The sequence below is a fragment of the Electrona antarctica genome (assembly GCF_951216825.1).
Source record: "Electrona antarctica genome assembly, chromosome: 11".
NCBI classification, from domain to species: Eukaryota; Metazoa; Chordata; class Actinopteri; order Myctophiformes; family Myctophidae; genus Electrona; species Electrona antarctica.
In genome coordinates this window covers 21,057,869-21,196,879 of record NC_136792.1, presented here as the reverse complement: position 1 = coordinate 21,196,879, position 139,011 = coordinate 21,057,869, and the positions used below count along the sequence as shown (strand labels likewise).

General features: G+C 42.2%; 1 protein-coding gene across 1 annotated transcript; it reads left to right on the top strand.

Moving 5' to 3' along the window:
* The first annotated feature begins 21,151 nt into the window (after positions 1-21,151).
* sorl1 (sortilin-related receptor, L(DLR class) A repeats containing) lies at positions 21,152-103,806 on the top strand. Its single transcript, XM_079514095.1, has 48 exons — positions 21,152-21,511; positions 35,042-35,158; positions 36,992-37,120; positions 38,629-38,790; positions 38,998-39,065; positions 47,398-47,578; positions 54,300-54,401; positions 54,918-55,087; positions 57,192-57,384; positions 58,260-58,377; positions 65,457-65,530; positions 67,046-67,134; positions 70,168-70,346; positions 70,822-71,008; positions 71,533-71,661; positions 73,569-73,654; positions 74,282-74,454; positions 75,303-75,434; positions 75,557-75,648; positions 76,616-76,862; positions 77,744-77,882; positions 78,330-78,503; positions 79,408-79,521; positions 80,305-80,427; positions 81,099-81,218; positions 81,338-81,463; positions 83,108-83,218; positions 83,600-83,731; positions 83,975-84,106; positions 84,235-84,369; positions 84,956-85,108; positions 85,433-85,612; positions 86,749-86,877; positions 88,125-88,251; positions 88,708-88,877; positions 89,112-89,224; positions 89,827-89,931; positions 91,237-91,303; positions 91,398-91,480; positions 91,771-91,861; positions 92,003-92,193; positions 93,682-93,801; positions 95,288-95,452; positions 96,736-96,910; positions 97,035-97,141; positions 98,787-98,979; positions 99,740-99,952; positions 100,611-103,806. The coding sequence occupies exons 1-48, from the start codon at positions 21,161-21,163 to the stop codon at positions 100,676-100,678; spliced, it is 6,735 nt and encodes a 2,244-aa protein (XP_079370221.1). The 5' UTR covers positions 21,152-21,160; the 3' UTR covers positions 100,679-103,806.
* The last annotated feature ends 35,205 nt before the right edge of the window (positions 103,807-139,011 follow it).

The following is a 139,011-nucleotide window of genomic DNA, read 5'->3' as shown; positions in this document are numbered from 1 at the left end:
ACTCGGCACTGCTGGTCTCGGACAGGAACAAACTGCAGGTTGAAAATGCCCTCAGCTCTGAACTCGGTAGAATCTGCACCTGGCTCGCTGATAACAAACTATCTTTACACCTGGGAAAAACTTAATCCATTCTCTTTGGATCTAATAGTAATCTCAGCAAGGCAAATGGCTTCTTGGTTAGAGTGGGTGACAATGTTATCACACGTAAAGATGAAATTACCTACCTAAGTTCCATCCTGGAGGCTAATCTTTCCGGTGATAAAATGGCCACCAACGTAATCAAAAAAGTCAACCAAAGAACAAGATTCCTTTACATGATCTCCTCACTGGTCAACAAAAACACCTTGAAGACCTTAACAGGAGCCCTCGTACAAGGCTTCTCTGACTATGCATGCACCTCCTGGTACCACAGCACCTCAAAGGCCCTTAAAACTAGGCTCCAGACTTCCCAAAACAAACTGGTCAGGCTCCTACTTGGCCTCACCCCCCGAACCCACCTCACCCCTGCCCACTTTGACAGACTGGAATGGCTTAGGGTCGACGACAGAGTACAGCATCTTGCAATGGGTCTGGTCCACAAGATTCGATACTCCACCAAGATACCCATGTACCTGTCTAGATACTTCCTTAATGTTAACGAAGTCCACACCCACAACACCAGAGGGAGTGCAACGAACCATGTACAACCCAGATTCGGCACAAACAAGGGACTAAATTATTTTCGCTCCTATGCCACCAAAATGTGGAACGCCCTACCAACAGTCATTAAGACATGCAAATCCCTTGACTCCTTCAAAACCGCTCTCAAAGGGCACCTACGGACGGCTGCAATTCGAAACTGGCCCCCGTAAAAATCTGAAACCACCACCCCCCCCCCTTTTCCCCCCCTCACTGTATATGTCTCTTTTCCCTTTTTACCTCTATGATGAATTCCTGTTCTGTTCTTTGACTATATAGAAGTGTCTATTTGTACGTCTCTAAATGTTTTGATGAATTGAACATGGTCGACCCTCTTGTAAACAAGTGTAATGCTTAATTGGGTCGTCCACTCACAGTTAACAGTCTTTGTATTGAGTTTGTGCTTGAAATGTACTGTAATTCTGCAAACTGTTAATACATATTTCAATCAATCAATCAATCAATCAATCAATCAATCAATCAATCAATCAATCAATCAATCAATCAATCAATGGTATTACCTTTACTGGGGAAACGACAACCGCCACCCTCAGCTATAGTACCATATAGATGCTTGCCATTCAAGCCTTGAAAAATAGCCTAATTTGCGAGAATTGCGAATGGTAGGCCTATAAAAGTGACCACATATGTGGTCACTTTTATAGGCCTGCCATACAAATTGGATGACAGCGAGTGACTGACGATGTCAGCTCGAAAGGAAAAGGAACGGGGATAGTTTTGTATTTCTATTATTTATCTAGAAAATAAAGTAACAACGTACGAGAGTTCTGGCGCTCTCTAGCGCACAACCAAAATAACTGCATACACACTGTGCACTGCAACTAGCCTACAACATGTTGTTTGCTTAAAACGTTAAAATAAGATATTTTCAATAGAAAATCTTTGAAGAGGTAATGAAGTAATTACAATTCCACTGAGCCAGTTCAGCGGTGGCCTGGTGCCACACAGAGTAGGACAACCGCAGGCAATTCAGAACCATGGACAACGCTGTTTATTGTGTCCAAAGGGTGCATGAACAGGTGCATGTTCAAAAGGTAGGTACTGAAATAACTGAACTCTACATTGCCTCCAATGAGTTGGTCGGTGTGAGCTTGCCACCATTGGTGTGTGAATGTGGGAAGTGGGGACGCTGGCATCGACTGTTCGCCACTTCACCTCCCAATGTATGAATGTAATGAATGAACCATTGTAAAGCGCTTTGAGCACTTGGAAAAGTGCTATAAAAATGCAATTCATTATGATGCCAAAATATGAAACATGAGATGACACCATAGCCGATCAGGTATTTATTAGAAGCTTGAATGATACAATGATACAATACAACGAGTATTGTATACTTGCAACTGCACATAGGCCTACAGTATAGGGTAATATAAAGGGGGTCCCTACATCCAAGACAAAAACAAAGCATTGCTTATACTTAACTTACTTAAGTTATGACCACATCTGGACATTATTAGGTGTAGGCTACTTACTTATATACATGTTGACTCCTTCTGAGCCATGTATGTGTTCTGGCTACCCAGAGAGAAGAACACATTCTATCTTGTTCTGTGACCATGGCTTTTACCTTACTGTCTTACGTCAATACATGCTATATATAAAGTAGGCCTATACAATGGATATAAAGTAGGCCTACAAAATCATATTATCAAACTCTGCCTGCAATGTTGCTTCTGCATGTATATAAAGCATCTTGAGAGAGATGAGTGATAAAACACATTTCATTCCCCAGTATAGGGTTGATCTGAAAAGATCTGAGAAATCTGTATAAGGAAGCTATATGTCAGTGCAATTGCTTTTGAAATGAACTCATATAGCCTGTAGCACTCATCCTCTGTATGGATAAAATCCATTATAATTCTGTTGTTGGTCAAACTCCAGTAAAGAGTTATAACCTTGTATATCTTGTATTGTATAATCCATCTTTGATACAATAAATAACAGTTACTTTTGTTAAAAGCTATCAAAGTGAAAGGCAATGAAAGTCACTGTAATTAGTACAGTATAATATGTTACAGAATACGTATACATTAATAGTAGACTATATGCTGTATATTATTTTCATTTTGAATAGAAAACTCAAAGACTAGTAGCAGCAGTGGTAATGTGTAGGATCTGTGATCAGCTTGGAATTCTGAGCCCTGTGATACTGGGTGGGCCTTTTTCTAATTGAAAAAATAAATAAAAAACCAAGGCATCTTTGAGGGCCCCTGTCAGTGTCAGAATTAATTTATTATAGCTGATTTCAGTAGTTACGTTAAATAATGGTTTTACATTTCGGAGTGTTCTCAAGTGTTGAGTTGAGTTGGAAATCCCAGGTCACTTATAAGTCCGAAATTAAGGATTTCTTCAACAAGGGTTCTATATATCCTTTCAAGTGAAGCTGTTTCAAGATAGAAGTTTATATATTGCGGTTATAAACAGCAGTCATATCTTCAGCAGTTATAGCTTCAGGAACAGTGAGGATCTTCCACAACAAAAGGAACACCCCGGCCCAGAGCAAGTTTGGAGCTTCATGCAACAGCAACCCTGTAGTAGAAATGCAGGGCTTGACACGTTCTGAGGATAAAGAAGTCTGTTAGTCTTTACTCTTTACAGAAAATAAATAAGTGAGGTGACACTGTCACTCAACTGAAGGGTTACCACTAATAAGTCTGACCCAATATAATGTAAGTGGTCCTCCACTTGTCTTACACTATATCCAGTGTAATGCACTATCCAGTGTAATGCAGTTGTGTGGCAGGTCACACACACACACACACACACACACACACACACACACACACACACACACACACACACACACACACAAAAGGAAATCCAAGACTTCAGTCACTCAACACGCACGCACGCACGCACGCACGCACGCACGCACGCACGCACGCACGCACGCACGCACGCACGCACGCACGCACGCACGCACACACACACACACACACACACACACACACACACACACACACAAAAGGAAATCCAAGACTCCAGTCAACAATGATCAAATCTAAGTAATGTCTTTATCTCTTTTAAGTAAAAAACAAAATTGGTAATAATATAGGGAAAAATACAATATAAGCATGATTCAATTCCATGAAATTTGATCATTTGTATACTAATCCATTTACTCAGTATTGAAAAATAGTAATGGAATATAGACAATTGAAAGTATTTAACCAAGCTTCAAGTTATCAGCCCATGTATTCATTGCACATTTACTTTCAACTACATTGCTACATTTTATTCAGTCATTATCATCCATTCTGATATTCCAAATCGATGCAGTTGAATTGTCACCTTGAAGATGCAGTAAGTGATATTCTTTTGTTGAAATATAAGTGTTTAAAAGCACTACATTTTGATAGCAGAGAGTGTTTGGTCAGTAACAGAGCTGCAGTGCATCACACTCATTCAGATAAAGTTCAAATAATTCAGACCCCTCAGCCCTCATGCTGTTTCCCAGGCTCCCTTCACTTCACACTATATCATGCCAAAATGTGTGCATGCCATAGTAGAGAATGCATGATTTACAGACTTAACAAGAGTTCCATCAAGATATTTTGTGTTCTGGGGCCCTCCGGTATAGTGCTGTTCTCATGACTTGAGTAGTCAATACGGATTGTGTCTGCATTGACATCTGATCCCACATTCTGAGGTGGCCTGGCTCTTCTTCTTTTTAGATATCAGTTATGTCCGGACATATATCTGGTATTTATTCTTGTGATCACCATGCTCTGACTTATGGTGCGTTACCCGTTCAAATCAACATTGTAAGAAAGGTGATGGGTCGCACACACCAAGACTGCATTTTAGTTTTTATTCTTTATAACATCGAATGACAGACGTTTCGGCTATCCAGCCTTCATCAGTGTGGAGAGTTTGTGAATGTCAGTCTCTTTTAAAGGAGTGGTGACAGTGTGCAGGTGCACATAATAAACGTTGATCACTTCACATCACGTGATTACAGACTGGGATTGATAGACATGTAATAAAGGCTCTGTCAACAATGCCATACATTTGACAAATACATCTCATAATATATATATATAAAGAGACTGACATTCACAAACTCTCCACACTGATGAAGGCTGGATAGCCGAAACGTCTGTCATTCGATGTTATAAAGAATACAAACTAAAATGCAGTCTTTTCTTGGTGTATGCGTAAATAAATCTGGCCACAATCTGGATGCTGCAAGCAATGCCAATTATTTGCCACATCCCCTGTTGAACAGCTTACAATTATCTGCTGGCACACAGGCACATGGTGAAGAAACATGAAAGAAAACTTGTCATGAAGTGATGTGTTGCTGATACTCATGTCTCATAACACTGTGGTCAGATGCCATTGTTCAAGCTAGAAACATCTACATGTGATTTTTTTGAAATTGCAGGGCTGAAGTGATTAATTTAACAAAGCACACTAACCTTTCCCTTTGTAGGTAATGGTGATGTTCTTGTTCCTTCTCATGCCCTTTCGCGTCAGTGTGCAGTTGTAACTCTTGGTTTGGTTTTGATACTGCACAGCATGACCCGGGATATAGTATTGACATGGATATAGTATTGACATGGTCCCTTTGGCCAACAAGGTGCCGTTGTCTGTCTTGAATTCACAGTCGAAGTTAGGAACATCTTTGCAGGGTGGATAAATGCATTCCAACCTTAAATAATCAAAATATTGGTTAATAATTCAAAGGTACAATATAATGTGTACCGATATGTACATATACATATTAAACTGTTATACTACTACTACTACTATGACTACTAACTAATACTACTTAGTAGTAGTAGTAGTAGTAGTAGTAGCAGCAGCAGCATATAGCATCAGAAATAGAGTAGCAGTAAAGGAAACCTGAGGCTTTTGTTGGTGGTGGTACAGGCCGTAAATATGCCAAAGTCCCCTTTCTTCTTCGAAGAGCAACCCCCTGAAAATAAATTGCACACTATTTTGTAATCCATATTCACAATTTACACAGGATACTTTATTAGTATTAGTATTAGTATTAGTGTTAGTAGTATTAGTGCACACTACAGAAACAGGAAAGAGGCTCCTGGCCTAATGGCTCCGCAAGGCTTGTTTACTTAGTTTATTATGAAACTCAAACTCCCACTGTAATTAATAATATGAAAATACTAACCTAATCAAATATCTAATCTTAAATGACCAGAGATTATACCTAAAAGAATATAATAACAAAAAACCAAAGAAACAGTAGCAACATAAAAGTCAGGAACAACAAGCATGTCCCTGCATGCAGGCAGTGTAATCCAATCCAGTCAGTGAGCAGATCTGATTAAGGTTGATTCAGCTTGGTTGATGAGTTTGTTTATGGAAGCAGCAGCTCAGAGAAAGCTGCTCTACTTCAAAGACACAAAATACTGGACTCTACCAAACATATCTGAACCCCAACAATCCACTGTCCCTAAGCTTATCAGTGAAACATTATATACATGATTCCGACATATTATTGTTGTTGGGCAGAAACCTTGTATCTCAATATATAGCTTAATAATAAAAAATAATAATAATGATTATTATTATTATTAATAATAATAATAATAATAATTGATGCCCTACATCGAATTTTCTAAACTCAAGTAAATAGCCAATCTACAAGTTCACAGTCACAATGCATCATAGCAAAGTACTTTCATTGGATTGAATAATACTACATTTGAAAAGTAATGATTTTTGGTTTCCACCCAACAGTACTTGTCTTCAAGAGCTGTGTTATAAGTTACCTTAACTTGTCTTACCCATGAGCACCCAAAGAAGAGCAGCTGATATGTACATACTCCAGAATACTTCTGCACATGTGTGTGATCTTCACACAGGAAAGAGACAAAGGAAAAAAAATGTTTGGCCACAAGTCATTTGAGCATAATCCTGTTGAAATGTAGTGAATCTCTTTTAAGCCTCATAGTGACATTCTGTGGTTAGTATGGCTATGAAATCACTTTGATGCCCATTAGGTACAGGGAGGGATAATGTTTCATGCACAGTCCATGCATGCAGTGCTGAAACCCTTCTTGTTTTTAGTCATTTCTTACTTAGTGGCCTTCATTTTCTTGGTCAAAAAACATTGATTTTGAATTCAGAAAATATGAATCAAGTTGATACAATGGTGCAGGAGATGACAAAGAGGACTCTTATATGTGAAGAAAGCAGTGGACATTATAGGGAGAGAACGTTTGTTGTTACTTCCAGTTATCATGGTCTCCAATAGCAATTTGTGAACAGTGCTTTTGTTAAACCAGAGGAAACAGTAGTACTCAGCTAGTGTCCTTTTGTTAAACCAGAGGAAACAGTAGTACTCAGCTAGTGTCCTTTTGTTAAACCAGAGGAAACAGTAGTACTCAGCTAGTGTCCTTTTGTTTCCTGTGTGAAACTACACTAAATGAGTGCAAATTCATACAGGAGTCTACGGTCAATCACCAAGACTTGTAGGACTATATTTGTTTATTTGAATGTAATCATTGTCAGGATCTCTGTGTTTGGTCACTTTATTTGAGTACTACTTTTAGCAGAAGACATAATACAACAAATATACAAATATACTGTTTTTATGTAAATTGAAACAGGACTCCACTGCAATTGATGCTTGGATATCAACTGAGTTTCCCTTCCATATAGGCTTTGATTACTTAGATTACTTAGATTTCTTACAGGGTCAGCTCTAGATTACCACAGGTGGTCTAGGCTTGTTTGTTGTGATTTAGGATGCCAATGGAGTCGCCCAGATGACTTGATTAGACTGTTGAGACTGAGGGTGTGGTCATGAGATGAGCTAATGTGGAACACTGTGAAGGAAGGTGTAATGTCGATGACGGCACCTTTGATCAGAGTTGTGTGTGTGCGTGCATGCGTTGCATGTGTGTCACAGGGAACTGAGGGAAGCGTTATTCAAACGGACAAATCCCAATGACTCTCCCTCCAATTATATTCTTCAACCATCACAGATCACAGAGGCATAAATCCAATAAGTTACATCATAACCCACACACACACACACACACACACACACACACACACACACACACACACACACACACACACACACACACACACACACACACACACACACACACACACACACACACACACACACACACACACACACACACACACACACACACACACACACACACACACACACACTTAAATGTCTCCCCAACATGCATAATAGTACCAACAAAAAGTGCAAAGCTCTAGAGGTGTTACCTCAGTCGACCTCTGTCTGAATGTGCTATGGATACAGTAACGAATAATAAAATAATAAAAACAAACAAAAAACATTTAAAAACAATAGTTCACAGAGAAAACATCATGCCATCATACAGTAGCCTACCAATAGTTCTCAGCGATAGCTTCTAACAACATAAAGGATTAGAACAGAAGACGATGCTGGCTGCAATCAACAGGTCTCATGCAAGATTTTTAAATTAACATAATGAATTTGAATGACTCACCAGATCAGCTCTTTTTTCCTTCTTTGTATATTTTTGTTTGTTTTTTAGTTTTTACTTTCGCCTCCAGACAAGCTCAGAAGAGAAATCTAGGAATCACTGCTATGAACTGGGCAGGGCGCAGGGAGAGAAGCCGCTGTGCTGGAAAGCGATGAGCTGAAATAGAGGGAGGGGGGCTTTAAAGTGCTACTGTACAGTGTGTGTGTGTGTGTGTGTGTGTGTGTGTGTGTGTGTGTGTGTGTGTGTGTGTGTGTGTGTGTGTGTGTGTGTGTGTGTGTGTGTGTGTGTGTGTGAGTGTGCGCGCGCGTGTGCGTGCGTGTGTGTGTGTGTGTGTGTGTGTGTGTGTGTGTGTGTGTGTGTGTGTGTGTGTGTGTGTGTGTGTGTGTGCGCGCGTGTGCGTGCGTGCATGTGACAGAGAGAGAGAGAGAGAGAGACAGAGAGAGAGAGAGAGAGAGAGGTAATCAAATTATGGCTTTTCCACTGTATACAGGAACAATTCTTGTAGTGAATTGTTCCACTCCTGTGAGCAACATGAGTGGAACATTATGGAACGGTCCATTGGGCTCCATTTGTACCCTCTCATTTACATGAAATAATATGCCTGTGAAAGGGAAGTCTGGAGCTCTCTGCTGGAACTGTTGCCCCCGAGACCTGGCTCCGGATAAGCGGTAGAAGTATTATCCATACAGCAAATGTGTTTTGCCATCAGCCACACACACACACACACACACACGGACGCACGCACGCATGTATGCACGCACGCACACACGCGTGCACGCACAGCGCACGCACACACAATTGTGTGTGCGTGGTCTCCAGGGTCTCCTGGTTTCTCCAGCTCTTTAATAAACAGATAATACACCATGCCATAGATTGTCTTAATAGGACCCTCAGAATTAACACAGAAGATTTTACTGTGTAGCCAAATGATTATTTCAGAGGCTTTTGAAGGATTACAAAAAAATAACAACAATTATATTACTTTTTTGTTGTTTGTTGTCAGTTGCAGTCTATTTTCCTGATAGTGAAATTGTCTTTTCTTTCATTTAGCTACTCTTCATCACGATCTGGAATTTTGAACATCTACAGTAGTTTGTTCTTTTGATATTATGGACCTCTTGCTCTTATAATGCGGCCATATCAGTTTTTCTTTATGCATGCACATATTATAATCATATTTCAAAATGTTCCATAAACTGAGCCTGTAGTTTCACCACACCTCTGTTATGATGGTGTGTTTATGCAACTCAGACGGATTTAAATGATGTATCCAATTCCTTAATTGGGAAACCAAATATCTCTGTCCTCATCTAATGCCGATGATGACGTGTATTCCCCATTAGCAGCTAATTAGTTATATTTGTAATGGAGACTGCGATCTGTTTTATCATGGGATATTGGTGAAGCCGGGCGTAATGTAGTGCAGATTCAGATGAGGATATTTATGAACAGCTGTAGCTTACTACCTCGTAAAGACAGACTCCGGCCTGTCTTAAGGGCTTTCAATGGTTTAAAGCTTAGACCAACCACAGGGAGTAAAGTTATTAATCATCTTTAATAGACCAAATCGTCATGACATCACCACAATTTATTTCCGGGTAGATAATGGCAACAGCTAGGCACAGCGTCACATTGGAGCAGTATTATTCATTAACCCTATATTTCTAGAAGAACAGGACACTTTTGATATTGTTACTGACGGTCACTGATTATTAGATTAGAAATACCCTATTTTGTTCTGGAGAACTGAACAACATTAAACACAGAGGCAGATTTGTAAAAGTCACAAGTGGGCATTTATTCAATCTTTCACACACAGTTGGTTCAGCATCAAACAAAATCAGGTCTTCTCAAACAAAAAAAAGTCTTCTCAAACGGGGTTATAGTCAATTTATCTCCTTTTCCTTTTCTGTCAGGTTTCAGGTGAGTATTTATTTCCCTTTCCTGAGTATTGTAGTGGCAGAAAAAGGGTTTCTATGCAGAAATGGGGCCAGAGACCTGAAACCTGACAAAGAACAATGGAAAGAGCATAGGTCACCTAAGCAGGACAGCATACATGGTGCTCCCACGCTATGGCTTGATTGATTGATTGAAATATTTATTAACAGTTTTACAGTACATTTCAAGCACAAACTCAATACAAAGACTGTTAACTGTGAGTGGACAACCCAATTAAGCATTACACTTGTTTACAAGAGGGTCCACCTTGTTCAATTCATCAAAACATTTAGAGACGTACAAATAGACACTTCTATATATAGTCAAAGAACAGAACAGGAATTCATCATAAGGGAGGTAAAATCACACCCGTGTGAAGTAAGTGGTGCAACTCCGTGTGGGGGTTCCAGACCCACAGGAACGCACCCAGGGTGCCGGCCCGATTCCGGCGAGCCGCCCCACGTCGGAAACGGTTGAGAAATGACAGAGTTACCGTGTGGGGGTCCCTCTACTATACCCTCCACTGTACTGTACTGTACTGTACTGTACTGTACTGTACTGTACTGTACTGTACTGTACTGTACTGTACTGTACTGTACTGTACTGTACTGTACTGTACTGTACTGACACACCCGAAATCACCATATATATACAGTTAACAAGTGCGTGTGTGTGTGTGTTTGTGTGTGTGTTAGGTTGCGCACAGGTGGTGAAAAACAACCATTCTGTTTTCGTGCTCATACCCAGACACCCAGACACCCAGCCAGCCACCCACCCACACACATAGTCACTTAAGGAAGTGGCTGCACCACTTAAAAAGGGAAAAGAAACATATACAGTGAGGGGAAAAAGGGGTGGGCGGTGGGGGGGGGAAATTCAGATTTTACGGAGGCCAGTTTCGAATTGCAGCCGTCCGTAGGTGCCCTTTGAGAGAGGTTTTGAAGGAGTCAAGGGATTCGCATGTCTTAATGACTGTTGGTAGGGCGTTCCACATTTTGGTGGCATAGGAGCGAAAATAATTTAGTCCCTTGTTTGTGCCGAATCTGGGTTGTACATGGTTCGTTGCACTTCCTCTGGTGTTATGGGTGTGGACTTCGTTAACATTAAGGAAGTATCTAGACAGGTACATGGGTATCTTGGTGGTGTATCGAATCTTGTGGACCAGACCCATTGCAAGATGCTGTACTCTGTCATCGACCCTAAGCCATTCCAGCCTGTCAAAGTGAGCAGGGGTTCGGGGGGTGAGGCCAAGCAGTTGGTTTGGGAAGTCTGGAGCCTAGTTTTAAGGGCCTTTGAGGTGCTGTGGTACCAGGAGGTGCATGCATAGTCAAAGAAACCTTGTACGAGGGCTCCTGTTAAGGTCTCCAAGGTGTTTTTGTTGACCAGTGAGGAGATCCTAAAGGAATCTTGTTCTTTGGTTGACTTTTTTGATTACGTTGGTGGCCATTTTATCACCGGAAAGATTAGCCTCCAGGATGGAACCTAGGTAGGTAATTTCATCTTTACGTGTGATAACATTGTCACCCACTCTCTGCTGAGATTACTATTAGATCCGAAGAGAATGGATTCAGTTTTTCCCAGGTGTAAAGATAGTTTGTTATCAGCGAGCCAGGTGCAGATTCTACCGAGTTCAGAGCTGAGGGCCTTTTCAACCTGCAGTTTGTTCCTGTCCGAGACTAGCAGTGCCGAGTCATCTGCGAACAGGAACAAGTTGCAGTCACAAGCTGATGTCATGTCGTTTACATATATTAGGAACAGTAAAGGCCCTAGTATGCTTCCTTGTGGAACGCCACAGCTCACTGGGAGGGGGGGGGGGGGGGGGGAACACCATCTGTTCTCTCCCCTCCAGGTAGGATTGCATCCAGCTCACTGATGTGCTATCGAAACCAATTGCTTTTAGCTTGTTAACCTGTATGGAGTGGTTCACGGTGTCAAAAGCCTTTTGGAGGTCCAGCATGACCATGCCGCAGTATTTGCCAGCATCCACCTCATGTTTGATGTGGTCGCTCAAATAGAGAAGGCATGTGTCAGTGGTTCAATGTTCTGAAGCCAGATTGGAACTCGTACATTAATTTATTTGTGGCAAGATACTTTTCAACCTGTTCATAGACTATTTTTTCCATCACTTTCGAGATGGAGCTTAGAAGGAACAAACAGTCCACTCACGGTAAGGTGTTTACCAGATCATCAGAGCACCAACCAGAACAAAGGGTGCATGGAAGTAAAAGAGAGGACATACAGTATATAGAACATCATGTAGCAGCAAGAACACTAATCGTTCCAGTAATCAGTCCCGCATTAATAAGACTAGAAGACAGTTTGGTAGAAAATAGAAGAAAGAGGAAGATTAGGATCAGCTAATCAAGGGGGGACAGGCAAACAGGAAGGGCTGTGATCGTGGGCATGATCACTGGAAGGGACATGAGAGAACACCTGACATGATGAAAATAGTCAAACAATGGGAAGATAGGCGGCCAAAATGTCGAGCTAACTTTGTCACGTAGAATAAGAGTATAAAATGAGGAGGGTCTGGAGGACCAAGTGTGCGTCTATCACAGATCGTGTGGATACTCTGTCCGATTGTGCTACGCATCTTGCTGATTAAACGCTACTAAGCTGATCTAGGTTCCTGCCTGATTATTTCACCTGTGTATTATCATCCCTGAACTTCCACAAGCTGAGCTTGCAACCACAGTAGCTTTCCCCGTTTTGCCCCTCTAGGTTCAGGTGAGTATCTCTATCCCTTTTTCCTCCAGGTTACAGGTAAGTGATTTCCATTTGCATGCATTTCCAGGTACGTTTGGCCCGGAGGTAGGTTGCCTATAATGGAAACATACTATTAGTATCTCATTACGATATGTAAGTGAGGGAAATGTGTGGGGATGTCTCTTACCGCCTTTCAGCACCCTTGTTTCCCTTGCGGAGAGCCAGTGGAGAATGAGCCAGAGCGTCAGCCAACACACACTTAAACTGTCTGCCACACAGCGCAGCAAAATCAAGTTGGTCGAGCAGGTAAGTATAGGTAGGTAGCGGCTAAGCGGCCCTCGATGACGTGGCCGAGCCGGCGAGTGGTCTTCTGTGCTGCGCACTGTCCTCTGTCTCTGCAGCTCCCGGGGTGGCGCTGACCTGGCCTGATGCCTACAGACACCCCACAATATCCACAGGTTAACAATCTAGACATAGCTAATATTCTGGACACTTTCTTTTACTGTATATTGTGCAGATAGCCATAGACATTCATCCTGGAAATACCTCTCTACGTTTAAACATTCTGATCTGGTCTAAAATGTAGAGGGAACAGTTAACCTTAACCTCATGCTCAGTGCTTCAACCACAAACACCCTTGTATCTAGGAGAGTGTAGGGAAGGCTTGAACCCTGCTGGGATGCAACATCTCCATCCGGCTTCTCTTTAAGAACCCTACCAGCAGAAAGCGTCATGCAGTATTTATACACTTCTTGTAAATGTCACTCCACACCAAATAAGGTATCTGCAGGTAGCTGAGAAATCAAGCCCAATTTACACATTCCATCCTGATCATATATTTTCTCAGCCAAATAACATGTTACAGTTAACTCAGAAAGCATATGCTCAGTCTTCACAAATTGTAACAAGTCACTTGCAGGAAAAATGTCTAAATGTGTACTTAGGTCACATCCTGTCTCATGCTGCCACAGGATGAAGAAAGTGTTTTAGCACCAGCACATAAATCCTATCAGGGCACAATATCCGTTGCTAAATGGATATTTCAGCAGAGAATCTCTCTGTCTCCTTTGGTGATGCTTGTCTCCCCCAGAGTGACAGGATGTGGCACGGACCAAACCCATGAACATTCACTCTGTCACCACATTGAAACCCCAATAATGGTTCATGTTACCAATTTACCATGCATGTTACATGTAGCCTACTGTAGGCCTATGCAACGCTCTCTCACACACACACACACACACACCGCACGCACACACACACACACACACACACACACACACACCCCCCTCCCAGTGAGCTGTGGCGTTCCACAAGGAAGCATACTAGGGCCTCTACTGTTCCTAATATATGTTAACGACATGACTTCAGCTTGTGACTGCAACTTGTTCCTGTTCGCAGATGACTCGGCACTGCTGGTCTCGGACAGGGACAAACTGCAGGTTGAAAATGCCCTCAGCTCTGAACTCGGTAGAATCTGCACCTGGCTCGCTGATAACAAACTATCTTTACACCTGGGAAAAACTGAATCCATTCTCTTTGGATCTAATAGTAATCTCAGCAAGGCAAATGGCTTCTTGGTTAGAGTGGGTGACAATGTTATCACACGTGAAGATGAAATTACCTACCTAGGTTCCATCCTGGAGGCTAATCTTTCCGGTGATAAAATGGCCACCAACGTAATCAAAAAAGTCAACCAAAGAACAAGATTCCTTTACAGGATCTCCTCACTGGTCGACAAAAACACCTTGAAGACCTTAACAGGAGCCCTTGTACAAGGCTTCTTTGACTATGCATGCACCTCCTGGTACCACAGCACCTCAAAGGCCCTTAAAACTAGGCTCCAGACCTCCCAAAACAAACTGGTCAGGCTCCTACTTGGCCTCACCCCCCGAACCCACCTCACCCCTGCCCACTTTGACAGACTGGCATGGCTTAGGGTCGGCGACAGAGAACAGCATCTTGCAATGGGTCTGGTCCACAAGATTCGATACTCCACCAAGATACCCATGTACCTGTGTAGATACTTCCTTAATGTTAACGAAGTCCACACCCACAACACCAGAGGGAGTGCAACGAATCATGTTCAACCCAGATTCGGCACAAACAAGGGACTAAATTATTTTCGCTCCTATGCCACCAAAATGTGGAACGCCCTACCAACAGTCATTAAGACATGCGAATCCCTTGACTCCTTCAAAACCGCTCTCAAAGGGCACCTACGGATGGCTGCAATTCGAAACTGGCCCCCGTAAAATCTGAATCCCCCCCCCACCGCCCCCCCCCTTTTTTCCCTCACTGTATATGTTTCTTTTCCCTTTTTACCTCCTTTATGATGAATTCCTGTACTGTTCTTTGTCTATATAGAAGTGTCTATTTGTACGTCTCTAAATGTTTTGATGATTTGAACATGGTGGACCCTGTTGTAAACAAGTGTAATGCTTAATTGGGTCGTCCACTCACAGTTAACAGCCTTTGTATTGAGTTTGTGCTTGAAATGTACTGTAATTCTGCAAACTGTTAATACAATTTTCAATCAATCAATCAAACACACACACACGCACAGTGTTTAACCTGTTGCAAGACAATGAACAATGATCACAATTGTAATGTTCCACAGTTTTGCTCAAATTTTATGTAAAAGTAGAGAATAATAATACATACATTACACATAAGCTAGAAGATATTCATAACATATGCAATTCAAAGTGATTTACATGAGGAAAAGTAAAGACATAAAAGAGATTTTAAAACATAAAATACAGATTTAACTTATTGTTACAGTCCCCCTTATTATATTTGTAATAAAGCGTTACAGGAACAAATCATGAAAGCTGAGTAAAAATGGAGATACCGGTACTTGAATCCTAATATTTCTGCATCCTGTTTGATCCCACATCATGCTTCATTTGTTATTTTATGATCTGATTCTTCCTTTGAATAAGTTGTAGGCCTATAGGTTTAAGGAGTATGCCATTCTGTGTTGGTGTAATTTTCAACTTAATTATTTTTCAAGTTTTACTTCATTCAGCACAGTGGTACACCAGTCAACAATAACAATAACATAACAATAACTAGACACAAAATTTCAAGAAATTTCACTGGGTGCCTTAAGCCACGGACCACCATTTGATGCTAACATGCTAATGCTAACGTGCTAGCATGCTATCATGCTAACATACTTTTTGATTGATTGATTGAAATATTTATTAACAGTTTGCAGAATTACAGTACATTTCAAGCCCAAACTCAATACAAAGGCTGTTAACTGTGAGTGGACGACCCAATTAAGCATTACACTTGTTTACAAGAGGGTCCACCATGTTCAATTCATCAAAACATTTAGAGACGTACAAATAGACACTTCTATAGACAAAGAACAGAACAGGAATTCATCATAAATACTAATGCTAACATGCTAGCATGCTATATGCATTATGACATTATGACATTATGACATTATATATGCATTATGACATAATGACATTATGACATTATATATGCATTATGACATTATGACATTATGACATTATATAATGCATTATGACATTATGACATTATGACATGTCAGTGACACAAACACACCATAGGGGAAATGAGAGAAACTGCATTAAAGTCCACCTGGTTACACCTATATAATAGTCGACTGATGATTGACTGATTTTCACATTAACTCGCAAATAAATAAATAAAAAATCACACCCGTAATTTACATTATATATGGATTGTGCAAATGTGTGGGATGTGACATGTTGATATAGGAGCTTCATATGGTGTATTATGTCAACAGTAATCTATGAATCTGGATGTGGAATATAGGAGCTAAATAGGATGCATTGTGATCTATATGAAATGAACATGAATATGTCAATATATGAGAGCTATGCTCTATAATCTATATGATGCATATGTACATATGCATATGGACCTGAATGTGGCATTATGTTGCATAGCCTATATGTCTCATAATGCACATAATATGAATAGATACGTTTCATATAAGTCCTTTCACAATGCTTTGAAAAGCAACCCATTGTGAACTTGTAGATTAGTTAATTTGACCATTTAGGGTCACAGGGAGGCACTAATGTATATTTTGCCTCTCGATCTGAAAGGTTTGGAACCCCTGTAGGACACATGTAGGCCTATAGTGCACTATGAGTATGAACCATGGCTTTTCACAGTAGTGCACAGTAGCGCACAGTAGTGCACGACGAGCCATGGCTCTTTAGGCCCCGACTCGCTACTCTGCAGTCTTCAGCCAAGAGGGACCAGTACCACAAGTCATCATGACCATCAAGTGGCCAGGAGACCTTATTACGTGAATGAGAGCAACAGACTACTACCAGGAGAGGGCGCCACAGGATGTAATTGGAAACTACAGCCTAGACTAGAGGTATATATATATATATATATATATATATATACATGTTTAAAAATGTATGTACATAAATGTACTGTATGTATAGAAATGCTGAGCAGGCCCAGCTGACCCTGATCATGGAGCAAGATGCCAAGCGGAAAATACCTGAAAGAGGGTTCATTATTGAGGCATATTTGCAGGAGCTTCAGGCTAGGAACAGTGAACAGTGACATCTGCATGTTGGTCTATGGGAAAGACATAGATCAAACTCTTCTTGGTGTTTGAGAATGGAATTAGTGCTGATGTTTTGACAGCATATTTTGATTCAGTTTTAGTCATAGTCTTTTGAATACAATTCCATTTAGTTGTAGTCGTGTTTTAGTCATCTGAAATGTTTTACCTTTAGTCCTTTAATTGACTAAATATAATTTGAGTAAATTTTAGTCAAAAAATTTGTCAGTTTTAGTTGCCCTAAATATGATGACATAAGAGAAGTATTTGTTAACAAGATATCTTCTATCTATATTCTGTGGGGATTTCCTTGAGTTAGATGATCATGACAAAATTTAGATATGTTTTGTTAAAGGAGATTTTGATGTGGCAGATTTCATTTGTCAAGCTTGGGAGAGAAGATAGAATATACTCTTTATAACTCTGGGCTCAGTGGGCTGTAATTCAATGTATTATGAATATAATGTAAACATGCATGCTGTAAATGTAAATGTGAAATGGTGTCTTATAAACCCATGAGGGTTGGGCACTTTGTGTGCAGAACATGGAAATATACATAATCAATCAAAAATCTACAGTTGATTTAGTCGACTAGAATGTATTTTGGCGGACTTGATGGCGTTTTAATTGTTGATTTTAGACTTGGTTGTATGCTGAAAATAGCAGATCTACAAGCTCACAATGCAACACGTTGTAAGCTTGTCGATGTAGAAGTAAAAGTATTGGAAATTGATAAAAGTAAAATTATTGTGTGGAATCTTTCCTTCACAGGTCCGTGGATTATAACCTTATTTTCCTTAATATAGCATGAAATGAGTCTCGATTCCAAAGCAAAGTCCTTCTTTATTCAATCAAGAGGCATCTCCCATAGTTACATCAAGTTACAAGCAGCAAGTCATCTTTCCATACAGCATTCTGAGGCCTTCGATCTCCAAAGACCCCAACTGTGACAGGCACTGTAGTAATAAAATGCAAAGACAAACTGTTAACCTCCTATCATAAATATTGGCTCTGATCAACCAGGAAGCCCCAGGTGGTCTTCCTGAGTGAACCAATAGCCTAGGTATTTTTACAGCTGCCGTAAGCCAAGGCCTGGTCGCTGACCCTACCTACAGATAGCCTTTAGACCTTTAGTTCTAGTGGGTCACTTTGGTGAGACACTGGAGTGAGATCAGGGATAAATACAGAGTTAAAGTTGTACAATTATGACTAACCATGTAATTATGAATATGTTATGATTCATAATACACCACAATTGGAAATTGGAATATTACTTCAATAAATAATACATACTTCAAAATTGTACTTAAGTACATACCTTTATTTAATCAGGGAAGACCATTGAGAGCATGCTCTCTTTTGCAAGGACTCCCTGAGTACAACATGATCACAAGCACAATGTAGTTACTGTCCAACACCGAGAACAGCCCATCAACAAAAGAGAGGGATTTTATAGGGTTGCAGTGCATAGAGCTCTCATTACGAGAAACGCACCTTTGAGTGTTAAGTGTTGCAAAAACCACCACATGAGTGATGAGTCATCCTCAGGGTAACAGGTACTTATAACTGCCAAGGGTGCTAAACCTGAACTTTAGCACCCAACTGAAAACTCAGGTTTCCAATGGGACCTTGTCAGGAAGGGGGCGGGCTAAATACCTGAATGATTCAAAGTTAGACAACATTTTGGCGAGGCATAACCATTTTCCAAGTGGTCCCTTGAGCTTTCACCTCAATATTTGTGAATGGGAAATGGGTTACAAACTTACATGGATACCTACAAGCCTCCCATGTACAGACATGCCACAATTATGCAAATCTCATGTAGTTTTGAGAAATAACTATGTAGTTTTTTGCATGCAGTACAAATATGTAATTTCCGCCTATTATAAAAATGAGACAGTGCACTTTACTGTATTTATAGCTGTATTAGACCTATAGAGACCACTGTACTGCATCTATAGACCACTGTAGTGCATCTGTAGACAACTGTAGTGCATCTGTAGACCTCTGTCGTGATCTGTAGACCACAGTGTTGCATTTGTAGACCACTGTACTACATCTATATAGACCACCATAGTGCATCTGTAGACAACTGTAGTGCATCTGTAAACACTGTTGTGATTTGTAGACCACTTTAGTGCATCTGTAGACCACTGTAGTGCATCTTCTACCGAGCCTTCCCGGTTTCTTAGTTTTAACCTATACAGCACTTGAGTTGATTTGAGATACAGTACAGTGGTTTATAAATACAGTACAGTGGTCTCTAGATGCAGTACAGTGGTCTCATGCAGCTATAGATGCAGTACAGTGGTCTCATACAGTAACAGTACAGTTGTCTGGGTGGTGGCCATTTTTGTATGTATTTAGCCCACTCCCCAACACGGTAGCATGACAAGGTTGGTCCCATTGGAAACCTGAAGTTGACTAGAATTAAATGGTATCTATTTTTGTGCTACCTCTCGTCGGTGTTCGAGCCAGCAAGCCTACAGGTCTCATAGTCTCACAAAACATTGAAAGAAACACTTTGGACCACTTTTTTTCTTGGGATCATCAAAATCTTTATATTAGGATGGATGCCAAAAATCCCAAATAGAAAAAATAAATAATGTGGACCCCTCCTAGGGCCTCAATCTCAACTATATGAATTTTGAGCATAAGGGTAAAGAGTAAAGACACCACAGATGCTCTGATTTGGAGTTAATTGAGGGGTGCTAGCCCCTCCTATGCCCAGCTTTGTGTGTGTGTACCCCATAACGATGATTTGATTGACTGAGCGATAATATATTAAAGTCTAACTCATGTTGATTAGGTGATGTAATGGTGATGTAAAACAAACGGTGCCAACACAAACATTAAACACCATTAACAATAAAGAGACAATATGACGTAATGAGGCACATTATGACGTAAATTTTCCCTTCATTGTCAATGGCGTTTACAAAACAAAATTGAACTAAAGACAAACAATAAACCTGTGTATAGGAGGGTCAGAAAAGTGAGGATGCCAAATGTGATTGGCCGGAAACCGGAATGACAGAAATGTGAGGAAAAAGAATTAGGACAGAAAAGTGAGGACACCAAAAGTGCCAGAATGTGATGATGTACGATGATCACTTTTTTTTTATATATAATATTTTACGTGGAATGACTATAAAGATTGCTGAAAAGAATGAGACATTTGCAATGGCAAAGTTGATTTGAAGTAAAGATGAAAATATGGGTAAAATGCAAAGAAATTGTGAGTTTTGTACAAAAATGGTTATAAATGTTTTGTGAGTGTATTTTTTGACTTGGTGTTCCCACACGTGTTCTGTATCTGGGAATCATTTATTGACAGTCTACTCTACACAACCTACTGCAGCACTTTAAGAAAACGAACGTATTTCACATCACATGGTCAAAAAATAAAGGCTTTAGAATCATTATACAAAAATGGCCATTACATTTTGTGTTTCCAGCAGAGCAGGGCTCTCATTCTGTGGACAAAAATGACCAAATTAATAGAAAAAACACAAATTAAAAGTACAGCATGACATCACAGATCCTCTCATCCTCTCATATTTTGGGTGACTGGCTCCTGACTAACTGCACATGCACACAGACCGCTGCTGCAGCAGACAGAACACATACAGGGGCAAAACATCACCTCTGTCCTTGGTCTTCGGCCTGGCGGAGATAATGAACATCCTTTTTTTAAAGGAGTCGCCCTGACAACCATTATAGCCAATCACAACGCGACCAACAACCCCAACTGGCTATGGGATGTAGAATCTACCTTCGCTTCGCCGAAACATACACAAACATGGCGACAACAGAGACAGAGAAGATGCTGCCCTCTCTTCGGTGTACAATATGGGTGTTATTTCTCTGCGCTTTCAGAATAAGTTCCTCCACAAGTCTTCATCGGAATCCGCATTACGTGCTGCCGCAGGACAGAGGATTTGTTACGATAAACGCTGCAGAGGATTCATCAGCCGGAGGAGGAGGATGGCTGCGCCGTGCCGCACGTAGTGCCAGGGACAGCGGGGAGGGTTCGGACACTGACCCGCTGCATCGGAGTCGCCGGAGTGCTGCTGCAGAACCGTCCATGCCCAAGGTGTATGGCCAGGTAATAATGCACAACGTCTTTCGGCATTATGGCCGTTTTCAAAGCCATATTTATTTAATAAAAAATCTCACTTACATTCCCATGTCAGGTTGTGCTGTAATGGCAGTAGGTCGGTTTGCAGGGAAATAAAATCATGTGTCGTTATCTCACACCTCACCCTGAAGGTGAGGGACAAATGGCTCCATTTAGTTAGCTATTGTCATCAGGGGATAGGCAGTGACCTTTCAAGTTGAATTGTTGATCAAAATCTTCTAGTGGCCGTTTCAGAGATGTGTTAATGTGCACATTTCGCCACAATTTCGCCATACAGTCGTGTACTGTATAGCTGTTCACATGACGTCATTGCCAAGCTCTTGTAAACAAACCAATTCTGTTCAGTTCAATTACATTTAGTGTGTTTTATTGTCACGAAAGTGGAGAACCATGGTGGCAAAGCATTCATGTAATAGCAGATTTAAGATGTTGCATTTGTTCTTGATTTGGAGTGGACTATAGTCCACAATGAAAGTATCTCCCCCTTCAATAACAATCCTGCTTGACCTTTTTGCATTGAGAAAAACGGAACCTGCATGATGGCTGTTTAATTTAGGCAAACACACACAATGCGCATCAGGCGCCAGTGCCACAGTCAGTGAACCACCTCTCCTATTCACTAGATAAGATAAACATGAGGGACCTTTGTGTTACAGGAGCAGAAAGAATGAACTTTTTCTTTTTAATCAAAATGATAATTAATAAACTGCAGGATGATATTCATCACAGGAATATTATATTTGACAATCTGAGATGTCATGTACACAGCACCTATCCATGTACATAGCACCTATCCATGTACATAGCACCTATCCATGTACATAGCACCTATCCATGTACATAGCACCTATCCATGTACATAGCACCTATCCATGTACATAGCACCTATCCATGTACATAGCACCTATCCATGTACATAGCACCTATCCATGTACATAGCACCTATCCATGTACATGGCACCTATCCATGTACATGGCACCTATCCATGTACATAGCACCTATCCATGTACATAGCACCTATCCATGTACATAGCACCTATCCAAAGTCAAACTAAGGTTTTCTTCTGTAAATTAAATGTGTTTTGTCCACCCAGCAGGCATGATTGTTGTGGGCTTTTCCGGTTATATGTGGTTCTACTTGTGTGTGTGTGTGTGTGTGTGTGTGTGTGTGTGTGTGTGTGTGTGTGTGTGTGTGTGTGTGTGTGTGTGTGTGTGTGTGTGTGTGTGTGTGTGTGTGTGTGTGTGTGTGTGTGTGTGTGTGTGTGTGTGACACAATATGAACTTGTGAAACTTGTGAACATACAAGAAGTCTACTATATCAAACAGGATATGAGTGAGAGCATGCCCACAGAACCTGACCACCACAATGTGTGCTATACTGTGCAGTGTGCACACATAGCTGTTTCTTTACCTTACTTGGCTTACTACATTGGTCTGCAACAATATTAAGGAACTGAAACCAAATAGTAAACTTGTGTTCTTGAATCTTGAAAACCTCATAGGAGGTGGATATTTGGAGAAATACCAAATAAATCGAGATCATTCACTCCCATAATACATAATAGTGTTATTGTACAATCTAAAGCAACATCAGTGTGTGCATAGAACTGGCAATGAAGACATTTCAGTCACCATTAAAAAGCGATGGCAGAGCAGGATGGTTGTTATGATTGTGAAATAAGACATCCCAGGACAGTGTGACTTGAACCTAGGTGTTGCATCTGTTAACTTGCTAGTTAGAACAAACCAGTAGGGGTGGGCGATATGGAAGAATATAATATCACAATATTTCTTTCAAGCAGTATCATTCACGATACACTATTATGATATTTTTTCATGCGTTTTTTATGGTTATTTTTCAAGTTAACAGTACAACCACTGAACCACCTACAACGTAACAAAAGTATCAGACCATTTTAGATCAAAATACTTGAACAAAACTGTCATTGTCAGAACTGCAAATCATAGAATGTGCATTCACTGTATCACAATACAATATCTCTGAAAAGGCATATCTTCGGTGGAGACATTATTGCCTTGACAATATTCATCACTATATCACCCACTCCTACAAACCAGCATGTCTTGGTTAGCAGTAGCCATGGTTCACATGACGCTCATACTTCACGAACGTCATGGCGCAACTGCCTCCTGTTTTACGCGATCGCTACATTTACAGTCCAAACGTGTATATAAACATTCCGATTTCAAATATAAAGTACTCGCCACATGTGCCACGGGTGTTAGAAATTTGCTGGTACAGCGATTAGCATTGCTGCATCCCGCGTTGTTTAATAAAAAGCATTTTTATCCGAGCTGTTTTTTTGCCATTGGCTTTCAACTACGCGCCCCTCAACTACGCGCCCCTATCGGTCGGGAGGAGTGTGGCACTCGGTGTGTTCGATATAGGCACGCTGAGCGCACTGCCAATACAGACTAATAGGCGAGTGCGCTCCCGGTGTGCAACTTTGTATTTCCCAAACGAACCCCATTTGATAAAAGTAGCCGGGGCGCTCGGATAAAAATGCTTTTTATTAAACAACGCGGGATGCAGCAATGCTAATTGCTGTACCAGCAAATTTCTCACCCGTGGCACATGTGGCGAGTACTTTATATTTGAAATCGGAATGTTTATATACATGTTTGGACTGTAAATGTAGCGATTGCGTAAAACAGGCTGCAGTTGCGCCATGACATGTTTCAGGGCTAGGTTAGCAGAGGAAAGAGAAAGTGGCAAACTTGAAAGGCCATGGGTAAAAGAAATGCTGAAAGACATAAGAGCCAAAGAGTAAATGAGGAAACACAATGTCAGAGGAGTGCTCTACTCTGAGATGTACTGAACAGGAAACTGTCCCTGTCTAACTGTCTAACTGGCTGTTAAGGACTTAATTACCTATACCTAGCAGTGTATAATTCTGAAGGGGAACATGATCAGAATACAAATAGACAGAGATAATCTCTTGAAGAACCACATTTCTGATTCATTGTCTCTAAAAACAGGAGGGATCGTTTATTACTCATGTACAATCTATCACAAAATCATAGTAATGATGACTAACATAATAAGAATAGAAATCAAGTAAAAACAATTATTTATTATATTTAACCTCTGATTAATTGTATTAAAAGTCTGAGAGAGCATTTTGTTCATTTGTTCCCACCAATATTTAAACTTTTCCAAGAATTAAATCCCAACTATGGTCTTTACTTGTATAATGTATTACAAAATCATAATATTCAAAACTTCCTCAGTTTGGGGGAAAAGCAATACAAATTAAATACGAGTAGATTCAATTAGTTAAATTGCATATCATCAAACTTTGTATCGATCTGGTACTGGTCTAGATTTAGTCTGGCCTTAAGAAGGTACACGACTCCCCTGCGGTTAGACATCTCTATTCTCTATCCTGTCTGATGACACCACAGCCCAAACCGAGCAAATAGGACAAATAGCCCTAAGACAGACTTGAACAGTGTCAGGTTTCATGCAGTGACAAGCCACCGCCAGGCACAGCTGATGTTGCTAAGTGCTTTGCTTGTTGAGCAGTAATGATTGGCTGGCGGGTTCTCAAGTGCACAGACAGTGATGGTGTTTGTTTGTCCTGTGTGTTGTCTCTGGATAGTCGGGCAGCCAAGTTCGTTCTGTGACCACAACATAACATGTTTATACCACATCAAACGCTATCTACAGTATCTGAACCCTACAGCTCACTGATTCCTACAACACCAGACTCAGACACCAGACTTTTTTCTTTTATACTCCATATATTTGTATTTATTCTGTGTCTCTTTTCTGATATATATGACAAATTTCTTAACAGGGATAAATAAGGCCTTACCATAGTGGTAAATACACTATGCTGTATGCAGGATCATTGGTAGTTGGTACAGACAGTGTGTGGCTGTGTGCATGCCTGCATGGCCAACAGTAATGTGTATGTTATATGTCTTTAGTTTGAGATAGTCAGCTGCTACCAGCAATTGCACTGGAAATATCCAATCTGCGTTGTGCTGCAACGCATTGTGAGCTTGTAGATCTGCTATTTCTGACGTGCAACATGCTACGCAACAAAGCATAACTCAGGCTTTAGTCAGTGTCTCTGGAGATTGGAGAAGACCGTCAGCATTGAAAATGTAAATGAGATATAAGGGCTTAATAAGCCAGTTTTTATGCATTATAGACCATGGTTTTCTCCTTGAAGAATATTGCTAGCACCTAGAGAACTATTATATTTATATAAGTTAGGGGCACAGTGGCGCAGTCTAGACTCACAGCAAGGCCCCTCGTTCGCACCCACAGGGGGCGCTGTGGGCGCTGGGTGCATGTTCTCTCCTCCGCGTAAATGAGATATAAGGGCTTAATAAGCCAGTTTTTATGCATTATAGACCATGGTTTTCTCCTTGAAAAATATTGCTAGCACCTAGAGAACTATTATATTTATATAAGTTAGGTGCACAGTGGCGCAGTCTAGACTCACAGCAAGGTCCCGCGTTCGCACCCACAGGGGGCGCTGTGGGCGCTGGGTGCATGTTCTCTCCTCCGCGTTATCAGCGTGTGTGAGCTAGCTTCAAAGTTTCCACATATGCTAGACATGATTGTAAATCTGAGCTTCTCAGAATGGCATAGTTTAATCATTGATGGATCATAACCAGCACAGGGGGAAAACATACTGAGGCTGAGAACCATTTGGATTTTATGATTCGGACAAATTCATCATATCACCTTGTCTGATAAGTGTACGTAAAAAAAGAAGCAGTGAGTGACAGTTAATCTTTAGTTTTGGTGATGTAGGATCCACTCAGTTGGATGCAAGGCTCCTTACATCAATAGGACTGTCAGTCACTGTCAGGAGAACAACTCAGAACAAAACCCTGTGTAAACCTGTAAATAAATATGATATGTCATGTCTCAACTCTCTAAAAGGAAATCCCCACAGATATAAGACATCTTATTAACCAAAATATCCCTTAAGTGGTCATATTTAGAGCAGTAAAACAAAAAATTATCTTATATTAAAATGTTGTTAAGGGAGGACCGACTGGCCGGTCCACCCTATATGGGCATAAATGGATAAGGACTGCCGGATAGTCTTGAGTGTACAGGGTTTGATGAGGTCAGATCAACATATGTCAGAACAGGTCAGCTCCAAATATGGAGATCTAAGGGTGGTAGCGGGGACATTCTCTTGAGTGTACAGGGTTTGATGAGGGCCGGGCCTTAATTTTCGGGCCTGTTGAGAACTAGTCTTCGCCGGCTGCTGGGCGCGGCTGCACTAATAACTTTGGGGGGGGCGGGCCCGTCTAGAGTTTGAATGGACAGGTATCAGTCCAAAGGGAGACATCGAAGAGGAAGGATGGATGGGGAAGGATCAACATATGGAATGTTATGACATACTCCATTATTATAGAGATTTGCGGATCTATCAATATTTTGTGCAGATCAGATCTTGAGATCGACATCATTTACTAGTTTCCAAAATATGCGCTACCACTGTGGTGTTTGGACGCTCCAAAATCAGGATCGGCATCGATTCGATTGGGCTCTATGTATAATAGGCGAGTATAAATGATTGGTCCATTGTATTCACTGGATAGTGGATGGCTGACTCACTCCGTTTGTTAGTGCTCATCTAGCTCTGGTCCATAGCCGTACTGCTTCTATGATTCTGCCCTGTAGTAAGGCTATGCTACTTTCGTTTTTAAATCTCACATGGAAATCAGACCAGCCTCTCCTCTTCAGCGTAAATAAAATGAACGTTTTCGCTACTCACCAAAACAAAGGGTTGTGTCATTAGAACACCTACTTTCCTTAGTGGGAGCACTCTGAGCCCCCACCACACGTATAAACAGTACTTTTTGGCCATAAAGGGATTTTGTTTCCACCGGAAAAATAATACTTTTAGTTACTCCAATGCGCCCTCTACCGATATTGCCCAGAGAATTGCCTCATAGAGAATATTTTTCCTCCAGTGAAAAAAAATCCCTTTCTGGCCAAGATGTACCGTTTATATGTGTGGTGGGGGGCTCAGAGTGCGTCCACTAAGGAAAGTAGGCTTTCTAATGACACAACCCGTCTTTGTATTGGTGAGTAGGTCAAACGTTCTTGAGATTTCCACTAAAGAGGAGAGGCTGGTCTGATTTCCATGTGAGATTTAAAAACGAAAGTAGCATAGCCTTACTGCAGGGCAGAATCATAGAAGCAGTAAGGCTATGGACCAGAGCTTGTGCTCATCTACCTTCAGAAGAACTATAAAGACTCATTTCCCAGAATACCACACGTTACCACTTACCAAGCAGCATTCCATCTTATCTCACTGCAGCAAAGGAGTAGCTTGACATAAATGCCAAGATGAGGAACTTGGCTGTTGCTGATGGAACACACTAGCTCAATTGTGTTGTCCGTCTTTTGCCAAAAATACACAGGCTGGAAGCACAGCACAGTCCAGAGTGTTAATGCCAGTCCGAGAGCGCTCGTCTGAGAGGGGACTCCAGTTCTGCAGAGATGACATCATGGTTGTGGGACCAACTCAGCTACTGACCTTCTCTAAGCCACAGTGTTTTAACCCCTTCATGATAATGATGTTGGTTGTTGTTGAATAGGAGTGGTGTGAAGGTGCAATGTTCCTCTCCCTACTATTAGGGTTAGAAAAGGGAGAGAAACCTTTGCCACGTTCTGCCCGGCATCGTTATTTTGTGCATGTCGTTACTCGTTATGCTTGCATCGCAATCGCAACGCGCTGTGAGCTTGTAGGTCGGATATTTTCACTTTGTACCTTGATGTATATAGTATATAGGGTATATAGTGGTTATTAACGTTACAGTACATGAAAACCATGAGACACAAGCACAACTTAACAGAGCTTGCAAAGCATGTTGTTTTCATCATATTTACAATTATGTTTATTGTTTAGGATTCTGTTCCTGAGTGATGGTGCTTTAGGTATTTATATGTGAGATAAAAAAAAGTTGGTGAGCTAATCATAATGATTACACTTAACCCATTTAGCCCTGACGCTTCCTAAAATCTAACCTAAGGTTTTCTGAAAACCTTCAAATTCTTATTAAAAAAACACAGAGGTGTATGTATGTGACACAGAGGGCAAAGTGGCATTTAAGGTAAAACAACGTATACATGGGTTAAAAGATGACTGCATAGCATTTCTTCTTTTTGTTTACACCAGTGGTTTTCAACTCTTATCAAGGTCCATTATTCACCATTTGAGCCTCGGACCATCATTTTGAGAATGTCCTTTCCATGTGGTCATCGGGGTGAAAAACTGCATGCACAATGTAGGCTAAACAATTTGCAAAGAGTCCATAATCTCACATCATGACATGCAATCCACTCACTCACACAGGGCTTGAGTGCAAACCCAAAGCAGGACACACACATGCAGGGATGATTGATGATGAAATAGGAAAGACACTTTTAAGTATCGGAAATAGGTTGTTCCCATTTCTCTAACTCTCATTTCCTCTTTAACCCATTTAATCATTAAAGTGTGATTTAATGAATTAAGCTATTGCAGTGGTTGTAGTGGATTATTCTTGAATTGTGTAAGGAAGTTTAGAGAAAACTTAACAACAATGGGACATCATTCATGTATCCTCCTCTGCCTCTACTTTGAACTGTCTGGCATCCTGCTCTGTTGATTGACGTTCATGATTGAGAAAGAAAGCTCCATGAGCTAACATTCTGGGAAATGTGACTTCTTCTCCACCAACCTGTAAGTCCTTCCCAGAGGAACTATTAAATGAAACGTGTCACTTTAATTCCCCAAATGTGATTTGTTGGCTGTAATTAATTCAGAACGATTGTAAATGTTTTGCCTGACATATATTCCTGGATATCAGCTAGACAAAGGCAACCAAGCATGGATTTTATCTGCTCTCAAGCTTCTGAGGGGACGCACCAACAATGAGCATCAGGTCGTTGGTGTCATGTCTAGAGGCACAAACTAAGAACAAACAATCTGTCAGAGAAAATGCATCCCTCTTCCACATTAACCCAACTTCTGCTTTCACAGTTTCAGGGTAAATATGTTCAGAAAATATTTGTTGAGTTTGAAGCTGTGCCTCTACTGTGGTTAGGAAGTTGCATCAAAGGTCACTTACGTTTTGCCCAACATGGAGATTTCATGACTTCTTCGTCTCCTTATAATTTATTCACTCATTCAGGCCTTTATGTACCAACCCATGGGGACACATTGAGTGATAAATTGTCTTTTACCATGCCACTAAGCTAACAGTTAATGATCAAGACAAGACAAGGGAAATTAAAAACATTTGTAATCAAGACAGCACAGCTGTCTGTGTTTCAGTGGATTCATTCAATGTAATGAGGGCTAAAGAAGCTAAGTACAGTAGTTAGTTGAGAAGCCAGCACCCTTATTCTTCAGTATTGTGTGCAAACAGAATTATGTATCAGCTGTACACATTATGACTTTAGTTTGTATTCTTCATGGTCTACTTCTTACTATATCCAGTGTTGTGTTATGTCCTGTCGCACAGTTTTGCAGACCTTGCAAGTTGCAACACTATGAGTTCGCTGCTTGTACCTGTATGAGTACTGCCAAATACATTATCTTGGTTCCTGTTTCTTGACTCTTGACATGGCCTCACTTTACCAGAATTTGCTGCAGCCCTGCAAATAGTTTATCTTAGGGGTTGTCTTGTCAGTGGGTCCCAGACTGAGCTGCTGGCAGCCGCCAGGCGTGCACACTGTGGCCAACAGAGCCTAAAAGGACAGATTTCCATCTGGGTCTGTTCAGCGTCATGTGCTTTAGAGTTTTGTGGACCAAAGCTGACATTCACAATTGTCAGGTTTTCGCTAATCTTCCCATAATGATGACACAAATCACAACACGGCTCCGTGTTTCTTGTGAATAAACACGTTAAATCTCTGAGCTTGTAAGATGTTTTCACTATCTTTGACAATTTTGAAAATTAATTATTTTTAAATGTTTTTTTGAGAATATTCAAACGTCTTCTATAATGAACTGCTCAAAATAGGGATGCCAGGTTGAAAGTGGTTAAAGAGACAGCGAGAAGAGAAGGGGTGCAGACAGTGATGTAGCCTTGGTCCAGTGCTTACAGCGAGTCTCTCACTGACGCCCTGCTGGACTCCCATCCACTGCTCACTAGCAGCTTTTCCCACTGCGTGCGAGGGTTTACAATTCCCCGAAAATAAACAAAACAACGTAACTACACACCGACACAAAGCCTGCTAGACCTTGGTAAAAGTCTATTCTCGAAGCTGGGAAGCGTCTCAGGTCCCCAGCTTCTCTCTAAAATGCACTATTTTAGTCATTAAATAAAATGAATCCAACCAGATCGGCGCAGGCAAAACCCGGAAATGCCGTAGTAGAAGAAATAACTCTGTCCGGTACATTGCTGTATTAAAATGGCACAAAGTGCATTTTAGAGAGAACCTGAGACGCTTCCCAGCTTTGAGAATAGACTTTTACCAAGGTATAGCAGGCTTTGTGTCGGTGTGTAGTTACGCCGTTTTGTTTATTTTCGGGGAATTGTAAACCCTCGCACGCAGTGGGAAAAGCTGCTAGTGAGCAGTGGATGGGAGTCCGGCAGGGCGTCAGTGAGAGACTCGCTGTAAGCACTGGACCAGGGCTAACAGTGATGGTGCATCAAGCACATTCTGCAATCTGCATGTTGTTTCCCCTTCCTGTCTCCCTACAATGTCCTACATAAAGAACACTAAAAGTGACTAAAATCTCTCTCCAAAATGAGACAGAGATTATTTGGGTGGATTATTTTCCTTTACACTAATGAGACATATTCATATTGTCATTGGAGAATATGAGTATATATGCTTTATATTCAACTGCCGTTGAAATGGAGAATGCTGTTTTGTTTTTACCCTAACAACTGGATTTTACTATGAAGGCAGCAATCAGAAGAACAATAGTCATTTAAACAATTTTCTATCATCATTAATTATTTGGTATCTTACAGATGATTTTATGCAAGCCAAATTGTTTAGTGTATACTTTATTATTTGCAAAGTGCTTCAATTATAAATCAATAGGAGACATTTAAAAGAACATCACTTTATGTGTAAAAATTAAATTTAAAAGAAACAACGAAAAGTGAAGGCTACAGTAATGGTACGTTTGTTGTAACCTGACCTGACCTTTCACCGTTGAGCAATGGACAACAACAATGTTAGTTGGTAAAGATCTAAAACTGACGCACAAGTCTTAACTGTTTTGTGACCACGACCAGATACTTCCTTTAATCATCAAAACAGAGAACACAGAACAGTCAGAGGAAAGGGGAAGGTTAACTTACAATGACACCAAAGATGCAGATGTAGTCGTCTTGCGGTTAAAATTTCATCACATTGTCTTGCTGTCATAAAAGATAGCTGGCATATATTTACCCTGAAGTTGGGTTAATGTGGAAGAGGGATGCATTTTCTCTGACAGATTGTTTGTTCTTAGTTTGTGCCTCTAGACATGTTCAGAAAATCTTCTTTAATAAAAAAGAAACTAAAGAAAGTTCCTTTTACACACACACACACACACACACACACACACACACACACACACACACACACACACACACACACACACACACACACACACACACACACACACACACACACACACACACACACAGGCTGTGTACAGCCCTCAGCCAGGTTGTGATTACACAGTACCAAAGTTTTTAAACCATTGTGCTTTAGTAAACAGTCAATTAGATGTATTTGGTTTTGTGGTTTGATTATATATGAATTTCTTGTATTTTGTCTGTTATTTATTTTTTACCTCAGTGAAGGCACATTTGTGTGCTGACAATATTCTATTCTATAGCAGGGGTGGGCAACTTTGACGATGGCAAGGGTCACTATATTTCCACACTCACTCCAGAGGGCCACATCGCGTATACTGTACAAAATAGCCGATCTACAAGCTCAAAACACGTCTTGCTATATTTGAATTGAAATCCTGAATAATTTGTCGCTACTTATGTTAACTTTCTGAAATTAAATGCAAATACATTGGACATAAAAAATACATTTAAATACTAAGCTACTAATATACTGTAGACGCGGGTCATGTTTGCATTTTTGGAATTGTAACAGCTGCCTGAAATCAGTACTATTAACCTGCGGGCTGCATTAAGCGAAGGTGGGGGGCCGCATGTGGCCCCCGGGCTGCATTAAGCGAAGGTGGGGGGCCGCATGTGGCCCATGCATGTTCTAGAGCAGCGGTTCCCAAACCTTTTTGGCCATGCACCCCCTGTTACCTCCCGACCTAGCTGATGCACCCCCTGTTACCTCCCGACCTAGCTGATGCACCCCCTGTTACCTCCCGACCTAGCTGATGCACCCCCTGTTACCTCCGGACCTAGCTGATGCACCCCCTGTTACCTCCCGACCTAGCTGATGCACCCCCTGTTACCTCCCGACCTAGCTGATGCACCCCCTGTTACCTCCGGACCTAGCTGATGCACCCCCTGTTACCTCCCGACCTAGCTGATGCACCCCCTGTTACCTCCCGACCTAGCTGATGCACCCCCTGTTACCTCCCGACCTAGCTGATGCACCCCCTGTTACCTCCCGACCTAGCTGATGCACCCCCTGTTACCTCCCGACCTAGCTGATGCACCCCCTGTTACCTCCCGACCTAGCTGATGCACCCCCTGTTACCTCCGACCTAGCTGATGCACCCCCTGTTACCTCCCGACCTAGCTGATGCACCCCCTGTTACCTCCCGACCTAGCTGATGCACCCCCTGTTACCTCCCGACCTAGCTGATGCACCCCCTGTTACCTCCCGACCTAGCTGATGCACCCCACATGGAAATATAAATTGCATATGAACCTGAATATGGCACAATATATGCAGCATAGGCTATATTCTGCATTACTTGTTAACATAATATGTTAATATATTTAAAATAAAACCATAGCACCACCATTAGACTTTTCATGTTGCGCACCTCCTAGAAGGCGCTCGCGCACCACAAGGGGTGCACGCACCACCGTTTGGGAACCACTGTTCTAGAGTATTCAAGACCTTTTTGACCAAACTTTAGACTTTTGTGACTGGTTCCTCCCTTTTCCTGTTTGTATTACTTTCCAGTTTGACTGGACTTTCAAGTCTTGTCAGCCAACAGAATATGGAATCTCTTGAATGATCTTTGGAAAAGGGTTGAATAGATGCATGAGTACTTTTTATTTCCCTAACAAATAGACGAGAGCTCAGAGATGTTCTGTGGATAAAGTTCAGGGCTTGACACTAACGGTTGCCCGGCAAGTGTGCATTTTGAGTGGGGATACAACCGTCTTAGTTCGCTATAAACACAACACGAGATATATCTGTCTTGAACGTGGTCATTGCACTCCGGTCATTGCGCTTCTATCTCTCTCCTTGTCTCTCTCCCAAGAACAACTATGAAGAGAGCTACCTCTAATGTTCTTATTGTTAAAATAAAATGCTAGTATTTACATAACTTGATTGTTTACTGTAGCCGATTGACTTCAACAAAAACATAGTTTTCAACTGAGAAAGGAAACGTTTCAAGCATGCAAGTAGAAAGTAAAAAATACATTTACGATATATTGTATGTAGTGGCCATGAGCTGAGGGCAAGTAGAACATGACCTGCACTTGTCCAATGGGCAAGTGCCTCTGAGACCTTTAGTGTCAACCCCTGTAAAGGAATACAATTTATAATTTAGGCATTAAGCAGACACTTAATCCAGAGCGATTTACAACAATCAAGAACAACACAAGGTAATACCGTACATCAAATGCATAGAAATTGTCATCTAGGATCATAAGTAGGCTAAGAACCCATCATAGAATATCCATACATTGAAACTATAAACACTATAGAATACTATAGAATGCCAAATCAATAATGACATGGCATCTGTCTACATACCATCCTATCTAAATTACATATTTTAGCCTTTGCATAAGCCTGCAAGGTCGTCGAGGCTAGGGCAAGTGCTACGGACTAAGGTGGAGTCTGAAGAGGTGAGTTTTCAGACTACAGCAGAAGATTGGGAGTGAGTCTGCAGTTCTAATTGCAATAGGGAGTTCATTCCATATTTTGGGAGCCAGAAGGAAAAAAGGTCTGGGACATGTGGAGCGTTGTCACATGTGGCTGTTTTAGTGAAGGTTCTGCCAGCTTTCCTGTGTTGGCTGATCTGAGCGAATGCTGCACGATTCTTGCTTCTCGATTAAACATGAATCTGAGGAATTGTGCAGCACTAAGACATACAACTGTTTTTGATTTCAGAGATGTAATGTTCTGGTTTGATTTTGAAGACAAACCAGATGATCTATATAGTTTTATCAAACTGTATTGATCCTGTCTTTTCCCTCATCTGTAAAGTTCTTGGAATTTATACGATTGGATTAATCATATTATACAAATGTATTCATCTTCATCCTTTATTTGTTTTGTAATAACATCTACATCTTTCTGGTTGATGTAATGTATGTCTGGCTGACCTTTGTTCCAGGCCAACCTGAACGACTCTCACAACCAGATGGTGGTGCACTGGGCTGGCGAGAAGAGCAATGTCATTGTGGCCCTAGCCAGGGACAGCGTAGGAGCCACGGGACCCAGAACTAGCTCGGTGAGTACTTGTTTACACACGCCCCCAAAAAACGATCAAGATACAACTGTATGATACTAGAACACACAAATCGAAACCGTACAAATTCTTGAATGAAGGCAGACAGCGATTTATCTTTGGCCACCGTGCTGGGCAGGTTGTGTTGTTGTTCCATGTTGTTGTTTCTCCGTGAATATCGTATGTCCGCTGTCCGCTGTGTATATTGTTTTAAGGGTGGGTTGCCGCGTTATTATGGATCTCAACGCAGTTCTAGGAAAGCCCCGCTGTGATTGGCCAGTAGTCGAAGACCCACAAAGCTAAAGTCAGTGACGTATCACAAATACACAAAATACAAATGCATTTTGTGTTCAAACAAAGATTTATGTAGGCTAATACATTTGTGCACAGTATGAGCACAGGGTGATATATGTCTATACAAGTATATGCTATACCTTAGAATAGACCTATTTGATGGAACGAGCGTCAACGAGCACTAGCTGAAAATACAAACACACACACACACACACACACACACACACACACACACACACACACACACACAGGACTGCAGGAGTCTGTCTAATTTCTCTCCAAAAGCCCTTGAATATGATTCATTATAATTTAGGATTACTGTCATTATGATAAACTAGCACTTTATATATCGCACTCATCATACCTGTAACTTTCTCTCCTCAAAAATAATTATTCCAAGTGCTCCACGGGCCTCATTTGGCCCGCGGGCCACCAGTTGAATAGCCCTGATATACACACATGCAGTCATGCACATGCACACACATTTCCATGCTGAAATGTTCACTTTCAGTAAAACATAACATGTAAACAGACCAGACTGACGGACAGGGTCTTGTTTTCTTTATTGAGTGGTACTTCTTGCAGCGATTGAAAATAATAAGTGGCGCTATTAGAGGTTGTCAAGTGGAATAAGAGGAAGCTACGTCACCATGTCATCATAGTACATCACAGGTGTTATGGGAAGTATTTTTACAAAGACGTTTGTGCTGCTGAAGCAAGGTAGATGGAATGGAGGTAATTCTGAATAACTGAGACCTTTTGTAAAGTAATCGCTTCTGGAAAATATCAGAAGACATATAACACATTATTGTCTGCTGTGTTGCTTTCCAATGTGTACACTGTGTAATTTTAATTATTTATCTAAAGAGCAAAAAGTATGTTTCTGAACGTGCCAATTATCGCAAGACTGTCTGCCGTTTCCTGTCTAGGAGCCAAATCTCGCCATTTCCTCTGAGACAATAACTTTACCTGCTGCTGTTTAGATCCTCAAATAAAATGATATACTGTGCACACAAGCAAGTGATTAGAAAACAACCTGTGATGTCTTCTTTTATATTCCTGAACCGATTATATGACAAAGGTCTCAATTGTTCAGAAATACTGTTTGTTATGAGCTGGTCCAGCCGGCTCCATTCACTGTCATGTATTCATTGAATTTCCGGTGCGAGATTTGGCTCCCATGAAAGTGTCATGGCGCAGCCCAGTCACGTGACCATGACCTTTCCTTCTCTAAGCTTCCTTGTGCTGAAGCATGAACTGTGTGAAAGGTCAATGTGTTTAAGGTTTATTCGAAATGAATTAATAACCTGAATGTTTTAACGAGACACACTATACGCTGTGATGGCACTCAAGATCAGTTTGCAGAGTGTCTGGAATGGAAGTCTAAAACCTTTACAAGGGGCTCTTTGTCAGAGCTGATACACTCTGCTCCTCAGGGATCTAGGCTTTTTATTTTGGCCTTTTAATCAGGAGCTAGAATCGAGGAGAATCAGCTTTAGACCTCAGAGCCAAGGTGAATGCAATTAACTCTCCTCTCCTCAGGTATATGTATCGTATGACTATGGGAGAAGCTTCGCATTGGTCTCCGACAAGTTCCAGTTGAAGGGGTCCAAGGCAGATAGCAAGCAGATCATCTCCCAGTTCTACCACAGCCCTGCTGACAACAAAAGGGTAAGGTATCACTGATGTCAGTATGCTACATGGAGGTTTCCTGTCAGATGTGTTCCAGTCAGAGCAGTGGTTCTTCAGTAGACAGGCTGACAGCTAGTGATAGCCTACTACTTGCGGAAGTGTAATGCCATGGTTTTCTTTTAACACATTTTGTGCCCAAAACGTCTGTGGACGTCCTGGGTATTACCGCACGTGCATAGCCCAAGACGTCTGTGGACGTCTTTGAAAAAAAAAAAAAAAATCAGAAAAATCAAAACACTTTATTTTTTATTTTTTTAACACGTGGTGCCAAAGTTTGTGTTTTCGCCATTGAGAATGCATTTGGCGTTTAAATTAAATAACTCAGAAACTATAAAACATTTCAAAGTAAAAAGTTCCAGCATGTGTCTCCACAGTCAGCTGAATTATAAAAAAATGTGAATGGATTTTCTAGGTGAAAGTGATTTTGGGCAGTTTTGCGTGGGCTCTCAATGTGTTAATGATAATCAACTGCAATTTGATTCTAAATGTTTGCCACAAAGATGTCTGCGATCGAACACATTTTGTGTGTTGGTGTGTGTAGATATGTGTCTGTTGGAACCTGTGGGACATGGTGAGTCAAAATGTCCTGTAGGTACTACCCATGATCCTCCACTCAGCTAGTGTGCTCTGGCAGACAGCCCATACTTCAGTGACTGCAAGGTCCTGAAAGCACAAATTCAAGGATTTCTAACCTTCACACTTCCTAAATTAAACTTCTGATAAACATTTCGATATCCTTTTTTTTGTGTGCATACATTTAGTTAAAAATGTAGATACAGTACAGGCCATACACACTACCACACATAGCTCAGGCAGTCCATGAGTAAAAACACTTCAAGACAATTTTTTTAGAGAAATGTTTTGCTGATGCTGAAAGTTTTTTTCATGCAAGCTTCTTTTCTGAAGTCGGGATGCTTCAAACCCACATGAACCATAACCAGTGAAGCCATGTAGACGGACTAAATTCTATTTTTCATTGGCATGTGCCTCATGTGTCTGAAAGTGTTTATCGCAAACAAATTATTGTTCACATTCAGGTCATATTAATTTGTTTCGCTACAATCATGTGTGCATTTTAGTCATTTAGAATGTAACCATAATATGAACATGAAATTGTGAAACGGCTTAATTTATCTTTTCATCTCTCACTCTGCATTATGAGGGTTATGTGAACCTGCAGGGAGTCACAAGGCTATGAAGGCAGTGAAACAGAACATGAAAGGATGAACAGAGAACAGAGAACAGATGAACAGATGAACAGAGAACTGTACAATTGCATAATCAGACTTCCTAATTTGTCTGAGTAATGAAGTGTACCCATGCTGTTATATGCTCCCCTGATCTTTTATTCATTTCCTTTTATTCTCAGCTCAGAATTTGGTGAATACATTTAAATAAATGGAGAGATGCACTGAAGCATAGCTAGATTGAATGATTACATAAATAACAATCAAAGGTTGTAATGTTTGCTTTCTTGTGGTCTTCAGTACCTGTTTGCAGACACCACCAACAGTTATCTGTGGAACACCTTTGACTTCTGTAAGAATGTCTCGGGTTTCTCACTGCCCTTCAAGCCTACAGACCTTCTGCTCCACAGTACGAAACCCAACCTGGTTCTGGGCTATGACAGCTCCCATCCTAACAAACAAGTAAGTCTACAACATCATAAAATCATCACACGCACGCACGCACGCACGCACGCACGCACGTCGCATGCACGGGTCTCACGCACACATACATAATACATTATTACTGTGTTCAGCAAAACGCTAATACCATGCCTCATGCTCTTTATCTCCTCTTTCACCCAAACCTTTCTCTCCTCCCTGTCGTCTGTTCCCTGCGGTGGTCCATAGCTGTGGAAATCAGATGACTTTGGAGAGACGTGGGTTCTGATCCAAGAGCATGTGAAGGCCTACTTCTGGTAAGACCCTATCACAACAAAGTGTTCTGTTCTGTTTGATTGGGTTTAGTTTTATTCAGTTCAGTTCGATTCTACCATGTTGTGCATTGTTTTTAATCTGTTCTCTTTGATTCAGTTCTGTTCGGTTTCATTCAATTCTTTGTTTAGTTGAGTTCAGTGCAATAGAGCAGTGTTTCGCCCGGAACCCAAACTAGCTATTTCTTTGATTTTTCTTTTCTTTTTTGGGGAATGTTTTTTTTAAATGTTTTGAAATGATGATAATAAAAAAACTAAATGTAGGAAACCAAAATATAAAGGGACCCATAAAAATGCATCCACGACCCACAAATGCACACAAACAACAATAGCGGTTTTCTGGTACAGGATATGGGTATGCATATGCACAAAATATGTGAAACATCCGCATCACATTGGTGTGTATTCACCTAGTTCACACCTAGTTCAGATGGATGCCTTTGGTTGTTTGGCTTCATCAGAACACTCTCCATGGTGACTGAAAATATACTGTATATGGACAATTTTAACAGTCTGATGGAAGCACGTGGATAATTATTTTCTATAAATCATATACTGTATGATGGCAAGCTAGCTGCTGAAAATATTAAATCCAATATTAAATCTCACAATAGGCAATAGAGTCTTAGTCAAAAAGCAATTTGCAAAAATTATTCAAGCACTTTAGCACGACTTTCATTCTTACAGTTTCTTTTTTAAGTCATCGTTGTGAAGCAAAGGACTGTGGCAATGTACCAATTTCCCTTTCTTTCTTTCTCTTCCTCACTCTCTTTCTCTGTCTAGTTCTGACATAACCAAACTAATGTCCTCTTCGTGTGTGTGCGTGCATGCGTGAGGGAGAGACAGAGTGCGTTAGCGGCACTGTTGTTTCCACAATTATGACTTCTGGCATGCAATGGATAGCTGAGATGGGCACATCAACCAGTTTGTCAGTCTGTCAATTATTTGTTTTTGTTTAACCTAACATAGTGACTATCTGCTGGGTCAGATAAACTAAAGTCATCAACACGGTATTGTCAGAGTGTAGTTTGTCTGTGTAGCTGTGTCATGGCCACAGCAGCTTTGCTGTAATAATAGTTATTTTTCTATTATTTGTTCAATATCTCACTTATTGGAGAGCCAGGGGCGTTACTAGCGCTACGCAGACAACGCGACTGCGTTGGCGCCCAAAGGCAAGGAGGGCACACGGCCGCCCACCCGTGCCGTCTGTAATATAAAATTTTAAATACATACAGAGATGCAATGACAGTTGGGGTGCTGCCGGGGGCACTCGCTGATCAGCCTGCGTCAGGGCCCACTGGCATCTAGTTACACGTCTGTGGAGAGCGCCGCCTGGCGTGAGAATGGGTCCCTAAGCCAGGCTCAGGATACATGAAGTGTAGCCTTCATCTCTCCTTTGTGGATGATGTTTGATTACAATACACATGTTTTCCTTTTTATAGAGGGTATGCGCGTGACTCCGTGACATCATCATCAAACCCGGAAGTTATGCAGGAACGCCTACTGAGTGGCAAAAAACGACTTTCTGGCCTTGATATCCCATAAATCCAAACAGCAAAAACCTATCTAATTGCATTAAACAACGTTAAACAATGTTACACTCAAATTGCCTGTCACTTTGCCACTCGATTTGCCACTCGATTTGCCATTCACTTTATGCATGCGCATACCTTCTATTCCCTCTGTGACGTATAAATACTCCTCCGCCACACAAACACTACGCGATACCTGGAATGTGAAACCATGGCGGGAAATAAAATGCAAGTGTTTGCATTTCCGTTCAGGTGCTTTATACTGTTTCTTATAAATTATAAATGATAAACTATGCGATCTGTTGGCAGTGATTCAGCGATCCAGCTTGTTATCACTGCCTCTTTGCTCAGAGTCGGGGCTAAGGCAAGGATGGAAGTTTTGAGTTTTGGGATGTTGCTAATGCTAAACTCATCAGCAGAAAGACTTGGTGAAGACTAAAGAGATTAAAGTGTGGCTTTTTAAACACCACCAACCTGGTGTCCCTATTTTGGCATTATAGGTGAAGATTTAAAGATTTTTCAAAAATTATCAAACATTTTGATTGATAGCGAAAATAGCCAATCTGCATCATGATGCGTTGTGAGCTATTTTTGATACTGTTGCGTGATACCGTCATACAACAAAGTATAAACTAGGGCTTAATGATTAAAACTACATTTTGGCAGGTTGAGGTAGAATCTCAAACATAATGGGTCTATGATGACGGTATTAATATGGATCATAGAGCCCCAGCAGACGATATACAGACCTGCTGTCTGCCACATACAGACCTGCTGTCTGCCACATACAGACCTGCTGTCTGCCACATACAGACAGACCTGCTGTCTGCCACATACAGACCTGCTGTCTGCCACATACAGACCTGCTGTCTGCCACATACAGACAGACCTGCTGTCTGCCACATACAGACCTGCTGTCTGCCACATACAGACCTGCTGTCTGCCACATACAGACCTGCTGTCTGTCACATACAGACCTGCTGTCTGCCACAGACATACAGACCTGCTGTCTGTCACATACAGACAGACCTGCTGTCTGCCACATACAGACCTGCTGTCTGCCACATACAGACCTGCTGTCTGCCACATACAGACAGACCTGCTGTCTGCCACATACAGACAGACCTGCTGTCTGCCACATACAGACAGACCTGCTGTCTGCCACATACAGACCTGCTGTCTGTCACATACAGACCTGCTGTCTGTCACATACAGACCTGCTGTCTGCCACAGACATACAGACCTGCTGTCTGTCACATACAGACAGACCTGCTGTCTGCCACATACAGACCTGCTGTCTGCCACATACAGACCTGCTGTCTGCCACATACAGACAGACCTGCTGTCTGCCACATACAGACAGACCTGCTGTCTGCCACATACAGACAGACCTGCTGTCTGCCACATACAGACCTGCTGTCTGCCACATACAGACCTGCTGTCTGCCACATACAGACCTGCTGTCTGCCACATACAGACCTGCTGTCTGCCACATACAGACCTGCTGTCTGTCACATACAGACCTGCTGTCTGCCACATACAGACCTGCTGTCTGTCACATACAGACCTGCTGTCTGCCACATACAGACCTGCTGTCTGTCACATACAGACCTGCTGTCTGCCACAGACATACAGACCTGCTGTCTGCCACATACAGACAGACCTGCTGTCTGCCACATACAGACCTGCTGTCTGCCACATACAGACAGACCTGCTGTCTGCCACATACAGACCTGCTGTCTGCCACATACAGACAGACCTGCTGTCTGCCACATACAGACCTGCTGTCTGCCACATACAGACAGACCTGCTGTCTGCCACATACAGACAGACCTGCTGTCTGCCACATACAGACCTGCTGTCTGCCACATACAGACCTGCTGTCTGCCACATACAGACAGACCTGCTGTCTGCCACATACAGACCTGCTGTCTGCCACATACAGACCTGCTGTCTGTCACATACAGACCTGCTGTCTGCCACAGACATACAGACCTGCTGTCTGTCACATACAGACAGACCTGCTGTCTGCCACATACAGACCTGCTGTCTGCCACATACAGACCTGCTGTCTGCCACATACAGACAGACCTGCTGTCTGCCACATACAGACAGACCTGCTGTCTGCCACATACAGACCTGCTGTCTGCCACATACAGACCTGCTGTCTGCCACATACAGACCTGCTGTCTGCCACATACAGACAGACCTGCTGTCTGCCACATACAGACCTGCTGTCTGTCACATACAGACCTGCTGTCTGCCACATACAGACCTGCTGTCTGTCACATACAGACCTGCTGTCTGCCACAGACATACAGACCTGCTGTCTGCCACATACAGACCTGCTGTCTGTCACATACAGACCTGCTGTCTGCCACATACAGACCTGCTGTCTGCCACATACAGACCTGCTGTCTGCCACATACAGACCTGCTGTCTGTCACATACAGACCTGCTGTCTGCCACATACAGACCTGCTGTCTGCCACAGACAGACCTGCTGTCTGCCACAGACAGACCTGCTGTCTGCCACAGACAGACCTGCTGTCTGCCACATACATACCTCTTGTCTGCCACAGACAGACAGAACACGTAATGAAAGCGATAATGCACGACCGTCGACCAGGTTATCCGGATATTGGAAAATAATAGTCCCAAGAGTAGGGGAAGAATCCGATATCTGAATCTTACTATTTCCATGCATCAGGACACCTTTGAGATAATTATCACACTTGTACCATGGTCCAAAGAAAACCAGATATAAAGTCTAAGAATGGCATGGCCTCCCTGTCGGATCTTCAGCTATTGATAATAAGTTACTATGTGTACAGTTTTTAAATGAAGCTGCACAAATCACAATGCGGTGTTGCTACACTCTACAGTCTTGCTGCTTGTGTGCATGTCCCTGTGTGGTGAATGGTCTACGCCTCATGGTTGGAGCTGCTCTCCCAAATCTTCCATTGTGAAATTTCAAATCTGGTGCCAGGTATTACACTGACTGGTTAGGTTGTAAATAACAAAGTTATTAGAAGCGCCGGTTTGGACACTTGGATGTGATGACAACTTTACTGTCGTCCAGACATTGATTACCTCTTTCTGTCAGGACAGAAACATGCCAGCCAATCAGAATTAATGAATTAATTAATTGTGTTATTGGCCTGTCGTCAACAGACAAATGCCACTGTGATGTGGTTAAAAAAACAAAATTTGATTGTGGAATCCTTTCTCCATGTGTCATTTAAAAAGCTGTCAGTGTGCAGCAGCTCCAGCTGACTCTAAACACACCGCACCAATCCTTTTTATCTGCCGTCTGGTTCTTCTTTGTCGATCATTCATTTATTCCCTTGTGTATATTGATTGAGCCATTGTTTGCATTTGCCTGTGTATGCAGTGTACTGTTGTTTGCAGTGGCTTTGTTGTGATGGGGATGCTAACGCCGTTGAGCAGCAGATAAGTCTAAACCTGCTGTGGATGAGGCAGGCTTAGCTTTGATTCACTGTCGGTGGTGAGATGACATTGACTCTGTGTTGTAATTCTTTTTAAGCCACTAAACCCTTATTTGATAGCCTCAGGTGGTAGGGGTGCGCAAACAAATCCATTCACTCACATATCGCAATTTCAACAGATTTTAAAGAAAAAAAAGAACAAAAAAACAAAACACTTCAATTCAGAATTCCCAAAAGAATTTCTTTTTTTTTCTTTCTTTTTTTTGAAAACTTGACATTATCTGGCTGCATTGACGTTTATGATTCAACTTTTCATAAGTAAGTGTAAGTAAGTGAATCGTCCCACACCTACCAGGTGGACATTTTATAATGTGTAACTTTTGTCCCTCTCACTGCTAAACCCTGTTTGTTCTTTGGGAAGGTGTACTGTAGACTACCTCCGAGCCACTTCTTTTTAGCTCACTGACCAGGAGGAACATGCTAAATCTATAGCTCACCACTGACCAGGAGGGACATGCTAAATCTATAGCTCACCACTGACCAGGAGGAACATGCTAAATCTATAGCTCACCACTGACCAGGAGAAACATGCTAAATCTATAGCTCACCACTGACCAGGAGAAACATGCTAAATCTATAGCTCACCACTGACCAGGAGGAACATGCTAAATCTATAGCTCACCACTGATCAGGAGGAACATGCTAAATCTATAGCTCACCACTGACCAGGAGGAACATGCTAAATCTATAGCTCACCACTGACCAGGAGGAACATGCTAAATCTACAAATATATATATTTCTTTTAAATAACATTTTTGGTAGTTATTTATTTGATAGTGTATAGTCGACAGGAAATGGGGGGGAGAGAGGTGGGTACACGCAGCAAAGGTGGTCGGGATCGGGAGTCGAACCTGCGACACTCAGGCTAGATTAGCAGCCTAGGTGCCTGGACCGCTAGGCCGGCCCGGGCCAGAACTCTACAAATATAATGTGAGAATTTATTTCTGTGATCCAAAATATATTTTGAAAGACATATTTTAGCCAGTGTGTTGAATACAATTTAAACAATTTAATGCAGTGTACATGAGGAAAGGGTTGGAAGGTGGAGGGTGGGGGAGTCGGAGACAGAATAACGAGGTCCCAAAGCTCTTCATTCTTTCTCTTAAACCCAGACAGTATACATCAGTTGAACATTGGCCTTTTAAAGAATGTCACAGCCGCAGACACTGCAGGCTCTGTTTCACTCCGCAGACAGAATAAAAAAAAGAATCTCTGATTTGGAAGTCAGTGTCTCCTCCATTCATTACAGATGAAGCTTTAAGGTCATGGTTTTTTTTTAACATGATCCCAGAGTCACTGTACTGTACTTTCATAGCTAGAAAATCATAAATGTGTCTAGTGTCGTTCCAAACGAAATGTGTAGGAAATGGATTGTGATGACAGGATGATGTTTGGGGAGATATGGATCTAAACATTTGTATGCTTGAGGTTAATTGTTAAGGGTTGTAGCTATGGAAGCTTGACTCATCTGCAGCTGTCAATCAGCTGCTTAACCACTTAAGCCCTATTCAGAAATGTTCAAAATCAACAATGGGTCATAAGGGCAGGAATGTAATGGAGGCTGCTTCAGTTCCCCTTCAGTTTGGCCTTGCAGCCACAGTGGCCTTCATGCCCTGGCCGCACTGCACCACCAACTCATTTCACAGTTTTCTCCTCTGCCTCTTTCCGGTCAATATAATATATAAAATATTTTAGACACTAGTAATAATAATAATAATAATAAACTTTATTTATATAGCACCTTTCATGCCAGAAATGCATCGCAAAGTGCTTTACAAGGCAGAGAACAAACAAGACATGAGTTTTTAAAAATATATATATATATTAGGGCTGGGACTCTATTAAAACGTTTAATCTAATTAGAAGCTTTGTAATTAATTAATCTCGATTAATCACATTTTAATCGCATATCAATATTCAACCCGAGAACAGTGAGAAACCTTTTTTTCAAATGTTTTTTGGTATCCCAGTGAATCAATGAATAGTGACTAATTTTCAACATTTTACTATGTCATTAATATACCTTAGAGCTGTTGTGTGGAAATAATAAAAAGGTCCCCCCATTCTGTGTTGCCTAGAACTGGAGGTCTGAAAAAAATCAGTAACATTATGAAGTACATCTCAGTGACATCACAAAGCTGTACTTCATAATGTGTACAGCTTTGTCAGACCTAACTGTTTTTTGTCAGACCTCCAGTTCTAGGCAACACAAAATGGGGTGACTTTTTATTATTTCCAGTTTTCCACACAACTCCATAGAAAAATGTTGAAAATGAGTGGTATTCCCCTTTAAGCAATAAAACTTTTTTTCCCAACAGTTAAAGAAGTGGAGCATGTGCCTATATAAAGTGTCTATGAATACTCAAATGTGCTTTACATGGCGGGGAATGAGAAAACAAATAAAAACAATTTTATTAGGGGGGAAACACTTAGACAAAGGAATAAAATCAAAAACTGGAATGAACTAGCTGGGGAGTGCATTTCACATGGGGTTGGGTCTGACCACGGACTTCCACGCGTATTGCTGCTTCAGTATGTTTTGCATGTTTTCTGTAGTTAATTAATCTCAATTAACGCGTTAAAGTCCCGCCCCTAACTCAATTAAAAGCAATAGTGAAAAGGTGAGTCTTGAGCTGTGCTTTGTCTCTGAGTTCTTAATTTAATGGATTTCACCAAAATTCATCTGGTGTGCTTTAAAGCCAAGGTCAGTATATACGTAGTTTGAAATAATGAAGAGCTATTTGTGTTCTCTGTCTATTTAGTTTTTTACCCTACATATAGACATTTCTGGGGGGACTAAAGCGAAATTTTGGTTGGAGTGTCTCACAATGTTCTTAGATTTTAGCATTCATACAGTACTGTCCACAACGTGCCAACAGCCTCGCCAGAAGAATTTAACAAGGAATGAAGGTGGTCAGGTCACACACATCATCTACAATTGAGTCAATCAAATGAGTTATACTGTGTTTTCATATTCTAATAAATGAATACCTTGCCTTCATATTGAAACTGAAATAGTTTGTCAGGATTCCAGTCAGACATGGATAACAGTTTAGGACAGATTAAAATAATAAATATTTCCTTCCCTTACTCAGTGGTCCTCCAAGTGAGGTCCAGGGACCCTCAGTGTTCAAGGAGGGTGTTCTAAATTGACCCTTACTAGGTCGGTGACTCTGAGAGTTATGGGGGTCCTGTTCTAGAACCACTGCTCTAACTATAACTTCTATTCCTCTTTTTGTTATCATCCTCTATCTCTCATCCATCCATGGTTTCTAGGGGTGTGGAGCCCTATGACCCTCCCACCACGGTGTTGGTCCAGAGGCAGGAACCTCAGGGCGTCTCCTCCGTTCTCAGCAGCACAGACTTCTTCCAGACGGAGCAGAACAGGAAAGTCATCCTGGAGCGAGTAGACAGCTTCCAGCTCCGTGACAAGTACATGTTCGCCACCAGCAGCCGGGTAAGAGCAGCTGGCAGGAACTCAGTCAACTGGACTGCAGCATGCATTATGTTTTTTGTTAAAGTTAATGCTATTGGTCGATTTTATACTTCATCATGCAACAGTAATGTCAAGCAAATGTTGTGGAAATATCCATTACAAGCTCACAACGTATTGCGACGCAATGCTTAATGAGTAATGACATGCATAAAATAGGGTTGAAAAGTAACAGTTTTGTAAATCCAAGGTGTCTGCTCAACAGCAAGCATATAGATCAATACATGCATGAAATAGATTCACACAGTAGGCTTATCTCAATACTATATTGACCTTTAGCCAACAGTTGATATTTACAGATCATAATGATGATCATTGTGTGGATGTAGTACATAACTACTATGGTACAGAATAATCGAGCTGAGCGTGCTCTACTGTCAGTAGATTAAGAGAAGGACAGACGGGTGCAGACTCTCAGCAAACAGTCTATAGAAACAGTCCGTACTCACAAGGTCCTTATTCTTTGAATTGTTTAATTGTTTAATAAATGCTGGAGTCTCTGACAAACAGACGTGTTTTGGCTACTCAGGCCTGAGAAGACGTTTGTGTCTTGCTCAATATCAGCATAATAATAGTTAATAATAATAATAGTATATCAATCAATAATCAATAATAGTTGGATACCATATGCGTGCCAGCGGCCTACATGTAAACGGATATGTTTTGGGAAGCATGTTAGAGGCTGCTATAGCACCTGAAAAAAGACTAGAGGAATTGTTCTACTCCTACTTCCTACTAGTAAAATCTTACTTTTTGTACAATCTCTGAGTTAACACTAACACTATTGATTTTAACACATTTGATGCTAAGGACGGTTATACTTATCCTATTAAATAATTACGCGAGTTGCGGAGGACAAGTATACTCCTAATATCGATTTTTGGAATCGCTCCGGTTGCTAGGGCCTCGTCTGCACTGCGTCTGCGCGACCCAATCACATTAGCTTCTGTATTAGCCACAACCTTTGCATGCTCTTTTCTCGGAAATTACGGCGCTGTACGTGGTTTTGATTAGATCGGCGTGTGTACTGAAATGTGTACTGTAGTCACATTTTGAATGGCGAACTCTAACTCAAAAATAAACATAATTTTCAGTTGGTATTTCTGGTGTAATCCAAGTGTATAAATTATTGTCACAGGAAGAAACTACGCCAAGTGCCACAAGTTCATACAAGTTCAGGGGACAATCTGGACTGCTTTCCTGTGGACTGAAAGAGTAGCCAAAAACTCAGTTTCAGCTGTCCCAAATAGAATGTTTGTTTTGACAGTACTTATTCATAGACAAGCATTCACAGCTGTATCTTTGGATGTGGTCTATTAGCCATGTGGGGAGAGCTCTGCCATGATAATACAAGGTTATTTTATATTTTAAAAGCATCTCTGTTTATATAGTGCAAGGAAGAGAGACAGAGAGAGAGGGGTAAGGGGAGATGGTAGAGAGAGCTGTGATGAGTTGACATTCAGGTCACCAGGACCGCATAATTAGGTCTTAGGTCTGTTGGTGCCCATATGTGATGTGGCTGAAGCACCAGGACGCCTGCCTAATTGAACAGGGTCTGAGATGTAAATCAGTGTGTGTTTAGTGGATGTATGGACAGATAGTCAGTGAAACAGATGGCGAGTCCGCTGTGGATGTCAAATGTCTTCCCTTGGCTCAGAAGCGGTGTCACAGATACTGTAGTAGACATGCTGCCCTCCGCCCTGCATGGCATGCTGGCTTTGGCGTGGGATCTGGGTTTTCATTTGATGGTTAAGCTAAACGTATCAACAAGCACATCCGGCCCTACTTGCACAATATGTTACACTGAAATCATGTCATACTTTTCTTTTTTTTTATGTTTTGTTACAAGATTGGGAAAAGTGGTTGCAATGTGTAATATGGTTAGTGTTAAATGTGGCATAGGGCTGAATGATATTTGCTTTTTGTGACAGTATAATATTGTAATATTAGGGGAAATAATGCATTTGTTCCATATCTCGCGCCTGACTCAGGAAATATGTATTATTATTATTTTTTAAATGCTTCAGGTTGGTACACTCACACTGTGTATGAATTGGAGGAATTATAAAAGTATTAATACAAATATAATAATAATATTAGTGGTGGACATAGATTTTTTTTTTAATCTAGATTAATCTCACTGCAATCTAGATTAAAATGACTCATTTGAACTCTGCCGAAGGCATTCAAAATATGTGTGCGCTACCTAAATAATGCCCAGAAGTAAGTCCTTGACAACGAGTTTCTCAGGCCAGGTGGCCCATTAGACCAGGAGCCCTAATTATGGATACCGTATTACCAAATAGTAGCCCGGGCTGTTAATATGCTAAATCGATTTGGACCCTGGGCGTTTATAAGGAACCAGGCCGTTATTTGCAGTAATTTATTTTTTCACCGGCCTGCACCGGGCCATTATTTGGTTATAGTTCCTGTCAATCATGTTTTTTAGTCCAAAATTAAAAGGTATGATAAACATCTTTTTGATTTATGTTTTATGATTTATGATTTAATAGGCCTATTGAGAATAGGGGGGTTTATAGGCAGCTACTGCTGCTTATTTGATTTGACCCAGATTCGTGACTGCAAACAGACTGGCATGATCAGCTGTGTAAAATTCCAATATTAGCTATAGACATTTTAAAAGGCTGTCATATAGGCAGCCTACTCTTAATATATTCTTTCAAATGAGGTTTGGCCTTATAGATCAAAAATACATGTGCTCAGGTTTTTGTTATGAATTCATTTTCAACTATTTGAATAAAGGTTGTACATAAGAGTGAAATTAACTGCTGGGAAAATCCCTAATTGAGAGAGTCTACCAGTGCACATGATGCAATATAGGCTGACTTCAATGAAAATATACACTTCACAGAGTATACTGTAGAGTATACCACTTGGAATTATAACAATCCCTTGAGGATTGCCTGAGTATGGCACGAGTTAAATCTCAACTTTTTACGGGGACAGCTGAGGACTTTGTGGTGGCTGTGTTCTATACTTGTGAGGACCTCTGTTTGGATTCGTGGTGAGTGCGTGTCCTCCACATCCCCAAAATAAATCTATAGTGTCTATGCACAACGATTGTTTTAATTCAAAGTGGTATATTCTGTGAAATGTTAGTCATTTTGTGTATCTACAAGCTCCAGTGATGCGTCCACAGCGCGTTGTGAGCTTGCAGATCTTACATTAGGGTTTGATGAGGTCAGATCAAACATATGGAATGTCAGAACAGGTCAGCTCCATATATGGAGATCTAAGGGTTTGATGAGGAATTAATTCTGCATTGGCCATATATGTAGCGTATCACAAAGCGTGACGGACTGACTGAGATGCAGGTTTTCATAGTAAATTGTGACCTACAGTCGCAATTAACTACTTTTATAGTACTTCAATAAGATAAAAAATAATGGTAAATAAAAGCTTTCACTGTAGAAATGTGCATTGGAAAGGGACAAGCCATGTCATAGGAAAGGTTTATAGAACACTGTACTCAGTCCGTTCATGAATGCACACACACACACACACACACACACACACACACACACACACACACACACACACACACACACACACACACACACACACACACACACACACACACACACACACACACACACACACACAGCCAGGCTGGAGCTTTCTACTGTCAGAGCTTTGGTTATGTTTGGTTCATATTTGTAGTGATTGACTAATCTGTGAACTCTTCCACACACCCCCACACACACCACATGACAACATGAATGCTGCTATGTTGCGTCTGCCAAGTTTGGGGGACAAAAGTTCACATAAACACGCATAATACAAATCAGTAGATATATTGTAGACAAAGAATCACACATGAAAGGGAACCGCCAGCTTAGTAATAACTGCATTATTTGTGGAATGACATAATACATGATATGGGGGCGTTCATATTTTCATAATTAGAAGTATAAAGGCTGATTAAAACACATTAAAAAACAATTGAAACACATTAATTGTATTAATTTGATAGCACGCATTGCCCTGAGGATTTGCTTGACATACTGTAACAAAAATACAAAGGGAATAGTTTCATAGTAGTCTCCCCTTTCCACCAAAAAGTTCAAGGAACAGTATAGCAGCAGGATAGGGCTCGGCAAGTAACTGATAATATATCGAAACCGATATTTAGAACCAATATCCAGATTTACCACTTATAACCATACATAGTTTACTAGAGACCCCCCGAGTAATAAAAAGCAGACCGATACATGTGTCAGACCAAGATAAGTGAGTGGGACTCGTGTGTGGGAGGGTGGCGATAAAAGCAAGGCCAGGGACAAGGAGATGATATACAGTACTATAGCAGATATAACTGGTTATAAAACACATAAGACTAGTGCTAAGGCTGGAACAAGTTGAAAGTTTATTTCTATTTTACAGCCATATTTTCTTTGCCCAGAAAGTGTGTGTGTGTGTGTGTGTGTGTGTGTGTGTGTGTGTGTGTGTGCGTGCGCGGGGGGGGGGGGGGGGGGGGGGGGTGTTGGGGAAAGTTTGTAACAACATCAAGGACTCCTCGTATCAAAGAGGGGCGAGCTTCGGAAGCCTATGTTTATATGGCGTTCCCAGAAGACTTCCTTCTGGTAAATATTTTAAACTGCACTGAAACTGAACTTCTCCAGTAAATCCTGTTCCTGCAGGGTTAGGGTAGAATGGCTGTAGCATCCAGACAGGGCTGATGGCATGAGATGCACTACAGCCCAAACAACACAGCAGGCTTTCACACAGTGACTCAGCATACTCTGTATCTGGCACACGAAGCAGCTCTTAGAGGAAGTAAGATTTCCCCTGAATGAATAACGGTTGATGAATCTCTCCGATGAACACGTTCTCATAAATATAAACGTGTAGATAGGTCATACTGTAACTGTCCTGTTTCATATCCATCTACTTTGCTGGAGAACCTGTTGATACTTATTGCTATGGCGACCATAATCCATCCTTAAATCTAACAAACACATTGGAGGCTATGTGGATTGATTGCTTCTTGTTCTGTGTTTTCACTTTGTTATTGTTCCCTCTTCCATTTGAAAAACATTTGAATTTACATTTTGAAAACAGTAACATTAACAGTAACGTTTTTGAACAAGCCATTACACAAAAAAAGATATATATATATATATATATATATATATATATATATATATATATATATACAAAATATTTTTCGGTTAAAATTTTTGAGCCCCTCCTATGCCCAGCTTTGAGTGGGCATAAGAGGGGCACACACATTGGCTGATGATTGGTTGATCAGCCCATAGCGATGGTCTATATACTCTCCATCTCCCTCCCACTCTCTTTCTCTCCCTCGGTCTTGCTCCAACTCTCATTACCCTCCCCTCCTGTCTGTCTGTCTGTCTGTCTGTCTGTCTGTCTGTCTGTCTGTCTGTCTGTCTGCTGTCTGTGTCTCTCTCTCTCTCTCTCTCTCTCTATTTGTTGTGTTGTGATGCAGCTACTTAGCTTTCCCATCACGGCAGACAGTCTTAGAGAACACTGTACATAAATCAATAGGCTGAATAGACACGCTTGAATGGCTCCACCAGGGACTACGACACACACGCCACGCACACATATGCACACGCACGCACACATACACTCACATTTGTGTGAGACTGCAGTGCACACACTAGAAGCTTGCGTCACTCATTCAAACAGCTTTGTTCATCTCGCCCTGGCCTCCTGTTGGAAGCTGTCCCATGGTGGTCTAGTCTGGTCTGGTCTCTCTCCCCTCTCCTCCCTCTCTCTCTCTCTCTCTCTCTCTCTCTCTCTCTCTCTCTCTAGCAGAGTATTCTATTCTATCATGTTTCTCCTTTTCAGTAGAACTGTGGTTGTCCAGGGACATCTGTATTCTCTTCACCTGATGACATTTTCATTCTGAAGAAGTTTCTTTTAAATATAAAAGTGTAGATAGGTCACAAGTGTCCTGTTTCATATCCACCTACTTTGCTGGAGAACCCGTTGATACTTATTGCTATGGCAACCATAATCCATCCTCAAATCTAACAAACGCATCATGTAGGCCATGTGGAGTGTCTGTGTCTCTCTCTCTACAGAGTATTCTTTTGCTGATGACATTTGTGGTCCTATTAAGTTTACACAAAGATAGGCACATCATCCTATTAAGTTTGATTTCAAATCTTGTAAATATATCTTATCTTATTATAAGTATCCGTCATGAATAAGACAAGTAAGACGCGTGAAAGCGGGAAGCGAATGCAGCTTGTAAATTGCAATAACAACAATTAGAATAAATTACGTCCTTTTTTTAAAGTTTTTTTTTTAATTTAGTTTTTTAGTTTTTTTTAAAGTTTTTTTTTAAATTAATTTTGTGTGTGTGTGTGTGTGTGTGTGTTTTTTGTGTGTGATTATGAAATTATGACCGATATCCAATCTTCGATTATTTGCAGGGTCATATCTTCTATATTGCAGTATTGATACTTTTACTTAAGTAAAACATTTGAGTACTTTCTCCACCACCACTGGTGATCTCAAATGCCTACACAAATAATCAACTATATGAAGCAATAAGGCAACATCTGTCTCCATGTCCTCTAACCTACGCCATTGAAACCTTGCGTCAGCAGTTGTTCTTCCGCTACATTCAACATGATGCTATTATTAGACTGAAGTCTAAATCAACTTTTTTTCCCTTTTTGTTTTTAAGAAGCTGTTTGGGAGTCATGAAACTTCAACTGTGCACCTCTGGGTCTCCTACAACCGCCAGCCAATGAGAGCAGCCCAGTTTATGACCAGACATCCAATCACAGTGAGTCCACTTCACATTCAATGGATTTTCTCACCCCTGCAAAGATGATTTTCTTTTCTTTATGTATTAAGAGAGGAGAATGGAGAGAGAGAGTGAGCAGGGGATGGAAAATAACATAATCGTCAAACTGGGGACATTGAGGTCATGTGGTCAATTGCTATACGGTATCGCTATCAATGCAAAGAAAATATTCATTGGACAGTGACAAATGAAACGATCATGAACAAGAATTCATGAACAAAACTGTATACATACTGGGTGTCACTCCCTGTCTCTCTCCCTGTTTCCTGTTACTCTCCACTACTACTGCTAACCAAATAAAGGCTGAAAAGCCCAACAACAAATCTTACAAAAATAAATAAATAAAGACATGGAGGGCTGGGCTTTACATAATTTATAGCTGAGTCACTTCCTCAAACACATTTCTGACCAGCTGTTGTCTATGTAACATTACGTTTTGTCTTTCATCATTTGCCTTTTTTGTTTTCCCCACCAACTCTGTTTTGTGGTTTTTAGGAGTTCTACATAGCTGATGCATCTGAGGAGCAGGTGTTTGTGTGTGTGAACCACGTCAATAACGTCACCCACCTGTACATCTCAGACACCCAGGGCTTGTCCTTCTCTCTGTCCCTGGAGAACGTGCTTTATTACAGCCCAGAGGGCTCTGGGAGCAACACGCTTATTAGGTAACACACACGCACACATACATACACACACACACACACACACACACACACACACACACACACACACACACACACACACACACACACACACACGCACGTACGCATGCACACTCAGAATTATCTGTAATCTTGATAGGATCTTATTACACTGTGAACTGTTCATATTGTCTGATATATATATTTTTTTGCATGATCAGACCTGTCTTATGATATGCTCCCATCATGTAAACAGTTACTGCACAGATCAGTGTGTGATTGTGCTTAGGTCAGGATGCCCTGAGTCCTCCCTATAGTAGCAGCACAGCCAGGATGCCCTGAGTCCTCCCTATAGTAGCAACACAGCCAGCCAATGAGTCAGAGGTGTGATCTGGCTGGCTCCAGGCAGCACTGCAGTAAATGCCTTCATCACATCAGCAGCATGATATGAAGCCAGTGTTGATTTTGACAGCAGATTTTGATTTTAGTCTTATGAATAAAATTCCATTTCAGTTTTAGTCTAATCCCTAACATTTTATTTTTTGATGAAATTGTCAGTCTTTTTAGTCTTATTTTTTGTCATCATAGCTTGGTTTATATTTCGTTTTTATTTTGTTTTCGTCAGTGAAAAAAGGTAGTCGACAATCAACAAAGAGAGTTTCCAGCGTGCAAGTACAAAGTGCACATCACCGCAAAACTCCCATAAACATATCCAGAGCACAACTCAATAGATATAGTAGAATTATGTGTGGAGCTGCTCGTTGGTGGAAGCTACTAAAAAGGAGAGGGTACATTAAAGATTTATAATTGGACACAATTAGAATCACCATGAATAAATTATACAAATGAAAAGCCCTTATATATGAAATATTGGTTTGATTTGATTTGGGCACTATATCAGTGACAAAATGAGCACCTTTATATGCACACATGATCCAATAACTGGGAATAAACCGGTTATGACAATAATTTGATTTTGCAACGAAAAAGATAAGTAAATCCATCTTCTTTAGCGATTGTTCTGGATTTTCTGCATAGTGTCACATGATCAGGTCTGTCATTATTGCAGTATTGTTGGCAATACGAGGATAGGACATCAATTAATCCCACCCATCTACTCCTACAGTATGTTCTCTTCCTTCGCTTACTACTTTTACTCGTCGTCCTCCTCTCACTACCCATTCTCTTCTTCCTCCTACTCATCCTCTCCTCATCATGTGAGCAGAGGGACCAGTTATTCAATCGTCTCCCCCCCCCCCCAGTGATAATGAGCCCTGGTGTCTTACTCAGTGTTTTTTTTCCACACGTGCACACACCTCGTGATGACACACCAGGTGCCAACCTGACTGATGTGTCAGCCCATCTCTGTCTCTATCGCTCTCTCCAAGATACCATACAACTCTTTAACTGCAAGCAGTCAAATAGACATAGGGACGATGCTATGATTGGCATAAGTAAGAAAACCGACACAAGAAATAAAATGCATGTATAATTTCCCAGGTGCATTAGAGGTTTGTATCCGTCATTTTGGATCCATGAAGACCTCTCCTGTGGTGAATATGATGTCACTGCAATTGAAATAGTACAAATATAAATTTCCATTGAGAGGACATGATTAAAATGCTTTGATCCTTAATTCCTACAATATCAATGGTGAAAGAAACTTGTATCCAGTGTAGTGTTAGCTCAACTCTGCCCCAATTTAGGGTGATGGTGATCCATGGTGAAAATTAAGCAGGACTGCCGTAAAATGGAACCGTCTTAAGACACAGTGATGATTGTGACTGTGATTGCTAAATTGCTACCAATTAATGATAGTAGTACAGTATGTCTTCTGTTCTGTTCTGAACTGATGCCCATCCTCCTCAGCCAATAGAAGCCCAGAATCTTGTAATAACACGTGGAGGAGAATGGAGGGATGAAAAGCGACTACATGCCATGGACAGTCAATGTTTCTAACATACACATCACCTCTATTTTAAAAGAGGAGCTTTGACTGGTGTCTGTGTGTGTCATCTGTCTGTCTGTGTGTTCTGCCATGTCATTTGGCACTAATGTAAGACCTGTAATAACAGTGTTGATGATCAACGTTGATGATGACCGCAACATGTCTGTCTGTGTGCTCCAGGTACTTTGCCAATGAGCCCTTTGCTGACTTTCATCGTGTGGAGGGTCTGCGGGGGGTCTTCATCGCCACGCTCATCAATGGCTCGGCCAGTGAGGACAACATGCGCTCTGTCATCACCTTTGACAAGGGAGGAACATGGGAGATGCTTCAACCTCCATCGGCTGACAGCTTGGGAGGAACCGTGGACTGTCAGGTTAGATGACTGACTGACTGACTGACTGACTGACTGACTGCTTCATTGACTGACTGACTGACTGACTGACTGACTGACTGACTGACTGACTGACTGCTTCACTGACTGACTGACTGCTTCACTGACTGACTGACTGACTGACTGACTGACTGACTGACTGACTGACTGCTTCATTGACTGACTGACTGACTGACTGACTGCTTCATTGACTGACTGACTGACTGACTGCTTCATTGACTGACTGACTGACTGACTGCTTCATTGACTGACTGACTGACTGACTGACTGCTTCATTGACTGACTGACTGACTGCTTCATTGCCTGACTGACTGACTGACTGCTTCATTGACTGACTGGCTGACTGACTGCTTCATTGACTGACTGGCTGACTGACTGCTTCACTGACTGACTGACTGACTGACTGACTGACTGACTGACTGCTTCATTGACTGACTGACTGACTGACTGCTTCATTGCCTCACTGACTGACTGACTGACTGCTTCATTGACTGACTGACTGCTTCATTGACTGACTGACTGACTGACTGACTGACTGCTTCATTGACTGACTGACTGACTGTTCACACAGCGATTGCCCCCTTTTTCTGAGACATGCAATTAACATTTTCTTTTATATCCACTCAAAAAGTGCTATCAGCAATAATGTTCATCCAAATACCCAGAGTTGAAAGTAATATATGTACTCTTTGTGACAAAAACACCAGACATTAAATCACTGCACAGAATAGACACTTCGTCACATTTCCGATATTTCCAGCATAGCGTAAATATGCAATGCTCCCATTGAAAACAATACAAAACATACACTGTGCTGTGCTCAGGTAAAACTCCTTGTCTTGTCTTGTCTCTTCCAGCTCACTAAGGGATGTTCTCTTCACCTGGCCCAGCGATGGAGTCAGCTATTGAACATTCAGCTCAGAAGGATGTCCATTCTGTCCAAAGACTCGGCCCCTGGACTCATCATGGCTACTGGTAAGGACATCCATCAGTAACAAAAAACACCCATAATGCATCTGAACTGTGCATTATACATTCATACAACTATATGCTTGTTTTGATTTTGATTTTGATTCCTACCATGGCTAAATCATTGTACATTAAAGTCCATTTCACTGCAGGATTCAGCTTCTGTGAAAGCTAATTATTGTCAAAAATGTCATTTCCATGATAGCACAGACCTGCAGATGACAGGAAAGCCTTCAGGTAGTCAGATTATCTGTACAGTAATTACATGTAATTTACAGGTAATACGATTCCAATTTCCTATTTCACGTGTGTTTATGTTGTGTTGCCCCTTTTGTTACTGAAGTACCACCTCAGAAAATATTTGGCTCTCCAAGTACCACCATAATAACTGATGTTAAAATACAGGAGCGTATACCTGCCCTTTTTGTTCCATTCCTAAGCCAATAACGCTGCTGCTCTGACAAAACTCTTGTCTAATCACTAAGGCCAAACGGAATCTGCGGGTTTTTTTCTGGTTTTCTGCGGTGACTCCGGAGGAAAATCTGCGGGATTCTGCGGAGTGTTTTTTTTTTCTTTGAAGGTTTTAGACAGTTATCCAGGACTATAATCAATGTGTTTAGAGCCAAAATAACTCTAAATATGCCAAATAAACCTTAAAGTACCACAACAAAGTAATTAAGATCTACCGTAAATCCTCATTTATAATCCGGGGCTTTTATTTGTCTTAACCGATTCTGATACTTTTATTGGAAGGAGGCAGCTATAAGAAGGAGGCCTATATTTCTACTTTTCAAACAGATCATAATGAATAAATCACATTTTGGGTCTGTTAGACAGTTAGCACCCTGTAAAATGTACTGGACTCATTTATTGAAACCAAGTCCTCATAAAATATTAAAAAGTGCAGTTGCAGGTGCTCACTGGTCATTTTAACGTTTTTTTATAACAATATTGACATATTGCCTATGGCAAATACCATAATAAAATCAACATCCATTTTAAACTATGATTCCCTGCTTTCATATGACATGAAAAGAAATCCAATGGCAGTCCCTCAGTCAAATCTGGTCACAGTACTATTTACTATCCTATTTATTATTATTCAAATAGGCTATGGTATGGTATGTATCTATGCCTACAGTTAGGCTAATGACAAGTTCAGATGCAAATACTAATAACATAAAATGTAAAATAAAAAATGTATGGTAGGCCATTTCCTATAATATCAAAGCAGCTAATATGAACAGTGCAACACTGCAGTGATCCAACTATTGCAACTTCAACGGGGGAGAGAGAGTCGCGTTAGAGAGTTGCGTTAGAGAGAGAGAGAGACGCGCGCGCGAGAGAGAGAGAGAGATACGCAGAGAGAGAGAGAGAGGAGGGGGGTCGCGTTAGCAACAGGCTAGGCTCACAGCATATCGGTACGTTCGTTCTATAAGGCTAGATCGGCTACCGTCTGGGGGGCTGCTAAGCCCCCAAACGGTAGCGATCTACCCTTTAATAGAACAAACGTACGGGTACATTCGTTGCATGAAGCGTAGATCTGTGAGCTCGCAGCACGTCATGCCACAAACAGAAACAGCTCTCACTCTCCCTCCCTCAGTTAGACTGTGCTCTCGTTGTCCGTGGCCATGAAAAGTGCTTGCGTTCTCTCCCGAAGTTTGTTTGTTGCGTTGTGCACGAGCGCGAGCAATATGCGACCACCGGCATTTGGACACTAGTGACAGCCAGCCATGCAGTCAGGGCAGCGAAGGTAACAGATACGGCACTTGAAAAAAAAGACTTCCGACAGCTTTTGAAGTTTTGATATAAAGCTATATTAAATATTCTCTTCCAGAGCCTCCAACATATTAGTCAGCAGTAGAGAATGAGGGGAGGAGGGAGGGGCGGGATGCATCCACTGGTTAATATTATGCTGGCCTGGGTAAAGTAAACTACAACATGAACGGGTTAAATTTCCGCGGAAAATCTGCGGCGTTTTCATCGGAACACCGCGGCCGCGTATTCCGTTCGGGCCTGCATCAGCACAACTGATGATATTTCTAATGTGATTTAATCTGTTATCAAATCTTCTATTAACGGTTAGGTGTGATGTCATGGTCATTTCAGTACAGCACGGCTGGATAGCCTATTTCAACCAATTGCTTGATCAGAAGAACTACAGTACCTGTAGTAATATAAATATTTAATTCCACTTTTGTCTTTTTCTCCTTTTTTGGAGAACCCCCTCTGTGTACCACCAGAGGGGGCGCTCAAGTACCACCAGTGGTTGGGAACATCTGTCTTATATGATAAAGATTTACCTTGCATTATTATTATTATTATTATAGTATTAGGGGATTTCTTTTAAATCAGGGTTGCGAAAACCCAATGTGTTTTTTGGTTTTGAGACAAAGTTGGACCTGTGGCTTGGTGTGTGTGGGTGGGTGGGTGGGTGTGTGTGTGTGTGTGTGTGTGTGTGTGTGTGTGTGTGTGTGTGTGTGTGTGTGTGTGTGTGTGTGTGTGTGTGTGTGTGTGTGTGTGTGTGCAAAATTAAAGCACTGCACAAAGCCAAAAGTCCTGCTAAAAGCATAGTAAACCTGAGTCCAACACCAAATTAATGTAATCAGTCTCAGCCGTGGTGCGTGCTATGATGTTGTGTGCTCACTCATCCACGTAGCCCTGTCTAGTTGAAACTATAAATCTCTTTAGTAGACTAGATGTATGTAAGAGTTGTTGGCCATGTGTCTGTTACTATTCCTTCAGTGAGGTAACATATAGGTCTTTATATTTCCCATCTCCTCACTAGAAACGCCAACATCTTCTATAAACACAAAAAACAGCGCATCGCGGTTTGAACCACACACACACACACACACACACACTAGCAGTATGTATCGGCCCTTACAGTAGGCTCACGCGCGCACGCACACACACACACACACACACACACACAGACACAGTCACAGTCACACAGGTGTCTGCTTTGCAGTATCCTACTTTACCTGGGTTAGCTTGCGTGTTGTAATTGAAAGTTGACCCACTAACTAGTTAGCCTCGGTCCCAGGCTCACTTAACTGCGAAAAAGAAGAGCCTGGTCACAACCTAAGGCAGAGAAGCTATCGAAAGGCGGGACTTCCGCCGTGTAACCCCCCCCCCCCCCCCCCCCCCCCCCCCCCCCGGAAGTTAACGTTTTTTGACCAATCGCAGCGTTGTGTTCCCGAAAATGTATTCCCGCTGAAATGATCATTGGGTGGGGACTAGTAAACACAGCCGCACCGCGTGACGTAGTTATCTTACACGCAACACTTCCGCCACTTCCGCTGATAGTCTTTTCAGCGTAGGTCTTGCCCAGGGTGCTAACTAGTGGGTTGTGGCTGCAATGCTATCCCATTGGCAGAGAGGTCGGCTAGAGGCTAACAGTGTCTGGTTGCCTAACTTGCTGGCTGCAATACTATCCCATTGGCTGAGAGGTCTGACTACGGCAGCCAATGAAAAGTTGCCACTACAATCATAAGTTGCCACTACCAAACCGATAGAAAATAGCCGAGCCTGCTTCCAGCAGCTGGTAAAAAAAACTATTATTAGAGCCTCCGTCGTCTTTTACAGGTGGAGTTATGTCAAATGCGGAACTCAGTGAATTTTATGCCAGCCTGGATGATCTTTTAAGTAAAGTAAAATGTAACCTTTTGCATTTGGCAGTGTTATGGGTTTTTACCCAGATGCCCAAAACTCACTGAAAAAACTCAATGATCAATGTCATAACAAATTAACAATACCTCCTGTATTCAAACAAGTGCTCTCTTTTTTGTGCTGTTTATTTCTGTCCTCGTTACTCCTAGACTGCAATCGGACATTACACTTTACCAGAAGCTAATTTAATTACACGGTAGAGTTCAAATTCTAGAGCTTTTTCTTTTTAATAGCATCTTATTTGGGATATTAAGTTAGATCATATTGCCTTATTGGCATAGGAAAAATCAATTCGTGATCACCCCTTCAGTCGGTGATGTACGATTCTATCTCCTATTGGAACAAGCGAAGCCTAGTGTGGATGCTAGCTCTATTACAGCTGTCTGTTTGAAGCTTGTCCCCGTCTGTTGATCTCTTCACGGTTGGCAGCGAGCATTGATTTGCTGACTCCTTGCTGTGTTGGAGAAGGACTGCAGAGTCACTCTCCTATCTGCCATTACAAACTACAAAGCTACATCTCTTGCATCTCACCACTACACTCACACCTCTACTCCCAGAGACACAGATCTCCTTGCATTTAAATAAGTCGCTTGTGTGTGCGCATGACGCACGTGCGTGTTGGCTAGATAACTTGTGAACAGATGGGTAGATTTTCATGAAATGTGGTGGGAATAGTGAGTAGTCTTCCAACTTTTGGGTCGTCAACAATATTTTAGCCTCGGTACCCAGGCTTCTTTTTTGTTCGCATTCCGCTCAAAAAATGAAAGCCTGGGGGAATGAGACACTGGTCTAGGAGTGGGAGTGAACTACAGTCACTCCAAATTTGGTGACGTCAGTGTTGTCCGCTGCTGGTGCTCCGATCAATGAACCAATATGATCCAGCGCATTGCTCCCACCAGCACCCGCCCCTCCAGACCAGAATTCACGGTGGCTGGTTCCAGGCTAACAACATCTCAGTTTCTGACTCTTAGCTAAATAACTTGAGAATTGATGGTTGTACTAGTTATCCCTAAAACACCCTGGACAATGTCCTAGACTCTTCTCCAACCTGGCTCCCAAATTGTGGAATAAACTCCCCTTAGTTTGCAGTCAGAACTGCAGACTCACTCCCATTTTTTCCACCTTGTTTCATGTCATCTTTAAATTTAGTGTCAATGTAAGCCATATTGTGAAGAAAGACCATCAATCATTGTTCTTTCTGCAACAACTTCTATCAAAACCAGGAATGTGGGACTTTTTCAGAACTGTAATAGAGAGAGTTCTGGCATTCTTTATCACAGTGTGGTATGGAAACTTCTCAGCTGATGATAGGAATGAGCTTAATAATAGGGAAAGGGTTAGAAAAATACCAACTACTTGTTTCAGTAACAACACATTATCCTGATTCCTGACGCAGTGAGGACACTTAATTCCGCATCATCAGTTCAGATCATTAACTGAAGTTAAATGTACCTTAATTTTTAAAATCTATTTGTTCTGCCTAGTATACTTAGGCCTATTGTTTGTTTTGTCAACCCTCGCACACCAAGACAAATTACAATTAATGTTTTCAATCATTTAAATTATTGAATCTTGCAAGCAGAGTTTGTACCTCTAATTTAATTTGAAGTTGTATTGATTTGTTTTACTTTAAAAAAAAAAAGAATTAGAAAAATGTGTGAAACCTGTTTTGTTTCTTGGGTCACAAGAATACAGTTTGGCTCTAAGGCTTTCTGTTGGTTTTCAAACCGCTTATCTACAGTAGTCTAAGGCCTACAGTACGATGATCAATCTTTGTGTATTGCATACCAAAAGCAAAAGTAGGTCACTGTGACCCTAAAACCAGAATTTCAATCCCACTGCGTTGTCCTGGGGGGGACTATGGATCGCAGTGCAGTGACTTTGTCTTGTTTTAATATTGCTGAACTAGGAACACGTTATTCCAGGCACAAAGAACACCGCGACCAAGGAACATCAGGGTGACAATCACCTGATGAAGGCCACTGTTGCAGCACAGTGACTGTGCCACAGTCCTTCACCAGAGTGACAGTCGCCCCGATAAAGGCTGTGTGCCGCTACGGGAGTGTTTTTTTAACCTTTTGTCATGTGATAATCGTCACAATAAAGCCATTTTTATCCTCAAGAATGCCATATCACAAACTTTTTTGTGCATCAACTTCATTGCCTTTATGCCAAATAACAACTTGAATTGAATTTTACCCAAAATGACGTGCTCCTCTCTCTGAATTCTAAGTTTATTCCAGGGCTGTATACTTTGTTGTAAGTCATTGTGGATAAAAGCTTCAGATAAAAACCCAACCAGATGCTCAAATAAAATTCTTATGAGATAATGGGCCAAGAGAGAAAGTGAGATATGGTCTGGAGATAAAGAGAATGGGTAGCCGGGTAGGCACCATTTGCTTTTTGATCATTTTCACATACTGCAGTGTAGATAATACTGCTACTGTATATACTGTACCTGTGGTTTTGGCTTTGAAAGCACATAAACATTTGAATAGACTGGGGCCTATCTTGCGCCACCCCTTACCCTTTATACCTACATTTATTTGCCACTTTTTACTATTTAAAAAAACCTTTTAAAATAGTTCAAATAGCCGATCTACAAGCTCACAACGTGTCGATGTAGATCGGCTTGTTGAACTATTTTAAAATGTTTTTCAAAATAGTAAAAATGGCGAATAGGTTTAGGGAAAAGGGCTATTTTCGTCACTGCCTTACCCCTTATCCCTAAACTCCTTTGCCTTTTTAACTATTTTGAAAAACATTTTTGAATAGTTCAAATAGCCGATCTACAAGCTCACAACGTGTTGGCTAGTTGAAAAAATGTTTTTCAAACTAGTAAAAAAGGCAAAGAAGTTAAGGGGTAAGGGGTATAGGCAGTGATGAAAATGGAGCCATTGGAGTCTGGGCCAAGTAACAGTCACATTGTCATGAATATCAATGTGAGAGCAAGAGAAGATGTTTATTCCTCCACTCAAGCTGGCAGCAGCCGACGGCATCAAATTTGCTAAATGTTGTCTTTGGAAAGATGTTTTATTCAGTTGTTTTGCTGTGTGCTGATGCTAAATGAGAAAATGATTAGCTGCCTTTTTAAACAGACAATGTCTAATTCATATTAGAAGCATCATTAAACCTGCTTGATAGAACGGCAATAAACACTGCTCTCTCATTGTAGCCTCCATTCATTTCATTCAGTCACCTTGAAATGATTTTTGCTTGACTGGCGCTGTGGTATGTCTTTCTTTTCAAAGTTAAAGATGTTACATTACTCGTTTAGTTACGAATAACAATCGCTACAGTCAAGTATGCTTTGTACTACTACAACACAAAAAAAAGGTATAAACTAAATACTTGTTATTGTGTGATTTGATAATCTCCAGGTCTAATCAGCTGACTGTGTTGTGTCCTTACAGGGTCAGTTGGCAGGAACCTGGCCAATAAGCCCAACGTGTATGTATCAAGCAGTGCTGGGGCGCGGTGGAGAGAGGTCAGTGTCAGTCTCTAAGATTTACACTTTAGTTTATGGATTCCTGTTTATAGCACAGTGCTATTTCCCAGAAAAACACAATTCAATCATTTTTCATGATAACGTTTTAAATTAGTGTAAAAACATCACTGGATACAGAACACTATTTTGTCCTCTCCAGTCAGACACAGATGTTCTGTGAGTGGTGCAAGAATCTAAAGAACAACATTTGTATGTTTTATTTCAGAAAGATATTAGGAAATGGTCATTGGTAGTGATCACGTTTCCATGAGAGAAATCCACCTCTATACATTGTTCATACACTATGCATGTTTATACAGCATTGTAATACCTTGAACTCTGCCAGAGTTTATGTTCATGCCAAGTTAATCCTGCACCATTTTCCAACTTGGGATTTAAATCATATTTGAGTGTCTACAGGTAGGAACCCTACACCCCAATGCAACCAGAAAAATATGATAAGATAGGGCTCTTAGGCCTTGTTAGTTGTTAAAAGCAGAAAAAGTGCTCCTCAGAGCACAGGTCTCTGTACCTGTACCAGATCACTTACAGGTTATTGTGGGCTGGAAGCCAATCTTAGCCAATCAGGATGAAATCTGAAAGACCCGTTCCGTTCCGTTTGACGGATGGACGGACGGACAGAAGGAGGGACAGGGTTCCAAACCTAGTCTCGGCCAAGCCTTTTGGCCTGGCGGAGACGATAAGGGAATACTTATTTGATACCATGTTTTTACCAAGCCACTTCATTCATATGGAATCTATGATTCTCAGGTAGGCCTAATATCTCTACACCTCAAAGCATCAGGAATGACAAATAGTGTTATTGTATTCTATAGGCCCATACAGCCTAAATGCAGTAATGCTGTAGAATACACAACAATTTGTGTGCCATTCTTAATGAATAATCATCAATCAGAAGCTTTTTGGCCTGAGTCAGTCAGAATCGCTACACACTGCTCCAAAAATATATGAAATTGAGAATAACCTGCTAATTGATAAGTATTCATTAAGAATGTCACACAGTAGTGTATTGTACTTAGTACTTACCATAGAAAGCTTATAGAACAATATTTTGTCATTCCAGCTGTTTTGAGGCATAGAGAAAATGGGATCTGCTCATACTCTTGATGGCACATTGGTCCGACAATGTGGCTTAGCGTGCGGTTAGGGACAGGGTTAATAAATAATAAAGGGGCGAGTTACGCAAGCTTGCGTCAGTGGCACATCATCATTACAGGCTCCTATCACACACACCATCCATTTGTAGCTACAGTATGTCTGGGTCTTGAGTGGATGTTGTCCATTCACATACAAAAAAAACCCTCACCTAATGCACCCACTCGTATGTTTTAGTTTTTTCATCCACTTCAAAAACGGATGGTGGATGCTAATGGAACTTCTTGAATTTTGGTTCCTGCACTATATTCTGTGTAGTGAAAATATAATCTGAGAAATGCTTCAAAGTGACTGAACTGTACTGTGTGGAACTGATGATGCTCCCTTGCTGTTACCTAGGCCTTGGCCGGACCTCATTTCTACACATGGGGAGACCATGGTGGCATCCTGGTGGCCATTGTTCAGGGAGGTTCAACCAGAGATCTCAAGTAAGTCCTCTTGACTCCCTTCGCTGAATCACAGCCTCTTTCCTACAGTATAGTTATCATTGTCTTAAGTACACATTAAGTGTAACGTTCGTTGGGAATTAATCCATTCATGTGCCGTGGATATTTGAGCCTTATGAGCCTTTTTCAAGGGAAAATGTTTTGGCTAACATTGGAGTCAATGAGGGGAGAACCATTATTCTGATGGACCAACGACTTCCAGTTTGTCGTTGCACAACACAGACGCTCATAGACAGTAGTATAGCGCGATCTCTAACTGAATCAACAATAATACATTAAAAGCCGGAATTGGTTTGACAAGGGGATCAGAACTATCCCTAGGACTTTTGGACAGATATATTTAAATCTTATTCTGATATATTGGGTGTATCCATCCTACCAAACCCGCTAACAGCCTTGTTTGGTATTCCCCCAGGGACCAATATTCCTTTATACCTTAAAGGAGCATTCAGTGATTTGGGTGATTTGGAAAACCACCCAGTCCGCCCCGATAACAAAATGTGCACATGCACGCTCTACAGTGGGGGGAAGTGCAACAGGCCATTATCCAGAAAAAAAGAAAAAACAAGTGATATTTGAATTAAGTCAAATCACTGAATATACCTTTAAGAGAATAATCTCCTTTACTTCTCTTTTAGCCCGACGCCTTATACTCCACCTACACATAACGGATGGATAAAGGACGCACTATTCTATCTTAGGCAAATCGGTTACAATTCCTCTTCCTTGTTCTTATACCTTATTGTCTTCTTATTGCTTCCCAGCGTAGGAGGCCAGCAACCCTTACATCTAGTTGGTTTTAAAATAAAATACTGACTCTAAATAAATATAAATATACGTTACGTACGTATAAAATAAGATTACAAACAAAAATATAGATTTGTAGTGTTATCATTATGTGACTGTCTGTTGATTTTGTAAATTAATTGGAGCCGTTCATCTGTTATGAGCCGCTTGATTGGTGTGAGTACACTGCTGTTACGAGGCATTATTTCCTCAGAAATAGGTGGCACCATTCTGTGTAGAATTTAATAGGGATTGTTCCTAACGATGTAACGGCTGATAAGAAACCTCCTTGCTAATGAGGCAGAGTCATTGACTGTGTAGTTGGTAGCACATCTGTTGACAGGAGTGTTACATATTCACTACCTACAATCAGTTTTTTTGTTTGGTTAATGTCTTTTTGAAGCTTACTCTGGAAAATGTGTGTCCCTCGAAAGCCTACACGGGTTGTGCAAGGACGTGCTGTGATTGGCCAGTGCACTTGTGCAAGGATGGTCTGTGATTGGCCAGTAGCCTCTTCGAGTGGTAGTCGGGGAAAACGCTCTCGCCAGAACATGGTTTACTATTCTCTGCCTATCGGGTCACAACTCAAAGCGGCCCTGACGGCCACTTCGTAACGTTCGGCACGGCAACTCTCTCACTTTAGCTCGCTCAGTGGTGTCTCACATGGCTGAAGTTGGCTTGAGACGGCGACGGCGGGCCTCTGTCGCGGTCTAGTCCATATAATTATATATTTAAGTCTAGTCCGCAGTTGTTGTACGTGAGAGGCATTGGCCACAGAAGCGGGCCGTGGTTATAAGCACAATCCGTTTGGATTTGGAATTCCGCAGAAAATCCTGGTCTTACTGTATGTTACAGCAATACCTCGTCTGGTTCTCACTAGGGTTGGGATTCGGAACCGGGTCCATTTCAGACGCGGTTCCGACATTGCGGATCCGGAGCCGGTTCCATCGTTTTTTTATTAACGGTTCCCCAAACGGTTCTCATCAGTCGTCATTTAGCATGCAGAGCCAAGTTAGTGGGGGTGACTTCTACTACTTGACTAAGTGAGTAGATTAATCTTGTGACTCGTGTAGGCGTATTGATTTTGAGATGTTTCCTCAATGTGGACGTGCAACTGGTGCAAGTTGCAACAACCTTTGCAGGAAACTATGGCATCGCATTTATTGCACTTTGCGATGAGTGAGTGAGTGGGGCGGATACCACTGTTCTGTGCATTCAGCGAGCGGTCACCGCCGCGGAGCGAGTGTGGTTAACAGGGAGGGAAATGACAATAAATGCGATGCCATAGTTTCCTGCAAAGGTTGTTGCAACTTGCACCATTTGCATGTCCACATTGAGGAAACATCTCAAAATCAATCATAGAGCCATGAATTAAATAAAAATCAATTTGTCTGCACTTATTTTTACAACTTATAAGCAACTCAACTGCTTTTGATTTGGCTCTAAATTAATCGCGTAACTGTTGAGAGCCCAGACTTTAGGGGCATATATACCTCCATTCATTGATTACTTTATAAACAGTTTGCAGAAAAAAGCACAGGAACATAGCCTAGAGTTCAATACAATGTCTGGAGGAGGATTTTATAACCCAAGAAAGCACTATGGCTTGTTTCCATTAGGGTAACTGGGGTCCTTCATATTAAATTAATCTGAACATTAAAGACACAACATTTGTCACCACAACAATATCATTATTGCAATGTGTACTGTATATTTAATATACAGTATAAATTGCAACAATGATATTGTCGTGGTGGCTAGCTGGTGGTGGTGAAGTTTAAATAATAGTGCCACCTCATAATTGTAAAGTGCAAATACAATAATTTAATTTGAGTTTATTAAGTACTTGGTTAGGTTAGTTATAATATAAGCATAATATATGTCAGAAAAAAAAGGGGAAAGAAATATTATTAGGAACCGTTAATGGAACCGTTAGGAAGGATCCGGTAAGGATCCGGAACTGTTAAAATCCTAACGAATCCCAACCCTAGTTCTCACTGAGAACAGGTTTGACATGGGTCACACAACTCCAACGAGGTGCACAAAAAGATAATCAGAGCCTCACTAAATGGCAGCATTAGCTTAGAAATTGGGGGGAGAAAAATATATATTTTTTAATAAATGTATGGAAAAAAATGATTGAACTGAAGATTTAAACCACGCACACCATGGGAGATGTGGACAGGGATTTGAAAAACATTTCTACAGCAGAATGTGTGTCTGTGTCAGGTTCAGCACCAACGAGGGGGAGACATGGACAAACTTCCAGTTCGCTGAACGGGACGTGTACATCTATCAGCTGCTGACGGAGCCCGGAGAGAAGAGCACGGTCTTCACCATCTTTGGTTCATACGCTGACCAGAGACACAGCTGGCTCATACTGCAGGTCAACGCCTCTGATGTACTGGGTGTGTAATACGCATCTCTCCTCTCCTCTCCTCCAGTGTTGATTTTGACAGCAAATTTTGATGTAGTTTTATTCATAGTCTATTGAATATTTTTCATTTAGTTTTGGTCATATTTTAGTCATCTGAAATGTTTTAGCGCTAGTCTAGTTTTAGTCGACCAAAACTACAGTTGATCTTGTCAACTAAAATGTATTTCGGCCTGATTTTACCATTGGTTGCATGCTGAAAATAGTGTTGCGTTTTAAGCTTGTAGATCGGCTATTTTCAGATCGCAACCAAACATATAACACAGTTATAAAATTGTCAATTTATTTAGTCTTAGTTTTAGTCACCATAGCTTAGTTTAAATTTAGTTGTATTTAGTTTTCGTCGGTGAAAAAAGGTAGTCGACGAACATCGTTCGTCATAGTTCCAGTCGACAAAATCAACACCCCTCTCCTCTCCGCTCCTTCATGAGTCTGTCTGTCTTTGCCAGGTGTGCCCTGTTTGGAGGCTGACTACAAGCGCTGGTCTCCATCTGATGAGCATGGCAGTGATTGTCTTCTGGGCAGAGAGATGGTGTTTAAGAGGCGGACTCCCCATGCCACCTGCTTCAACGGAGAAGACTTCGACCGACCCATAACGGTGTCTAACTGCTCGTGCACACGTCAGGACTATGAATGGTACAGCAGCAGATTCTTTTAATTTTTGTATTTGTTTTTGGCTTTTCTGCCTTTATTGATAGTATCAAGTGAAGATAGAGGAGGAGAGACATGCAGCAAAGGTCGTCATGGACGGGACTCAAACACGCGACACACTGTCAGGCCAAAGCCTATATGTGGCATGCGCCTGGACCACTTGGCCAGCGGGCGCCCCCCAGCAGCAGCTTATACACATGTACACAAGCCATGTCCACGTTTATTTGGATGGCACATTGCACACACACACACACACACACGCACGCACGCGCGACACACCTTTGATGTGTAATCAGACAACACAAATAGATTTTAAAATAGGCAAATTATTCATACGAGTATGTGTAGTAGAATAGTTTTACAGTAGGTAAATCTTTTTGTAATTATATATTTTTTTAAAAGCCTCTGACTTTCAGTTCTTAATTATACAAGTCGTTTGACTTGCATATACATTATGGGGCATATGTTCATAAATGTCCTCTTGATCCCCCCCCCCCTTCTCCTCTCAGTGACTATGGCTTCAAGCTGAGTGAAGATCTGTCCCTGCAGGTGTGCAACCCTGACCCTGAGTTCGCAGGGAACCTCTACGCTCCTCCAGTGCCATGTCCTGTGGGCACCACGTACAGACGCAGCAAGGGGTGAGCTGCTGTGTGTGTGCGTGCGTGTGCGTGCGTGCGTTCGTTCCTCGTTCGTGTGTGCGTGCATGCGGCGCGCACGCTTGTGTATTAGCATAATGTCAATATCTGAAAATATCTGGCTTGGACCTGACCGGACATGATACTCTTATAACAAAGGGGTGCGACTCGATGTGGCAAACGCATTTAGTAGGTCCACATTAGCAAAACAATAAAGTCCATGGCCAGCCTGGTGACAGGCGGAGGTCTGACCTTGTTCAACAGTCTGATGGTAGCCGTGTGGAAGCTGTTCAGAAACCGGTTGGTCTTGCCATTGCTACGACGGTAGGCCGGCTCTTTGCCTGGTCGTGATGGTTTACAGGGTGTGAACAGATTGGGGCTGGGTTGGTGCATGTCTTTGATATAGTGCTCTTTGACTACAAATACCAACAGACCCAAATCCTAAAAGAAATAGAATAGCATGAGAGAGACAGGATTCAACCATTCTAGCACCACCAAATTATGCATAAAGAAGAGCACATCGGTATCACCTTTGCAACATTTGGAGGTCTTAACAGTAATGTAAATCACAAGTATTGTTTTATTCCCAATGTACTCAGTGATGCTGTAAAGCAACCTTTGCTCTGATTTGTGTATTTGCTTGGTCTAAAATATGTGGACAATGGAGTTGTTTGATTGGAGGAGGGTCTAATGTGAGTCTGAAGCTGAATGTGCTTCAAGTGTATAGGAAATACACTTGAAGCACATTCAGCTGACAACACAAGAAGTCCACTGTGATGTTCGGGACTTTCCATGGATACGAGATATGGGCAGTATCTACATTACATTACATTACAGTCATTTAGCAGACGCTTTTATCCAAAGCGACTTACAATAAGTGTATTCAACATAGGTAGGGAACAAAAACTACTAATCACCATTAGTCTTTAGTGCATTTTCTGCAAAAACAAGCAACCAAGAGTATACCTAGCGCTAAGGTAAAAGTGCAATATATCAGCTACCTATTTCCTTAAACAGATGAGACAAAATAGCTAAATCAAATGAGCATGAGCTAAAACAATTAAGTGTATCGACTAAACAAGATCCAATAAACAATACAACAATAGAAAACAAGCGTTCGTACAACTAGTTAACAACAAGTAGGTCAGGCAGAGAGGAAGGGTAGTGTTTCCTGAAGAGGTGGGTTTTCAACCTGCGGCGAAATATGGGCAGTGACTCTGCTGTCCTAACATCAGTGGGAAGTTCATTCCACCACTGTGGGGCCAGAACAGAAAAGAGTCGTGACCGTGTGGATCGGCCAGAAGGACCCTTGAGTGACGAGGCAATCAGTCGCCCCGAGGTGGCAGACCGAAGTGGTCGGGCAGGGGTGTAGGCATCGACCATAGCCCGGAGGTAGGAAGGAGCTGTTCCTTTCACTGCCCTATAGGCTAACACCAGGGTTTTGAACTGGATGCGAGCCGCTACGGGGAGCCAGTGTAGAGAACGGAGAAGGATGGTTGTGTGGGAGAACTTGGGGCGGTTGAACACCAGACGAGCCGCAGCTTTCTGAACAAGCTCCAGAGGTCTGATGGCAGATGCCGGAGCACCAGCAAGGAGGGAGTTGCAGTAGTCCAGGCGGGAGATGACGAGAGCCTGGATGAGCACCTGGGCTGCCTTCTCCGTGACATTATACATTATATAATCACTTTGTGATTATATAATGTGCATGGCAAGCAGCTTAATTTGTGTTTCTGTAAAGCACCGGAAATAATAGGTAACTTTGATCCCTACCCAAACCTGCCACTGAGCCTGTTATAGTTACAGTAGTGCTTGCTGATCTCAGCATCGACTGAGTACTGTTGCAGTTTACTCCCCAGCCCAAGTTTGCTCCTACTGAGCCCTGTTACAGTTACCTTGTTTGGTGTTTACAGCTACAGGAAGGTCCCTGGAGACAGCTGCAGTGGTGGAGACGTGGAGACCAGACTGGAGGGAGAGATGCTTCCTTGTCCTGTTGGAGGTAAGACTTATTTGTTCTCTTCATTTCAATTACAGTTGTACTTTTGCTGGTTTGAAACGTTGAGCGAATGTCTGTATACTGTACCTTGGGGGGCGGACATCTCTAGGTACCTGACTATTTGATTCCGATTCAGAGGGCTAAGATTTGAAGATTCAAAACCACACTCAAAACCCACCTTTTAATCCCAACCCTCTTTTTGTTTACCTTTCTTTTAGTTTTTAACCGTTTTAACTAGTTTTTTCCTAATAAAGTTGTTTTTATTCTTTTGTCCTGTAAAGCGACTTTGAGTACCTAGAAAAGCGCAATATAAATAGTATGTATCGATTACTGATGCATCTCGAATCCAATACATTATTTATTTCCCCCTCACTTAGTCACTGTGTGACTAATAAGCAAAGTGCTTTCTAATGATCCATAATGACAACAGCTTAATTTACTTCCATTATCTTTTGTTACACTACAAACAAACAAAAACATTAAGCAGCTTTCTTTAAATAAAATATTTATGATTTATGAAATCGAATACATTTTCCACACCTACGTATATTGAAATTACATTAGTATGTATAGCTGTACTTCTTTGTCCGTGTGAGAACACAACAGTATGTGTTTCCTGTGCTGTGTCAGAGAGCAATGAGTTCATCTTGTACGCGGTGAGGAACTCCATCCATCGTTATGACCTGGCCACCGGCAGCGATCAGGTGCTACCATTGGCTGGCCTCCGCGAGGCCGTGGCACTCGACTTCGACTACGAGAGGAACTGTCTCTACTGGGCCGACATATCACTGGACACCATACAGGTTGGTCCACACAGACCAATTCTAAAAAACCTGTTTCTATGTCAGTGGTGCTCAATCTTTTGTCTTATGTCAAGGGCCCCTAGAATTATCTGTATTTGGCTGCGGACCCATATCTGAAAATGTGTTTTTCCAGGGACACCCCCAGAAGCAAAGATTTGAGTTAAAACCTTCGCTCTGAAAGAATATATTCAGAGATTTGCGCCACATTTGCGTGCGAGAGAGAGAGAGTTAAAAGCCAAATATACTCATCGTTGTGTTCTGTTTCACGTTATTGCTGAGTGAGTGACGCACAAAAAAAGCAACAAGGGGTTTAGAAGCGAAAATATCCGTTGTGGAGACTCCACACATGCACTTCTCACAGAGTGATTAGCCTACTAATGATTGACAGGTGCGGCCGCTTTGGGAGCGTGCCTGATGATGTCTGTTGGAGAGAGTGAGACTGACTCCACGGTGCTTGTCCAGCGCATTGAAATTATACGTTCTCATCAGACATTCATATTTTGCTAAATTGTAGGCTATATAAGCTCTGTATCTGGTTAATTGCGGGAGGATGCAGGATTCACGGGGGCCCGCTGGTTTTATCTTGACTGCCCGCACCCGCCCACAGGCATTTTAATACCACCCGAGCCGCCAACATTTACGTTGGGTCCCGCGGGCGCCGCAGGCTCCCTTTCCCATTGCAGCCCTCTAGAACCAAGTGCTATGAGCTTGTAGATCTGCTTTTTTTCAATAGCTAAAGTATTACATAATCCTTAAAACACCAAAAGGGGTTCCGTCCTGAATGGGTTAATGTGCATGAGCTGGTTGGACATCCATGGTACCAGACGTGATGTGTTGTCTCTGCACAGCGTCTCTGTCTGAACGGCAGCACGGGACAAGAGGTGGTGGTCAGGAAGGACCTGCAGAACGTGGAGGCGCTGACCTTTGACCCCATCAGCAGGCTGCTTTACTGGGTCGACGCTGGAGCCAAGAAGATAGAGGTGTGTACACACAACTGGTTCAACAAATTAGTGATCACTTCTGTCCTTGTTATAGGAATTAGTTGGCAAGTCACTCATGGGGTGTCAACATGTGTGGTTGATGCTGTCTTATGTGTCTTCAGGTTTCGAACCCTGACGGAGACCTGCGTCACACTCTGCTCAACTCCTCTGTCCTGGAACATCCCCGAGCCCTGGTCCTACTGCCTGGAGAGAGGTAACACACACACACACACACACACACACACACACCTGGAAAGAGGTAGCATGCACGCGTGCACACACAATTTTTAATGCATTCAGAAAAATGCTGATTCTAAAAGCATATTCTTTTTGTCTTTCTTAGTTTCCTTTGTACATTTCCTTGCTATTATTATTGCCCACTTGTCTAGTATTTTATGCTGGATTTATTATTCACCATTCAATTAACATCGAGTGTGATAAAGGCAGTAAGCAGAACCAGGTAAATAGTAAAATACAGATTTCTCCTCGCGTTTTCAGTTTTTATTGCCATTTATTTCATGATTTTGTTGAAAGCTTTATTCTGATTGGTCAATCATAGCATTCTGCGGTCTCTTATTTGTCATTAACAGGCCACTTCTCTGCCTCCATTTATGTTGCTATGGAATGAGAAGCTTGTTAGCTAACACAATTATTTTTTAATCAATATTCTGTGTCAACATATTGATTTTGTTTGTAAGCAGCTGTGTAAAAAGCAGCACGATATACAGTACAGTGAGGTGGTCATTATTGTTTTTTTTGTTTTTTTTACAGGGCGAAGCATAGCACCACTGTACATTATCATTATCTAACACCTTGGTTGAATCTCTTAGACTGTTAGAAAGTATGCATATTTAACACCATCACAGGATACTGTACAGAAGACGTACACTAAACTCCTCTGTAGTAGTCTGTACAGAGGACAGTACTCACTGTTCTGACTGATCTTCACACCAGAACAGCCACTGAATGCAAATTTATTGGACGACTGGCTGCTTCGTGGCGGCGAAAATAGCAGATCTATCAGCTTGTATCCACGGCATGTTGTGAGCTTACAGATCGGCTATTTTCGGTCTATGACACCATCATACGATACAATTGAAATCGGGCTTCATACAGCACATACTTACCAGATATCAGGGTATTCCTATACAAGTACATGTCTCTCTCTCTGTTCTCTGTAGTCTTATGTTCTGGACAGACTGGGGCGATCGTGCGGCTGGCGTGTACCGCAGCTACATGGATGGCACCAACATCTCCTGCATTGTGTCTGAGGGCGTGCGCTGGCCCAACGGCATCACAGCTGATGATCACTGGCTGTACTGGACAGAGGCTTACAGCGACCGCATCGAGAGGGCCGACTTCATGGGGGGTCAGAGGAGCGTGCTCATGGAGGGGTTGCCTCACCCATATGCCATCGCCGTGTTCAAGGTGGGACCAGCCGCATGCACTGATGTGAACTAACATACTGAACATGGGACTGTACTGCATAGAGACTTGTAAACTGGAAGGACTAGAGACTGTATTTAGACTGTATAGAGACTATGGAGGCTGTAGAGAGATTAGATACTAGAAACTATATTGAGACTTAGAGATTGTATTGAGACTATACAAACTGGAAGGAAACTGTAGGGATAATGCAGTAAATAAATATACTTACTATAAATATACCATTGACTGCTATTTATTACATATTAAATAGGCAGTCAGCTTTTGTGTTTTGGACTTTTGGTACGATTGGGTTTCACACCTGATGCACGACTACCTCCTCTCCATGCCGGTGCCAGACTGTCATCCAGTCCATCCAGTCCATGGTAACAGAAAGGTTGGGAACCCCTGATTTAGACTAAATAGACACTGTATACACTGACACCACAGCGCGTAAACAGCGCCTCAAACTGTGACTCCGCCCACAAACGGGGGAAGTTGTGATTTGCGCTCGTTCACTGCAATGCAATTTGCGGCATTTTCAAAACAATATTGAGCAGAGTAGCGATTATCAAACGTATTTGCAATGCCATACGTTGAAAGATCTGTTGCCCGTGGACAAGGCACGCTACCTCCGCAAGTTAGATAGCATCGGCATAGATGTTTGTCCGTATGTGATTAAGTTGCATTGGCAGTCATAGAAAATTCTTACCCCAGGCTAAAACCGGATGTGACGTTTTTGGGCGTTCCTGTCTAGCGTGGTGTCAGTGTATAGAAACTGGATGGAGACTGTACTTCAGCAGTATATGGAGAGTATTATTTAGACCGTATGTTAACAAAATGCATTTGGAATCAAACAACATCCCATTTTTTTCTGTCTGCAGAATGACTTGTACTGGGATGACTGGTCGAGAATGGGGATCTTCAAAGCTCCCAAAATTGGCTCACCGAACAATGAGCTGATTGTTGGCAGACTGACCGGAGTGATGGACCTCAAGATCTTCTATAAGGGAAAAACCAGAGGTGAGAGACTAATGATAACAAAGACAGACAAGGAGAGACAACAAGGCTGGGTAGAAACATTAAGCACAAACATTAAGCACAAGGAGATAATACAACTGCTTTCTACTATAGCCCCTTAAATACAGAGAATAGTTAAAATAACTACATCTAAAATACCCTTCTACTACTTATTTTCCTACTAAAACTACTTTTACCGCAGTGTTTGGATGACTATGCAGTCTTCTCAATTATTCCATTTTAATTAAAGTTTATCTATAGAATAATCATTAAGAAAATAATGAATTGCCACAGCTTCTGTGGGAGGGTTCCACATGTTGTTTTTACTGGCTGTACCATTGCAATAGTCCTATTTTACATTGTACTTTTGAGTTTGTGCTGTTCATTATGCATCTTTTTGTTAAGATGGCTTGAGAGTCAAATTAAAGTCAAGTGACTTCTCTCCTCCAGGTCACAATGCCTGTGTGGACCAGCCCTGCAGCCTGCTCTGTCTGCCCCAGCCAGGCCACCGACACACCTGTGTCTGTCCCGACGGAACGCCCACCATCACCATGCCTAATGGAGAGCTGCAGTGTCAGTGTCCCACTGGATACCAGCGACATAATAACACCTGCACCAAGACCGGTGAGAGTCTCTCTCTCTCTCTCTCTCTCTCTCTCTCTCTCTCTCTCTCTCTCTCTCTCTGTCATTGTCACATAGTGCTAATAAACAAAATACACAATAGGACGTAGAGCTTCCTTCATCCCAACACTCCCCGCTGATAGGTGCCACCCCAGCCCGTATAGTATGTGCAATGACAATTATCACCCTCCCCACCCGGCTTCCCTACCCCGAACACGGGCCAATTGTGTTCGTGTAGACACCTTACCTCTAATTCTAATCCTAAAATAGCTCCTTGTTGAATTGAGGACTATGGAAATGTCCTCTTTGAAGATTCCATATCTTAATGTCCTCAAAAGGAGAGCAATACAAGAAAACATGAATGGCCAGCCATGTAATGTTCCACTGCCTGAACAAAGTCTGACCTCTAGGTTGTGGGAGGTAATGTTAATGTTTGATGGCAGCACAATTGATGGACTAAAGCCTTAATGGACTAAAGAGATGGACATAATGAAATTAAATTAGCCCACCTTCTTGTGGTGGGCTAATTTATTGCATCTTAAATATCAGTGTGTCCTACATAGTTCTCCAAATAAAGGCATGTATTTTTCGCTAGTATGATATGGCTGTCATTACTTAGACTTGCACATTCTTGGGGATATGTTCCTGTGACACACTCCAGTGTCAGTGTTATATCCACAGTGATGGCTTAGAATTCCAAAGCTGGAGATTTTGTAGCACTGGGGTTTGGAGCGTGCCAGATTGCTGGCCTCAAACTAGAGGCTTCAGTGTTGTTGTGGTACCATGGACAGTTTTGAAGAAAAGTTGGCTGAGGAGAATAGGAGGTACAAAGGACAGAAAGATGTCTTTGTACTGTATATTCCCTCATGTTAACTTAAACGATCTCCGTCTGTCTCTGTCCAATTAGAGCATCACTGTTTGCCTAACCAGTATCGCTGCTCCAATGGTCGCTGTATCAGTAGCATCTGGAAGTGTGACAGCGACAACGACTGTGGAGACATGAGCGATGAACAGGAATGCCGTAAGTAAAAAACAAAACAATTTCAACATTAGATGACATGATATGATTTTCTGACGAAGACCCGAAGTGGTCGAAACGTTGTATCTCTTCCTTAAATAAACTATTTTTTGGAGCTCAAGACCGGTGTGCGAACTCCATCTCCTCTCATCTGTGCATATGTTTGTTCAGCACCTGAGATGTGCGTGCTTCCCTGTTGGATCCTATCTCTAATGATTTATATTACTTTAATTGAACATTACATATCACACATCTACTGTTGTCTCCTCCCAGCTATTCTCACTGTGTTAACCATTTGAACCCTGGCATCCATATTCTGGGGGGAACATTCTGTGAGCTTGTAGATCAGCTTTTTACTTTATTTGTTTATTTGGACGGCACATTGCATATTAATGGACATTACATATGAATGCAACGTAAATACACCGGATTTAGTAAAGATTCTAGTTTACATCCGCAGTTCTCACACAAAACAAAAACGAAACAGGCAGACAGTGAAGCACATTACACTAGGAAACAAAGCATAAAAACATACATACAAGAACAATGTACAAAGATATAAAGTGCAGTGTTGTATAGGGCATAAAGTAACTTGTGCATAAAGTGCAGTATTGCTTTCAAGTAATACATGATACACTGTGTGTGTGTGTGTGTGTGTGTGTGTGTGTGTGTGTGTGTGTGTGTGTGTGTGTGTGTGTGTGTGTGTGTGTGTGTGTGTGTGTGTGTGTGTGTGTGTGTGTGTGTGTGTGTGTGTGTGTGTGTGTGTGTGTGTGTGTGTGTGTGCAGCCACCACATCGTGTGACCCGACCATTCAGTTCCGATGTGTGTCATCTGGTTCGTGCATCCCTCTGGCCTTCAAATGTGATCACGAGGATGACTGTGGTGATGACAGTGATGAAGGACACTGTGGTAAGTCTTGACAGCAGACTGCTGTGATTACACAGTAGCCTAAATGCCTGCAATCACACAGCCATCAACATAGTCCAGACAGATCTGCAAGCTCAAAACGCGTTGTGAGACTGTAGATCGGCTGTGTTCTACAAAGAGTTATGGTTTAGAGAGGGAAAAAGAGGGGGGACTTTGATCCACTAAGTATAGGATCAAGTGGTTAAAATACTGGTTCCTGACATCATGGCTATTGCAAATTGTGGGGCCCAGTTTGGAATCCGGTTTAGACCCACTGGTTTCCAGTACATTAGTACAACATGTTGTACTACACCAGACAGTGGTTAGAGTGTCCGCCCTGAAACTGGGAGGTCGGGGTTCGATCCCCGGCCGGGTCATACCAAAGACTGTAAAAATGGGACCCAATGCCTCCCTGCTTGGCACTCAGAACCAATGGGTTGGATTGGGGGGTCAAATCTACTAATCAAATGATTCCCGAGCGCGGCACGGCTGCAGCTCCCCGCTCCTTGGCTGCGGCTCACTGCTCCAAGAGATGGGTCAAATGCGGAGAACAAATTTCACTGCGGTAACGCGTGTGACAAATCGTATGACTTTGACTTTGACTTTGTACTGGGTTCCAGTATATCCTCATCCTTTTGTGTCAACGCTGACCGTGCTGCGTTTGTCTGTGTCAGAGTCTCACCAATGTGGCCCAGAGGAGTTCCTGTGTGAGCGTGGCGTGTGCATACGGGAGTCCTGGCGCTGTGATGGAGACAATGATTGCAGGGATTGGTCAGACGAAGCCAACTGTACAGGTGATGAACAGGAGTGTATATGAATATCTGTCCTATATATTTAAATATTCAAAAAAATAATAAACAAAAAATAATAATGCCCTGGCCTACCTGCTAATAAATACACTCCCCATCCTTAGTTGGCCACCATACCTGTGAGTCCAGTAGCTTCCAGTGCCACACTGGCCACTGTATCCCCCAGCGCTGGGTGTGTGATGGAGACGATGACTGTCAGGACGGTTCTGATGAAGACCCCAGACAATGTGGTAAGTTCACACGTTGAATGTGAGCCCAACTTCAGTCAAAAAGAATGTCAGTACAACAAAACTAGCTGGGTGCACGGCTCCAATAGTACATACGAGGAGGATGAAACTAGCTGGGTGCACGGCTCCAATAGTACATACAAGGAGGATGAAACTAGCTGGGTGCACGGCTCCAATAGTACATACGAGGAGGATGAAACTAGCTGGGTGCACGGCTCCAATAGTACATACAAGGAGGATGAAACTAGCTGGGTGCACGGCTCCAATAGTACATACAAGGAGGATGAAACTAGCTGGGTGCACGGCTCCAATAGTACATACAAGGAGGATGAAACTAGCTGGGTGCACGGCTCCAATAGTACATACGAGGAGGATGAAACTAGCTGGGTGCACGGCTCCAATAGTACATACAAGGAGGATGATGCCAGCACTCGTGTTATGTCTTTCAACAGGCACTGTACTTGATTTTTATTTATTTTTATTTAAGGAATGCAACAGGGCACACCAAGTACTGGAATCATTATCAGTGAGCAGAAATAATCAATAATAAGCAGACTTGGCAACCATGACTGTAGAAAGTAACAGTACAGTAAAGAACTTGGGGGTCATTATTTATTCTGAATTGAATTTTAATTCACACATTAATCATGTTACCAAGATTGCCTTTTTTCACCTTAGAAATATTGCACGAATCAGAGCCTATCTGTCATTGGACGATGCAAAAACGCTGATCCACGCCTTTGTTTTTTCTCGGCTTTATTACTGCAATGGACTGCCAAAGAAAACAACTGACAGATTACAACTTGTCCAAAATGCGGCAGCCAGAGTTTTAACTAAAACGATGAGATGAGAGAACATATTACTCCAGTTTTAGCTTCACTGCATTGGCTTCCGGTTGTTTTTAGGATTGATTTTAAAATAATTTTACTTGTTTATAAAGCTCTCAATGGTCTTGCACCTTCCTACCTACATGACTGCCTGTCTAAATATGTCCCGAGCCGCCCCCTCAGGTCTTCCACTGCTGGCCTGCTCGCTGTGCCTAAACAAATGGCAACTAAAAAACACGGTGAAGCAGCTTTCTGCTTCTACGGGCCGACGGCGTGGAACAAACTTCCACAGTACCTTAGACAGGCAGCCTCTGTAGACATTTTTAAAGCGCAGCTCAAGACCTACTTCTACACTCTTGCTTTGAATTAAATTCCTTGTTCTTCATTTCCTCACTGTATTGCATTACTGCTATTATTTTAATGTTTTATGCCTTGCTTTTTTCCCTCCATTGCTCTGTAAAGCACTTTGAGCTGCATGTCATGAAAGATGTTATTAAGGTGTTATTATTATTATTACTCACTCACTCACTCACTCACTCACTCACTCAAACAGGCAGAGATAATAGGAAGGGCTGTTTTTACAAGATGACAGTTGTGTCTCCTGTACACAATACACTGGTGCATTGAAGTTGATCAGGTGAAAGTGACACATTATCATTAATATTATGTCTGCCCTGGTTGACCTAGTGTTCATCTTACATTAAACAGGTGTTGGTGAACCTATACCACTCAAAGTAATACCATTGTAGTCACCATCTCCCACGTGGAAAAGGTGTCCCATAATTGACTGTAACACTGTGTGCATCGTTGTTTGTTGCAGTTGGGGAGCGTTGCATGGGATTTCTCTGCCCCAACGGGACTTGTCTGCCGACCACCGCCCACTGCAACAGCGTACAGGACTGCCCAGGGGGCGCTGATGAGCAGAATTGTGGTAATTGTTGAGGTCATCTGGATTCTGGATGTCCTGTTGTCGCATAGGGAAATCAGCATTAGAAATGATGATAATGAATGATGAAAAGATAACTGCAGAACATGGAGTACACACATACTGTATAAGCGTATGTTCAAAACTCACTTATATTACCTGGAACTTGTTTGCAATGCATGCAGTATAGAAGAGTCGAGAAGAGAATGTGTCTGTCTGTCTGTCTGTCTGTCTGTCTGTCTGTCTGTCTGTCTGTCTGTCTGTCAGTGGCCATAATACAGTATGGAGAATACTTAACACCGTTGAGATTTCCAAACCTGCGCATCATGTTTTTGGACAAGAATTTCTTGTCAAATAAAGGTGTGTGTTCACTGTGTTGTACCCCAGATCCACTGTGCACACGCTACATGGAGTTTGTGTGTAAGAACCGTGCTCAGTGCTTGTTCCAGTCTCTGGTGTGCGATGGGACCAAGCACTGTGAGGATGGCTCTGATGAGGACCCCTCCTTCGCCGGCTGTGGTGAGCATCACACTGAATGAACACGTTAACAATTCAGTTGCAAATATAGAGCATTACACCTGAAGTACTGAGTAGCTCTCACAGCCAGAGGTTATTAACTTTAACCCAATTCCAATTCTAAGTCAAACCTATAAAATAGCTCATGTAAAGGTGTAATAATTATTTAATTACAAACACACACACACATGAAAACTATTTCTGCATATTTCTTGTAAAACGTGGAAATGCTGTCTGTGTTCTCAGCCACGCCCTCAGAGTTTGGTAAAGTGTGTGATGCGTACACATTCCAATGTGCAAACGGCGTGTGTGTGAGTCTGGAGTGGAAGTGCGATGGCATGGACGACTGTGGTGACTACTCTGACGAAGCCAACTGTGGTAAGACCCTCCCACATCCTTGTCAAATGATTGCTTATGCAAAATGAACCCCTGTTTTTGTCTGATCCATTTGTCAAAGTGTCATGATAGATTATCACTGTGTGTGTTTGCGTGTGCGTCCTTTCCAGCCTCTCCCACTGAGGTTCCAGGTTGTTCCAGGTATTTCCAGTTTGAATGCAGAAATGGCCGTTGTGTTCCAACATGGTGGAAATGTGACGGAGAGAACGACTGTGGCGACTGGTCTGATGAAGCACAGTGCACAGGTAAACACACACACACTGACACGTGTGACATCTTGTGAGCTTGTAAAGTAGCTATTTTCACTATTATTGTAATTTTTTGAGAATTCTTTTAATTTTTGCATTGCATTCATATTATTAACCCATTGATTTCCGGGAAAGCATCAGTCATTTTAGATTTATTTTATATATATACAGATATATATATATATATATATATATATATATATATGGCCTGGGCCATGGCTCAATGGTCCAGGCACCTTGGCTGGTAATCCAGTCTGGCAGTGTGCCGCGGGTTCGACTCCCGATCCCGACGGCCTTTACTGCATGTCTTCCCCCCATCTCATAAAAAATATAAAATCAAGGCAAAAGCCACAAAAAAAACAAAAAAACATTTATATATATATATATATATATATATATACTGTAGATACTACTTTTAGTGTTTTTAAAAGCAAGTACTCCAGTACCTTTTAACTCAAGTACGAATTTGACAAGATAAACTTTCGCTTGTAGTCGAGTAATATTTGACTTGAAGTACTGGTGTTGAGTACTTTGTCCACCGCTGGTCTTCCTCCATTCTGAAGCCGTGTTGTGACTCTTCTAGGAGGCGTCACCCCTCACACGGTCACCCCAGGACCCTCCACCTGCGCTGCCAACCGCTTCCACTGTGGCTCTGGGGCCTGCATCATCAACACATGGGTGTGTGACGGCTACGCTGACTGCCCTGATGGCAGTGATGAACTGGGCTGTCCTACTGGTACGTTTCCTTCTCTTCTGTTCAGCTCAGTTCAAACTCAACAGTACAACAGTCACTTTACGCCAGTGCACAATTAACTACAAACATTTTTAATTGGGACCATGATGCAGTGTTGATTAGTTGATATATGCAGTAAAATGTTTTGGGTGTCCCTCAAATTACATAATTAGTCGGGAACGATACAGATTGGGAATGCATCCCCCCCATCTGTCTGTCTGTATGCCCATAAGGGTTGGGCATAATTTTGCGTATTTCTTGTAAGATACAGATGTGGTGAGGCCTGTAATTGATTTGTTATTTTATTTCCTTCTTCATCCATGACAGCGCACAATGGGTCAGTGACCGTGGCCCCCGCACCCACCCACGCTGTTCCTCCACCTCCCTCCCCGGGTCACTGTGCCAGGGGACAGTTCTTATGCCGGCGCCCCCCACTCTGCATACCTGAGTGGCAGCGCTGTGACGGACACGCACACTGTCTGGACGGATCTGATGAGAGACACTGCCGTAAGTAGCACAGACACACACAACACACACACACACACACACACACACAGAATCAGGATGGGTCTGACTGTTGAGAGTAACACACAAACACATGCTTTTAAACCTTTCCAAGTGTCAAATACAAAATGTAGAGATCCATTTTAATGGAGCCATAGAAATGTTTTTTTTCAGCTATTAAGACCTTTGCCTTCCTCCTGACCTTCGTCACCTTGCACTCCAAATATTCCGATATTTTGCCTTCCTCCTGGCCCTCGTCACCTTGCACTCCAAATATTCCGATCTTTTGCCTTCCTCCTGGCCCTCGTCACCTTGCACTCCAAATATTCCGATCTTTTGCCTTCCTCCTGGCCCTCATCACCTTGCACTATTCAGACCTTTGCCTTCCTCCTGGCCCTCGTCACGTTGCACTATTCAGAAAGAGCAGCCATGCATGTTTTTTTTAAATGACAGACTGATGAAGAAACAAGAATTACTGGTGAGGAAGAACTTATATGGTTGCTTATATCTAACCTTTGTGATATTTGGTAGCTTGTACAAGCCTAGTTGTCTCCACTAGGCCTGATAGCTATTGTTTGGTACAGCCTCTTGTTATGGTTCAGTTTGTCCTTGAAGCAGCTACAGTATAACCATGATTTCTGCCCTGTGCTCTTGGCAGAACTACTATACCACTGACATCAGTGTTATTGTACTTCTCCCCATGATATCATGTACATACTGTAAAGCATAACCATCACCACCTAGAATATTGTCTCGACTCCTACAGTATTTTGCCTCATCAATTGCTGATGGATCCAGAATACCACGACACTGGGGATGAATTTAACTAGAGTTATTATAAATGTAGGTGGAATAAATCCGCCATTATTCATTTGTTGTTCAAAGCATGATCCTCTACAAAACAAACGACAAGCAACTCTAAAAGTTGCAGCATTTAAAGGACAACTTTGTTAACAAAGGTTCATGTTTTAGGTTGTTATTAGAGAAAGTGTTTCATTTGCTGCTTTCTTTCATTTTAACGATTTTACCTATTTTTGACAGGGGACCAGGGACATACATTCTGGCTAAATGTGCCTTTTTTTACAACATTTTACTTTATTACTGTAGTCCTACCTAAACTGTTGTTCTGTTGGTTGCAGCGACCCGCGGTCCACTGGCGTGTGGGAACGGGACGCGATGTGCGGACGGAGAGGCATGCGTGTTAAACAGCGAGCGGTGCGATGGCTTCTTGGACTGTTCTGACCACAGCGACGAGGACAACTGCACCTGTAAGTCATTTTAAACCATGTAGCCTGTGTGTGACATGTTACGACTAAGGAGAGCTTGATTGATTGATTCATTGAATTAGACCAGTGGTTTTCATATCAAGGCCCATTATTTATTCAGCATTTGAGCCACGGTCCACTATTTGATTACATTTAGCCTCTCCGACCCAAAACTAAAGAATATTTTGATATTGTTGGATACGTTTTTGTCCACACTTGAATGTTCTAATTGTGTAGACATCTTGTTAACCCATTCTGGGCGGGAACCCCTTGGTGTTTTAACTAAGCATTATGTAATACTTTAGCTATTTTTGAAAAATCGTGAAAATGCGGCACAAATCTTTGAATATATATTCTTTCAGAAGACTTTTTTTCGACGTTAGGCCTAAATGGGTTAATTAAGTAATGCATATGTTTAACAATAATTTAACTCTTGAGAGTGTACCAGAGTTTAATTTTATACTCTCAAGAGTTAAAGATTTATAAGGGTCTATTTGGTAACCAACTCTCCATCATTTAGCTGGGGACCACCTGGAACCCCCTCAAGGACCACTGGTGGTCCCCGGTCCACTGGTTGAAAACCACTGAATTAGAAATGCAAACAGCATGGGTACAGTCATAGATTTGGGGTAAAATCATTACATTGTTTCCATTGTTTGTGGTCCTTCATGGTAATAATAATAATAATAATTGTTTGTGCAGTGGGTCTTTACTTTGTTTCTGTATAAAACAATTTGAGAATCCCTGATCTTCACAGCACATGAGTGTTAGTTGAAGCTCTGTTTTGAGAGCAGTGCAATACTACCACCTGTTGGTCGCTATTGTGTTTGTCAGGTTGGTTTGTTCTGCAGAAATATATACAGTAGCTGTAGCTCTAAATATGGACCAGGCTGCCCCAGAACTAATGTAGTGCTGTTTTTGAACTGTGGTGAACTACCCTCCTCTTGCTCATGGCGTTAGCTTCTTGTACTAATAATGGGGCTATTTCTGAAGCCTGATTTATATTATGTTGCATGCCAGTGTCCATGCCAAAAATAGCTGATCTACAAGCCTCTACTGCTGCTATTACAGGTGCGCAATGAAGTATTCTTCAAGCCTAAATCGCTGTGTTTACCCCCTCTCTCTCTCACATACACACACGCACGCGTGCACACACACACACACACACACACACACACTCACTCACTCACTCACACACACACACACACACACACACACACACACACACACACACACACACACTTACGCAGCGGACAGCCTGGCTTATAAGGTGCAGAACCTACAGTGGAAGGCAGACTTCTCTGGTACCGTCACCCTGACCTGGTCACGACCCAAGAACCTTCCACTGGACTCCTGCTACTTCCTCATCTACTACAGGTAGGTCGGCAGGCAGCGCATCCTGTCAACCTGTCAGTGATGTATACAGTACAGTTGGAGGCCATCGATATTGTCCTTTTCTTTTTGCTGAGGTTTGCGTGATCTGCGCAAAAGGACAGTTAACCCATTTTGGGCGGGAACCCCTTGTGGTGTTTTAAACATTATGTTATAATTTAGCGATTGAAACGTGCTTGTAGGTCTGCTATTTTTGAAAAATCGTGAAAATATTTATTTCAGAAAACTGGAGGATTTAGAAGATTTTTTTAAAATTTTGAGGTCAGGCCTAAATGGGTCAAATGATAAGGGACAATATCGGTGGCACCCAACTGTACAGCATGCCATGTACTGTAACTGTAACTGTGTTCCAGGCTCGTGGGCTCCACCCAGTGGACCAGCATGGACACACACAGCAACAAGAGCAGCTACACCCTCACTGTAACTGTAACTGTGTTTCAGGCTCGTGGGCTCCACGCAGTGGACCAGCATGGACACACACAGCAACAAGAGCAGCTACACCCTCACTGTCCTGCGACCAGACACCACCTATCAGGTGAAGATTCTCACCCAGTGCCTCAGCAAGATCCATAAAACCAACGAAGTTCTGACTGTCAGGACACCAGAGGGACGTAAGTATAGCCGTTAAACACATCTTTGTAATAGTGCTGTAACATACTATTTTTGTTAATACTGTAGCTAGTACTAACACAGTATTACTACTATTACTACTGACATTACTGTTACTCATACTGTGTGTGTGTGTGTGTGTGTGTGTGTGTGTGTGTGTGTGTGTGTGTGTGTGTGTGTGTGTGTGTGTGTGTGTGTGTGTGTGTGTGTGTGTGTGTGTGTGTGCGTGCACGCAGTACCAGACCCTCCGAGGAACCTGCAGTTGTCATGTGACAGTGGGAAGGATGGGGTAGTGGATGTTTCCTGGAGTGCTCCTGATAAATCTCACGGCCTTGTCAGAGAGTACATAGTAAGAGCAACACAAACACAGTAGGGATGGGAAGATATACCATATTCACAGCATACTTAATTATACGCACATAGACTAACATTTACAAAGGCAGCGCCTGCCCTCCAACTGCATTGTAAAGGCAACTTTATTATCTCATTTACTGCTGGAGTAAGTAAATAAATAATTCACAATTGCCAGCGTTTTTCCTTACAGTCACAGAATATTTATCTCCAGCACGACCAAGCGTTGCTAAACACAACAAAAATAATAAAATCATCGCGGCTCTCTAGTTATTGGCCGTTGGATAGAGCATGTCTCACCAAAATTGCAGTTCTTACATGATGTGAATAATAAAAAATGTCTTTGGGATTTTGAACAGGGAAAACACAATGTGATCCAGGGCATGTTGGCTTGATGTCAGGACTTGAGTACTCCATTGTTTAGCCATAGCCAAGAATACAAATGTATTGTGTGTGTGTGTGTGTGTGTGTGTGTGTGTGTGTGTGTGTGTGTGTGTGTGTGTGTGTGTGTGTGTGTGTGTGTGTGTGTGTGTGTGTGTGTGTGTGTGTGTGTGTGTGTGTGTGTGTGTGTGTGCGCACGTGCGTGTGTGCTCGTGTCAGGTGGAGTACAGTGAGCGTGGTGGGGTTGAATGGACGTCACAAAGAAGTACCAGCTTCAACACTGAGATCAACAACCTGCAACCCAACACAATGTATCTATTCAGAGTAAGTACACACACACAGCACTTGACATCACTTCATGTGGCTGCTAAGTCTATGGACTTTTAATGTTCGCTAACGCTTTAAGCAGTTGGCAGCCACAGTGGGTCCCGTCACTTTACATTTTAGATTTTTATAAATTAAACAATGGAATGCAAATTTATAAATGGCTTGTTTTTCTCTGCTGTACTGAAAATGTATTGAATCTTGACCCAAAACCACAATTTGTATGAAACATTACACTGACACACACACAACACGCATAAAGGAAACCCTGGTTAGAATACAGGTGATTTCACACGCATGCACAATTTGTCCATTACACATACATTACACATGCTTACTGTGTGTACACATCAGAACAGATTAAAGGCTGGATTGTACTTATATGACAAAAAGTAGATCTGACAGCTCACAACAGTTCACATTGATACGTGTTGTGAGCCTATTTTCACCAGATCACAGACCTGAAAACACCTCATTCTTAGTGCCGTCATATTAAAGTCAACTCCAACGGTCTCTCAGATTTGTGACTGAAATATCCCTCTTCATCTCATACAGCGTGTCACTCTTCTGTTCTGAAAACTTTCTGTGAATTATTTTCTTTGTGTCCTGTTTTGTTTACCCGGTGTTTGGTCATGTACTGGTGGTTTTGAAAACAATTTACCACAATGAAATGGATGAAAGAAAGAGCACTCTGTGCACCACTACCAGGCTCTAATGAACATGCACGTCTCATGGGAGTGAGCAGTGACCTGCTTTCAGGTGTGCTCTGCTCCCAATGGAGACAGCAGACTGTCTTTCATCCAACTACTGTATGACATCGCGGTCACAAAGCGCTATGTTGTAGCGAGAAGATAATAGGAAGTGACACAACCTGACGGAACACTTTCAATGGAGCTGTTGTAGTACAGATTGAGGATGACGTCCTCCAGGTGACGAAACCCGTATAGTCGCTGCTGAGTCCTTTTCCTCACATGCGTTGGAGTGTGTGTGCCACTTGAGCTCCTCCTCGATGTGCGCTCCGAGGAACTTGAACTGGCTGACCCTTTATACTGCAACACCATCGATGAAGAGAGGCATTTGCTCTCTCCTCGGCTTTCTGAAGTCCACAATCAGCTCCTTTGTCTTGTTGACGTTGAGGTCGAGTTTGTTCCACTGGCACCAGAGTGACAGTGATCCAACCTGATCCCTGTAGGCATCATGGTTGACAATCCGACCTATTACTGTTATCTGTAATTAAGTACATCACATGTACAATGTGTTAACTGCGTGGTATGGTAACAATGTGTGTGATCGGTTAATTGACAGGTTGCTGCGGTGACCAGTCGCGGCGAGGGCAACTGGACTGAAGTTAAATCCATCACTCCCAAGAAAGGTGAGAGGCACCAATGTGTACATCACTCATTATTTATTTTGTGAACGTTGAATATCTCTGACCTACCTTCTCTCTCTCTCTCTGTTTTCTCCAGCTCTCCCTCCCCCGTCCGTCATTGTGGACAGTGTCACCAATGACTCCATGAGCCTCTCCTTCAGCTTCAACTCCCAGTATGAGGTCAGACACTGATCCTGAGTCTGTTGGTCATAGTTTGATCCGTTCATCCACACTCATCCATTCATTAATTCAGAACTGTATGCTGCACTAAGTGCACTATTTAATGTTCCTGTTCTACCCTGGATTTCAACCTGAGTCTCAGTATCAAAGTATTGCATTTTTTACCACTGTGCTAATAGAGCCTCCCTACTTGCTCTGGGGACAAATGGAATTTTGACCTTCAGGTCACAAATCGTGTCAAACCAGAAACGGGATTGTGTCAAAGTGTGTACAACTGTCTGTTGGTTCAGGTGAAGCAATATGTGGTGGTTTTGTCCTGGCTGTTCGACACCCACGCCAAGGAGAGCCGAAACTACACAGTCAGAGACAAGATCCTTAAAGGTGAGCTTTAATGTGGAACAGAAGGACATTATTGTAACATGCAGGAAGGACAGTTTAACATGCAGGAAGGAGAAATTGATGACATGACAGATATATGATGTGATGTTTGACAGATATATGATGTGATGTTTGCACCTATAGCTTCCAGTCTAACAGCTGGGACAGACTATGAGGTGGCGGTGTGGGCCCACACCAGTGTGGGCGACAGTCCCACTGCCCTGTCCGTCGAGCAGACCATGGGAACCCAGCCTGAACGCCCCCTCCTGAAAGCCCGAGCTGTCAACCAGACCATCGTCGACTGCAGCTGGACCACAAAGGGCATCCCCGCACAGGTAATCCCCCCCCCCCTTCAGACCTGTCAATAGACTCTTAGGTGTTCACAGCACACCACATACTACAACCTTACTGTCACAAGGCTATAGTAAAGAATTGTTGACAAGAACATTTATTTTGGCTTTCGCTGTAGGCTACTTAAGTCAAAATTAACATAATTTCTAACCAGAAATAAATATATCATGACAGGACTTCCTGCTCATGAGCAAGGACTGTCTAAAGAGGACGAGATGCGAAGACCGTACGGGCGACGCCATGTTGCTTATGGTGCTCCATGGAAGGAAAGGAAACATGCGCAGTTGAGACCAAGGAAGCTGAACGCGGAAGTGTTGGCTGCATATAGTCCATTGCGCATGTTTCTTTCCTTCCATGGAGCACCATAAGCAACATGGCATCGCCCGTACGGTCTTCGCGTCTCGTCCTCTTTAGACAGTCCTTGCTCATGAGCAAGGAAGCTTTGAGAAGGAAGGACATGGTCATGTGACTGGGCTGCGCCATGACGGATGCTGTCATGGGAGCAAACCTATACACGGAAGTTCGGCAGAATGCATTGGAGTTGATGAGAGCTCAGTGACCAGCTCATGAACAAACACTATTTCTGAATGACTGAGACCTTCTGTAAAGTAATCGCTTCTGTAAAACAACAGAAGACATATAACACATTATTGTCTGCTGTGTTGCTTTTCGATGTGTACACTGTGTAATTTTTATAGAGGTATGGTATCTAAAGAGCACAAAGTACCTTTCTGAACATACCAAGTATCGCGAGACTTCCCACCGTTTCCTGTCTGGCAGACAAATCTCGCAATACCTCCGAGCCAGAAACGATACCTGCTGCTGTTTAGATCCTCAGATAAAATTATATACTGTCTTTATATACATCTAAAAGCATATACTGTGCACTCTGTGCACATCTAAAAGCATATACTGTGCACTCTGTGCACATCTAAAAGCACGTGATTAGAAAACAACCTGTGATATGTCTTCGTTTATATTCCTGAACCAATTATATGACTCAATTGTTCAGAAATACTGTTTGTTATGAGCTGGTCCAGCCGGCTGCATTTACTGCCATGTATTCATTGAACTTCCGGTGTGAGTTTGGCTCCCATGAAAGTGTCAAAGGAAATGGCCCAGTCACGTGACCATTTCCTTTCCTTCTCAAAGCTTCCTTGCTCATGAGCAGGAATATGATCAGGAAGTACTGTTTTTGAAATATTATTTCAACAAAATGCCCAAAGTGCTTACTGTGTGTGTGTGTGTGTGTGTGTGTGTGTGTGTGTGTGTGTGTGTGTGTGTGTGTGTGTGTGTGTGTGTGTGTGTGTGTGTGTGTGTGTGTGTGTGTGTGTGTGTGTGTGTGTGTGTGTGTGTGTGTGTGTGTGTGTGTGTGTGTGTGTGTGTGTGTGTGTGTGCGCGCATGTGTGTGTGTGCGCGCATGTGTGTGTGTGTGTGTGCGCGTGTGTGTGTGTGTGCGCGTGTGTGTGCAGGTGTATGGTGTGTTTTATGCCACCTCTTTCCTGGACCTGTACCGCAGTCCCCGCCGTATCAACAGCAGCAGCCTGAGTGTCATGGTGACGGTGGAGAGCGATGAGCAGTATCTCTTCCTGGTAACCCTCCTTTCATTCACAATAAACACTCAATTGAATTCAATTTTCAATTCAAAGGGCTTTATTGGCATGAGAAAACATACGTTTACATTGCCAAAGCACAATACAACAATGTTGTACATTTGAAAGTCAGAATCTTCAATAAATCAATTTCTATGTACCAAGATCACTGATGCAGATATGGTAGTTTTTTGTCATTAGTCATGTTTTCAAAATCTCCGTGGGTGATTGTAATCTGTGGGAAGCATGTGTCTCTGATGTCTTGGTACAATGGACAGATGGTTAGGAAGTGTGACTCGGTTTTCACTTGACACTCACTGCCTTCATGTCAACACAAATCCTGTTGGCACTGTGTGGGTGAACATGTTTCCAGTACATGTGCTGCATTAAGGCACCGTTGCCATGTTTACCTAAATTCAATGACTGGGCTAAAACAGTGTGAAAACAACTCAGAAATGTAAAATTGCTGAACCAGTGTAGACTTTAGGGCAGTCCTTCATATTGGGACGGTGATATGATTTGTTTAAAAAGCAGTGGGTGTAGGTTTGTCAGGGGCCATTCTCCCAGCTGTTTTAGCCTATAGATTGAATCTAGGTTTCCCCAGACGTATCGTTTTGCAGTACTGTTTCTGCTGTGATCTTTTACACCTTAAACAAGCATGTAATCCATGATCCGCACCGACCAACTAATCTCAACCTTAAAGGTTTGGTGGTCCTTCAAACGTGCATTAACACTTATTTTTGCTAAGGACGTGTATAGACGTCCTGGGAATAAAAACACGGGGTGCTAAGGACATGTATAGGCGTCCTTAGGTCTTTTTTATTGATATATAAAATAAATAAATACACAATCATGTGTATATTTTTTGGTTGGCCTTTCCTTCTGCAGTGTACTCCTTGTGTTTCACGCATGCGCACTGCCGTTTACTTCCTTGTTTATGGCTCCACTACAATGGCTCGTAACTCTAATCTAGCTCTAGCTCTCCATGGTTTTGACCAAAAGGACAATGTTCTGTCTTCATTTCTTACTTCAGGAAGCATCTCGTTTGGAATGTAAAATCTGCCATATCTGCTGGCACTCCCCCCGGCAAAAGTTGTGTTAAAAGGTTTTAACTGAAAAATCCACTCCAGTGAGCCATGGCAGTTGTTCTTTTCTGTTCTGAGGCCTTTTCAGCTGCAATGAAAAAAAACGTTTTTTTTGGGGTGACATTTAGGTCAGACCTAAAAAGAAAAGACAATATAAATTTGATGTCATGAAAGGAAAGGAAATAAAACAGGAAAGGAATAAAACAGATCATGAAGTTTAAATATAACAAAACATAATACTGATTTGCCCCCTGGCAAGCAGCCAAATAGCCTGCATCCTATTGATATGAAACTTCTGTGTGTCTGTGTCTGTGTCTGTGTCTGTGTCTGTGTCTGTGTCTGTGTGTGTGTGTGTGTGTGTCTGTGTGTGTGTGTGTCTGTGTCTGTGCACTTGTCCTCAGGTGCGTGCCATCTCACCGTATCTGGGTCCTCCATCTGACTATGCCGTGGTGAAGATGATTCCCAATGAGAGGCTGCCGCCCCGAAACCTCCACCGTGTTCATGTGGATAAAACTCAGGCCTTGTTGAAATGGCAACCGCCTTATGACGCCCCAACCTCTGATCTGGTAACAGCTCTCACACATGAGATCAGACCCATTTTATCCCTAAGTTTTTATGTTTGAATCCATTCCATCCGGGAAAGCACCTGTCTCATTTTAGATTTTATCTATGTACTCGTTGCTGTCTAGAAGAAACCACTTTTTTTTCTTTCTTTTTTTTCATAAATCAATGCTATTGAACACCCTTTAAGTCTGTGTGTTGGTTAAAGAAATATTGAACCAATGGAAATTGGAAAGTATTAAAAAGCGTTTCGGCGACAACCTTCTAACTCCATTGGATCCTCATCAAACTATCTGCCAAACCAGCTAACTCCACCCATTTAGCCATCTTTTTGAGTGGTGCAACCACTCCAAGGAACAGCAATGTCTCTATGGGACTATGGGACTATGTCCCGATGTTTAGAGTACCAGTAGGGGCAAAAGTGGCGCTGTTGTGCCAGAAACAGGGAGAGAGAGAGAGAGAGAGATAGTGTTGCACTGTTGCCTGCTAATTACAGAGGGAGAGAGAGAGAGAGAGAAGCAGGGGGAGAGGGGAGTTGCACCACTCAGTTCACACATGTGTGATTTTTTCCATAAATCAGTGTTATTGAACACACTTGTGTTCTGTCTGTTGGTTAAAATATTGAACCAATGAAAAGTATTAAAAGGCGCCTCGACAAAATCCTCCTAACTCCACTCGAGCTGGATGTTTTTTCATTTCCAGAAAAAATTACATTTTGGAGTCTGGTGGTTTCTTCCAGGCAGCAGAGATACAGTATAGCATTTTTTTAATCGGCCTCAGGTTTAAATGGGTTAAACATGGGATAGGATATAGATTGATAATAATAAGAAGAAGAAACTCGGCAGAGGTCAATTCAATTTAGCCTCTGCATCTTTTTTCTGATAACCTTACTTGAAACAATATAGACAGTGAATGACTGCGCAGAGTAGTATAAATGGAACAAGGACCGGAACATCCTGTTTATATCTATGATAAAGTTGTCTGTGTGTCTGTACACCTGTCTCTGTCCCCCCATAGCTGTGCATTATGAATCTCATTCATAGGAAACCTTTTAAGATGTTTTATACTGGATGAAAATGGAGAGGAAATATAGAGACATCATATTATTTATTTATTGATTGAATGATCATATATGTCATAGTCTGGCCACAATGTTTCAACATGTGCACAATCACATGAGATCACATGTGCATATTTCACCCACACAATAACCTGGGCCATGCTGGGTACCCTATTTCGAAGAATGTGGGCTCAAAAACACACTGAATGTTTTGTTTTGTATTTTCAGACATATGCCATCCATGTGAGGGATGTGATCCGCAAGTCTGAGGTGGACTACAAGCTGAGCACCCGAAATAACACGGTGGAGTATCTGCTGAAAGGCCTGGAGCCTGGAGGTCTGTACAGCGTTTCTGTCCGCCTGCGCAACATGAGCAAGGATGCCAGCTTCACCCTGAGTACAGGTGAGACCACCCTGAAGATGGAAGGTCCATTCAGCTTCTCTAATGTGAAACATCATCATTGGCATAGAAATGTGTGTGGTGAAACATCGGTGGCATAACCAAAGTTCTTCCGCTCTCTCCCCAGTCCCACTGCCTGCTCCTGAAGCTCTGAAGATCTTGACAGAGAAAGACCACGTGTTCCTGTTCTGGAAGAGTCTGGCCGTCAAAGATAAAGGCTTCAACGAGAGCCGGGTGAGAGAGTAGCTACTGAACAACAACCATAGGGGACCGCCAACCGGACAATGGCCACCTGTAGGCCTCTTTAGCCACTGGTTCACAAAGTGGGATCTGGGAACCCCCAAGGGGTCCTTGACCGTTCTAACGGGTGCTTCAAAACGCCACTGAGCAACTTCCATTGAAATTAATAGCGGGGGACGAGACGGGACGCTGTCGTTCCGGTCCTCCCTCTATCCTTTATAACTCTATGCGCCCAGGATTACAGCTTAGGCATTGGCACTGGGTGAAAAATGGACAAAATCGTGGGTTAAAAATGTAGTGTTAAAAATCACACCCGTGTGAACTGAGTGGTGTAAGGTTTTATATAGCATGATCAGCTGTGGTCTGACGTAATGTCTGACGTAATGAAATCACACAAAATATGTTAAGTAAAAAAAGCTATCATTTTTGATAAATGTATGTATCACACCCGGATGTGATTTCACAACTGGCTGTTTTTGCGCAGAGAAAATGACCACGGTTGCTACGGTCATCCAGTTCACCCGGGTGTGATTTAATTACGTCAGAAATTATTTTGAACATAGCAACCATGCTCATTTTTTTATGCACACAAAAGCCAGTTGTAGGAGTGGTTTACACCACTCAAAAAAAGCCAGTTGTAGGAGTGGTTTACACCACTCAAAAAAAAGAAAAGAAAAAGTATTTCTATGAAAACGTGCATTTCCCGTCAGTTAGTCACCCCATGCCTCCATATATGGTCATGCCTTGTGAAATCACGTAACAATACATGCCATCATCAGGGATCTCCATATATGGGCATATATGTAGTTGCGACGTAGACAACATTGCCAGGGGCCCTTCCCTATAGGGGCCCTTCCCTATATGGGAATGTCAAGGAAAAAAGGTGGCATTCCCAGCCGATGCCCTAATACAATCCTTGTTATGCTCATATATGGAGATCCCTGATGTCATCAATATGGGAATGTCAATATATGACCATATTGTGACAGTCTCATGATAACCAGTGTGGTTGCCGCGACACAACTCACTTGCAAATGAACCAAGTTGGTACAACACATGGATCTATTCTCCATACGTGGAGCTGACTATCATCACCTGGTTCTCCATATATGAAGATCACAACACTGACCTCATCAAACCCTGGATAGCCATACATGGTTTGTTTGACATACTAGATCTGCATATATGAGCCGGCCAGCAACTTTACATCTGACCTCACTGACACCAGATTAATAGTTTAACTCCTGCTTCTCAATTGTGCCGTATTAAGAAGCTCTGTTGTTTCAGCGTGACCTCGCCCTCAGGGCGTCTTACTGGTCTTATAATATGAATTATAATTATTTTCATTACATTTACAGTGACATTCTCTTCATCAGCTTCAGCTTACATGTAAACTGCCAGTCTAGACATTTATTTAATTCATCCGTGAGCACAGGTGCATTAACGTGTGTGTGTGTGTGTGTGTGTGTGTGTGTGTGTGTGTGTGTGTGTGTGTGTGTGTGTGTGTGTGTGTGTGTGTGTGTGTGTGTGTGTGTGTGTGTGTGTGTGTGTGTGTGTGTGTGTGTGTGTGTGTGTGTGTGTGTGTGTGTGTGTGTGTGTGTGTGTGTGTGTGTGTGTGTGTGTACGCGTGCGTGCGCAGGGCTATGAGGTGCACGTCCACGACAGTGTGACCAACCAGTCGTCGTTCCTCGGCAACACCACAGAGACTTACTTCCGCATCAACAGCCTTCTGGTGGGACACAACTACACGTTCTCTGTGCAGGCCCGCTGTCTGCTGAATGGACAGCTCTGTGGAGAGCCCGCCCTCCTGCTGTACGACCAGCTGGGAACAGGTAATGGTACTAGAGCTTTGCCTGGCTTGGCCAGATGAGTCTGGCCAAGCCAGGGAACTAGAGCCACTCTCTGTATGTCGAGTCATTAACTCATTACGATCTGGAAAGCATCTGTGTCACCTTAGCTTTTAAACTTTAGCCATTGGAAAATAGCAGATATATACAAGCTGCGAGCTTGTTTTTTAATCGTGAAAACGTGAGCAAATATTTGAATATATATTCTTTCACAACAAACGTTTTGAACTCATATCTGTGCTTCTGGGGGGTCCCTGGAACAACATATTGTAAGATGGGGGTCTGCGGCCAATTACATATAATTTTTGGGGTCCTAGATTGAGAACCACTGATATAGAAACATAGGTTTTTCTGAAAACTGTCATGATTTAGAAGATTTAGAAGACATTTGTAGAATCTGATCTCAGGTCTCAATGGGCAAAGAAACATAAGACCTACAAGCTCACAAGACGTGATGTTGCGGCGCTTTGTGAGCTTGTAGATTGGCTGTTCAGCGAAGAGATTTAACTCCGGTCAGTGAAGTATATAGCCTTTAACCGCTTGAACCCCAGTCATCCATATTCTGGGGGGAACATTCGCCAAAAATAGCAGATCTACAAGCTCACAAACGCATCGCAACGCTTTCAGTCCTGATCGTCTATTTCTGGTAACGAGATTTGACCGAAAAAGAAAAGCGGTCCAAGTACAGTTACAACTCATGACTCGAAGACTAGAGGGTTTGAGTGGTTAACTTTTCTTGTTCCAGGGGCCATTGATGCATCCCGCAGTGAAGGCCAGTCAGGGGACATGGCAGCTGTGGTGGTTCCTGTTCTCTTCCTCCTGTTGCTGGGTGTGTGCGGTGGCATGGGGGCACTCTACATACGACACAGACGCCTACAGAACAACTTCACTGCCTTCGCCAACTCCCACTACAACTCCCGCCTGGGCTCTGCTATTTTCTCCTCTGGAGATGAGCTGGGTGAGACATCGGTTTCAGAAACATTGACATTTCCACTGACTTACTAGCTTTCTCTTTCCTACATGTATGTATAATTCTAAACCTTCAAGAGATGAGACATTGTAATCTAAATGTGTAGCACAGTCAAATTGGCACTCTCAATTGGAATCTTTATGTATATAATCGTAACCCATTTTTTGATTTTGACCAGTAGGACAACCAGTACATTACATAATGTATACTGTAGTTTGATCATGCGAAGAGTGGTTCTCAAAGTGGGGTCCCGGGACCCCCAGGGGTCCTTGAGGGAGTTCCAGGGAGTACCCAGCTAAATGATTGGTAGTTAGGAGGTGCCAAATGGACCCTTAGAGCTCTGTAACTCTGAAAGTGTGCAAATGGAACCAAATGGACCCTTACGGGTTAATTTGGTTCCATTCGCGATTTACTCAGAGTGAGCACACAGAGGATTTTACAGTGTAGATTAAGGTCCCAGAGATTTAAAAGAAATTGTGTGAAATGTGGCACTGGCGTCTGTGTGCTAATGTACCGCACGTAGATCAGACTGGGGATCCTTGACATTTAAAAAGATTTGAGAACCACAGCCTTACAACATGCAACGACACCTATACTGTAAAACCTTTTTATTTTAATTGAATCCCTTTGTGATCTTTATCTCCAGGTGATGATGATGAAGACGCGCCTATGATCAGTGGCTTTTCAGACGATGTTCCCATGGTGATTGCATAACGAGACCCCCCCCCCCCCCCCTCTACTGATGACACGGTAGGACGAGGGACAAGACCACTGTTTGTCCCAACTGTCCCGTTTGTCCCAACTGTCCCAACTCTGAAGAAAGGAAACCAACAAGAGCAGCAGGGGGAGAAAAACTAACGAAAGAGATATTTTTCAAATATACAATGCACTTTTTTGGATGCGCAATAACTTATTTTTTTATGATATAATATATATGTGGTGAAAAAGGACTGGGGCAAAATAGCTAAAACGAGGCAGACGCTGAAGCCAAACTGTGAAGGATTTGAGTTTGTGGAGATTGCCAGGGATAGAAAGACTGTTTGTAATGCAAACTCACTGTTCATAGTAGTTGAGTAGTTCATAGTTTGTTGCTTAAAGCCAAAATTAGCATCCAGCAACTGGAACATAGAATGCAAAAAAAATAAAAAAGATAAAAACACACACATTAAATGGTACACATATAGATGTATAATGTACTATACACCGTATGTACGTTAGAAGATATTGGACCAATACATGGTAAATACATTGCTATAGTACACACTGTTTGCAAGACTTAGGGAAATGTTGCAACATTGTTTACAAACTGTAGTAGAATATGAATTTATTTGTCTGTTCAAATGATCCCACTGTCTATGAGCTGTAATCACAGTGACAGTCGAGAAACCCACCCACAATTAGAATTGGATTGTTGACACCATGAAGTGTCTTCATGTTTGTAAACCACCAGTGCGGAGCTACGTATATCATCCAACACACGTACCATGCTAACACTTATAAACTCTCTGTAGGAATGTTCAAGTTGATGGAAGAAAACTCCTCATATCATTTCTATCGATATGTGGGACAGCTGGTTATGTAAATATTGGATTTGATCATATCCTGGTACTTGTAATGCTACACAATGTCTTTCAGTGTGTTTTGGCTTTTCGTTGGTCAGGACCACCGAACACTATTGTCCACCCTGCTTCACCATAGTTGTAGTTCTGGAGTGTTTGAGGAAGTGTGTATGGGCTTCTCAGGGAACTGTGTAACTGGCCACTGTCACCAGAGATTAGACCAGTGTTTCCTAGCTGGTTTCACACTGGGACCCACGTTTGTTTTTGCACTGACTTTGTCAAGTCAGACACCATTGTATGAAATATTCTCTGCTGAAGTCATTCTTTTTTTTTTACCCTGTCAGAAGATTCCATGACCCCCTGATGGGTCCTAGCCTACACGTTAAGAAGCACTGGCTTAGACATGAGTTACTCTTGTATTGGTGCACAGCCTCTGCACAGATCCTGGAGCAGCTTTACATGTGGTGGCTCATAAACGGGAGAATTTGAATGGCATTAACTCATTTATATTTAGCTTTGTGGGTTCACTGATAGCGAAGATTAGCTCCCAAAGATGGTGAGCAGTGTAAAATGAGAAGACATTTCTCCAATATGTTTGACAGCAGTACGATTCAATAGTGATGCAGAATATAAACTTTGATCCCCACCCCCTCACAGTTTGTACTTGAACTTACTATTACATGATGGTAAATGTGCCAAGATTAAGAGACGTTTTGGAAAGAAAAGATTTTTTTCTTCTGATCTTTCCACCTCTCATCCCCACTGTGTTGTCCACCAGCTGAAATATGTATATTTTGTCTTTTATTTGGGGCCGTTTGACTCAATGAGGCAATCTGCTTTGCATTGAAATCTATTTTTTTGTCTTGTTTGTAAAGATGTATTCATGATTGTATTTTATACGAATGATTTTAGGGCATTGTCTGATGCAACGTGAACATTGGTGTCAATAGTACCCTCCCTCACACGCACATACTGTATGCGTCACGTGCACACACATACACAAATTTTGCACCAGCAGCTTTGTAAAGCACCCATTCATCCTCAGCATGGTACTCAGATACTGTGTTTAATGGTATATGCAGACTAGCTTATACATTTAGAACTAAGCTATCCAGTCACATTGTCTAACCAAGAATGACAGGAGAAACCAGCATATTATCACTGTTTCTGATCTCTTTATAAACCCTTGAAATCTGAAGGTGTACACCAACAGAAGCAAGCGCCGTAAAAATGATATTCAACATTTTAAACATACTGTATTCAAACAGGTATCTGTTCAATGGGGAGCCTGGTGACTCAGACCATGTTTCTTGTTAGTGTGAGGACCCAGGTTTGAATCTGACTCCCGTCGTTTCTTGCATGTCTGTCCTCCCTCTGCTCTTACCTCTTTCTACAGTCTGAAAAGAAAGCATAAATACATACAGTAAATATCCCCCTGAAATAATTTGCATCTGTAGTTTGCAGTGTGTGACTTTATTATGCTTAATGGTTGGCGTACATTTTCAAATGTGGTGAAAGAACAGAACAGTGGGAAAGATTAGGGCCACTTCCACTCTTATTAAATATGAGTCCATATTTTGAGTTTAGTCTCGTCTAGATGTTCATTCTCCTGCTACTTCATCGGTACTTCAGACCTGTTCAGGTACTCAACTGTGCCACATGGTAAACCGTGCAGTCCTATTCTGTTTCCGAGGGCCTTAAACCAGTGCATCAATGCTGTTGTACTCTGTGTACACTGTGTACATTCTGTGTTGTACTTTCTTTCTGTTACAGGTGTTTGTTTTGCCACATATTGCCTTATTAGAACACATTGGGTTTGTATGTACTGTAACTTGTGTAAGATAAAACAAGTGCATGCATACACACATGCTTTTTGGATCTATGTAAACGGAAGGCTTTGGAAACTGAGAGGTACTGAGAGGAATCATGGACAGTAGAATTTTTTTTTTTAACTGTCATTTTAACTGTTGGAGCAGGCACATATACTGTATGTAAGCCAGCCACTTACTGTCCTTGTCGCCAGTTTTTATACGTGTATAACGCATGATTATCAGTTATTACGTGACCATTTCTTTGCCCCTGTCGTCCAAAATGTCAACTCTTTACTTTCTGTAAAATATGCTTCAAAATGTTCTTTTGCACAGAAAATTATAATGACATGATGACCATATCTGAAGGAGTTGATATCTTGCTTGCTTTTACTGGAGGGCTGAGAGGAAGTGAGATGTTATGAGGTGTTTTAAAAACCACTTGTACTGAAATAAACTTGCTGAAAACGTTTGACCATCTTCCCTTCAAGTGTGTTTTTCCACTCACAGGGATCTTTTGTGTAATTTTTCCAGGGTTAAATTCATTCAAATCCATCATGTAAATGGTAAATGGTGCATTTATATATACCGGTAGTGCCTTTTTATGCCAAGGAGCTTTACATAGATTGTGCATTACATTCACCCACACACTGATGGCGGAGGAAAGTCACGAAACCATGCAAGGCTTCTTGCTCATGGACACTTCAACACTAACTCAATGTGCAAAGTACAGGACCACCTGGCTCTTAACGGGGAATACCACTCATTTTTAACATTTTGCTATGTCATTAAACCTTAGAGTTGTGTGGAAATAACATATGGAATGTCAGAACAGGTAGCTCCATATATGGAGATCTAAGGGTTTGAGGTCAGATGTAGAGTTGCTGCTGGCCAATATTGATGACGTCAGGGATCTCCATATATGTGCTTAATATCCATCCCTGATGATGTCACGTGATGTCAGATATTGTCAAAGGCAGATCTCGAGAAGAATGACACGTTCTAGTCAACTTTTATTCAATACTGAAGATGTACTGAAGACTGTGAGAAGCTCATTTTAGGTTGCACGTGTACAGGACAGCCCTCTTCAGTAGCCTTTATTCAGACAACTGGCCTACGGCGCTTTAAATATCCCTGTGATTTATGAGACCAACAGGGCAGGCCCCTGTAGAAGCCATGATGAACGAACAGCAGTGCCCCAGCCTCTCTAAAAACCCAAGTAATTATCGGAGAGCAGTGAATCTCTGCAATCTAATAGTGCTCTCAGTGTTCTTTTCAAGCTTTTAAACTAATTCGTGATTGATCGCTAATTATCGGTGACAGGGCCTCTAGAGACAGCTGTACACTTTCCTCCTCAGACATCCACCCCTCGTCCTTTTAACAATTGAAGGCAGCGATAACTTTCACAAACAGTCGACTATGCTCGTTGTTTGGACTAAGTCAATAGTCCTCAAGACGTTTGAATAATCATTGTGCCCTTTTTTCCCAATAAAGGATGCTGCTGCACAACAATAAAGCACCGGAAACCCAATATTACACTGCATGGGGGAATGATCGAATCATGAAAAGCAAAGTGCTGTTTGGAAAGTCTCAAACTTTAGGTTGGTTAGAGTCTCTGCATGTAAATGCTTAATTTCAACCAGTAGCATAGGCTAATTAAATAGCTGCATGGATGTATAGAGAGCCTGCCTGTGAAACAGATGGTTCCAGATTTGATTCCCATTCTCAGCAATGTGTTGAGGTATCCCTGAGCAAGACATTTAACGCCTAATTTCCCCTATATTGTAGGAATGAGGTCTAAACATAATCTGAAATGGTTTTTATTGTCTCCACCAGGCCGAAGGCATGGGGAGAGAATGTTTTGCACTCTGTGTGTGTGTGAGTCCATGTGTGAGTGTGTCCGTCCGTCTGTTAACAGCTAATCTCCGGCACCGTTAACCCGGTCGATGCCAAATTTTGCACACACACATGCCAACGATCAACCTCTGCCCCAAATTTTCCAGAACGGCCTATTATAGCGCCACCAGAAGGCCGACTTTTGTAAAACACATTTTTTTATATATTACTCCTCCAGATTCTGTCTGGCAAATCGTTACACACTATCTCTATAGTCATGTGTTCAAGACGGATCTGTCCGATATATCATATTCCATCCTAATTGGCTAACATTGGCTTTCAACGTTTGCAGGATTGGCCCGTTTTGAACAAAAAGCCTCAAATCATGAATGCAGTGAGAGAGAGAAGGGGAGAGACACGCAGCAAGGTCGTCATGAATGGGACTCGAACATGCAATGCGCTGTCAGGCAAGAGCCTATAGGCCTATGTGGCATGCGCCCGGACCACCAGGCCAGTGGGCGCCCCACGCAGCGTTAGCCTGGCTCCAGCCCTGAATCGCTAGCCACGCCCATTAAGAAAATTTGTTCTGAATAATGAGGTGAAACTAAATGAAAATGTGTCAGGCTAACACAGCGTGCAATTTACGGGAAATCTTTCACGGACTTTCCTACTCGGCTGAGGAACATATCCCACCCTTTTAACATTGGTCTGTTATAGCGACACCAACAGGTGGATTTTTGCAAAACACATTTTTGGAACAAAATGCCTCAAATCATCCAATTGCCATTCAAGGCTTAAGAAGAAATGGCACCCTTTTCACATTGGCCTATTATAGCGCCACCAGGAGGCCACAACCTGACCTGCCCTGGTGGAGACCTGTGCCCCGAGGCCGACGGGCACTTTATCTAGTTATTAATTCATTTAATGGATTCTCTATTTTCTAAATAAAACTTTCAATAGTAATCCACAGTCGAACATTAAATTGCCATTAGCCTTAATATTGCCATTAAAAAACATTGGCATTTTACCGATAATACATTTAATTTTCTTATGTCAAAATATTGTCTCTGGTAGTGGAAGAAGAGCTTAGATTTATGACCCTCACCCGTGCCAAGCCCATAATAATGACAGCACTGAGTCTACTGAGCTCGTGCATTGATGTCCACTATCTAGGATATGAATCACTGATTCGTCCCTCTTAGAAAAGCATTTAACAACGACACTCGTCAATGACAGTGTATTTGTTTTCAGGCTAGGATCAATTCGGTCTGGGTTTTTTTACTCCCCCCGTCCTGGAAATCTATTCCCTCAATGTGTCTGTCTGCAGTCTGCACGATGCGGACTATAAAAGCGAAGTTTAGTTCAACACAGCCTTCACTTGACCGTGAAGCTTGCAGGACTCTACACAGTATTGGACTGTGTGTGTGTGTGTGTGTGTGTGTGTGTGTGTGTGTGTGTGTGCGCGCGTGCGTGCGTGCGTGCGTGTGTGTGTGTGTGTGTGCGCACGCGTATGTCCCATATAGACCAGAGGGACGCTCTGCTGTGATTGGTACACAAATATTGTCCAAATGGCCAGGCCTATCATTGAGCAATGAGCAGAGCCCGTGGAGATAGAGTTGTTCTCTTATTAGACAAGAAAGGACCGCTTTATGTCGACCTCCCCAAACATGTGTTATTTTTGTAAACCATCATCACACCTTTACTTGTTGTTTTCTCATTTGACAACCAATCATGTATAGCCAATCACAGAAGAAATCCTTTCAAACGATGGGAACATGGATGGAAGTGGAACTCAACCTCAACTCATGGAAGCATGTGCACTCTACAGGTACGTAGCCCATTAGCTCTGTAGCTACTTCTAATGTATGGTTTTAGTCTGTTGTTCAATTTTTTAAATTAGATTAAATGTTATGACTTTGAACGGTGACTTTTGAGTTTTGATATTGTGATAAAGTATGATATGGGGCAATTGGTTTAACTTTTTTCCTTTCTTTTTTTTATAGTCTGACTCATTGGCAGAGAAAAATACGGTGTAGGACGTTGGCATGTTGCGCATTAGTATTTGAAAACAGAGAGAGGGAGAGAGATTATTTTGTATTTATTTATTTATTGCAACTCTGACTGGTGGTGAAGGCGAGTGGACACTAGTCACAGTAGGCCTATAGTCTTTTCCAGAGCGCTGGACCGCTGGACTTTTCCTATTTTCTAAGGCAGTGTCTGTGGATATACACATGAAATGGGCCATAGGAGGGCAGTAGGGCTCCACAGAACATCCATTAACTCAAATCATCGCAGCTGTTCTGTTCCAGAGCTCCTATCCTACATGACTGTATTTGGCTATAGACATATCCCCGGGATGGTATCCCGGTCGTTACTTTATGTTTACCCTGTTGTGTCTAAAACGTCTTTGAAGTGCAGCTGAGTGAATATGATACATTTTTTTACTGTATAATTAATAGAGACATAATTGTATAGGCCCATACATCCCCACAGGTCCACCACCGTCCGTACATTCATAGCGAGCCTGTGTTGTGAAGAGCTTTGATCATCACCAGTGGACACTGGACAGTGGTCAACAGACAATCAGTTATTATGTGCATGCGTGGTAATTAATTTAATTTGTTTGTGATATGAGCTACTGTTGGTTGGAATTAAAAGTTCTCTATCATGGCATTTTTTATAGTTATAAAATATATATTTGGCTATTATGACGTCAAAGAAAAGTAAGGTGATGGCACATTTTGTTTCCAGTGATACACCCAGAGTCGGTGTGATATAGCTGCTGTAGTAGCTTAGCCTATAGCCAAGTCGATGCAAGGATAGCAATTATTTTGAAAATATTCTTACAAAGTCAATTAATTGCAATGTCAATAGATGGAAGTGTCACAAAGGGACTTCAATTTTAGCCTTTAAGTAGTAGACAATGTGTGCAATAGTCTGGATAATGATTATGTAATTGCTTGGATTCCTTCCTGATTTCAGCATGGATTATTGATGCCTGGATCCATGTATAGGCTAGGCTCCCAAAGCTTCTTTCCTGGCATATTGTCCATGGCCAGTGGTTTACTTAAAGAAACACTCACCTCATCTAAAGACAATACAATGTTTAGCAGAGTATATATATAATATACATGACACCATGGGTCATCAATATCATAAATATGTACTTACATGGACAGAAAAGTCCTGGCCTTGTCCGTGGAAAATGTTTGATTTCCTTTTGTAGTTACACACCAATGACACCATTATAATGTTCTTATTTTGATTACTGAATTACCCAATTACTGAATATGAAGTCTACAGGTTTTCTTCAGAATTTGTATGATGTTGATTTATTATGACACATTAGTCCACTAGTACTAGTGGCTGTCAAACACTTTATTTACAAGGACCCCCATAAGTCTGAGAGTGTTCAAGAGTCTGTAACTCTCAGAGTTGCAGACCTGTTATGGTCATTCATGTGTTTTCTGGTAATGGCGACCATAGGTCGCAGTTACTATGAAAACCTGCATTTTATTATTGTCCGGAATGTCCGCTCATTTTGCATGTCTGTCGCAAATTTGATAATGTCCATGTCCAATGTCCCGGGCCTGTCGTCATGAAAGGGGGTGGGACTGAATTAGGCCCAGTAAAACAGCACTTCTCCTGCTGGTCACAGACCAGATCCAGCCAGTCTTTGTGATCTGCCACTGTTATTATCTTCAAAAAAGAAAATTGTTTTAAGGCGACAAACCACTTAAATTTTCATTCCGACCTATTGAAACAGTTCCTATATGTTTGTCTTTGTCTAAGTTCTCACATAACCCCCGTTATCCTCCACCCCCTGATTCATCCCTTCATCACCTCATCCTTGACACAGATTCTACCTTTCTTTCTCTCATGTGCCAACCTAGATTCATCCCACTTCCTTCGATCCCTTCACCCCTCCTCCCCTCTCCCTTGTTTATTCCTCTATTCTCAACCCTTGTTCATGCCTATCCTCAATGCTGTTTCCAATATACCAATGTAAGTTTCATATAGTGGTGCTGGTGTGGACTTCTTGCCGGACTTCCCTTTAAAATAAACATACAGTATGTGTGGGATCTTCTATCTGGGTCAGGATCTCTCACTTGGTTCTAAAGAAACAGTTCAAACATGTCTTCCTGTGTACTTGGGTGTTTTGGGTTTATTAACTGAGAGAAGGAGAAAATAAACATCTGCCCCGAGGAGTCATTACTGTGTTCGACCCCGATGCATGCAGCTTGACATGCGTTTGGGGTTGGCCTGGAGGAACAATGGCCCCTCACACATGTGTGTTTACGCAGGGGCAGGTAGATGGACGCTGTTGGCCCATGACGCGTTTTGATTAACAGAGCATCGTTGTGTTCGTCTGACCTCCTTTCGTGGTCGTCCCAGACGGACTACGGCCAGGCGGCTGTCTTCTGTCTGTAGTCTGTGTGTGGCATGCGGCGGGCTGTATGAGCTGGAGTTAATGACAGTGCTTTGTTCAGCGGCTAGGGCTCTGTCAAGGGAGACCCCAGCTGGACAATAGGCAGGGTTAAAGGTCATTGGAGGACCCAGAGTGAGAGGGCTAATGAGGACCTGGCCAGCAACATGGGCTGTTCGAAACTTTGTCCATTTCCTCCTGAAAGAGGTTATTTTTTAAATTGTGAAGTTTTCCACAGCACCTGCATGATTCATTAGAAATTATTTAATCTAGGGCAGTACAACACAATCATTCTGGTATGGATGTGCACACCGGAATAGCCATCAACTAGCTTGACCTGGCAGTAGGTTCCAGGACTAGTACTAATGTGTCCCTGGGCTGTGTCTGTTTGGATCCATTTAATTTCCTAACGTTTCTTTTCTATTTTTTTGGCTCGCATTTGCTCAGGGCTTATCCAGCCATGGCATTGACCTCTGCCCTTCATTTTGACCTACTGCTTCCCATGACCTCTTACCCTCTAAGGTCAGCTTGCAGCCGTCTGACCCCCACCCCCACCCCGCCTCCACCTGTCTGTCAACCCCCCTCCACTTCAGATCGGCAGATTATTTTCTGCTCTACATGTCTGGCTAGATGACTTTTTTTCCTGCTCAGAGAGCTCAAGGTTTAAGCAGTGTTTTCTTTCCTCGGATTGCAGTTTCCTACATGTAATGGAATAGTTTTGGAATTCAACTTAAATGAAATGTGTGGCTGCTTGGTGTGTTTTAATCAAGCCTTGAATGAGTTGGAAGTTCAAGGCTGTGTGTGCTTAGCTTGTCTTAGAGGTCTATCGGGAACTGTATCTTTGTGAACTGACTGTCCTCATTCCATAGCCTGGTTTCAATACATACTGTACTAATAGTATGCTGGGAATCTGGGTCAGCATGCGTTGTCTAGAGATAGAAACACGCGTGCCCGCCCGCACACACGCACGCACGCACGCATGCACGGCACGCACAGTCGCACACCAGTAGGGAGACCTATCGGAATAGACAGTAACTGCTGCCTTTCATGAATAAATAAGTACAAATGTATGTGTTGTGTGATGATGGAAGGCACGATGTTCAGGTTCAGGTTTATTTTGTCATATGTATAGATACAGAGTATAAATACAATGAAAATTATTTTTGCTCAGTTTAGTTAGCCTAAATTGTGTGTGTGTGTGTGTGTGTGTGTGTGTGTGTGTGTGTGTGTGTGTGTGTGTGTGTGTGTGTGTGTGTGTGTGTGTGTGTGTGTGTGTGTGTGTGTGTGTGTGTGTGTGTGTGTGTGTGTGTGTGTGTGTGTGTGTGTGTGTGTGTGTGTGTGTGTGTGTGTGTGTGTGTGTAAATGTTTGGACCCCTGGCTTACAGTACCTGTGTCTGTGTCTCGCTTTCTCCATTTCAACAGACCATTGTCATTTCTTGTACTTTTCTATCTGGACCCTCCTCATCTGGATTAAACATTACGATGTAATTTGCAGTGCAGACAGCTTGCTGACCTCGTCTCAGGGATATACTGTAGATTGTAAATGTTGCTGCAGGGGAGTTTTCTACAGTCTAAAGCAGAGCAACCTAATCGATTGGACTTGTGTCTCTCAGACTTGTACTATTTGGAAAAACTCAAAATCTCAACATTGTCTGTCAGACTGTGCAGTGTGTGAAGGGTTTGGTTATTAGTTCAAAGTGTTCTATAGTACAGAGTGGACTTTGGTCGAAGGAGCATTCCTGATTCCTGCTCAACTGAGAGGCTCAGGGAGAAGAGAGAGAGAGGGAGAGGGAGGGAGGGAAGCCAGGAACAAGAGAGGAAGTAAATGCTCATTTCAAAGCATGTCTCTCACATTGTGAGCATGCCCAGTAGAGTTAACCTCGTCACAGCCTCAAAATGTAATGCAAGGGAGAAGCAAGATCTGACACTTTAGTTGCTGCTTTGTCTGCCTCTCTGTCTGTCTGTCTGTCTGTCTGTCTGTCTGTCTGTCTGTCTGTCTGTCTGTCTGTCTGTCTGTCTGTCTGTCTGTCTGTCTGTCTGTCTGTCTGTCTGTCTGTCTGTCTGTCTGTCTGTCTGTCTGTCTGTCTGTCTGTCTGTCTGTCTGTCTGTCTGTCTGTCTCTCTCTCTCTCTCTCTGCCTATCACTCTGCTTATCCGTCTCTCTGACTCTCACTGACTCTCACTCTCTGCCTACTCCTCTATCTCTGCCCCCTCCCTTTGTCCCATCCCCCCCCCCCCCCCCTCTCTCTCTCTCTCTCTCTCTCTGTGTCACGCTTCCCTCACGACAACAGAGTGTCTCCATGTTAGTTTTTGCTGTCAGCAGCGTGGACAGATATTGCAGTGGAGTGGGCAGCGAACAACAGATTCAACCGGCTTCAAATTAGTAGAGGGGAAGAGAAGACCACAAACCTTGATTTCAATTTCTCTCTTACTCTTCCTCCACCGCCTTTAGCTGAAGAAACAGCGGAGGCACTAAACTTCAAACGCTGGTCCAGGGCCAGTGGTGGTGTGAAACCTGAGAGGAGGGGTGTTGAGATGAGACTTGAGAGATGGACGGCAGATCTGCGCTGCATTCAGGTCAGTGTCAGGGGGCTTCCACCGGGGCAACAGTAAAATACTGCTCTTTTAACTTGCTGCACTGCACCGAGTTGTACTGTTTATCACCTGTGTCAGGTCACACTGGGCGTAAGGGGATATGCTAATGAGAAAGAGAGAGAGAGAGACGAATTAACTGACTGACTGACCGACTGACGACCTGACTGAAAAAGTCCAGTTGCTTGTCATTGCTGCAACACACAGAAGCGTTTCCTGGATGGGTTGATGTTTGCATACACGTGTCCGCCTGTCCGGTGACTGTTCTCTTCACGTTTGAGTGCTCGGTTCTTTGAGCCACGTGGTTATGATGAGGGAGACATCTCTAAAAGAGTACTTACGCCGGGAGAACTGTCTCCCTTATGCTGGGTCAGGCGGTCCATTGTGGTGAAGCTCAGAGGAGGTAGAGCATTACAACACAGCTGTTTTGCGATTTCATGTTTTGAAAAAAGCATTTTATTTTTTTATTTTCTCGTGCGTTGCTGGTCACAGAGCTTTAAATTAAAAACAGAACTTATTTTGCCCAGCTAGTTAGTGTTAGTTAGTTGTAAGTGCATTACATGATTGTCAAGCACAAGGAAAATATTTTATAGAAAATATTATTGGACTGGGCAATAGTAAATTAGTTGTGTATTTTTTGCAAATCATAATTTGTCTCAATTCTGTTGAATTGGGATGATTGTGTTGTTGTTTTTTGCTGTGATTTATCCTGATTTAGATTTCTGTCCCATTCCAGTGTATTCAGTTAGGTATACTGTAAATGCACACAGTTAACCTTATCTATAACTGGATATAGGTGATTGTCATGTAAACACCTCAGTCTAATCATTTTAGTGTCAGACATAAGAAAGACATAACCCAGTTCCAGCTGATAGACTTCTGCTCGTTTCATATGTACTAATGTAAACACCAAGTGTCCAAAAGTTTAGGAAGTGAACATAGCTACTGCTGCCTGTTTGTTTAGAGTAGTTAAAGTCGTATTACTGGAAGGCGTTTGATTGATTGATTGAAAATGTTAATTGTTTTTAGAATTGGTACAGTTCAAAGAAAGTACAGGTCAATACAAAATCTGCTAACCAGAAAAAGCACTAAAGACTTGTTTACATCAGGGTCCTCCATTTTCAATTCGTCAGAACATTTAAAGACATTACAGATATACACTTCTATGTAAACAAAGGAAATCATCATACATGGTTAGAAAATAAGGGAAAATACAGTATAGAACAATAGGGGGGGGGGAGGACTTTAACTCTTTTTTACAGGGGCCAGTTTCGAATGGCAGCCGTCCGTAAGTGCTCTTTCAAAATGAGCGGGGAAACATTTTTAGTGCGACTGTATTGTTGTTGTTGTGGATGGTACAATGTCATGTTGGTGTTGACTTTGTATTATTACTTAGATAAGTGACATCTGTCTTCTGTCCTAGTTACTTCTAGCATATACAGTAGTTGTTTTCATGGCACTCGTAATTTCTTGACCGCTTGACCCTGTTTTGGTTCACTAGGGTTCATGCCACTTACTCTGACGTTGCACTTTGTAAGTCACTTTGGAAAATTGTTGTTAAGGCAGTATGTCACCAGTCCCCCCCCCCCCCCCCCCCCCCCCACACACTCCCTGGGCTCCCCCAGAGTTACTGTCGAAGTGTCCTTGAGCAAGACACTGAACCCCTAATTGCTCCCGATGTGCTAGTTGGTGCCTTGCATGGTTTCCGCTGCCATCGGTGTGTAATGGGTGAATGTAATGCACAATCTCTGTAAAGCGCCTTGGATAAAGGCGCTATATAAATGCACCATTTATTTTTACACACACACACACACACACACACACACACACACACACACACACACACACACACACACAGAGAATGTATATTTGTGAGCGTGTAAAGATGACAGGAATTTTTAATTGTAACTCAAACTGACACAGTTTACCATGGTTTAACATCAGATTACTGGTATAGCACAATGCTGTAGGTCTGCTTTCTAAACAAGGATACAAATACAACAAAAACTGTAAATGTAATCCGGACACAGTCGAGGTACGAGGTGCAATAATAACTAGAAAAAGTGCCCCTCGGGGCACAGGTCTCCACCAGGCCAGGTCAGGTTGTGGCCTCCTGCCATTTGTTCTTACGCCTTTGATGGCAATTGGATGATTTGAGGCATTTTGTTCCAAAAATGTGTTTTGAAAAAATCCACCTGTTGGTGGCGCTATAACAGGCCAATGTGAAAAGGGTGGGATATATTCCTCAGCCTAGTAGGCAAGTGTGTGAAAGATTTCACGTAAATTGCACGCTGCGTTCATGATTTGAGACTTTTTGTCCAAAACGGGCCAATCCTGCAAACTTTGAATAGCCAATGTTAGCCAATTAGGATGGAATATGAAATATCGGACAGATCCGTCTTGAACACATGACTATAGAGATACTGTGTAACGATTTGCGTGATTTTTTGGACAAAATCTGGAGGAGTAATATAAAAAAAATGTTTTACAAAAGTCGGCCTCCTGGTGGCGCTTTAACAGGCCATTCTGGAAAATGTGGGGCAGAGGTTCATCGTTGGCATCTAGGGAGTGTGTGTGCAAAGTTTGGCATCGACCGGGTTAACAGTGCCGTAAGACGCCCTGAGGGCGAGAAGCGAACTCGCTCTAAAGGGCGAGGTCGCGCTGAAACCACAGAGCTTCTTAATATGGCACAATTGGGAAGCAGGAGTTAAACTATTAATCTGGTGTCAGTGAGGTCAGATGTAGAATTGCTGGCGGCTCCATATATGCAGATGTATTGTGTCAAACCATGTATGGCTATCCAGGGTTTGATGAGGTCAGTGTCAGTGATCTTCATATATGGAGATCCAGGTGATGATAGTCAGCTCCACATATGGACATCCATGTGTTGTACCAACTTGGTTCATCTGCAAGTGTGACATGCGTCGCGGCAACCACACTGGTGTCACAATATGGCCATATATTGACATTCCCATATATTTCTCCTGTTTTTCATTGACAAAAAAATGCACAATGAAAAACAGGTATGGCCAGGGTTCATGGCCATATACTGTATAGCATGTCTTGAGTGTTTTTGATGATGTCAGATCGACATCGTCGTGATCTTCATATATGGAGACAACCATATATGGAGCGTGTCACAAGGTGTGACGGACTGACAACCTTCAGGGGCGTGTCACAAGGCGTCGTGATCTTCATATATGGAGACATCCATAATAATTTCATATAAGGAGTGTGTTACGAGGCGTGATGGACTGACAACCATATGGAGGCGTGAGTGACGGAGCGACGGACAGGTTTTCATAGTAATCTGTGACCTACACTCGCAATAAAGAATAATAGTATTCATAATATTAATATAATTTTTCAAATATGAATATGAATTCCATATTATCCAGTGTATGTATGTAAGCATAGACAGGTAGTAGAGATAGTTGAATATTATTTCTGCCCCCCACAGTACGTGTTAACAATAGATGTGTCAGAAAAGCTCACCTGGCTCATACTGTCTTGAGTGCCACGCCCATTAGCTTCCCAGCATGCTTTGCTGGTTTTTGAGTGGTGTAAACCACTCCTACAACTGGCTTTGTTAGTTTACGTGTCTGTTCGTACCAAAAAATGAGCATGGTTGCTATGGTCACCCAGTTCACACGGGTGTGATTTCATTACGTCAGACATTACATCAGACCACAGTTGATCAGTCTATATAAGACGTTACACCACTCAGTTCACACGGGTGTGATTTTTTATTTGTGGTCTGATGAAATCGGGCACATGCAGTTACCTTTAGGAGAGAGACAGGACATTAGAGCACGAGAGAGAGAGATAGAGAGAGAGAGAGGAGAGAGAGAGTTTTGTGTGCAGGAATATTGTTCTCCTATCCTATAGCAGTGCTTTTCAACCAGTGGTCCAGGGACCACCACTGGTCCTTGAGGGGGTTCCAGGTGGTTCCCAGCAAAATGATGGAGAGTTGGTAACCAAGTGGACCCTTATTAGCTCTTTAACTCTTGAGAGTATAACATGAAACCAAACGTGTCCGTTTTACGCTCTCAAGAGTTAAATTATTGTTAAACATCTGCATTACTTAATTTACAAGAAGTCTACACAATTTGAAAATGTAGATGAATTTGTATTTTGATCAACGTTTGCCTGTTATCTCTCCTAATGGTACCAGCATCAATACAGCATGGAATTGTCAATTGTGAATCTTATCCAACGACAACAAAATATTCTAAGTCTTAGGTCTGAGAGGCTAAGGTCGCATTTTCACCTCTACTTCGGTAGACTCGATGTGAATGGGCGGAGAAGTTGCATCATTCTTACATTTTTAATTTGCTGCGTTTGCGTTCACACTGCGCTGTATAACCGCAGCAAGGTGTTAAAATTATACTTCTAGTATATACTTGTTGTCGGGGAGATGGGGAATGGACGTCTGGCGTGTGCACGTGCGTGCGTGCGTGCGTGGCGTGCGTGCACATGCACTGTTTCTTTTGGGCACATTGTGGAGGCACAGCGGAGACGGGAGTGCAAAATGAATTATCCAACGTTTGTCCTCATTCGACCACGTCTATCCACGGTAACATGACATCTTTGTGCTGCGTAAAATATGCCCTCTCCGTCTCCATCTGTGTAAATCAAATATAAATGTAAATAAATATTTGTACATTTAAATACTGTGTACGGGCACGGTGGCACAGTTGGTAGTGCTGTCGCCTCACAGCTGTGGGTGCTAGCGGCGTGTTTCCTCCTCATCAGTGCCCATACCCGAGGCAAGGTTGGCGAAAGGGCCTTTCTGTGTGGAGTTTGCATGTTCTCCCCGTGTCCCCTAGGATAGGTACCCTCACAAAAAACATGCAGTAATCCTGGTCTCTAAACTGCCTCCCCCTGGCCAGCCGGGGCACCTGATGGAGGGGAAAGGAACTGGTTGGAATAACGTGTTCCTTCCACGCGCTACGTCCAACCAGGGAAACTCCCCCCTGTCAGGTGTAAAGGAGCAACTTGGACACTCGGGCATGAAGGAAGCATGAGTTCAAGTCCGTTGCTCTCCCCATGTCCCCCATATATGGGGACTAGGTTGGCGGAGTGTGTGTAGAGCCCAGGATCACATTGGATAATCTCTCTCCTTCCCTCTCGGTCTCCCTCTCTTCCTCTCTGATATCTCTACTTTTGACAATACATCACTAACAGCCTGTCCTTAGACATAACACTCCTTTATGTTCTGACCTCATGAGTCACATCAAAACCACATACCGGCAAATCACAATATGACACTGCTTTTACACAATGGGCTCCATTTAGTCGCCGCCATTACCCGCGACACGGCCCGCAAATCAGCCGCTGCCCGAAAATTACGAGTATAGGAGCTTCCTCTGTCCCTTAATGGTATTATGGTCCAGCGTCACCCGCAGACCGCTATCTATTTTGCAGACACCGGTATTTGCGCATAGAGGTGTGGTCATGCATGGGCGACGGGCGTGTTGGCACGCTTTCCCCTAAATTGCTATTTTGGTCGATCGCTGTGCCCAGACACAAGCACATCTCACACATATGTATTGGTCTTGTCCCCAGCTACAGCGATTCTGGTCACTTGTGTTTGTCACACTGTCAGACGTGCTAGAAATTGCATTACAACCCTGTCCATTGATAGCTATATTCGGCCCACCGTCAAACCCCTTACAGGACACGAATCAGAAGTTAGAGATTATTGCTTTTGCAACACTGTTAGCTAGAAGAAGAATATTACTATCTTGGAAGTCGCCAAATCCACCCTCTCACTCAATCTGGCTCAACGATGTGATGTACTTCTTAAGCTTAGAACATTTTTAATTCTCTCTCAGAGGAACCTCCGAAGGCTTCACTAAGGCATGGAGACCCTTTATAGAATACTTCAATATTTGTACCTTCCTGGATTAGACTGCTCGGTGTGACCCAAATATAGCGGACTGTGGATTTCAGAATTAACAGACAGTGCCTCTCTCACAAGTGTACAATACTCTGACTGTGACCCATGATGTGACCTGTGTTTTTACTTTTATTTTTATTTGATTTACTTTTGTCCTGTTTGTCTTTGTTTCGTTGGGGGGGGGGTGCGTTGTTTCTTTATGTTTGTGTTTCTGTGATGCTTTGTGATGTTTAAAAAAAAAAAAAAAAAGGTTTTCTTGTCAGATGTCCCCAATAAAAAACTATATATATAAAAATAAAATAAAAATGCTATTTTGGTCACACACATTTGGGAAGTCGATAGTGAAGTTTAAAAGCACCCGTAAACCGTATTCCAAATTAGTCTGGTATAGAGCGGGCACGCCGCACGCCGGCAATGGAGATGTCTGCAGAGTCAGTCAGGCTGCATCATCTCTCCTTATTCTCCTATTGCATCTCTTTGTAATTTTCCTATAATCAGCAGAAGTGAGTGCCTGCTGTGCCCTGTCACTTCCTTGTGTTCATTGTGTTTATATAATTGTCTAGTCAAAAAAGTTATTTGACTTGTTGTGCCAGCCATTGTGCGTGATTCCATTTGCTCGTTCAGTTTCATCACAGCGCAGCAAATGGGGTTTAATCCGACATTTCATTTTCGCTTGATACCGTTTCGTAGAGACGGCATACATGCACGATCTATATACCAAATGAAGGTGCCAATTCCGTAGATGACATAGCACTTTGAAATGTTAAAAATAAGGCTGTCAAAATTATCGCGTTAGCGGTGTTAATTAATTTAGTTAATTAATTGCGTTAAAATAATTAACAATTAACGCACGTGCAGTGTTCCCCCTAGCGTTCCCCTGTTTGATGAATTGAAAATGGTGGGCCCTATTGTAAACAAGTGTAATGCTTTATGGTGTCGTCCTCTCACAGTTAACAGTTGTTGTATTGAGTTGTACTTGAAATGTACTGTAATTCTGCAAACTGTTAATAAATCAATCAATCAAAAAAACGTGCTCAGGAACGTCCAGCGCATAACAAATCTGTCACTGTGATGATTGAACAACTCCAGAGATAGCTTGTGTATTGTAGTTGGGTTGCCAAGTGGTTTGATTCTATAACTCTGTTGCGTTACTTTGTCTGCCTATAGCAAAGCCCCTTTGCATCATCATTCATTAGGCTACACACAGTCACACGCACATGCACACACACACACACACACACACACACACACACACACACACACACACACACACACACACACACACACACACACACACACACACACACACACACACACACACACACACAATTCTCCTCCAGTCTTCCTCCTCCCTCCTCCGCATGCAGATCGCACAAGCGCGCTGCAAGAATCACTCACAACATGTTTTATAGCACCGTCGGGTCTGTCGCAACTTGTGGACAGTTTTAAAATGCGGGTCCTACGTGCATAGTCAAACCTCTGCACAGACCAGCAAATTCATATATTTTGCCTGATGAAGAGTAAAGACCTAGCAGTCAAAATGTTGCGGCCAACAAGTGCGGATGTTCCTTCCTTCTCCCAGACCAGCAACTTACCATGGTTAAATATCTGTTCAATAGACATTAAAAAAGTGTGTAGAGCATGCAGGGTACATTGTATTAAATAGTACTCGGACCTCCATAGAGAGAACCCACACACTCACAAATTGCCTTTTCACTGAGGTATCATAAAAAAATACTGGCATTTTGTGTTGTGTTGTGTTTTAAAACACCATTATGGGCCTGGGCCGCGGCTGAGCAGTCCAGGCACCTAGGCCGGTAATCCAGCCTGACGGCCTTTGCCGCGTGTTTTTCCCCGTCTCTCTCCCCTTTCCTGTCACATTACTGTAGCCTATCAAATAAAGGCAAAAAAGCCATACAAATATCGTAAAAAACCCCCCAAAAAACATCATTATGATCATGTAGAGATGAAGAGGAAAGTGTTTTGAAAAACAGTGTAGTCACTCTGACTGTGTGTGAATATTTCTCTGAAGCTGGATATTTTATCCTGTAAGAATCAATGTGCAGATTGACTCTAGGATTCCAGTGATACCTAAGATTAGTAGCCAGTTTAGTTTGGTGTTGCGCTATCTGGATTTTCCCTCTAGGTTTTAGTCTAGGTTTGGAATCCCTTTGTTGTTTTATTTTTCTCACATGTCCCCGGAATGGGTGGATCAAAGGAGAAGTTCCCAGCTCCATTTTCTTTTTTCTTTTTTTTAGGAATATTTAAAAAATAATACCCACGTTTTTCACAGATTTTGCCGGCAATATTTCTTGCTGTACAAGAAATATTTGTTACATTGGGTGAGATATAACCGAGTTTAGTGATGGTGTGGCAAAAAGGGATGTTTAGTGTTATAGGGTTAACACAGAATTTAATTTGTTTAAAATATATATTTTTAAAAGATTTTAGAAGATGTTTAAAAACTTGATTTATTAATTAATTATTTTTATATTGCATTTATATGCATGTATTCTCCAGTAACGAGATTACATGTTTTCATTACCAGGTCAAAGACTATAAACAGCATTACAAACAGAACAAGATGTTGATGTAGGCTACAGTATTTATGAGAACGCTCACATGCTCCAAAGGAACTGAGAAAGCAACATACAAAGCAACAAATGGATAATTTATAGCTGAATTGTATAAAGATCACATCCCTTTAGAAACATTTACAGTTGCACTGTACGTGTTATTGTGTAGGTAAAAGATGTGTGGTTGTACTAACAGTACTGTGAATGTATGCCCGTTAGGTTAAAGTAGTGTGCACAGTGAGTACAGTGTAAGTGTACCTGTCACAATCAGCCTTGACCCCCAAGTAAGTGATGGTGGTAAATGGTGCATTTATATTGTCTTTACCGGACACGCTTTAGAATGTGCATTACATTCAGCCATTCACACTCTGATTCACAGACAGACGGTGGAGGAAACCGTCCCAATCCTTTGAATTACTTTAACCATAATTTATACGTTGGCTATTCAAAAATAGCAGATATACAAGCTGAAGCTTGTAGATCTTTTAGAGAAATCTTTAAAATGTGTGCAAATATTTGAATATATATATATAGTGTATATACACTGTATATGGGCAGAAAAATAAATGTTAGAAAAATAGCAGATCTACAAGCTCACAATGTGCCAGAATGCGACGCGAAAATGGAAGAAGCTCACCCACATGATGCAACACATGAGCTTGTAGATCATTGGCTATTTTCAACCGCCTATGACACCATCGTACAGCAAAGTATAAAATAGGCCTTACAGGTTCAAAGTTAACCTTTAGTCTAAAGGCTCATTCATAGTCTGTATTTTTGGTGGTGAGCTGACCACCGGAGCTGAAATAACATTGAGCGGTGGTGAGTAAAAACAGAGAGAAGGGCTGGGGCGGTGGTGGTGGTTTGCTCTTCACCGCGTCTCGTGACGTCATGTTGTAGTTCGGTGGTCACCTCACCATCAAAAATCCAGACTATGAATGAGCCTTAAGAACGCTTATTCCCACCGATATTTGCTGCTCTTCCATCACACATGACTCCGTGTCATGTTGCTGGACGTGGTGCTATGGCTCTGTAGGAATATTCCCACAGAGGTGTTTCTCTGTGGAAGCCACCAGGGCTTCCCTCCATCTCATATTTATTATTTGAATGTGGGGGGCTGATTTGTGGGTGGGTTCCCATGCTGGGTCTCATCCAGGTCTGCTCTTCCCTCTGTGCCCTGTGTCAGACCCTGTGATCCGTCAAGCAGTGGGCCATGTTTTCTGAAAGAGCCGTGAACTTGTTACCTCCCTCGCCTCCCCGCCTAAATGTCAAACACATTCTTCTTGCTCCGCTCTCCCTCCACAGGAATGCTGTCATATTGAAATAATTGGGCTGTATTCATCGCTGCTAGATCATTAACAGTGCTTTTCAATAGAGATATGAAGCCTGATGTCTCTCTCTCCCTTTCAAACTGCCCTTGGGGGTCATGACGGGGTCACTGTAAATGGGGCTTCCATCCTCTATTGCCATGGTGATCGAACAATGGCAACGATGCTGTGTCTAGTCATCCAACGTCTCGCTCGCTCTCTCTCTCTCTCTCTCTCTCTCTCTCTCTCTCTCTCTCTCCTGTTGTCCTGGAACCTACTCCACTGGCGTACATTGAACATGGCAGCTTCAAGGGTCTTTTCATTCCCCCCAGTAGGGTTCAATGACTTCTCCGTCTCGCTGTTGAGTTATTCCAAACTTAATTAGGCCGGTGGGAAACGTATGGTTTTCCTGGACGATGATGATGATCATGATGATGATGACGATGGGGAGGGAGGAGGCATCCTCTTTGTTGCCTGTAGAGGTTTGAGACAGGAGTATTGGGTCCAGTTTGTCATTCTGTAGAGGTTTGAGACATGTAAGGAGTGTTGGGTCCAGTTTGTCATTCTCACCAGTGGTGGAAAGTAACTAAGTACTGGTGGAAAGTAACTTAAGTACATTTACTTAAGTACTGTACTAAAGTACAATAGGTACTTTAACTTTAATGGAGTATTTCCAATTTTCAGTATTTTTTCTTCTACTCACTCCTCTACATCTCAGAGCAAAATATTGTACTTTTACTCCACTATAATTATATGTAGATTTTGATTATTATTACAAAATGCACTAACCAGTAACCACTTCAGCCCTATATATATTTTGGAACATTTGAAATAGCAGATCTACAAGCTCACAATGCGTCACGATGCAACGCATTGTGAGCTTGTAGATTGGCTCCTCATTGACATTCTGCACAATGAGTACTTTTACTTTTGGTACTTTAATTACATTTTGATACCAATACTTTTGTACTTTTACTCAAGTAAATTTTGAATTCCAGACTTTTATTTGTAACAGAGTACTTCTCCATTACAGTCTTGATACTTTTACTTAAGTAAAAAATAAGAGTACTTTTTCCACCACTAATTCTCGGTTGACGGTTGTGTTGAGATGTCTGAGAGAGAGAGAGAGAGAGAGAGAGAGAGAGAGAGACAGACAGACAGACAGACAGACAGACAGACAGACAGACAGACAGACTGTCTGGACACACATGGCTTATTGACGCCTCAGGAAAATGAGAATCCCACTGACATTATTGCCAAGGACTAGGTTTCATACAGACAACGTTGTTGTTTGACATCCAATACTGTGACATCCCGACTGCAGTAGAGAGCCAGCCAAGAGACCTGAATGATACAGAAACGCAGGACTCGCATTGAAAAGCATGATATTCAACATTCACGCATGTAATGTTCCCATAGGCAGCATCGCTGCGCCTCTGACTGCATGCGCTCAGGATTATCCCGTTATATAAGGCTGCGTGTCTGTGGGTTTCTGCAGATCGTCACACACCATGTTGTGTGGGTTAAAGTCCATACATGTGTTTGGTTTATACTGTCAGGACAGGACTCTGCAGACGCAGGTCTGTCTGCCTGACACGAGAAACAGGACAACAGGACCCGAGGGGTGGAAGGGTTCAGGTAGCTGTTGACACACACACACACACACACACACACACACACACACACACACACACACACACACACACACAGTCATTGAGGTCAGCATTGGTGCATCATTTCTACTTTCTACCGGAGGCTTTTCTGTGTGATGCACATGGAAAGTGGGATGAGTGTGTTTCAGTGAGGGATTTTAAGATGAGTGTGTTTCAGTGAGGGATTTTAAGATGAGTGTGTTTCAGTGAGGGATTTTAAGATGAGTGTGTTTCAGTGAGGGATTTTAAGATGAGTGTGTTTCAGTGAGGGATTTTAAGATGAGTGGGTTTCAGTGAGGGGTTTTAAGATGAGTGTGTTTCAGTGAGGGATTTTAAGATGAGTGTGTTTCAGTGAGGGATTTTAAGAGCGTGTTTCAGTGAGGGATTTTAAGATGAGTGTGTTTCAGTGAGGGATTTTAAGAGTGTGTTTCAGTGAGGGATTTTAAGATGAGTGTGTTTCAGTGAGGGATTTTAAGAGTGTGTTTCAGTGAGGGATTTTAAGATGAGTGTGTTTCAGTGAGGGATTTTAAGATGAGTGTGTTTCAGTGAGGGATTTTAAGAGTGTGTTTCAGTGAGGGATTTTAAGATGAGTGTGTTTCAGTGAGGGATTTTAAGATGAGTGTGTTTCAGTGAGGGATTTTAAGATGAGTGTGTTTCAGTGGGGGATTTTAAGAGGAGTGTGTTTCAGTGAGGGATTTTAAGATGAGTGTGTTTCAGTGAGGGATTTTAAGATGAGTGTGTTTCAGTGAGGGATTTTAAGATGAGTGTATTTCAGTGAGGGATTTTAAGATGAGTGTGTTTCAGTGAGACATTTTAAGATGAGTGTGTTTCACTGAGACATTTTAAGATGAGTGTGTTTCAGTGAGGGATTTTAAGATGAGTGTGTTTCAGTGAGACATTTTAAGATGAGTGTGTTTCAGTGAGACATTTTAAGATGAGTGTGTTTCACTGAGACATTTTAAGATGAGTGTGTTTCAGTGAGGGATTTTAAGATGAGTGGGTTTCACTGAGACATTTTAAGATGAGTGGGTTTCAGTGATGGATTTTAAGGTGAGGTTTTTGGAAGGCAGACTGTAGAATCCTTGTATAATAATAATCCATGTACGGTTGTAAATTATAAATATTATGATTGGAAATTGTTGGAAACCGAGCATGTTTATTTGCATCTTCTTTCTAAATGACAATGACACAGAATGTACTGAAGCATGATGTCATGGCTTATCAGTGACCAAAGCATGATGTCATGATTTATCAGTGACACTGAAACATGATATTACGTCTTCAGTAATCGATGACATGGAATGCACTGTGAAAGTTATTAGAGCAGCTGGAGGCTCTCAGAGTCTGACAATCAGGCTAGTGAAACATCCTTGTTATACTCGTTTTATGTAGATTATATTAGTCGCTTGTATATTCTGCTGTTGATGGTGAATTTCTTTTTGTTTCAGTAAAATTACCTACTTCGCACTTCTGCATGCTTCAACGGCAAATGCTAGCTATCAAATGCTACGATAGCTCACGCATCGTATGGACTGGTCTAGTTTATTGCAAACTTAATGCAATTGCGTTAAGTTTGTCGGGTAACAGTGAGCCCCTTCAGAGGGAAATCGCTTGGTTGAATGTTTTATCAACTGTTATCTGAACATGCACTGAGACAAGACCTGCGCGGAGCGCGTGAGGCATTATTCACTATTGTTTACTGCCTACTGGCAGTGAGGAAGGAATGAAACAGAACTCATAGTCATAATATATCTAATAACTCATAATATAATATGACAGACACACATGGTAAATGTGCATTTGTATATAGCCCTATATAGCCCAAGGCACCAACTTGCTCACTGGCAGTTTCAAACTTTCAAAAATAGCCAACATGTCATGACATAAAGTATTCAATCAATCAATCAGTCAGTCAGTCAGTCAGTCAGTCAGTCAGTCAGTCAGTCAGTCAGTCAGTCAGTCAGTCAGTCAGTCAGTCAGTCAGTCAATTAATCACTTATCAAGGACATAGAATGTAGTGAAATATGATCTATTACTGTATGAGATGTTGTTTTCCTCTGTGCAGTGTAGAGCTTTCATAAAGCGCTGTGTACTATAGCCTCAGGGGAGCGCTGTCCCACTGCTGCACACCGCACACATATAGGCCCCCCTTTGTAACGGTCTCTTCCCTTTCTGTCTGTCTGTCTGTCTGTCTGTCTGTCTGTCTGTCTGTCTGTCTGTCTGTCTGTCTGTCTGTCTGTCTGTCTGTCTGTGTCTCTCTCTCTCTCTCTCTCTCTCTCTCTCCCTCCCTCCCTCCCTCCAGGCAGCCCTTCCTCTCGGTGGTGGGGCTGTGAGTCGCAGGTTGTTGGGCTCACAGGTCTCCTCATTACTGGCTGTGTCTGAGCCAGCAGAGATTTATAGAGATGATAAAAACCGTCTGGAGGGCAGTAATGGCAATGGGCCCTGGTGGCTGATGGGAAGGAGAGAGTGAGAGAGGCATGTGGCGTCTGGATGAAGTGGGTTGTGCCGCCTGGTGTTTGATTAGTGACCAGTGTTGTGTGACTAACGCATTACAAAGTATGTAGGGTAAGATTTCAGGGTAAGCCAATCAGACCAAGTTGGGCGGGTCTTGCCGTATGAGGAAAACACACACAAACACTTGCAAACACACAAGCACGGCAGCACGCCCCACCACCACCACACACACAAGGGCAAATACAGATCGCACCGACAGCTTTTCAGCTTGGAAATATAAACATTATTTTGAATTTGTGGATTAAAGGACACTAAACATAATTTGTGGTCAAGAAACTATGTGCAGGACAGAAAACATTGTCCACATCGACAGTTGCTAGTTAACTAGTTGCCAAAGACCCCACCGTCTCTACTAGACTGGCTAATAAGCCAGACTCAAGTCACACTGTCGTGTGGTATTTGAGTCTGGAGATGCTGTGTATGGATCTTGTTTCCCGGGGGGGCGGGTTCAAACATTTTCTCTTTGACGCAATTGGTCAGAGCTACTGTCAGTCAAAGGTCTCAAGCATTGAACGTCACTGTACCAAAGCCCGCCCATATTGCATACCGTGTCCCGATTGGCCACACCAGTTCTCTGGTGTAGGAAATGGGCGTACAATTGAGCCTCTCCAGACCGTAATCCGCCGGCAGGCTTTTTTTTTTGTGCCAACGGCTGATTCGGTCTGGCTTATTAGCCAGGCTACGTCTCTACCAGCAGTGACTCAGATGAAGCTACTGTATGCCCTACACAAGGCTTTACCAAACTGTGGTGCGCGCACCCCTTGTGGTGCGTGGACGCTCTCCAGGGGTGCGCAACATGAAAATGATAATAACCGCCATGGTTTTATGGTGTTCAATTTAACAAACAGCAAAATCCTTAACACCGCTGTACCGAGATGTATAGAGCTGCGGGAGACGGGACTCACGGAGTGCAGCAGCGAGTGCGTGCACACACACACACACACACACACACACACACACACACACACACACACACACACACACACACACACACACACACACACACACACACACACACACGACAGAGAGGACCCCACTGTCGGACGTGCATTTACACATTGACTGCCAGGTATTAATTCATTCATTCTTCCGCAACTGTCACAGTCTTTTCAGTGTTCTGCGATTGTCTGTTTAGAATAGGCCCTACACCATTTTAGATGAATCAATTCTTATTTTTACTCTCAAAATAGAAGAGGAGAAGTTGCTCAACAAAAAACACAAAATCTACTTCACATAAAAAGAATCCCAAAGTCGCTTATAATAAATAGATTTGGCAACACAGTGCTTCTTTTTGGCTTATTTCTATTGACCGATTCAGTAATGGGTCTCATGGTCGCAGCCTACGTATTTATTTCTGTTTTAGGAACACAAGGCTGCTGTACTTTATACCTCATACTTTAATGCTTAGTATGAGGTATAAAGTACAGCAGCCTTGTGTTCCTAAAAAAGAAAGATTGGGTATTGGGTAAGACTGACGTTATGTATCTTTCAGGACCTTTCACTGCTTATCTCAACCATTACTCAATGGCTCTGGTCTCAGCCACCGCGGTAGATATTTTGACATTCCGTTGTTGCCACTACTGTTGGAGCAGCCATAAACTACACAGGTTCATCCCGATGTTCTGGGCATCTAATGTTAGTGTTAGTAAAAAGCAGGTAAAAGAGTAATGTTTGAGGCAGACTAACATCAGTCACTTTTCCATTCACTGTAGTAGAAGCTTGGTGCGTGGAAACCGCAGACGTGTCGTCTCCCCGCCTACAGGAAATACGTAGGCTGCGACCATGAGACCTGTTACGGAATCGGTCAATAGACCTGGTTGCTTGTTTCAACAGATCTGGCAACACTTCTGGCTTCTAGCTAGTCTAGTGGCTCAATGTTATGCTAGGCTTTGCTGTGTTTCTTCTGTGTCCATAGCATTCTCCCTGACTGAGAGACTGGATTATAACTTTCTGTTATAACTTTCTGCTCATATCATTTTCAGTCGCTTTCTGAATGCGACGCAAAAATGCATGTGCCACGCAGCACGCTGTCGGGCAATTGCTGGACCAATGTTAACTGACTGTGGAGATTTATTCCAATGGAGAAATGAATGGCGTAGCAAGGTGGGAGATGAGGGTATGGGGCGCGGGAAGAGGGAAACATGGCCACTGTAAAAATATATTGACGAAGGGATTCCCATTGGTTTCTACAGACCCGTTTTGAAGCCACTTTATTTGATCTAATCAGCTTGAACTGCTATTTGCTGCAACCACAGTTAGAGCTGGTCTTCACTTGGTAGAACCAGTAGAAGCCCTAATCATACCCTACAACTTTGTCATTGATCTTAAAATTAATGGGAGCATAATTTACTAAACGCATATCATGATCATTTAAATAAAACTTTAAACTATTGAAAACAAAGTGTTTATGAAAATGTTTGAACGTAATTCAATCAAGTCCAATTCTTCTGGAGCCTGCATGAGGTGAAGTAGTGACATCTTCTGGGCCATAATGGGAACTGCAGCCTTAGAAAATTCAGGAAGTGGCCTTCAAATCCATCTGAGATTACTTTTCGCCTGACCTAGTGGCATGCCACACCTTCTTTTATTAAGGATCTTTGACATCGCGACACGCGTTAGCTTGTTGGATCTTTTCTTTTTTACACACTCAAGTCTCGCAAAACGCTATGTCGTACTACAGAGTGTAATTTGTGATGTGCTACATTGAGGTTGAGTAGTGTTGATCTTGATGATGTTGTTTTCAACTGAATTTAAACTTTTAATTTGACAATGGAGCATTTGTGCACCAGTGATTTGATTAAATGATATGACCCCCATCCCTCGACACATGCCATCAATTCACGGACCTGCTAGACGTGATAAGAATGTGGATAAGCCTAAACCTTGGATATCAGAAACTTCAGAACCGTGTCCGCGATAGAACTAGGTTTCAATCTCCAATCCATCCCTACTCACATGTCGCTTTGTGCTGCATTTTGAGCATTTGACAAAGTACTGTACTGTACAGTAGTGCTTAAGTGGTTAAAGCATTCTCTTGCACCTCACATTTGTAGATGGAAGGTGTTTTGTTTACTTACACTTGAGAATACATTCTTCATCTTGTTTTACCTCCTAATCTATTCTTCTTGCCAAGTCAGCTTCCACTCTCTCTCTTTCTCCTAGTCAGATAGCATTGCTGCTCCTTTAGCTCCTCCTCATCCATCCATCCATCCTCTCACTTCCCTTCCAGCTGCTCCCTTTATCCGCCTATATCTAAATACCACAGCGGTTGTGGCAAGAGACGCCCTAAAGCACTGTTGTATGTATGTAATGTAATTTATTTGTGCGTGTTATGAGTATTTTTTTGTTGATGACAAAGTCAACAGTATATGTATTTCCATAACATAAGCAAGAAGCACGCTAGCAGACAATACACTAGTCCATTCTTTCAATCATTTTATTGTCTCCACCAGGCCGAAGGCATGGGGAGAGAGTATATTTTGCATTCCGTCCGTGTGTGTGTGTGTGTCCGTGTGTCCGTCCGTCCGTCTGTGTACAGCTAATCTCCGGCACCGTTAACCCGGTCGATGCCAAATTTTGCACACACACTCCCTAGATGCCAATGATGAACCTCTGCCCCAAATTTTCCAGAACGACCTGTTATAGCACCACCAGGAGGCCAACTTTTGTAAAACACATTTTTTGATATTACTCCTCCATATTTTGTCCAAAAATCCCAACATTTTTAGATATTTCATATTCCATTCTGATTGGCTAACATTGGCTTTAAAAGTTTGTAGGATTGGCCCGTTTTTAACAAAAAACCTCAAATCAAGAATGCAGGATTGGCCCGTTTTGAACAAAAAGCCTCAAATCATGAACGCAGCGTGCAATTTACGTGAAAAACTAGGCTGAGGAATATATCCCACCCTTTTCACATTGGCCTGTTATAGCGTCACCAACAGGTGGATTTTTGAAAAACATTTTTTTTTAACAAAATGCCTCAAATCATCCAATTGCCATCCAAGGCGTAAGAAGAAATGGCACCCCTTTCACATTGGCTTATTATAGAGCTAATTATTATAATTATAAAAATGAGTATAATATTATACTTATTTTTTTCACCATGACATGAATAGGAGGCTCGTAATAGGATCGTCACCCCCGCCTCTAGTCTCCGACACAGCGGAGAGAAACAAGAAATGATCAATTATCAGTTAATTACCAGCGGCTGCCTTATCTCCAGAATTGTGCTCTGAAATGTAAATCATTAATCAACACATCCATTTAACTTTCAAATATCTGTATCTACTATCTAGGCCTACAGTTAGGCTAATGACAAGTTCAGCTGCGGAGATTAGCTGGTAACAGATGGACGGACGGACGGACACACGGACAGACACACGGACGGACGGACAGACAGACAGACAGACAGACAGACAGACGGACGGAGTGCAAAACATACTATCTCTCCATGCCTTCGGCCTGGTGGAGACAATAATAAAATTATAATAAAATATATGGTAGACTATGTCCTCTAATAATATCAATGATATGAGGAAGTACGGTATTAAAGAACATCTCTCATATGTGTCACAATCGCGGGGGTCGGGTTGCGTAGAGACGAGGCAGCCAATCAGAATTCTCGTCAGACTAGCATGTCGACTAGCATGTCGAAGTTTTCATGGGCTTTCATAGACCAGCGCTTTTCAAGCCGCTGCTACAAAAAGGGTTGGATAAAGTGTTTCTTCAGTGAAGACGTGCTGGTTTTCGCCGTGTCATAGGAAAGCACAGTAGTGTCACACTTCGTGCATTTAGCAGCACTAACTTTCTTACCTGAGCCGTCGACAATCACAACCAAACTGTTCCACACTGCACACATCTGACATTCCTTTTGGGCTCGCTGTACTCTTTCATTTGGAGTTTGAGTTTATGTTTCACTTAAGAAGAGGGCTGCCATGATTGCATTGCAATCGGCTCGGTGTGTGTGTGTGTGTGTGTGTGTGTGTGTGTGTGTGTGTGTGTGTGTGTGTGTGTGTGTGTGTGTGTGTGTGTGTGTGTGTGTGTGTGTGTGTGTGTGTGTGTGTGTGTGTGTGTGTGTGTGTGTGTGTGTGTGTGTGTGTGTGTGTGTGTGTGTGTGTGTGTGTGTGTGACGTGTGTGTGACTGTGTGTGCGGCGCTGGCTCTGTGTGTTTTGGTTACAACCACCTCGAGATTCCATTCCAAATCGCCGTGGCTGCGGCGTGAGATTTTAGAATGTAATAATTAAATGTAATAATAACGCACGCATGTCTATTTTCGAAACCTATTTTTAAAGTTGAAGGGTTTAATATATATAAAGCTCAGGTCCTCGCGGGTCCGCAGCTTTGAAATGGAACCGACCCGTTCCCCGAGGTAAGTCGGGCTCGGTTCTCGGTTCGGACCTCGGGTGTTCGGTTCCGGGTGGACCCGTGCTGCCCTCTAACACACACACACACACACACACACACACACACACACACACACACACACACACACACACACCACCACCACCAAACTACATAATATCAATGGTCAGGTCTTGACACCCCTCTGTCAGCTGGCCTACAGTATGCCCTGTAGGAGTCAAAGAAGGGTTTTCTCAGGTCAAAACCGAGCAGGACTTCCTGCTTTTATTTCTACTTTGGTAAAGTAAGACAAATCAGCTCTCAAAAAGATATTGTTTATGTGCCAGGGCTGTAGGGGCGGCAGTGGCTCAGGGGTAGAGTGGTCGGTAGAATGATTGGATGGGCCTGGGCCATGGCTCAGTGGTCTAGGCACCTTGGCTGGCAATCCAGTTTGGCAGTGTGCCGTGGGTTCGACTCCCGATCCCGACAGCCTTTACTGCATGTCTTCCCCCCATCTCTCTCCCCATTTCCTGTCAGCCTACTGTACCTACTCCCTCCATAAAATAAAGGCAAAAGCCACAAAAAAACTGTGTGTAACTTCAAGACAGAATTTTGTCCCTGGCCAGTGTGGAAAAAACAGCTGAAAACGGATGGCTTAAAATGAGCCATTTCCAGAATCTCTCTCTTTCTCTCTCTCTCTCTCTCCATTTTCTGGACCATTCATATGATAATGGGGGTCAGGGGATGAGGGGGTTCTCACGTTCAATGTGAAGCTTGGCTCTTTGTGTCACCTCACCACAAGCTGCTGCAACAGTCCGGGGGACAGAGGTGAAATTGAAATCACTTCAAATTCCCCAGTGAGTCTGGCCGCAGGCTGGCCTGGGCTGGACTGTGCTAGACCAGGCTTGTGGTATTTAGGGATGTCACAGTCTGTCAGTGAAGGCCATATGGAGAAATTAGTATCAATTGGATGGACAGGCGTTTATCCAGATTATTGTTTAAGTTAAGAAAGCAAGCTAGTCACACCAGGGTGTGAGGTGTCCTATATAGCTTCAATTAAGTTAAATAACTAATACATGGGTGTGGAGCCTGAATGGCTCTAAGTCAAATATTTCGTAAGCTTTGCTAAACATTATACCTCAATAGTCGTAGAAGCTGGTACAGTATTTTATCACCAAGTAGAAAAATGCTTTTCTTTGAGATCCACTTGAACCACCACTTCTGTCCTTGACCCTGACACCATCTGCTCTTTGTGTTCCATTTATTTCTACCAGTCTCAGTCAATACTTCAACAAAGCAGACTTCTGTCATTCTGGAATTGTATTAGTCACCTCCACAAGTCAAGTCAGGTGGCCGCATATCTACTAGAGCCGTGTTCTGTTCAAGGTTTCTTCCTGTTAAAGAGGAGGTTTTTCTTGACGCTGTCACAAAGTGCTTGCTCGTGGAATTATTGTGTAAATGAATGGACATGGTCTTGACCTGGTCTCTATGATAACCTTTGTTGTGATTTGGCGTTTAGCAAATCATTTTTTATTTATGTAGTGGCTTAAGTAATATTTATTTGACTTGACCATAAAAGATTTTGAAATGAGCCACTTGTTTCGAGGTAAATTGTTGGGCTGAACTGAACCTCAGGGTCTGTGTGTGTGTGTGTGTGTGTGTGTGTGTGTGTGTGTGTGTGTGTGTGTGTGTGTGTGTGTGTGTGTGTGTGTGTGTGTGTGTGTGTGTGTGTGTGTGTGTGTGTGTGTGTGTGTGTGTGTGTCCGTTCATCTGACTGTGGGCCCCCCCCCCTCTTTTCATACCAGCGGCAGCCTGTAATAGTGCTGTGCCGCCAGGAGGCAGATTTTTGCATATCTTTTTGAGTGGTGCTAGCCACTCCTATGCAGAGCTATGTGTGTGTGTGTGTGTGTGTGTATGTATGTATGTATGTATGTATGTATGTGTACATACGTACATGTATGTGTGATTGTGTGTATGTATGTGTACGTAGCTGCAACACCTAGTGGCCAGTAGAGCGTGCATGTGCGCGCGCACACACACACACACACACACACACACACACACACACACACACACACACAGACACAGACACAGACACACAGACACAGATGCCAGGGAGGAGTACAGTACAGTACATAGCACCACTCCCACTTCAGATGGGTCTGATTTTTTATATTACTCAACAGATTTTGTCCAAATATCACTACAATCAGTACACATGCTCTCTATAGTCATGTGATTAAGACGGAACTGTCCATTTGTTCATATTCCATCCTGATTGGCTTCCATATAGTTCGCATGAGTGGCCTGTTTTAACAAAATGCCTCAAATCATGAATGCAGCGTCCGATTGCCGTGAAACATTGCTGGCCCACAATAAGCTTCCTGCACTGGCGGAGACCTGTGCTCCGAGCAGCACATTTTTCTGTTTATTTTATTATGTCCTTGCATGCAGCACATTGCCAAGCATTCATTGTTGGCACAGCTTTTGAAAAACTGTGAAAAGACGAGGAACTCAGTCCACTGATTAGGGATTAGTTCCTTGCTTTCAGAGCATTAGGGCCGTTTACTTCTGACTTGGGAGTAACTTCTAAAGTTACACTCAGTTCTTGCCAACAGGACTCTGTAAACACGGTTAACCATTTTGCCGCGGCCCCAGCAATCATGGGTAATTTTCATGAACTGTGTCATATTGTTTGTTATTCTTGTCGCCCATGCCTGACACAGATAAATTACATGTGAGGTTTTCTCAGCGCAGGTAATTGTATGTGGGGGTTAAGCAAACTAAGAGACTATCATGAATAGACTCCTGTCTTGATGTAACCTTATAGTAATGTATTTTACTCACATGATAAGCCCACATGACACACGCACAAACACACACGCACGCACGCACGCACGCACGCACACATGTACACATTATCCATTAAAGGATAATGTGTACATAAATGTGCATCTCAGCTGACTACAACTTTAACTCAGGTTAAAGATGTACAGATTTTTAATTGGGGTGTAACGATACACATACTGTATTTGCGGATCCAATTTAGCTGCTATGACAATTGATTCCTCTCCACACGCTTGCTGTGTTGTCACTGCTGTTGTATCTTACTGACTCACCTGCCAGTGAGGAGCCCCCACCAGAAGGATGTAGAGCCTTCGTCCCACTGCTCCCGTCTCCCACCCAACACTCCCTGCTGACAACCAGTATATAGGATTATGTGCAGTGAATATTATCACCCTCCCCTCCCTAGATGCCTGACAAAGCCGGATGCACCGTGGTGGATTTGAGCCCACGTTAACCAAGTTGCATTTAATTTGAATATTTACTTTTTACTTTGGTCATTAAAGTACATTTTGAGTCTGATACCTTTGCTACTTTTAGTGCCGTTTGAATAGCAGACTTTCTACTTTTACAGTGTATGTACAGTACAATTTCAAGTTCAATTTATTGCATATTAGGTGTTGCCGTGGAATAACATCCCGACATGAATTCCATTTCAGTAGCTGTCTTTGTTTGAACTGCTGTACAGTGGAGCAGGAATGTGAAAGCAATTATTGGCAGCAGCCTGCAGCTTTGGCTCCTGTTTGGGAAAAAAACAAACTTGGGATATTGTTCAATATAATTAAAACCAGTATCCCCAGTATGGTTGTGGTCGTGGTGCTGGTGGGCCAGTTTGGGCCAGGAAAGCCCCCCAGACCCCATGTTTGCACATTGTCTGAGCCGACTGTATGGGTTGGCAGTATGGTTGGTGAGTATACAGTATGTGGAGCTTTGCTGAAAGGATGTGACAGAGCCTGATATGGGGAGAGAGTCGTATTTCTTCTCTTCCTCCTGGCTGTTACTCCTTAAAGGGTGGCGACGAGCCAAACACCATGAGTGATGTTTGTTTTTTAATTGGCATGAGTGTTGAATACGCTGGGATGGAGCTCTTCTCTCATCTCCTCTGACCTTTGCCCTTCAATATTTCTCTCACAATACGTTTTTCTTTCAACAAGATGCTACAGGAAAGACTGTATATATTCTTTTTTACAGTTGAAGGCAGATGCTTTAAGTCAAGATGTCAAGGAGAGGCAGTTCTTGTATCATCTGTACCAGAATGCACATTTAAATTGTTGTTGTACGGAATATCAATTAATGTGCCTTTTATGATTAGCTGATCCATACAGTATGTTGACAAAGCTGGCTGAAAGGATGATTTTCGTCCAGGAGAGAAAGTGATGAAGAGATTTGTTCAGACAGTAACTGGAAAGAGGAGGTCAGGAGAGTAACATAGAATGCTGCAATGAAAGAGAGGGAGATAAGCATGTGCGAGTATTATATTTTCGCAGGGTTAGAAATGAGAGTGTGTTTCAACACAGACTATTGCCCTGCATGACAGCTAATTATTCTGGTGGAGAAGTCTGGGCGGCCTTCAGTACCCAACCAGACACCTCCACCTCTCTCAGGGGGCCATCTTTTCACAGTTGTCCCACATAAGTGAGAGGAATGTGGGCCAGTCATGCTGTGCTGTGAAGGGGCCTTTGGATCCCAGCTCTCCGTCCTCATTCTGTTACTGGGTGGAAGGATATAGAATACAGACAATACACATTAAAAGTAGAATAGCGAATATAATGTTTATTGTTCATATAAGGAAATCCTATCCTTTGTGTCACTATGAGACAATTTTAAAAACGGACACAAATACATTATGAAACCCCAACAGACCAGAAGGACAAATCATGAACCCAGATGTGTATTTGTATTGGAAAGTTAGTCAAACTTTATTTGCGTAACACAGTTATACTGTTCATACTTCTTGAACAGTATGAACTCAAAGAAAGAAGAAGAAACTCAAAGTGCTTCACAGGAAAGGAAAACAGCAGAATCTAAATCGTTATGTTTTTATCAAATATTTGAGGCGTGTCTCAGATCAGCTTGCGGGCTCATCCAATAGGGAGCATAGCTATGAAGGCATCTTCAACAGCTTCCAAAGTTAGGCCCCGACGTGTTTTCACTTCCGCCAAGATAAACAATGTATTGTAATTAAGATCTTGTATTTTATTTGGCGGTGTGTATTCTGCTGTAATGTGATAGTACAGATTTATCTGTGCAAGCATGACACTCAATCGTATATCACAACCCCCCCTGAAATAGTTTAAATAGTTTTGATTACATGGAACCTCATAGACTGACATACTGTAGTGAAGAACTAAATGCAAAGAGGACGGTGGGGAGGTTGAGTGAGTTTGATCACTGACAAGCTGCAGAAGAGGTGCTGTGACCGTGTATGAAGAGTGAACTGTGTTCTACTTAGCGTCTTCGTCTATTTTTGACGAATGTTGCTCGCAAAATAGGCATGCTGGGGTTCAACTGGTTAATTAGGGCTCTATAGGCCTACAGCAACATGTTAAAATGAATTTTACTGCATCAATGACAATTGCATGTAGTATTTGTTGTAACGCCATGCATTGTCAATTTCATTGTGAAAGTTTCAATGCTAGTTCATCCAACACCGTTGCTTGTTTTACTCAAATAATTGCAAAGATATTGTTTTTCTTGAGGCTTAGGCAACATTGTGGAAATAATAATAATAATCATTTCTTTATTAGCTTATTGGAATTGGTTCATTCTTTGCTCTTCGGACGTTTCGCATCTGTCTGGACAGCAAGCGGTAATTTAAGCTTTATCTGTCTGAATATATCATTCTCTGAGGGTGAAAAAATGGATAACTAATAATAACGTTAATAACAAAATGGCATAGTATGAATTACCAGCTTGCCCCTCTGGATGCCAAAAAGAACGTGGAATTGAATGTAAACCCCTTTTGAGGCAGACAGATGTTCTTACACTCTGGTGCTGCCATGAATACACATACACACATCTCAGTTTCCTCTGACAGATGGTCAAGCAGCCAACAAGTCACTGTCAGCCGGCCTCATACTGAAGGAAATTTATCAACTACTGTAGGTTTGGAAATATAAACAAAAATATGTTTCCCATTTTATATACTGTATCCAGATATAGTTTTGTCTCTCCAAATATATATTTTGTTATATTATGTTCAATCCATTTCTTGTGCCTACAGTGTATATGTAGACATTATAGAGGGACATTTCTCTGGACTGCCAGCCAGTCACTAAACGGATAAGTCAGTCAGACAGGCAGTAGTGCACTGCAGACAGACAGACAGGCAGGCAGGCAGGCAGGCAGGCAGGCAGGCAGGCAGGCAGACAGACAGACAGACAGACAGACAGACAGACAGACAGACAGACAGACAGACAGACAGACAGACAGGTGTTAGAACTCATAAATTATCCATCCAGTACAAGTGAAGGCTTCAGACGTGTTCTCTCCTCTTCCTGGACTATATATTCTCTCTCACCAACTCATTAGTGGAGGAGGACAATGTTTCAGAGGAGAAATGTGTTGTACTGTACATGTGAGAATGATACGAGAATGTCTAAAGGCCTCGACAGAGTCCGTTTTGCCTTGCGTAGGGATGAGAGAAAACGCATACAAAACGTGCAAGGTCATTTAGTCCTTACAGAGTCCCTGCATGAGTTACGTCGCTATTGTAGGCTTGCGTCGGTCTGTAATGTGCAATCAACTATTCATCCAACTGGTTTGGCAGCTATGACAGATTGTACAAACACAAGTGCCACTTTATATTTGTCATGAGTTCAGATGTATATAATTGTATATAGTGAGTTTTACACTATATCATCATAATTGAAGTATATACCACCAGCTGTGCTGGCCGATCTACAAGCTCACACCGCGACGCCTTGCATGCTTGAAACTTGTTTATTCTAATTTAATTGACCCAGTTTTGCGTCTTTAGCTAGTGATGTAATCAATTAATCATTTGGCACCAGCTATGTAAAATTCCATAGGATTTTTCTTTTAACACTAGCGCGTCGGAGCGGTCAGGCTGACCGATTTTGAAATTTTGAAGTGGATTTTCTTTGCCCATGAAGTCCTGAGAAAGTTCCCCTTGCATGACTTTTTCTAAATGTTCGATTCAAACCATCTCTGTTTTTTTTTTCATCTGAAACGTTTTGGAAATATGATTTTAGACATAATTCTACTAAAATGTCTGCTCTTTTTCGGTCCGTGGGACCGCTCTTAGAGCCCTCACCCTTTCTCCCCCACAAGCAGTGCTTTTCACACCTCCCTCCCGGCTGGAGACGGGCATTGTTCAAGCTAATGTGTCATTTGCATTCCAACTAGCCTTCCACATGTAGGCAAACTTACATTACAAACTTACATAAACTAAATGTTGTTTTAGATGATATTTGTTATATGCGGTTTGCAGAAATAACGATGTCTGCCTTTATTTCTCGAAACGGAAAAAGAAATATGGTGTGTGGTATTGTTTCCACCAAGCGCATAGCTCAATAGATATAAATACATGTTGACTATACACGCCATCTTTAGCATAATTATGTTGGAATAATAAAGTTTATAGCATTGTGACTATGTCGCGCATATTCATTTCATATATCAGCGCATCAAAAATATGGTGAAATATGGTGTATTGACTGACTGGC

What these genes read in the sequence shown, in the direction of transcription:
- sorl1 (XM_079514095.1), top strand. Translation starts at nt 21,161, where the DNA reads ATGGGATGTAGAATCTACCTTCGCTTCGCCGAAACATACACAAACATG. An exon ending in TGTTCGCCACCAGCAGCCGG is followed by an intron (nt 47,579 to 54,299) that starts GTAAGAGCAGCT and finishes TTTGTTTTTAAG; the next exon opens with AAGCTGTTTGGGAGTCATGA. An exon ending in CCCCTCCTTCGCCGGCTGTG is followed by an intron (nt 83,732 to 83,974) that starts GTGAGCATCACA and finishes CTGTGTTCTCAG; the next exon opens with CCACGCCCTCAGAGTTTGGT.